A 144,179-nucleotide genomic window follows, 5' to 3' on the forward strand; every position below is an offset into this window, starting at 1 on the left:
TTCTTTTAAAAAAAAAAAAACAAAACAAAAGCCAACAGCCAACAACCCAAAACTCCCCACGGTTTACAGATTTCGGTTTATATCAGTGGGCAGCTTTGCTTTGTAAGAAGTCAAGGTCAGAAGCAAAAGGAGGAGTTGTGGGGAAGAAAGGAAAAACAGAGCATGTAGCCAAAACTTTTCGTCCTTTCCCTTACATTCTGAACATCTGGTTCCCATGAGCCACTTGGCTAATCCTAATGTTTAATTCTTTGATGTCCCCTAAATCTCCGAATCGTTTCTGTTCCCAGACCTTCCAAAGCCTTAATCTTTACCACTGTCCTTTGCTTCCCAGGCAGAATCAAAGCGCTCTTCTCACCTCCCTCTGCTCAAGTTGATATCTTAGCTTCTTCTTCCTCTTACATTTGAGAAAGAAAGGGGGAAACAGGGAGATTTTGTTGTGCTATTTTTGACATTCTAAGACCGGGGCTGTGATGGTGTTTTACCAGCCTTTGAGAAGAGAATGAGGGGTAATAGGCAGGGTCTCAATGCCCTCCCACCCTAAAGTATTCTGACAGCAATTCTGTTGCTACAGAATGTCCCCTTATGCCTTTTGCCTTTAGGTCAGGGGTCTGCAACCTTTAAGACAAAAAGAGCCACTTGGACCTGTTTCCGAAGAAAAAACAAACTGGGAGCCGCAAAACTCGTCATTATAAAAATAACTTTTTTGTCACTTTTTTATTATTTCTTTGTTGGACCCCTCAGAATTAGTCCTCCTCATAGAAATAAACGTTAAATTAACAAGTTACCTTTTTGTGTGTGTGTGTTCTTCACTCCCCTTCAAAACAGTGACCGGTGTACATTCCCCCTTTCACTGCAGTGACCAGCGTACATGCCCCTTACAATGTAGCGGGCGGGCGGGCAGGAAGGTGACGTCGGGACGGTGCGTGACTAACGCACGCACTGCCCCCATGCGACGTCACAGCCAGTACAGCACCCGCCACAGTGGGGAGTGTCGGGGCGCACAATGCGCCTCCTCCCCTCGCTAGTATCCGCCCCGGAGCCGCAGCAAAGGTGTAAAAGAGCCACATGCGGCTCCGGAGCCACAGGTTGCAGACCCCTACTTTAGGTTGACAACTTGAGGAGCCAAATATTGCTTCCCAGGAGGCCAAACTTGGCCCAAGGCCTTTCAGTTGTTACCTGACCCTAAAATAACAACACTGAGGGGCTCTTCTCTCATCTCTACAGGAAAATGTTGTTATCATGCTCTATATCTGAAAGATGCAGCAATAGCCCCTTCATGATCTGCTAGTGACCAACAATGGGGAACAAGGGAACATTTATTTAGGTCTGTATCCATTTGGGGTGTGTGTGTGGAGTTCTGGCACTATAGAACTATAGATGTCAGGGGTGCCAACTTTAATAAAATATTGTGGGGGCCCAGGTAAGGCCCACCCCACATAATCAATCACATGATGCAGTGCACACACAACATTTGAATGGGAATGCCCATCAACTATTTGGGGGCCCAGCCCCCTCAAATGTTTTATAGTGGGAACCAAAGTCCCCACGGCCCCTAGGAGTTGGCTCCTACAACAGCCGTTATTTTTAAGATGCAAGGCCTGCTTCCATACAATCTGTTCACCGAGCGCCTGATTTGTGTGCAGGAAAGTTTTATGGTGTTGTATCAAACAAGAGCTATCCCACACTTTCCAAAGTATTTCCCCATCACAAAAAATCCAATGGGGGGGCAGGGCAGGTGTTTGCTCCAAGTGGGCAACCTGAATTTGCTGGTATGCACTGTGGTCTGAACCACAGAGCCTAGGGCTTGCCAATCAGAAGGTCAGCGGTTCGAATCACCGTGATGGGGTGAGCTCCCATTCCTCGGTCCCACTCCTGCCAACCTAGCAGTTCGAAAGCACGCCAGTGCGAGTAGATAAGTAGTTACCACTCCGGCGGGAAGGTAAATGGCATTTCCGTGCGCTGCTCTGGTTCACCAGAAGTGGCTTAGTCATGCTGGCCACATGACCCGGAAGCTGTACACCGGCTCCCTCGCCAATAAAGCGAGATGACCGCCGCAACCCCAGAGCCGGCCACGACTGGACCTAATGGTCAGGGGTCCCTTTACCTTTAACTGAATCCCGCCCCGAAATATGACTGCTCAGGAAGCAGCTCAAGTCTCTCTAGCCCCCAACCTGGTGCCCCTGAAGACCTTCCTTGGGTACCCAAGCATTTGAACACCAGGCAATAGGGGTCCCTGGAGCCCTAAAGAACTTCTGCCTCCTAACCCCCCTTAGTGCACCCCAACTTAGATGCTTCTAACTTATTTCCCCATCCCTGGAATCTCCTTAGTTTGCTCTTTCTTTCCCCCTAGCAACCAGGATTCATCCTTCCTGTGGTGGGTTCATCTGGGATAAAGAACACCCTTAGGAGTGACTGGCACCCATACACTCTCTCAAAATTGAAAACATGGCCATTGGTGCCGAAGGGTTGCAACCCCCAATTTAGAGGTGCCACGATCCATATTCTGAAGTGTATAAAAGGTAGGGACCCCTGGCCATTAGGTCCAGTCATGACCAACTCTGGGGTTGCGGTGCTCATCTCGCTTTATTGGCCGAGGGAGCCGGCGTACAGCTTCCGGGTCATGTGGCCAGCATGACTAAGCCGCTTCTGGCGAACCAGAGGAGCGCACAGAAACGCTGTTTACCTTCCCGCCAGAGCGGTACCTATTTATCTACTTGCACTTTGACGTGCTTTCGAACTGCTAGGTGGGCAGGAGCAGGGACCGAGAAACGGGAGCTCACCCCGTCGCGGGGATTCGAACTGCCGACCTTCTGATCGGCAAGTCCTAGGCTCTGTGGTTTAGCCACAGCGCCACCCACGTCCCTTCTGAAGTGTATATTTCCCCCCAATCCTGAGCCACTGTTTTGAATCTGACTTCTCTTGTCTTGGTGGACTTAGAGGTTGCAGCAAGAAGAAAGAGGGTGGCGATGGGGCTGAGGCTGAACCTTGCCCACTGTGTGGCTTGGGTCAGAGAGACCCAGGCCCAAATCACTGGCTGACCTGACCATAGTCCTGCTACTCCCCCTTCCCCTCACTGAGTCTACCTCGCAGGGCAGTTGTGTCTGCATGGGGGGCGGGGGAGATATGAACCATTGCGTGAAGTCCTGGGTTCTTTGGAGGGAGGCTGGGATACAAGCACAATAATCTCAGATAAACAAAGTCTGAATAAACAGCTTCTAAAGTAATCTTGGGTATTCCACATTTGCATAAGCTAGCATATAATGTACCCATTTCTGCCACCAGGCCTCTCCCGGCTTGGTACGGTTCCTCTCTCCCCACAGGATTCTGAGTTTTTAGAAGCGCAGGCAACCATAGCCTTGAAAATACCCTTCAAAAATTAAAGGATTGAATTAATGTAGGAAATACTGATTCGGGAAAGAGGCAACGTTTTCCCACTAGTGAAAGTTCTCTTCCTCTGCCATAAAAAGGGCTTATGATTCTCCCCAATTAAAGAGCTGTTGGTGTCCCCTCCCCCGCCCCTTGCCACCTGCAAAGTTCCTATTTTTCAGCCTTCACGGGAGAAAGACATACTGTTTTTGTGTCCCTTTTTGCCTTCTAGAGGAGACTCTATTTCCTAGTCATTGTGGGCTTTTTTACTTTGAAATTTCTCTGGCAAAGGAGATACTTGGCAACTTTGTTAAGACTGTTCCATCAGTCTCCTGGATCCATTAAACCTTACACTCCTACTGCACACAACCACCGACCCAAGATTACAACAATCATAGAATTACAGAGTTGGAAGGGACCACTAGGGTCATCTAGTCCACCCCTGCAAAGCAGAAATCCTTTGCCCAACATAGGGCTCAAACCCACCACCCTGAGATTAAGAGTCTCGTGCTCACATATTATGTCACAGACTCAGCAACCCTGTAGGGTAGGACAAGACCTGCCAAGAAAAACAAAGAGCTCATTTATGTATGCAAGAAAAATTGATGAGCTACACAGAACTGGCTAAATTGACATACAAACTGCGGTACAAGGACAACTGCGACTTTAAGGAAGAATGGGAGTTTTTTACAATTTATCTAAAAAGACAACAAAATGAATTGGACTCCTTGGCAGGTTTTGAATAATCATACACAATTTATTAGTTGATAACATGGTAGATAGATAATGTAAGGATATGTATAATTTTATAACATGCAGAGAATAATATGTGCTGAGAAATCAGAGAGGAGCTGAGGGAAGTCTAGGGGGGGAGGGAGGGTTTGAAGGGGGGGAAAGGGGGGGGAAATAATGAATATGATATGTTTTGATAATTTGTTATGTTGAAATTGTTAATAAAAACTTTTTTTAAAAAAACAACAACCCTGTAGGGTAGACCCCATACTGCAAATTAAGGAATTGTAGAATTGTAGAGTTAGAAGGGATCTCAAGGGCCTCCTAGTCCAGCCCCCCTGCAACGGTCATATTTGCAATCCTGGGATCTTGGAAAATGTTTTTATATTGCAAACAAGTAGCATGCCTAACACCAGCTGATAAACTCATGGCAGAGTCAAGATTTGAACCAGCGACTTTCAGATCACACGCCTCAGCCATTTGGCTACTGTGCTACACCAAAATCAAGGAGACCCACAAGAGGTTTAGTGGTGTCAAAACTTTTTTCAAAGAGGGCCAGATTTGATGAAGTGAAAGGCCGTGAGGGCCGACCAAAGTTGTTAACCTTTTTTCTTACGGATTGAAATTGTTGAGGTTTTCTTTTTAGGATTTTACCCCAGGAAAGAAACTGCCACAGGGGCTGGATTAAACCAACCGACGGGCAGGATTAGGCCCCCGGAACGGACTTGCCTGATATTACACACAACAAGTGGTGGTGAGGCATATTTAATGTAGTGCTTTTGTGGACCTGTGATTTAAGAACATGTGTGACCAGAACAGTGGCGTAGCGTGGGTTGTCAGCACCCGGGGCAAGGCAAGTAATTTGCGCCCCCTAACCCGTGGATTTGCGCCCTCTAACCCATGGATTTGCGCCCCCTAACCCTCAGATGTTGCGCCCGGTGCAGCCGCCCTCCCTGCACCCCCCACGCTACGCCACTGGACCAGAAAGTATATGTACAAAGGTATTGGAAAGGGCAGCATCTGAATGTGTGCACTGAAGGATGAGAGGGATGGATTTGTGTTAGATGCCGTGGGCATGTCCACAGGACTTTAACCCATTTTAAGCCCCGTTAATGTCTCTGGGAGAGTTAGGCACGTGCTCAAACTTCTCCCAATGGGAGTTCACTGTACTTTGGGCTACATTTCGCTGCTCTCTCTCTCGGGTGCTTGAGTTTCCTGATTGTAGGCTGCCCCTTGCAAACAAGAGCAAGGCTGCATCTGGAACACCCTCCTAAAAATAAATTTAAAAAAATGCAGCCCCGCCCAGCGAACGATGCCCTGGAGAGCTAGAGGTTTTTAGCAGTTTCTCGCCGCCTGGCCCTCGCTTTCCTCCTGCCTGCAAAGACCCGTCTGGCTGATGCTTCGCGTTTGCTCTCTTCCCTGCTCTCGACGGCGGGCTCCCTTCCCAAGCCAAATCTGTTTCGATATTTCAGGAGCAGCAGCAGGAGGGCCCGAGAGAGCAGGGGGGCCCCTGCCCGCACCCCAAATTCCCCCCCTCTCTGATCCCTCTGCGGTCGAGCCAGGCGAGACTTAACCCTTCCGTCGCCGGCCCTATCCCAGCCGGAGCAGCTCTTCGCTCCAAAACAAGGCGGCGGCGGCAGCAGCGAGAAGTTCTTCTCCGCCGCCGCGCCCGGCAAGAAGGGGCAGCCGAGCCGCAGCTCGAGAGAGAGATCCACGGCCAACCCCCCCCCCCGTCGGGTGCGAGGCTCCCGGGCCAATCAGGGCCGCGCAGGGAGCCCGAGCGAGGACCCCATTGGCTGCGAGAGCCGCATCCCTCCAAGCGAGGCGGGCGGCGGCGGAGGGAGGCCGGCCGCCTTGTGCTCCGGGAGCCACTTTCCGCGAGGGAGCCGGCAGGTGAGGCGCTCCGAGGTGCCGGCAGCTTCGGCGGCGTCCAGGAAGAGCCGCGGCCGCGCTCGGAGCCCCAGCATGGGCGGGGGGGCGGCGGCGCGCCGCGGGGCCGGGGCTTGCCGCTTGCCGGGCGCCTTCTCCTCCCCGAGCCGGGGGCCCCTTCTTCCTCCCCCGCGGAGCCCGAAGGGAAGCAGCAGGTAGGGAGCCAAGGAAGGCAGGCAGGCGCCGGCTGCCCCGCCACTCCGCCCCAGCTCCGCCGTCCCCGCCCGCCCGCCTCTCCCGCTCTCCGTCGGAGGCAACCCCGACGCTCCGCGGGAACCGCGCCGCCCGGGATGCGGACGGGCAGCGCCCGCGCGGCGGCCCGGCGGAGCCTGCGCCGGCCAGGACCTCGCGGGGCAGCTGCCCAGGGCCGCCGTCGATGCCTCCGCCCGTCGCGCCGAACTTCTCCCGGAAGGCCGTGAGGAGGAGGAGGAGAGCCAGGCGGCGGCGCCGGGATCCCGCGGTCGGCGGCCTCTCTGGATTGCGCCGTGGAGTTGCGCCTCTCCCGCGCCGTCCCTCCAGCGCTGCGGGGTAAGTCTCCAAAGTTCCTGCGAACTCTCCTTCGCCGGGGCTGGGCGAGCTGGGTCCGGCGGGGGGCAAAGAGGGCACGGGGGCGGGGGGCACCGAGGAAGCGACCTGGGCACCGTCGGGGCGGGCAGCGTGGGGTGCCTAGGGATGGCGCACCTGTCTGTCTTGGAGTCCCAGGGATGGTGCCCCCAGCAAGGGGGGGGGGCAGCTGGCAGGGCTCTTGCGCAGCAGCACCTGCGTGGTCCGAGTGCTTCCGGAGAGGCTGGGGATCCGGCCGGGGTGGGGATCGGGCCGCAGTTGGCTGCGGAGGATGGGGGACATGCCGGCGGACCGAGTCCACGGTTAATTGCCGCACCCGGTTAGCTGGCACCCATCCCCAGCCAGGTCTGTGTCTGCAGGGCATGTTTTCCATTGGGGTGGGGGTGGAAGCAGGCAGGGAATCTGTGTGTTGGGGGGGGGTATCCACCCCACTCCTATTCTAAGATCGATTCCTATTTGCCATAGGGAAGAAAGGAGGGTGCAAGCACTTAGTTTCGCTCGGAGCTCAGAGCCAGATGTGAAGGCTCAGTCGTGGCACCTGTAATCATCAGCGCTTGAGAGCATGAGCAGCGTGAATGTCCGTTACCAGGCCAGGTAGCTGCAGCCTCCATCTTCCCCCCTGGGATGATGGGTCAGGACCTGTCAGGACCTGAGGGTGGGGGATGCTTCCACAGGTGAATCTTGAGCCCTAGCATCTTCGGTTGTGGTGAGGGTTTTGGCCATTTTTATAGCTCCCAAACAAATTGTAATGGAAGTTTGGCCAAATGAAATTAACTCCCCCCCCCCCTCCCAGAAGGGGCAGTGGCAGAAAGGTTGGTTGTTAGCCCTTGAACATGTGACAACATGCAATTCATGAGTTCTACATTCTAAGTTTCAGGGCTGCTAATTCCATCTCCTTCCCCAGTATTAAGATACCATGTAAATCAGCCCTTTCCAATTCAGTTCAGAAGACAGAATCTGCTTTCAGTTAGAATAAGAAATCTCCCCTTCTTGTCTCCTAAGGAAGTAAAACCACTTGGATTCTACAGATTTAACCATCTTTTGTATCCCTCCTCCACCATGCCAAAAGATCAGACGCCCTGTTCTGAGGAAATCCTGGGTCTAATCTCAGTAGATACCCCTCTGTCCTGAGAACAGCCACCTCCTGAAAGCCACAGTTGTGGAGACCATAGATAACAATACATTCTGCAGGCTAGCAGTGAGCATAGTTGATAAGCAAGTTGGATGAAATGTATATATTTTATTGCCCATACTAAATTTACACCCAACATTGCACATTAGCCCTCTTTGGTTGTCGGCAGAGAATAAGAGAGCAATAAAGTCGCCACGCTTGATGTTAAAATTCTGAACATGGGAGGGTTTTTTCTTGTTTTAAATCAGTTGTTTTGTGTCTGTTTAAAAAGAAGCTCAAGTTGTTGGCATGGCAATGTGAATACAAGCTTTGTGGGTTACAGGGAAATATCCGTTTTAAAGTGGATATTCATATGGTGTTTGGCAGGGCTTGCCGCTGGACTCCATGTAAGTTCCTTTCTTAATTGGTTTGCTCAGTACCAGATCAGCAGCTCTTATTTCATGTAATGTAAGGATCACTTCACACATTATGTAGACTAGGCATACCTGGGCTTGCCACCAAGTGTAGACTTAATAAGAAGACGAGGCTAATAACTGTTCCCTGATGAGTACCCCTGGATGATATAAATACACTAAGAACATCTTAGGTGTATATCTAAAAATGTGTGAAGTGGTCTCATTTTGTTAAACCCAGAGCCCTGGTGTTCGCTTAATAGGGAGGTGGCTTGCATCCTTCTACTTTCGGAGGGGATAAATGTAAAATGAGAGTAAAGTACATATAATGACATGGGTTTAGTCAGCTCCAGTGGGCATTTTCAATTAATTCATTAGGCTATTGTTAAGCATAAGTGCTCGCAGTGGTGTGGAGTGGTTGTTTTGCCTCCCTTCAGACCAGGCATTATGCTAAGTATGAGCTTAATGGAAAGGAGGAGAGGTGGGTGGCTGTAAAGCTCTCCTGTGCTGTTGCTGGTGGAGGGAGGGCAAAGAGTTCAAATACCCTGGTAGCCAGGATCTCCCAAAGCAAGGGCTCTGACGCCCCGTAGCTGAGAAGTGGGAGGAGAGAAGATGGCAGATGATGTCAGGGAGAAATTTTGGCTGCCTGCTTCTTTCCCTAGCCGAAAGTATCTGAGAGTGGCAGACAGTGCAGTAAGTCTTGTTCCTGTTTTGTCGTCCGTCCCCCGTCCCCACCAGAGCTTTTGAACATGCATGAGCTATAAGGCAGATATTCAACAGGTGATGTTTTTCAGCATGGAGATGCAGGTGGAGGTGTTGAACTTCGGTCTATTGTGTATCTAGAGTTAAAGGCAAAGAGTGGGGTGGGGAAAAAAATATGCGATGGAAACCAGATATTAAACCAGTTCTGCCTGTTATCAGGTTAGGGGTGTTTAATGCCAGGGTTCATATAGGCACAAACTTTCAGCAAGGATTTCGGTTTACCTTTTTGGTGAAATAAATGGTATCCCTTGTTTATAGGTATTGCAGGTGTTGGCGAATCCCTCTAAATAACTGAAGTATTCATATTGCAAAAAATAGTCAGGACATGAGAGAAATGGGTACACATCTGGTTCTGCCAAGACCAAATCAGTTGGCTAATTCTTCCCTGTTCCTTAATAGCGGGGGGGGGGGATGTTGGTTTGTGTTTTTTTTCTTTTTATTCTAGTTTATATTATGCATTTTGTGTATTTATCTTGTATTTTTATGCTGTAAACCTCCCTGAGATCCACGGGTGAAGGACAGTATACAAATTTAATAAATAAAATAAAAAATAACTGGCCACTTTGCAGTTGAGGATGGATGACCTACGGCTTGCAACAGTGCAGCATATGTGATTATTCATCACACACACTTTGTGAGTGCGGTAGAGTAAAGCTGACCACTCTCTCATGGTTTTCTCTGCTTCCATGATGGCTTTGGAGACGGTGTAACATTTACAGACAGTAATAAAGCCTGCCAGTTTGACAGAGAATTCCTTATACGTTGTTGAATCTGGTCTTGTGCCCCAAAAGCATTGATTTATCTGAGGGTAGGTGCCCTCTTTCCCCAAACTGCACAGGCCCGAGGTCTTTGTAATGTTGTGTGATGCACCCCTTCTTTTTCAATTACCCATCCTCAAACACAGATATTCCCCCTCTGGCTCTTTCTCTTGTACAGTTTTTCTGACTGCTGTTCCTCACTTGATCACCTGCTGGCTGATCCAGCACCTGGGACAAATGTCTCACCTGCCAAATAGATGGACTGGGGCCTGATGTTACCATCAGTTGGACTTGTTTGGTTCCAAGGGCCACATTTGACCTCGGTGCAACAAAGAACGCTAATTTTTGACCTTGGTGCAACAAGGAAAGCTAATTCTCAGGATAGTTGCATAAGCATGCAAACTGCACAGACCTCTATCACAGCGTTAGAAGCAAGAGGAGGAGGACCCCCATACCTTGACAACCTTGTAGAACGGAGAGCCCTGGGTGGAAAGGCTCCTCTCATCCTTGAATGACATTCAGCACCTGCCAAAATTGCCATTTCCCCATAGTTATTCATTCCCATACAAATTCTTGTTCTCAAGTTAAGCCGCCTGCTGCATCTCTGATTGGTTCACTGCTCCTTTACAATGGCAGCCTCTGTTGGGGCGTTGGCTATTCTGCCACAGTCTTGCATTGGGCCTGATTGGATGATTCAGGCACTCCAGATGTGGAAATGCAACAGATGCCTATAAAGAAAGGCTGCTTGCTGTATCTCCAATAAGGAGAGATGCATATATTTAATGGGGGCTCTTGCAAAAACAGTGGTGCACTGAAGGATGGGGCTTCTTACACACTCCAAAAATATTTTCCCCAAGATATAAGCGTATAGCATGCATTCAGTTTGAATTGAGAAACAAATAGTTTTCAGCTATCAGTAATCTACAAAAAAGTGCACCAATTGTTCCCTGGCAGTTTATGGCTTAGGTCTGCTGAATTACTACACCAAAGTGTGCTTACAGAGAAGCTCCAGAGAAGCGGACACGGAGCAATGGATCCAAACTACAAGAAAGAAGATTCCACTTAAACATTAGGAAGAACTTCCTGACAGTAAGAGCTGTTTGACAGTGGAATTTGCTGCCCAGGAGTGTGGTGGAGTCTCCTACTTTGGAGGTCTTTAAGCAGAGGCTTGACAACCATATGTCAGGAGTGCTCTGATGGTGTTTCCTGCTTGGCAGGGGGTTGGACTCGATGGCCCTTGTGGTCTCTTCCAACTCTATGATTCTATGATTCTACTCTTCTCTAGGTACAGGGACCAGATGGATGCCATTTTTGGATTTCAAGAGGTGGGGAGACACATTCAGCAAGATCCAAAGGCTTTGTTTTGGATACATTCAAAGATTAACTGCTTAGTCAGTATATTTGTTGTTGTTGTTGTTTAGTCATTTAGTCGTGTCCGACTCTTCGTGACCCCCTGGACCAGAGCACGCCAGGCACTCCTGTCTTCCACTGCCTCCCGCAGTTTGGACAGACTCATGTTTGTAGCTTCGAGAACACTGTCCAGTATAAGGACCATTTAATTCATTATAGCAATTGTGACTTAACAGGTAGATGAGAGATATAGGTGATTGTGGTCTGAAGCATCAGGGTGGGGTGGGGTCTGCCCACACCTTCAGTGGTACCTCTGGCAAAATGTAGCGTGTGCACATGTCTCTTTTTGTAAGCATCAGGCTCTTGTCAGTCTTAAATAGTTTGGGCTTCTCAGCTGTGAAAGGTGCAATCTGGATAATAATAGTACAAGGGTGTCTAAAAGTCATAATCAGGTTGACAATGACAGCCCAAAATGTCAATAATAATAATATGCTGCTGCTAGATTGTTACACACACACACACATTGTATTACAGATTTGGAGCTCAAGCCACGTGGAAATTCTACTGCACAGTTCTCCTCGAACAGAATGGGAGCAATGCAAGGTAATTCTCACTCAGGACAATGGAGCTTGTGCAGGAGAACTCCCTCGTGGATTGTGCTTCTATCGCATGAACACCGGAAAAATGGACAGTGTTAAAGAGGAGCTTAAATGTGCAGATCATTAAAATACTGCCGTACAGACCTGGCTGTTCGTATTACACTCCCTTCCACCTCCCAGTCAAATTACGCATCAAGAGAACTCGGGTTCTGCAATTAATAGAAATGATATTAATCAGTCAGGTGTACAGTAAGTGCAACTGCCGATTTTACATGGGATCATTTTATTGATGCTTTGTTTTGAATCCCATATCTTTGACATCTTCCAGTAAAGAGCACAAAGGGGTAGAAATCTATGTAGAATCTGGATAGTCAAGTCTTCTACAGTTGGAATGTAATTATGATCTTAAGTAGCCCCTTGACCTTGAACCCTGGAGCTTTTTAAGGCTCTTCTATGGGTGCGGACCTTGGGCCTGTGGGCCATGGGTGATCCTCCAGGCCAACTCTTGGGAGTCCTTCCAGGCCATTCCCACCCCACCCAGCCATGATCCTCACTGATTTGGTTCTGCCACTCTCCCCAAGTGCTTTTGCTTGGGTTTTACCTGTTCATAGGGGCTCGTGGCAACATAGGAAGCTGCCTTGCACAATCAGTCCTTTTAGCTTATTATTGTCTATTGTGTCTGCCCCAGTATACCTGAAGGAGCGCCTCCACCCCCATTATTCTGCCTGGACACTGAGATCTAGTGCCGAGGGTCTTCTGGTGGTTCCCTCACTGCAAGAAGTGAAGTTACAGGGAACCAGGCAGAGGGCCTTCTCGGTAGTGGCGCTCGCCCTGTGGAACACCCTCCCATCAGATGTCAAAGAAATAAACAACTATCGGACTTTTAGAAGACACCTGAAGGCAGACCTGTTTAGGGAAGCTTTTAATACTAGATGAATCATTGTATTTTTCTGCTGGAAGCTGCCCAGAGTGGCTGGGGGTTCAGGCAGGAGTCTCTCTAGGCAGATGCTCCGCCACTGAGCTAAGACCCTTCCTCAAAAGGGCCTCTACAGAAACAATTGGTTTTCATATAGCTGCAATGCAACCTGCTCTACAAAGATAAGAGTTACATTTCTTGCTGTGTCCACAGTTTGGCCTGACCCAACACTGGTCTGTGCCCCTCCAGGACGTTATCCACGAGGGAATGTCACCCTCAGGCTAAAAAAAGGTTTTCTGGCCTTGTTGTAAACTTAAAAAAATAAATGCAAGTGTGAGGATAAGTAATTGGATTTTCTGCTAATCAACATTCAATCTTTGGAGAATTCATATTGTGGGTCATTCACTAGATAGTGAACAAAGTTGTGAGATAACGCAAGTGGCAAACAACTCTGTTTATAGCATTAGTTTATTCAGCTGGGACAGGAGAAATCACATAAAAGTTTAGCTTTGAGGCAGACAAAACAGAGTCCCTACAAACTGTAGTTGTTCTGTAATATAGGTTGCCAACAATGGGAACATGTGCTCCCTGCCTCCCCCTCTAGAGTAAATCCCCTCTATTCTCCACCTGTTTGCACTGCCTGTTTTTTTCTCATCCTATGTGCACCATGGCCATGCTTTTAAACTGCCCCTAGTCTCTGGTGCTCACCTTTGGAAAACCACACTTGGCCCCAATTTTCTCCCTTTTAGGGAATGCCTTCTTAACATTTTGTTAGGGTAAGTTGCTAGCGTTGTGTTGTTCTCCAGGGTTCTGCTGTGGGGTGTCTATATCTGCAAGTGGGCTGGGGGGTCACTGAGTTGACTAGGAAAAGTGGCGCTCCTCGGGAATCCCATAGGGTCCCAAGAGAGAAAGGGGAACAAAAGTGATCTCCGATGAGCTCAAGGCAGTGCACATGGTTCTCCTTGCGCCACTTTATGCTCACAACAACCCTGTGAGGTTGGGTAGCTGGAGGGACCATGACCAGTCCAGTGAGCTTCATGACTAAGTGGGGTTTTGAGCCTGGATCAGCCACACTTGACTCTCCCACCTGAAGTCCTTAGAAGAAGGGAGCTTAGGAATACTTACCATGAATGCTTAGCGTGTTGATGTAACTGCATGTGCTCAGGTGCGGGATTTAATGCGTTGGCATTAGAAGTGCATGCTACTCTGTTGGCAGGGAAGAGGCACAGCCCAGCAGCCTTAACATTATTCCCTTGCGCTCAGGCTGCTGGTATTTAAATGAACTGGCATTTTTCTTTCGGAAGAGGCAGCTCCGTCGCCTTCAAAACAAGATGTTTACGGAGCATTGCCAGAGGGCAAAATAAATGAGTTTCCTGCGTCATCCAACTCCTTCCTATCCTCTCTCAGGAGGGACCAGTAATTCGCTGTGGAGCTTTCCATCCCCTTGGGGGAGGTGTCAGGAGGCCCGCTGCTCCCAGGCACGCAAACAAGAGCCACGGCAAGGCCTGGGGAGTTCAGGGTTCCCTGGGCTTTCTAGGATGAGACGCTGCTCCTCAGTTCATCCTTGGCATGATGAGTGCATGCGTATAACCTCTCTCTCTCTCTCTCTCTCTCCACCCCACCCCTTTCCCTCTCTTTTGGAAAGACAGCACTTCTCTGTGGCCCACTGCATCCCTAAAGCTGTGTTTACATTACTGCTTACTCAGGCTGCAGCACACTCCCATCGATGGCGTGTGAAGCTGCGTGATACCAGACATGATCCATCAGCATCCTGCAGCTTCTTGAGAAATACTCCTGTTTGATGTGCTCAACCACCTTCCATCAGTTAGAAAATGGAAGCCACAACTAAGAGCTGGTCCACACTTCTGCTTGTCTCTTGCTTAGAAAGTACAGGTCTGAACAAGTTTTCCACTTGACCCACTCCTTAGCGATAGATTGGAACAAACTTATTTTCTTTTTTTTAATTTACGCCTTTTTTGGATTATATTTTACATGCATTCATCATTTTGTCATCATCTTATTTGGACTTCCCAACCTATCCTTCACTGACATCCCCTTTCACCTTCCTTATTTTGCAACATCTTTACCATCCTCCTTCATCCCTTCCTTCTTCATCCCTTCCCATCACTTACCTCGTCTTGTCTACTTCTGGTCATAGGCTCATCCTACTTGCCCTCATCACCTTCATGCCGTCTTCCTTTAAATATTCTTCAAGGCATTCCCACTTGCTTCTAGATTGGAACAAACTTCAGTCCGGGGAAAACGTGGATGGCCATTTGCTCTGTTTGAGTGCTAAGGAGCGGTTTTCCATGGGGGGAAGCAGAGGGACAAGAGGAAGCATGGAAAGCCATTAGTTGAGTGGTGTACATTTTAGGCAGCCATTGCGCATGGGCAGAGGGCAGCTTCAGTGAACTGAATTTTGATTCAGGGAAACAAGAGAGGTAATGGGCATCAGGGAAAGACATCTCTGCCCCCTCCTTCTTGTCTGTTGAGCAACATAAGATTTCCGTGGTGTATGGAACAACCTTCTCAGCTTTTCAAGCTAAACATGTATACCACAGCTTAAGTCTCAAGAGCAGGGGCAGAACTTCTCTGTCATGTGCAGCCCAGTGTTATGCATGCTTCCTCCGAAGTAGGTTCCTCTGGTTTGGTTTGCACATTAAGGTCAGCAGGGGTTGACTTTGGCAATCTCTCTTAATATGGCGCCCTTTGTGAGGCAAAAAAATTGGCACCCCCAAAAGCATCTTTCAATTTTTCACCCCCTTAGCTCAGCGTCCAGTGGGGGGGGGATGCACGCACCACCCCCCTAGATCAAGTGCTGATGGTCAGCCTCACTGGGGCTGGGCAAACGTGCTGACTTCCAGAAAGAAGACTGGAGCTGATTTGCTGCTTCCCAGTTTAGCTCAGCAGTGTGTGTCATCCAAAGCTGGAAACTACAGATTGTGTTTAAGCAGGACAGAGTTCAGACGACACACAAAGCCAAACCTTGGCTTAGCTAGAAGAATCTTCAGTCTCCTCCCTGACGAATATATGCGTTCACACTAAACCACAGTTTGACTTGGTGAATGCAGCCACTGAGCTCTGTGGAACTTATCCTCACAAAAGTGTTCATAGCCTCCCATCAATCCTGCAATGTCAATTCCTGCAGTGCTGTTCCTGTTCTACAACGAGGAACTGAGGCTCGAGAAAAGGTGGCCAGGTGTGAAAAAGGACAGGCTCTGTCTTGATACTTGCATAGAAGACATAATTTCAGCAGGTATAGCTTACACGGCAAAGTGCACTTTCTGGAATTCCCTTTTACACAAATATTAGGGTGCAGCAACAGCCTGTCCTCTTTTGGACCTTGCAACCCTACTTTGCTCCTTAAGTCTTTGGGGGAGCTTGCTGGGAAAGCTTTTTGGGTTACTTTCGGGGGTCCTCCAGGGCTTGAGGCAGAAGTCTTTTCCAGAGCTACCTGGAGATGCCCGGGATTGAACACCTTGCATTAAAATTCAACAATGGAACGAAGAGCGTAGATTTGCATCATCTTGATGGTTATATTTATATAGTGCCCATCAATCTGCATGACACATTACAGAGCTTTGTAAGCAATAAAGAAATGGACGGGTCCCTGCCTCCGCAGAACCTGCAATCTAAAATGGACACTGAGGGAGGAAGGGAGGGGGTAGGAGAGGCCAGAAGATGAAAGGATAAATGTGAGCAAATGCAGTTACAGGGATTTAAGCTTAATTACAGTTGGAGAGGAAGATTAAGGAATTAAACCAAAGGCCTAGGGATAAAGATGGGGTTTGGAGGGGGGAGGGACACCTCATCATGTCCAGAGAATGAGTTCTTTGCAGAGGAGGCAACAGTGGGGAACAGGCAGAGTTCTGCTACAAAGGGACAACAGTTGGTTAGCCAAGGATATCAGAGTAGAGATGTGCAGAATTACAAAGGGAGGCAAGGACTAAGACAGGGTAGAACTTGGTCTCCTGTTCCTTCTTCCAAGCAAAATATGGGGGGGGGGCAGGTAAACCCCACATAATTGATCACAAGATGTGGCACATGCACACCATTTGAGTGGCAATGCCCATCAACTTTGGGGGGGCACTCCACAAATATTTTATTGGGGGGGCTGAAGGGACCTTGACCTCATGGACTTGGCTGCTATTCTGCCAAGGTTACCAGGGTGACATGGACGAGCTGAAACTGTTTGACCGTTGCAGCAGCCGTTCGAGGCAGGTTAGGCTGAGAGAAAGGGGCTTGCCGAAGTCCATGCAGTGAGCTTTGTGGCAGCATCAGGATTTGAACTCAGGCCCTTCCTGTTCCAGCTCTCTATCCATTACACTTCTGTAGCTTTTTCAGTTAATTCCAGTTGCAGAATTTTGGGGATTTACGTTCCATTTTAACAAATAGAATAACCAAACTTTCCAAACCCATTGGATTCTGGAGTTTCTGCTGCTTCTTCTGCTGTAGCCAATGTGTAGCCCTTGTCTTGCCTTTAATAATACCTAAGTGCTGCTCTGATGAATATATTCTACCACATTACAGGGCGAACTGCATTGCTCAAAGCCGTGAGCTGTGCACTGTAATCCCAACAAGTCTTGCAAGCTTAGCTGGGTCTCAGGAACAATCCTTGGAAAAGCTGGAGGAAGGCGCATGATGCCATGCCTTTTGTTGACCAGCAGGGGCCAGCCTTCCCTCTCAGTCTGTGCGCTCTTGCTGTGTCTAAGCATGTTTTTCTGTTAGGAGTTTGCTCAGAAATGGTTTCTTCTGGAAGAAGCAGAAACCTGAAGTGGGTGGGCAGGTTGCTGAAGCCAGTCTTTAGCCTTAGGCAAACAGCAGACTTCTTCCAGTCCTTTACTGTCTCCCATTCTATGCATCCTTTCTCAAAATGAGGCTTCTTAAAATTGGACATGGCAATTTTACACGAGTCCTAGGACACAAGAACTTGAGACAGTGATATCATCCCCATAACCATTCATAGCATTTGTGTAGCTCTTTATAATATACAAAGTGCTTCATATACCTTGCACAACTTACATAACCTACTTCCAGTGGAGGTGGGTTTTCTCAATCCCAAATGGCTTTGGGGCAAACTGAGTGGTTTGCTTAAGGCCGCAGAAATCCATTTCAAACTGAGGCTGCCTTAATTCATAGTTTCTTAGCTGCTATAATGTACCAGGTTTCATTTTCTGGACTTGCTGTTGGGTCCTGTTTCTAGTGCTGAGACTCCCCTCCAAGTAGACTCCATTTTACACCACTCAGTTGCATGGAGTCCCTCGACCCTCCATGACTCTTTGCTAGCTGACTGCAAAATAAAATAATTTGAAGGTTAACTTACTCGACTGCAGAAATACAGATCTAGAGCTTGGCTGGCTGAATTCATATTGTTTAGCTTTTTCTTGTCTGCCCAACACCCGTGTCCCCCAATCTCGCAAAGGCGCAGGTAGGGTGTGACCTGCAAACACTGAAGCACCCACTAACCATTTATGAAACAAGCTCTCCTTACAACTGAAAAAGGCTAAGGAGATGGCCTCATCTTCTTCCATTGTGCATCCACAATATCAGCCTTTGTATAGGTTGTGCTGTGTCTGATAAGTGCTTGGGTGGAAAGAGTGATTCCACCGTTTTAGTGACAACCCTACTTCTACCTCCTGAATTAACCCATGAAGAACCAAATGGCTTGGTAGTGCAACAAGGGTGGCTCAGGTGCGCTTGGCTGCAACCTGGATATGAGCACAAACTGGGCGCCACAGACAGTGTCATGGGTCAAGAGTTCTATTTAAATAATGCGAGCTCACGTAGGGTGTTTTCGCTCAGACACTCGAAAACAGCAGCAAGCCAGGAAGACCCAGCCTTGTTGTGGCTTTCTCACTGACCTGCACAGTTAAGCACATTCAACCACTGGAGGAAGAGAAAACCAGAGCTACATGATATTTGATAGCAGAGGCTGGCAGGATTTTTCAAATAACCAATTACATATATTCAATATGTGTGGCAGGATCCTAAATTGGAGGAAGTGGATGTTGTATTTCCAGAAGATGGGACTTGATTCTCAGAAGGAGCACGGAGGCCTCTAAGGAGAGCTACTCAATTGGACTTCCATTGACTTTTTCCTTTCAACCTAACATACTGTCAGTACCTAAAAGAGACCTTGAGAGCCAGTGTGGTGTAGTGGTTAAGAGCGGTAGTCTCGTAATCTGGTGAACCGGGTTCGCTTCCCCGCTCCTCCACATGCAGCTGCTGGGTGATCTTGGGCCAGTCACACTTCTCTGAAGTCTCTCAGCCCCACTCACCTCACAGAGTGTTTGTTGTGGGGAAGGAAGGGAAAGGAGAATGTCACCTAAGGGTGGAGGTAGAATTCAGTAACAGCTAGTTTTGGTGTTTGCAGGGATGGGGGTCCAGCCATTACGCCCCTTCTCCTTTGCAGGAAGCCTTGGTGCAAGCTGAATCCTGCAAAAGACCTGAAAGGGTCTAATTTGAATGACTCCTACCTCTGGCTAAGAATCTTACCAGATGCAGAGAAAGATTGCTTGAACAATAGCCTTCCCCCCCCTCCTCCTGGCCTTTTTTGTGTGTTTTGTTTTAACCATCCAACCTACCGTATTTTTCGCTCTATAAGACGCACCAGACCACATGATGCGCCTAGTTTTTGGAGGAGGAAAACAAGAAAAAAAAATATTCTGAATCTCAGAAGCCAGAACAGCAAGAGGGATCGCTGCGCAGTGAAAGCAGCAATCCCTCTTGCTGTTCTGGCTTCAGGGATAGCTGCGCAGCCTGCATTCGCTTCATAAGACGCACACACATTTCCCCTTACTTTTTAGGAGGGAAAAAGTGAGTCTTATAGAGCAAAAAATACGGTATTTAGGAGTTATGAGGAACTTGGGCCTTTCTCTAATATGTGTTTTGGATTTTTTTATGGGCCAGCATGGCCACATTTACTTTTTGTAATTGTTCTTGGGGTTTTTTGAGACCTTTAAAATAGGGGGATGAAGGGGTGCCCAGGGAGGAGGAGACACAGTACTGCTGTTGGTGAAACAGCGGGGGGGGGGGGCTGCTTGAATGCTGATGGAGGGAGGATCTTCTAGCAGGTGAAATGAGGAGGATAAATGGCCTCTGGATGTTATTTGCCCAGTTCGTGTTGGTGGCAATGAAGAAATAGATATAAAAGGAGCAGTTGTGGATGCCAAGATCCAAGTTTGGGGCAAGTACTGTTAGATGAGAGAACCCCAGGAGAGATTTAAAATCACAAAACATGCAGCAAAGTAAAGCATGGAAACATGGGCTGTTAAACCTTTAAAATATGCTGTGGTGACTTCCAAATCTTCCTTCTTCCCTTAGCATAGAAGAAGACCATTTGTTTAGTAAGTTAAGAATGGTTGACTTACAAACTCTTTGAAGGTTAGATTCATGGGCTTTTCCATACAGCACTCAAAAAAAGTTGTGCAGGCAGTAAAACTTGGCATGGTTACAGTTGTGAAAGTTCCTAAATTATTGGTATAGGAACTCAAGAGTAACTTGTAAGAGCCATGAGGTCTGAGCTTGGAGCAACTTCTCTGATAGCTGGAGGGAACAGAGGTTTGATTATCTAATCCCTCCAATGTGAGCTAAGCTTGGCAGGACAGTTTACTCTACGGTTTTAACCCCTTCATGCATTAATTAGACTTAAGCATGTTGGTTATATGAGGCTGGTTCATGCATCCTGTCAACAATTTCTTTCTCTCCATCAACCCCCTTCATAACTGCAGTCAATTTTAAACAGCAGAACCTAAAGCAGCGGACCCTCTGGATACGAACTTCATTTGTTCCGGGGGTCTGTTCACACCCCAAAAATAACGTAAATAGAGGTGTGCTTCTGCGCATGCGCGCAGCACGATTGAGCATTTCTGCGCATGCATGCGCGGTGTAACCGGAAGTATACACTTCCGGGTTTGCCGTGGTCATAACCCGAAGATTCCGTATCCAGAGGGATACGTAAGTAGAGGTATGACTGTAGTAGTATAAAATGAACTTCTGTCAGGAGGTGGTTGTAGCTGCGCCGACTTTTTCATGATGCCTTATTTGCCTTACGTGGCAAACGTGGGGAGCCAATCAGGTGGGTTCTTCTTTCTCACGTCATTCCCAGACAGGCAGTCTGGCCCTGTCCTTGCAGTTGCCTTGTTGCCTGCGGACCTCTGCCGCATGGGATTGCTTTGTGCAAAAGTTGCTGAATGGCCTCTGGGGGAGTTCTCCTACACAAGCCTTCTTCATGAGGCAAGACAGGGAGGCCATTAAAGGTGGTCAAGTGGGAGACAACTCTGAATAGCGTGCAATCCATCTTATCCTTGTACAGTATTCCGGTGGGCTGTACCTCTCAAGTTAAGGTGTGTAGGGTCTGTGTGCAATTTCGGTTTCTCCACGAGTCACCAAAATGTCTTGGGTAAGGAATCTTCAAGTTCTCCTCAACTTTTTTTCTTTATCTTAAGGCTAGCTTTGGGGGCCATTTCAGCACAGGGGAAGACTGCTGCTTCCCCCTCATAAATTTAAGTGGACAAGTCAGAACTCTTTTTGCTTCCTTTAAAATTCCTTCCAATTATTATCCTGGGTGCGACTCTCCCCCCCTTTTTTTAAATTAGGAGGCAGTTCTAAGCTGTAATTTTCCAAAAGCTAGGTATGATCCTGCTTCCTTTCTGAAGGTGATAGCACTGATATCCCTGGAGATGTACAGTATACCATGGTACCGCCTGGATTTCCAATTATTAAGGCATTAGCTAATTGTCAGGGCGATTAGCATTGATTTTTGTCATGCTACATCCATTTCCTGAATCAGCTTCTGCAGTCAATTAAGAATACTTTAACCAGGGGCCAGACACCTTGTTGGACATGCAATGGACTGGAAACCCAGCTTGCAAAAAGAAGGGAAGCACAGTTCGTGCCATTAACTTTATTGCAGCAAGGTGAATTTATACCGCCACAGGCACTGTGGAACAACTGCTCTTGTGCCCCTTGAGGCAAGAAAGGTCTGGCTTCTAGTGTCTCATTTTCCAGCCTATCTCTAGAATTGCCAAGTTGCAACTCAGAAGTCACGCCTGTTCCATTTAACAGCACTGCTGCAAGAGAAGACACGGTAGTTTTGCTATTCTCTCCTGGCTTAGTTGCTCCACCCCAGACAAACCATCACTGTACAGCTGGCGAGTGAAGCCCCATTCACTTCTACTGTGTTCCTTTCGAGGTGCTGTAGCTCTCCCGCCCTGTGGTCACTGTCCTATCTGCAGAAGCAAAGTGGGACGGGAGGGTTTTACTGAGGATGAGGCACAGTTCCTGGGGCAGAAAGGGGATCAGAGGGTTGTCCCTTACACATCACAAAAAAAGAAGGCACAGATTTGCCCCAGGTTTGTATATGCCAATTCACAAGCACATATGCATATTTAGAAACAACCGCCATAAATTGAATAGAAATAGAATACATCTCACCTCTAGTGGGAGAGGCTGGGTCCAGTTGACCTGAGTGCCTGCTCAGTCTGTTGTTCAAGTGCTAAGTACCAATGGACAACTTCAAGGTCATTCCCCCCCTTGCTGGTTCTGCCTTCTGAGGGTCCTTTAAATTGGACTTGGGCCTGACAGCCTTTCAAATGAAGGACTGTCCTCTGATAAGTAGGGCACAGTGTCATGGCTGCGCTAATGTGATCAGAAGCAATGGCAAACTCTTCCATCGCACTGGAACTAGTTAAGGTAGGTGGCAGTTGGGCCAGTGTGGTGTAGTGGTTAAGAGCGGTAGTCTCGTAATCTGGGAAACCGGGTTCGCGTCTCCACTCCTCCACCTGCAGCTGCTGGGTGACCTTGGGCTAGTCACACTTCTCTGAAGTCTCTCAGCCCCACTCACCTCACGGAGTGTTTGCTGTGGGGGAGGAAGGGAAAGGAGAATGTTAGCCGCTTTGAGACTCCTTAAAGGGAGTGAAAGGCGGGATATCAAATCCAAACTCCTCCTCCTCTTCTTCTTCTTCTTCTTCTTCTTCTTCTTCTTCTTCTTCTTCTTCTTCTTCTTGTCCTGCTTCTTATGCCTGCTATGCTGCCAAAAGAAGAGTCCTACCTGTTCCAGACTGGGATGTGGGTGGCACTGTGGTCTAAACCACTGAGCCTAGGGCTTGCTGATCAGAAGGTTGGCGGTTCGAATCCCCGTGACGGGGTGAGCTCCCGTTGCTCTGCCCTTGCTCCTGCCAACCTAGCAGTTCGAAAGCATGTCAAAGTGCAAGTAGATAAATAGGTACCACTCCAGTGGGTAGGTAAATGACATTTCCGTGTGCTGCTCTGGTTTCTCCAGAAGAGGCTTAGTCATGGTGGCCACATGACCTGGAAAAACTGTCTGTGGACAAACGGCTTCCTCGGCCAGTAAAGCGAGATGAGCACTGCAACCCCAGAGTAGTTCATGACTGGACTTAACTGTCCGGGGTCCTTTACCTTTTTACCTTTTCCAGCAGGTGGAATGAAATGCAGAATGGGAGAAGCTGTTGCTGTACCACTTTTCACTGCCACCGAGCTGTTAAAAAGACAGATGAGATTTCCAGATTGTTCTATTGTATTACTTACACGCATTAGCGTCTTTTTAGTATTGTCGCAACGTTGGTGGGTGGACCCAGTGATGGAGGAACAGCCAGGTTCAGATAGTTTGGCCAGTGCCACCAGGCCTCAGCTAGAGCTGCAGACATGTAATCATGGGCGGAGGGGCAGCTGACCTGCTTGTTTGGTCCGGGGAGGGGCAAGAAGACTGGCACGCCCCTCCATTGGATAGCAGCAGCATTCTACGTTTTCTTCTAGATCCTTGTTTTCTCGTCCTTGTACTTTTGTGCTTTCCACCTCATGGTCTTGAACACCCAAGAATCTCAGATGACTTTGCTTTGAGGAATACAAGATGCCACCTGCTTCGTCCATTGCTCTCACCAGCATTAGCTTGCACAATAGTTTCCACACGCGCACCCACCCCTTTCTGGCAAGCTTGCACAATAATTTGTGTGTGGAGCTGTCAGCCAATATATTCCTACCCTCAGGAAATAAACTAGATATAAGGAAGGTTCAGGATAATGGTCCACACCTGTGGAACTATAACATCTGGCTTGAAAAATTAAACGCAATATATTTGCATGGCTTCCCTGAGCTTAGGGACTTGATCTTTCTACTCACCAATATTAACTACACTGCTGAAATTGCAGTGACTAGCAATGGCTGCTTTGGCTGTCATTTAAGAGTGTTATAGTGCTGTAGCAGTGCAATGCATTAAAATAACATTCATCACAGTGATATAACACCTTCATTTAAGTGGTATTTCAGTTTTTGTTTTTGTTTTGTTTTTTAAGTCTGAAAGGAAAGTGTTTCAGCACCAATTAAAAGATCAATTAAACGTATCTGTGAGGTGGGGAAATGGCACCCACTGCACTAGTGAGAAAGAACATATAAAGAGCCCCGTTGGATCCGGCCAAAGGCCCATGTGATCAAAACCCCTTTTCTCACTGTAGACAGTCAGATGTCTGGGGGAAGCCCCCAAGTTTTCCTTTGTCTGCAGGACTCATGGGGAACCTGTGGCTCCACTAGACATTGTTGGATTAAAACTTCCATCATCCCTGACAGCTGGCTATTGGGGGGTCAAGTCCAACAGCAATCATGTCCTCACATCTGCCCATCCTACCTGTGATGTTGAAAACACCCCACTTCCTATAAACCCCGAAGGATCTGTCATTGTGGGTCCTGAGAGTTGGTGTATCCCACTTTTTGCTTGCAAAACTAAAGAATGTGGAAACAAACAGCCTGCTTTGATTTTTGGCCCGAGTTACAGTTGCTAAGGCAGCTTTAAATGAATCCAAAAGTTGCTGAGGCAAACCCTTTGTCAGAGGGTTGCTGCATATTCAAATGAAACCTTATTCAAAGAGAATGCAGAAGTGCACTCTTCAGGGTCGAGTCAGGGCTTTGTACTTGGGTAATACAGCCTGTGTTGAAAGTGTTCTCCGGCCCCTGCTGGGATGCTCAGCTGGAAGCTCTAGAGGGGGGTAGGTGTGCATGTGATGTGTGAGCCCCTTTTGAGTCTATTTGCCTACCACAACCAGTCTGTAATATTGGTGTTTTCTCTCCCACTGCCTCCGGAGGCAGAGTGATTTCATTTTGATTATTTGGCTGACAACACACAACCCGATGTGTGTGTGTGTGTAATATATATATATATCGCAGCTTCAGGATATATTTCCTGAAGCTGGGAGTTAATTAGCAGCTGCCGGGTAGGAAGAAAGCACACAGCTTGAAAGGACTTGATGATTCAGGTCTGCAGGATTCAGCAATTTGACATTCTAATCCGGCTATTTTTCACCTTAAAGCCCAACCAAGCCAGCAATGAGGTTCTTTTATTGTTCCCCGGCTGCTGCGTTGTTCAACCTTGTCTCTTTTCTGAACTCAAGTTGGGCCATGTGTGGAATTGAAGGCCCTCTTTCCCACAGAGTTTGAAAATGCTGGAATTCTGAATTCACACATGGAGTAAGCCAGCTTCTGGTGCCATCATTGTTCCAGTTCCTGGAGAAGGTGGTGCTGGCATTTCATCTATCTGGTTGGTTTCCATTTTTGAAGGTTTACATCTTTTGTTGCGCATTCAGATATGGGATTCTGTTGATGTGCCAGCCCTAGAGGAATGGTGGGACGTCAGTATTAATGCCATGATTGCTTTGACAGGGGTGACTCAGGACTTTGTGGCCGACATGAGAACCATGCAAGTATCACAACCTGTCATTGCCAAACCCATGCAGAAGGACACATTCTTGGCTTTGTTTTCTTAACCGGATGGGGCTGGTGGTCTACAACTGTACAGGAGAAAACAAGCCTTGTTTTAGGAGGCATAGGGCCCCCCATTTTTTAAAAAAAAAAGAGTGGCGCAAAGCGCAAAGATCCACTTGTAGATATAAAGGTAAAGGTAAAGGGACCCCTGGCCATTAGGTCCAGTCGTGACCGACTCTGGGGTTGCAGTGCTCATCTCGCTTTATTGGCCAAGGGAGCCGGCGTACAGCTTCTGGGTCATGTGGCCAGCATGACTAAACCACTTCTGGCGAACCAGGGCAGCACGCGGAAATGCCGTTTACCTTCCCGCAGGAGCGGTACCTATTTATCTACTTGCACTTTGACGTGCTTTCGAACTGCTAGGTAGGCAGGAGCAGGGACCGAGCAACGGGAGCTCACCCCGTCATGGGGATTCGAACCGCCGACCTTCTGATCAGCAAGTCCTAGGCTCTGTTGTTTAACCCACAGCGCCACCCGCGTCCCTACTTCTAGATATATTCAGTATTTAAAAGGCAATATTTAAATGTGGAGCTGCCCTTGGGACTGGTCTGGAAGCTTCCGCTAGTGCAGAATGCTAAGTCTACTAGAGTGGTGATGGGAACAGACTGTCGTCCGCACATGACATCCAGTTTTAAAAGACCTGCCCTGGCTTCCCATCTGCTGCCAGGCTAGGTTCAGGATTCTTATAGAAACCTGCCTTGCAACACAGCCCACTGAACCGACTCTTAGGTCTCCACAGTACTAAAAAACATGTCTCAATGGTCATTATGTGTTGGCCACGCAATTGATGGGTGATTTCATTTCTAGCAGTCTAATGTATTTGCTTCTTCTTTCTCCAAATGTCATCAGATGCACTGGATATGAAATACAAAATACGTTTGTATTGTCATATGAAACGAGCACAGGATTTCCATTATGCTAAAACCCACCAGTAGCTGCAGATAAATGCCTCCAAGCAACAATTGTAAAAGCCCAAATCCTAGCTGCAGCTCATCTCTCCTTGTCATGGGTATAGTTGACACCTTATCCAGGCAAATTATGAGTAGTTCAGCCATTTGCCACATCAGTAGGACAAAAGAAGGTAATCAAAGGACTTTATAGCACCAGCCTTCCTCCTTTAAGCTAGAACTGCACATAAGAGCTTCAACCCCCCCCCCCAAAGGGCTTGTAGGAAAATAATGTTTTCCCGCTTATACAAATTTGTGCTCTGATTTCCCCGTGCCAAGGGAAATTCCTTATCTGGCATCAAAACAGCGTAAGCATCACGGCAGTGTAAATTGCACCATACTGACGGAAGATGTATTGTTTCATTCAGCCCTCCAAAGTGGTGAATGCATCATCTGGGGCTTGTCATCCATACAATATTTATTGTCCTCCATTTGGGATTCTGCTTCTTATGAGACAAAGGATTTCTGTAATGTGTTCCCCACCCATTGTGGACAAGACTTCCAAAATAAGAAGGTCTGGATCCAACAAAGTCATTGCATTAGTGCAGCAACTTCCACTTTCGCTATGAAACTTCCTTTCTCCTTCCACATCTTGGCTGTGAGTCCTGAAAGAGCTTTTCCCTGCCTTGCAGGCTTTTTTCTTCATCTGGCCTGGGAGGGTGGGGCCCAGACTGACTCCAGCTACAAAAGCTGAGGCTGCTGAACAGACTCTTGGGATGGGGTATTGTTTGGGGGGAGGGAGGGAATTGCTGCTATTAATTGAAATTGTTAGTTTTTGTATATTTATTTTAGAGCTTATTATGCTTTATGTGGGGACGCGGGTGGCGCTGTGGGTAAAACCTCAGTGCCTAGGACTTGCCGATCACATGGTCGGCGGTTCGAATCCCCGTGGCGGGGTGCGCTCCCGTCATTCGGTCCCAGCTCCTGCCCACCTAGCAGTTCGAAAGCACCCTTAAGTGCAAGTAGATAAATAGGGACCGCTTTATAGCGGGAAGGTAAACAGCGTTTCCGTGTGCTGCGCTGGCTCGCCAGATGCGGCTTTGTCACGCTGGCCACGTGACCTGGAAGTGTCTGCGGACAGCGCTGGCTCCCGGCCTCTAGAGTGAGATGAGCGCACAATCCTAGAGTCTGTCAAGACTGGCCTGTACGGGCAGGGGTACCTTTACCTTTACCTTATGCTTTATGTGGAAATCGTTTGATTTGTGTATTTTTTGATGCTTTATTTCTTGTTTATGACTGCTTATGTTATGTTGTAATTATGCATTTTTTTCATGTTGTAAGCCTCCTTGAGCATGGTTTGAACTATGGAAAGGCAACACAAAAATAAAATTATGTATGTATGTATGTATGTATGTGACTCCACACAAACCTCAAATCTGCTTTGGAGCATTGGTGGGAGCCTGAGAGCAAAGGGCGGGGTGTTCAAAGGAAGGAAAAGTTCCATTGCATGAGTGGAAATTGCTCTGCTTCTGCAGTGTCTTTGTTAAATACAGTCCAAAGAGTCCATAAAAATCCAAAGACGTGTGAAGTGGGCGAGGGTACTGCCATAGGCTATTTTTTACCACCTTCAGCTTCCAAACTTTGTTGGACTGCAGTGGCTTCTTTCTGCCTTTTGTTTTTCTTTCTAGTAGCCTTCTCCGTGGAATTCATTGCGGGATCGGGAAACACAGCCACAGGGGGAAGGTGTCACTGTGCAGAATGCTCTGAGTGGGGGGACTGGTGTTGGACCTTGAAGGCGTCTTCACAGAACTTGCTTTGTCGGGGGTGGCCGCTTTGCGGTGGACATGTGGTCCCATTTCCCACATCTCACACACTTTGCCTGCTCTCTGGCCATGTTCTTCCAGCTGCCTGCACTGCAGATGGTGTACTGGGAGTTGCACTGCCTTTAGAGAGGCAAGAAACATGTCGGCGTGAGGTATAGCAACACGACAGAGGCCTAGTTTTCAGGGTCAAGCTAGACCTGTGAGAAGTTTCTGGTCTTCTTTCTGTTTTGTTTTGAACTTAAATGCAGCTTAGAGGAGATGCCAGGTTTAGTGGAGGGGTGGCGCAGGAGTCGATGTTTGCCCCTCTCACTGTTTTACTGTCAAACTCACTCTCCCAAAGCTGTTTCTTGAGGTAAAGGTAAAGGTACCCCTGATGGTTAGGTCCATTCGCGGACGACTCTGGTGTTGCGGCGCTCGTCTCACTTTACTGGCCAAGGGAGCCGGTGTTTGTCCACAGACAGCTTCCGAGTCATGTGGCCAGCATGACTAAGCCACTTCTGGCGAACCAGAGCAGCTCACGGAAACGCCGTTTACCTTCCCGCCGGAGTGGTACCTATTTATCTACTTGCACTTTGACGTGCTTTCGAACTGCTAGGTTGGCAGGAGCAGGGACCGAAGAACGGGAGCTCACCCTGTCGCGGGGATTCAAACTGCCGACCTTCTGATCGGCAAGCCCTAGACTCTGTGGTTTAACCCACAGCACCACCCGCTGTCTCTGGGAATACAGCTTATGAGAGAGGAGATATTGAGTAGACCGATAGCAGGAGGGGGGAAAGGTTAAGTAGTTCCTCTGCTACCATTCCTTGATTTAAATTTACAGCCTTCCAATATTTTTCCCCCCGATTAAAAATGTCAGAAGACTTTTTGGCTTATAGGTTCAGATTCTGGGCATTCAGGCTGTGCAAATGAGAGATGGGCAGACCCTATGGAAGCAAACAGTAATGCACCTAACCTGTGAGCCAAGCTTGACAATGCGCAGGAGATGAGTGAACTCCCATCATTGTTTTATCAGAAAAAAGCCTTCGGCCCCTGCCCTGAGGTTCCTTTCAGCATGGAACCACTTAGGAAGCTCGTCTGATATTGTGGGTGGGTGTGGGTGTGCCATTTAAAGAGGCCATTCATGTTGCAAATCAGAGGCTACTTGTCATTAATCCCTCATCTGAGTCTGAAAATAGGGATCTTTCAATTGGCATTAGAAAGGGCATTTGCTGCTGAATAGAAGTTACTTGTGATGTTAGTAGCAGGATATATTAAATGTTGTGTGGATGGCAGAAATGACTGGCAGAATTCGTGACCAGGGAGAAGAGTCGGTGGAGGAAGACTGGAAGAAATTTTAAGACTACTTGCAGAAGCACTGTAAAATTAAGGAATGTTAAAACGATGTTTGATGGAAAATAAGTGGTATTGGTAAAAAGATTTCTAAGAAAATGTAAATAGGGATTGACATCTGGAAAATTGATATTTATAATAGGTTAATATCTTGAGTGAGGATAAATGCTAGAGGGTAAGGACTTGCTGAGTTTAATATCTGAACTGGAATACAAAATGGGAGGTGTGAGGAGGTCAAGAAACTAGTGAATGAAGTATAAGATATGAAAATACTAATCTATTTTCTGTTTTGCTTTTTGGTTTTTCTCCCCCCCCCCTTTTTTCCTTCCCTTCTTTTGTTAACTGTTTTCTATTGTGTATTTTTTATGTGTTTTGTTTTTTTATTTTTTCATTTCTGTAGTTTTTCTTACGTTTAAATATTGAAACTTTTTATTGTTTGTGAAACGTTAATAAACATTATTTAAAAAAATAAAAAATAAATGTTGTGTGGAGCCTTCCGTTGTAGTTCCACTCCCAGGTAATTTGCATGAAAAGGCTCTGGTGTGAGAGAACGTTCCCCGCACCCTTCAGTATTGCCGCCTCTCCCGCATGCAGAGAAGTTCTCCAGTTGTTCGACCAGAGCTTCTTTCCCCCAGAGACGAAATGTGGGACCATGTGCATGCAATGCACATGCTATTACCACGGGGCTATGGGTCCTTCCCCTGCCTCCCCACCTGATCCTGCTCAACTCATCCTTTTCTGCCTGGTCCTTGATTGTTCCTCAGCTAGCCATCGGGGAGCTCTCTCCAGCAGGCTGCAGCTTACGTGCCATCTGTTGGATTTGGCACCCCCCTCCTTTGCCTTTCAGGCTCCCCTTTGCAGAGATGGCTATACCTCCTGGGGACGGGAGGCAGGGAGGGACAGTGTTTGCTGTTCTCTTCTTGTCTGCTGGATTCTCAAGTGACCAAGCAGCATCCAACATGATGTCGGAAATATCCGAAGCCTATTTCTAGGAGAACAGATGGGCGTCGTGCTGTGACAAGGGAGAAAGTGCAGCTGGGTGAACAGGAAATATAGGATTTATATAAAAGAGGATAAAAATATATGTATTAGAAATAGTAAGAGCTACAGAATCTAGATACTGCTCTTCATTCTTTAATTTCGACTTAAGGAGGCCAAATTACAGCTCCAAGAATCTGGGCTGGAGTCTGGGGAAAACGGGGAAACTCTAAAAACCATACTAATAGGCTGAAATTAAGGAAAGGAAATGCATAAAATGGCTATCAGGAACCATTTCCTAGCAGTCCAAGCCACTAGACCGTGGAATTAGCTCCCTGGGGAAGCAGACGAATCCCTGTTGCTACAGTCGTTTAGAAGTGGACAAGTGGAAGCAGGAGAGAGCATTGCTTGGGGACCAATCCTGCATTAGCCGCAGGAGAAAAAGATCAGATCGGGGGGGGGGGGGTTAACCTCTAATTTCTGCTACCCCACCCCTGCTGCTTCCTATTAGTCTGAAATGAAACAAAAATCATTAGCAGACAGGTTTCTTTTGTCACTGGGATTGGGCCTCGCTGGGTCTGAAAGTGACTCAGAGCGGCGTGAGAGTTAATGTGTCATCTGGATGGACCTCAGTTGTGAGTCTGCTGGTGCTTGTTCCACATTTCACCTGCGCCATGAACTCAGTGGATGGCCTTGGGAAACCTTGGGGATTCTCACAGTTCCCCACCTGCAATATGTGCGCAATAATGCCGCCTACTTTGCAAGGTTGTTGTAAGGAAGGCAGTGAACATGAAATGCTTTGAGCTCTCTGCAGTGCACTTGGTTCTTACTGTATTGAAAGCAGAAGGGGCAGCGTTGCATATGGTTGGGTGACTTGAGGAAGAGGGACAGGAATGCGGTGCTCTTGATGGGGACTGCCAGCAGGTGCATATTGTCCAGCAAGGTACCTTGGGTTAAGAACTTAATTTGTTCCGGAGGTCCATTCTTAACCTGAAACTGTTCTTAATCTGAAGCACCACTTTAGCCGGAGCATGATTTCTGTTCTCATCCTGAAGCAAAGTTCCTAACCTGAGGTACTATTCTGGGTTAGTGGAGTCTGTAACCTGAAGCGTATGTAACCTGAAGCGTCTGTAACCTGAGGTACCACTGTATTGTGCTTGGAGGATAAGTGGAACCCACATATTGACCGTATTTACACAAATCTAATGCGCCATCAAATCTAACGTGCACCTCAATTTTCAGAACCTTGAAACAAAAGAAGTATTTGCTGGTGCCATTAAATCTAATGTGCACGCTAATTTTCATGACGTAAATTGGCCAAAAAAGTTCACATTGTATTTGAGTAAATGCAGTACTTTATTTGTTTGTTTGTTTGCATGTATGTGTTTTGGCAGAGAGAAGAATGGTCACATGCCTAAACAGTGGGAATTCAGCCTGCCTGTGTGCAGAGGGGCGTAAGCACACAGGGAGCCTCTTAAGCACAGTAAGAGGGAGAGTTGGTGTCATTGCAGTCCTCTTCTCAGCCCAGAGGTCTGAAGGCATGGGAGCTCCCCCACCCCTGTCTGCCCCAGAGCCCAATGCCACCCCCCTCTTTCTCCCCTTTCAAATATTTACACACTCTCTTCCTGCTTGGAGTCTGCATCCATGTGGCCTGACCACAGTCCTTTGAGCTTTACTTGCGAGCAAGTCACACTGTGGAGCTTCCTCTCACATGAATGTGAATAGGATTGCAACCTTGCGGTGCTCTACTTGTTGGGAAACTGCCAGGGAGATAACGTCCATCATGGCCCCCAAGCCGGAGTTCGGAGATTCCATCGGCCTCCCGTAGTCACGCAGATCCAACAGTTAGGGGCACAAAGCCTTTGGAAATTCTTAGCCACATTCCTAGGCTGGTGCACCCTCTTTCAGCAGAAACACAGCCAAAAGCTTGCATCACAGAAGAGCATAATTTACAGACTTTATTTAGCGTTTAACAGAACAAAAGAAAACACGTCCATTCTGTCAGCGTCTCTGAGCCGACTGAAAACGAAAGGAATATAAGAACGGAAACATCCTGTGATCAGGACATGCGCAGACTCTGTGACTCCCCAAAGCCTGCTCCCTTTTAAGGTGGAACGGAAATATCCTAACATCCTCCCCCTTTCCGTGTAACCTGTTGTACCTGTGGTTCACCCAATTGCAACCTTTGTACATAAACCTTATGTTGTTCTCTGTTAACAACCTTCGACAACAGATCAGCAGGAATTTCATTTCCTGCCATGTAGGACACCCGAATCAGTCCTTTCTGAATACACTCTCTTGCACGATGTAGCTTAATCTGCAAGTACTTGGTTCTCTGCTTGCAACTCTCGGAGTTCAGCAAAGCCAAACACGATCTATTGTCTTGATACACTTGTACAGGACATTTCACAGACACCCTGATGTCCTTAAACAGTTGCATCAACCATTCACAATCCATGAGTGAAAATGACAGAGCATTGAGTTCTGCTTCACAGGAACTTAGGCTCACTGTTGTCTGCTTTTTGCACAACCAGTCAAACAGGCAGTGGTTGTACATGTAGCACACACCAGAAGTGCTTGTACCATCCGTGGTGTCACTTCCAAAACTTGCATCTGCAAAGATTTCAAGACCTCCAGTCTTCTGACTGGTGAACCTCAGCCTGTAGTGCATAGTCCCTTTCAAATAGCGGGCTATGCGCTTCAGAGCTTTCCAATCCTGAACCATAGGATTGTTGGCATGTCTGCTAAGCAGATTACAGCTTACAGCTATGTCAGGTCTTGAACATCTGGCAATGAAATTCAGCTTGCCTAGAATGCATCTGTATAGCGTTGTGTCAGAAAACGCTTCAGCAGTACTGTCTACCTGGTAACCTGTCACCATCGGTGTGTCTGCTGGGTTTGCATCAACCAAATTCAACCTGGTTAACACATCAGCAATTTTCTGTGTTTGGTGTACCAGAAAATTACCTGCTTGGTCCTTCTCCACCTGCAGAGAAAGATAGTTGGATATCTCACCAAGATCCTTCATGTCAAAGTGCTCCTTCAGTTGAGCTAGGGTGCTTTGGTAAAAAGCCTGATTCTTCCAAAACATCAGAAGATCATCAACAAAACATAAACAATACAGTTTGTTTTGCCCCTCCTCTTTGACAAACACACATGGATCAGCTTTGCCCTGGTGAAAACCTAGAGAAAGCAATGTCTCAGTGAGTTTTGTGTTCCAACACCTGGCACTCTGCTTGAGACCATATAAGGATTTCCGCAGTTTACAGACCATTCCCTTCTGTATCTCCATCCCATCAGGTGGAAGCATGTACAGCTCCTCCCCCAAAACCCCGTACAAAAAAGCTGTATTAATGTCATGATGGGAAACATTCAGTTTCTCCTCCGCAGCGACCTTGAGCATCAGCCGAATGCTCTCATATTTGACTGTGGGAGAGTAGGTCTCGTGGTAATCCTGTCCTGGTACCTGTGAAAAACCTCTGGCAACCAATCTGGCTTTGTGTCTGACTACCTTGCCATTCTGGTCTGTCTTGGCCTTGAAGACCCATTTGCTGCCAACCAGTCTCATTCCTGGGACTACCGGTACCAGTTCCCAAGTTTGGTTCCTGTTCAAGGAATCAACTTCAGCCTTCATGGCATTAAGCCAAGGCTCAGCATCTTTAGAGGTCAACTCCTGAACCTCTTTGAAGCTTGAAGGTTCCCATACCTTCTCTGAGCTACTAAGAACAGCAGTTGCTGTCTTAGCAAACTCATCAGCATACCTCTTTGGAGGTCTGCCCTTGGTCGCCCTTTCAGACCTACGTACTAGACGCAAGTCTTCTGGACTCATCTCCTCTTTCTTAGGAGAAAAGTGACCAATGGTGAACAGTGGTTCTTCCAGTTCATTGTCAGACGCATCAGATGGTCTGACTGAGGCTTTTGCGCTCTGGTAGTCTGCTGTGTCATCACTGTCACTGACATCAGCAGCAGCGCCGCCCACTGAACTGGAATCCGAACTCTGATCATCATCATCATCCTCATCCTCATCCTCATCCTCATCCTCATCAGCAGCAGCTTTCTCATCTTTAGCTGCTTGCTTGACATCACCTTCATCCTCCTCTGGGTAACTCTGGAAAATTCCCACATTTCCCCCCCACTTAGGATTGTACTCAACACTCCTTGTGAACTTAATGGACTTAGAGTCAGTCATCCATACCCTGTATGCACCTTTTTCGTACCCCATGAACAAACCATGTGCCCCACGCTTCCCAAGCTTGTTGGTTTGTTGTGTGAGTACCCACATGTCCGAACCAAATATTTTCATGTGTTTGGTGTTGGGTTTCTTACCAAACATCTTCTCATAGGGGGTACAGCCAATGGGTGATGACAATCTGCGATTAAAAGAATAAACAAAATTCCCCAGAGCCTCCCCCCAAAACTTATCAGGGAGATTGGCATCATGCAACAAGGTTTTGATTCCTTGCAGCAATGTTTGATTTGCTCTCTCCGCAAGACCATTCATCCATGGCGATCTGGGCGTGGACATGTCATGCTGGATTCCCTTCTCAGTCAGGAAAGCTTCAAACTGCTGAGAAGTAAACTCCCCGCCCCGATCAGTAAATAAACAAGAAATACGTTTACTGTGCACATTCTCCAACCAAGCACAGAATGCCTTAAACTTCGGAAACGCTTGCGATTTCTGTTCGAGCAAATACACATGAATGTACCTGGAAAAAGAATCAATCAGAATCATGAAGTACCTTGCTCCTCCTAAAGAGGGCGCAAGTGGCCCATCCAGGTCCGCATGCACTAGCTGGTAGGGTTTGGAAGCCTGCCTGCTAGACTCCTTGCCCTTTGGAGCAACCTTCACCTTGTTCTCTGCACAAGATACACATTTCATGTGAAATTTACAGGGTTTGATGTTCAAACCCTCAACCACCTCTGGCATCTTGGCCAGTGCCTTCCAAGAGAGGTGACAAAACCGTCGATGCGCATCATGAATGCAACCTGCATGAAGAACTTTGTTAGTTTGTGCAACACAACATGAATCAGCATTAGATACAACAGCAGTGTCCTCATAAGTTATATGGAACAAACCATCCATAAACTTTGCATGCAAATAGTCCTCTTTGCCTTTACTGATGACACAGACGCTCCTCTTGAAGGAAATCTGAAAACCACGCCCAGTAAGCTGTGGGACGCTCAACAAGTTGCTTGCAGCTCCTGGAACAAAAAGTACATTACTGATGGTAGTGTGCAGACTTGCAAGTTTCACAGTCCCTTCTCCTGCAATCTGCAACGTCCTTCCATCAGCCAGGTGGATCTCACCTTCCTGAGGCTTGAAGGAGATAAAGAGATGCCGATCCTTCGAAATATGGCGGCTGGCACCTGAGTCCACAATAAACCTGCCTTTGGCTGTTGGAGCAGTCTTTACAGCAAGCAAACCCTTGTTTTCCAGTGGTGTGGGCTTTTGCAGCTTGCCCCCCTGCTGCTCCTGGCCAGCAGACGTGCCTTTAGCCTTTGGTGAAGCTGTGCCAGCAAGCAAAACCTTGCTCTCCACTGGCGTGGGCTTTTGCAGCTTGCCCCCCTGCTTCTGGTCAGCAGACGTGCCTTTAGCCTTTGGTGAAGCTGTGCCAGCAAACAATGCTTTGTTTTTCCCTGGCGCCGCGGGCTCTTCACCCTCCCTCTGCTCCCGGCCATCTGCAGGTGTCTGCCTGTGGTTCTGTTTACCTTTGCCTTTCCGGCCTCTGCAAAGGCGATGGCCTTGGTTCCCATGAGAACCAGAGCTCTCAGCTGCCGACTCCTTGGCTCCCCCTGGATGCTGGAATGCTGCCTGGGATGACGTGACGGTCAGCTCCCCCTGCAGCTTGCAACCAGTGCCCTCAGCATCCCTGCACTCAATCACATTCTGGGAAACAGCTAGGACCTCCGATGCAGTCAAACTCTGGGCTGGGATTATTGGCTTGTGAGCTTTTTTCAAAGCAGACCACATTCCACGTGCAGTGGTGTTGCCAGCCAGCGTCTTAATTTCCTCAAGAGATACGGATAGGACTATTACGTCCATCGCTTTCGAATCATGCGATTTCCATCTCTCTGTCAGAGGAACTGGGGGGGCTTCAGAAACAACATGCCACACCCCAAACTGACGCAGTAAACTCTCACACCATTTTGCCCAGGGTTCATAATTCTGCCCATCCAACTTAGGACACGGAGCAGTTTCTGAGGTCTGTAAGAGATCCATCTCAGCTTTTTACTTGAGCCGTGAGCCCTATGCCTTCAAAGACTCCTTATCTTGGCAGCTATTAACCACGAAGCCTTTTTGGCTCAGCTCCCAGGCCAATTTAGCCTTGCCGGAGATCAAAGGCTGTTTGCCGAGGTAAAACAGAAAAAGCGTCTGTTTTGCTTTTTCCCCCTTCATACCTCTCAAACGCAGTCTGTTGCAGCTTTACTCTCCTGTAGGTGCCGTGAATCTGGGCCCGAAACCTTGTTGTTGGGAAACTGCCAGGGAGATAACGTCCATCATGGCCCCCAAGCCGGAGTTCGGAGATTCCATCGGCCTCCCGTAGTCACGCAGATCCAACAGTTAGGGGCACAAAGCCTTTGGAAATTCTTAGCCACATTCCTAGGCTGGTGCACCCTCTTTCAGCAGAAACACAGCCAAAAGCTTGCATCACAGAAGAGCATAATTTACAGACTTTATTTAGCGTTTAACAGAACAAAAGAAAACACGTCCATTCTGTCAGCGTCTCTGAGCCGACTGAAAACGAAAGGAATATAAGAACGGAAACATCCTGTGATCAGGACATGCGCAGACTCTGTGACTCCCCAAAGCCTGCTCCCTTTTAAGGTGGAACGGAAATATCCTAACACTACTTAGTACCTGCCATTACCTTCGCCTCTCGCTACCCCTGGTTTTGCCTTCCACCAGCTGCTTGGCTTTTTGCCCCGTAGCCTCTGGGTTCACCAGCTGCTACTGGCCCATGGCCCTGTGAGAAAGCTGAGGGAAAGAGGTGAAATTGGGTAGTTCTACCAACAAGGTTTGCTGATCCCGCCTGTATTTTTGCTGGTCAAAAGAATGCAGATCACTGCATTTAGTGAGATAGCAGATGTGGTATGATGATTCAGTTGTGCAACACCAATTTGGGGTTGTTGTTGTTTTTTTAGAGCACTACAAGGATCGCTTTCAGACCCCAAACCAGGAGAAATGGGGCAGAATGGAGCTACATCCAAAACCACTTGCCAGGGAGGAACGTCTGGGGTAGTTATTATTAATTTGTCCTGTTTTGTAGCATCCACTCCAGGAAAGATTCTAGCTTTGGATTCGTCGCTGCCATTCCACCCCTGTAATGCCCAATGCATAGCTGTTAACCGTCCCTTATTTGGCGGGAAAGTCCCTTATCCCAGTGCTGTGTCCCGCTGCTGTCCTTTATTGATGATGTCCCTTAAATTTCCCGGGTTTCAAAGGAAGCAGCTCCTCTCCCTCCCTCCTTCCTCCTGCCGGCCAGGGAGGAGGGAGGCTCCAACTGTGTTGCTTGGCTGCGTTGCTCACCCAATAAGGAGTCTAAGAACGAATGGGGGGGTGGAGCTTGCATGCCTTGTGCCCGGCCGCGTTGCCTGGGGACTCGCCTTTGCTCAGCGCTTCCCAGCAGAGAGGTGATGGTGGTTTTCCTTGCTGCATCCCCTTTGCCGGGTTGCTGCACTTTGGGAACCACCGCTTGAGGCTTCGTTTGGCTGCTGGCTGGGCTTTCTGCCTTTGGCTCGGTGGGGCTCAGAAGTTGAACATACCTGTCCTTGGAAAATCCCTTATTTTGGCTGCTGATCCCTTATTTTCGAGGCTGCTGGTCCATTATTTTCAAATCTGTAAGTTGACAGCTTTGGCCCAATGCCCAATGTTGAGGCTTTACGCTCTCTTTCACCTGCAGCTTCAGCAAGTATAGAAGGGGCCTCTGTGGTGGTAGAGCCCAGCAGAGGAAATGCCTTGCCAAATCTGCTCCAGTGACGCAGATCAGCGGCACAGAGTGTCCTGTATATTTTGTCTAAAGCAAAAACTGAAGACAATTTTCAAGCTTCCTGGCTGTGCAAAAGATTCAGGGGAATTTCAGAGAAGCGAAAGGAGTTTCTGTAGGACTAGGAAATGCCTGAAGTGTGTTGGAAGGATTGCGCATCACTACTTTGAACAAGCATGTCAAACCAACTGCTTTTCAAACTGGTGCTTTGTAGTGGCCGAGAGGCCGAGAGACAGAGATGGATGTAAGAAATCCCCTTGCTCAAAACCTTGCCTCGGCCATAACCCACTAGGCGGCCTCTCGCTGGCCTCTGGGAAATCATTCTCTCACAGCTCCCATTTGCAAAATGGGGATAATAATAAGATCGCCCCACCTTACAAGGTTATGCAATGATAATGCACATGAAATGCTCTAAACACTTTCCAGTGATATATACACACAGACATAAAGCCAAGTGGTGGTGATTTTGTCCTGGAATTGGTGCAGGGGGGCAAACGTTTTCCTTGTACCCCCCTCCCAATTATTTTTAAAAATTCATATGTTCTAATCTTAACATTTCCAAGTCCTTTGGAATAGGATAGCTACCATTTTCTGGTGTAGGAGACTTAACTGCAACATTCCCCTATGACAAAGGTGGCATTGGAAGTCTCTAGGACTGCATCTGTTCCTGGTTATGCAAAATGTGAGGGCACTGCCTCCAGGCACCATCATTCAAGTTAAATATGGTCTGTGCATCCTCCCCCGCGGGTCTATGTGGTCAGTAAAAGAAGGGAGTTCCAGCCAAGTGATTTGGAGCAAAACAGCGGTCAGTAGACCATGCAGTGGCAAAGCATGGTCATGTGGTATCCGGTGCGGAAAATTTATTGCCACCCCACCCCACACACATTGATTTTTTTCTTTTTTTGCCTGCGAAAATGGTTTGACTTTATTTCATACTTTTGGGTGGAGCCAGATTTGTTGAGCCAATGGGAAGCCTGCACACACCAAACCCGCCCATGAGACCATTATCTTTATTGTTGCACGACAGGTCCCCACAGAAGTAGGAACCCCGAGCATGGGGTGACACCCTCTTTTAAAACTTCCCTCTTTTCCCCAGAATCCACTTAGAGCAGCTTTATTGATACATCATCACTACATCACTAGCATGTCGCAAATGATGCAGGTGGTGCTGAGATCTAAACCACAAGCATAGGCCTTGCCGATCAGAAGGTCAGCGGTTCGAATCCCCGCAACAGGGTGAGCTTCCGTTGCTCGGTCCCTGCTCCTGCCAACCTAGCAGTTTGAAAGCACATCAAGTGCAAGTAGATAAATAGGTACCGCTCTGGCGGGAAGGTGAACGGCGTTTCCGTGCGCTGCTCTGGTTCGCCAGAAGCGGCTTAGTCATGCTGGCCACATGACCCGGAAGCTGCACACCGGCTCCCTCGGCCAATAAAGCGAGATGAGCGCTGCAACCCCAGAGTCAGTCACGACTGGACCTAATGGTAAGGGGTCCCTTTACCTTTTTATCACCACCATATTATGCCACTGCTGAAATAATTTCACTGGGTGCCCATTAGCTACGTGCCCAGCCAAATGCTGCTTTGTTCCTTTCTTCAGGATAGGAAGATGCCATTCTCTATGTGTCTTCTTAAACTATAGTTTTAAACTTGGTTTTATATGTGCAATTCTTTTAACTGTTTCACTATATATAACTCTTGCACCGCAACCCCAGAGTCGTCCGCGACTGGACCTAATGGTCAGGGGTCCCTTTACCTTTACCTTTATGCAATTTTACACACATTTTGCTTACCAAGCAAAACTAAATTATATTAATCTAACCAAAATATCTTTCGAATTCCCAAGTCGTGTCCCAACTTTTTTTAGAATTTTCAGAATTTGAAAGCTGAAAAGGCAACATGGCCTACTGCCCCGCGGCAGCCTTTTTACATCAGAGAACATTCATGTTACTTGCTTTTGTGTAACGGTTGTCCTGTCTAGTCTGGCCTTAAGGGGCTGAGCAAGCGGGCAGGACCCTGCGCCCTGGGAGCCAGAGCGGCAGTCATTTTTAGCTCTCCTCATCAGGGATGTGTCTTGCCACCCTACCCACCTGTATTCCAGGCTTTGAAAAACCGAACTGTGCCGTTAATGAGCTGCCAAGCAAGTGTTATCACCAGCCAAGCAGTTCTAAGATCTATAAATAAAAATTGCAATTTTGAGGTGCTGGCTGGCTGGCTGTTTTCCAAAAGCCTGTATGCATCTCCTCTTTGTGTGCACAAGTGGAGAAAGAGGGGTGGACTGGTAAAATGGATGGGGAAGAGGGCTTTAATGGGGGCTCCGGTCAAACAAAGGAGACTTTTATCTTGGTCCTCAAAAAGGGCACATTTTAAACCAGGCAGAAAAGAGATCTGGGTGTGTGTGCGAGAGAGAGGTAGAGATATTCATAGCAGGGTGATGTATGGTAACAGCATTTCATGTGGTTGGTTTTTTTTAATGGCCAAACCTTGGTGAGCATCAGCCCAAAATGTAGGTGCTGCTGAGGAGGAATGCCCACCTGTGGTCTGAATGTGAGGTCGCCAACTTCTCTGCCATGCCAGAACGGTGTCCCTGGATTTCAAAGAGCGGCAGTGGGAGGGAGGGAGAAAGCACCCAGTGGACTTGGCAAGCAGCGGGAAGCCCTAGAGGCGGAGGAACACAGACCCAAGTGTCTTGCCCAAGAAGCAGCAGGTAGCAATTTTACTTCCATCACTGCTTAATTTTAGTTATATATACTGTTCTGTGTGATAATGTGTTGTTTAAATCGGGGCTGAATGGGAGACTGTGGATCTGGTTCGCAGCACGGTTTTAGCTGATCTCTGCTGCTAATCCTGCCATGTTCAGCATTGTAAAAAAATAATAATATGTGGCTGTTGTTGCTCAATTTAACTTACAGTGAACACAGTTTTCAAAATGTATGTTACAGAAATGAGTGATTGCACACTTCAAAGTTGCATCTATATTGGCTTTTGGACATAATGTCACAGCCATGCCTGAGTGCACCCTAGTTGTGTGGACATCACAACTACATGGGTCTGAAAGAAAGATGCTACAAGAGGTTGAAGTGTGAAATGTACCGTGTTGTTGTTTTCATGTGCAACTTCTGCAGCTGATGTCAAAGATAGCTGCTGTTCTGGTTTTTAGTTTTTTGCTGCTTTTTCCAGGAAGCCTTTTCCTCCATGCAGATTTCAATGAACCCCTTGCTTCCTTCTATCATGACTGGTTGTGTGGCAAAATATATTTCAGCCTGGAAAACAATAACTCTGATAATGCCAGAGCTCAGAAAAAAATAACCATTCAATCTAGCAAACACAGAGAAAGAATAGGAATGCTATGAATAGCACAAGGATTAACAGAAAACAGCGTAATGGTTTTACTGTTAAATGAAATATAAGTAGCGCGCTCCCTTTCTCTCTCTCTCTCTCTCTCTCTCTCTCTCTCTCTCTCTCTCTCTCATGTGTGTGTGTATTAACCCCCCCAGCAAACATCAGACAATCGCTTAGCTTAGCCTACCTCACAGTGTTGTTGTGAGGATGAAATGGGGAGAAGGAGAACCATGTACGCCACCCTGAGATCCTTGGAAGATAAAGATGGTACATAAATGTAATTAAAAGCAACAACTCTTTTGCCTTTATCATTGTGGGACACCACAAGAAGCCTTTTGCCATGCAAAAGAGTCTTAGTCCTGGGTATTCTCTGCTGCCCCTGTTCTTTTTTTTTTAAAAAAAAGATATTTATTGAAATTTTACAAACAATAAAAAGTTACAAGATTAAAAATAAAAAATAAAACAGAATAAAAATAATAAAAGAAAGAGAGATACAAAAATACAAAGACAAAATACATAAAAAGTAAGAAAAAGTTAAAAAGAAATCAGTATTTTCATGTCTTATATTTCATTTACTTGTTTCCTGACCTCCTCACACACCCCTTTTTTGTATTCCAGTTCACATAGTTAATTCAGCAAATCCTTACCCTCTATCATTTATCTTTATCCAATATCTTAACCTATTATAACTATATATTTTAAACCATTATCAATCCGTATTCACATATTCTTGTTAATCTTTTTACCAATACCGCTTATTTTCAATCCAACATCCCTTTAACATTCATTAATTTTACAGTATTTCTGCAAGTAGTCTTTAAATTTCTTCCAGTCTTCTTCCACCACCTCTTCTCCCTGATCTCGGATTCTGCCAGTCATTTCTGCCCATTCCATGTATTCCATCACCTTCATCTGCCATTCTTCCAGTGTGGGTAAATCTTGTGTCTTCCAATACTTTGCAATCAATATTCTTGCTGCTGTTGTTGCATACATAAAAAAAGTTCTGTCCTTCTTTGGCACCAATTGGCCAACTATGCCCAAGAGGAAGGCCTCTGGTTTCTTCAGGAAGGTATATTTAAATACCTTTCTGCTGCCCCTGTTCTAGGGCAGTGTTCAGGGATGCTATTGCGTGGAGAATTCAGCCCCAAAAGCGCCTTGGACTTTTCTTTGTGCAGCTGTGCATGGATTTCATGCCAGCGTGCCAACGGCTTTCTCTGCATTGATCCTTGCACAAAGGGGGACAGGGGCCACAGCTGAGCAACAGAGCTCATGGCTTGTGTGCCAAAGATCCCCGGCTCATCTGGTAGCATCTCCAAGATACCAGGCGGCAAGGATGGGCAGGACCTCTGGGTGAAGGGATGCAGCTCAGTAAATATGTGCGTGCAAAACATCCCTGGTTCAACCCCTCAAATCTCCAGGTTGGGGTGGGAAGAGGCTCTTGTCTGAAATCTTGGAAAACTTCTGCCTGCCAGTCTGCCCCATGCTAGTGCCATGTTCTGTCTGTACTTTCTGCGTGTCCTTTACCTTTCTGATGATTACAGCCTATCCATCCCACCCACCCTCACCCCCACCACCAACCATGTGCTGGTGCACACCAACACACTCCTGCGACTCAAGATAACACTTCAGGCACTTTAGGCTTAATGCTCCCAACGTACAAACGGCGAATTTAAACAGGTACAGGCAGAGCCTTGGGCAAGTGATTGTCAAAATCCATGGGATGAATTGCAGCAGTTTAAAAGCAACATTTGTAAAGGTCATTAGTAATTTTGAATGCTCAGTTTAACCTCATAAAGGGACTGGATTTCCAAGGCACCAGGTTTTGTGAAAACCTCGGTTTTAACTAGACTTTATTGCCAGCAGTAGTATGCTAAGAGTGGGACAGTACTGGCCATGGTTGCGACCCGGACAGGGGCAAAAATGTGAAACATCACATGTTATAAAGGCATTAAAATAAATACTGTATTATTCTGGGTTCACTATGGAATAATATTGCATATTTTCAAGATGTAGATGAAAAGCTAGGTACTTGGTTGCTCAAAGGCTTAGTGAGGTCAGGAAGTCAGACTGCATTGAATAATTGCAGCTGCTATAAACTCTGAATACTGGTAGTGGGCAAGGAGAGTATGAATCAGGGCTACTGCTTTAGATTCCACAGTGGTCAGATATCTACCTAGTAACTTGTGAGTAGGAGCAGTCATTATCAGCAGTGCAAACTTCAGTTTTCAACAGCAGAACCTGAAATTTTCCTTGAGTATTTGCGACATTTAGGCCACTGAAGATATCAACAAGGTTGAATGAAACACCTGACAACTAGAGTTACTGCTCACTATTTAAGGCCATACTCATTATTTGACAAAATGTTCTTAATGTGTTAAAATATTTGGCATTGTAAACAATCTAGTTTTATTTGCTTTTGAGTCCTTTGTGCATGAGGGGCTTTAAGTAAAGCATTTTAGAATCATTTCCCCCCCCCCCCGACTTTCATATTGTTTTCTAGATTCCATTGGTCAGGAACATTTATCCCTTTGTTTTAGATTCTGGGGGAGGGTATCGAATTGGGAGTCTGTTCTGGATGCAGACATTTGTGTCCTTTTCCTGGGGGCCTGGATCCAAAGAGCTACTTCCCATAGGGTGCTTGTGCTCCTTTAGTGGATTTTATTATTTTTTTGTCTATCCCACACCACAAATTGATTTTGAAACCCTCAGATTCAGGAGCAGTTTGCCACAAGTCACAAGAGCTTGTTGTTGTTGTTTAGTCGTGTCCAACTCTTTGTGACCCCATGGACCAGAGCATGCCAGGCACTCCTATCTTCCACTGCCTCCCGCAGTTTCGTCAAATTCATGTTGGTAGTTTCGAGAACACTGTCCAACCATCTCGTCCTCTGTTGTCCCCTTCTCCTTGTGTCCTCCATCTTTCCCAACATCAGGGTCTTTCCCAGGGAGCCTTCTCTTCTCATGAGGTGGCCAAAGTCTTGGAGCCTCAGCTTCAGGATCTGTCCTTCCAGCGAGCACTCAGGGCTGATTTCCTTCAGAATGGAGAGGTTTGATCTTCTTGCAGTCCATGGGACTCTCAAGAGTCTCCTCCAGCACCATAACTCAAAAGCATCAATCAGCCTTCTTTATGGTCCAGCCCTACATGACAAAAGCAAACCTAAATGGTGGGAGCTGCCCTCTGGGATTTCCTGGCCTCTGCACCCTCCTGGCATGATTCACCAAACCAGTGGCCTTTTATTTCCACTCCCCTAGTTTCTGATGTAAACCAGTCCTTCCCTGGCTGGGATGGGGGCGGAATTAGGTGGTTTGCCTCTATTGCAGAAATGCATTGGACCAGCCCTGCAGACAATCCATGGGGCTGACTATTGGAGCTTGTATGGGTCCTCCTTACGCATGCAAGTGTTTTTTGCAGTATCCACATGATGTCCAGGCATCAAATTGCCAGCCTGCACTTCTTCCCCCTTTTATCTGTTTTTCCTCCTTTTGCGAGGAAGTTCTACAAGCTAAAAACAACATCATTCAACTCTTGCCAGTGACCTGTTCAAATCATCTCAGCAGGCTGTTTGCATATTAAGCTAGCAACCTGTTTCTAGTCCACATACATGTAGTTTATACTGTGTTCTTGGCAACGCACAAGTGTTAAAGGATTTAAATGTCTGAAAATATCTATGACTAGGCTTTATGCCTAGGCAAATTGTCCAGCAAGTTATAAATAGTTATCATCAACAGACTCCTGAACAAAAGCCCAATTTTTCTTCCTTAGGACCAGATTTTCAACTTCCCATTAGGTTGCCAAAATCAATGGCCAGATGATCAAATTGCTCACTGGGTTGTAAATCACCCCTTTAAATGAAATAGATTGCGGTAGCTCCTTCCTGGTCCTGGGTCCCGGTTACAATTAAGATGGCAGCAGATACATATTAGACTGAAAATAATGATAAGAAGGATGGTCACTCTGTAAGGAAAATGCAAGAACTGTAACACTCTGATGGGGATGTTCATGAATATGAGCAATCGCCCGTGCAAAATATACAATGGAGACAAATGGAGGGAGATTAAAATAATAAATGTTAATGATGCAAAAATAATGAGGCTGGAGTATAATGTGCTGTATGAGGCATAAGAGTAAGACAAAATTATAAGTAATGAAAAGCAAAGTTAATCCTATAGCTTAATTGGAAATAATTCTCACTTCTAAATCTTACACGCTTTGGTTGTCGGTTTCTGTAGGGTTGCTACCAAGTTTCCCAGACTCTGGATGGGCGGGGTATAAATTATAAATTATTATTAATTATTATTATTACTTGTTCTTTAATCATCAGTTGGGCAAAGAGCAAAAGCAGCTGGAACAGGTGGTTGTGGGGCCATCTCTTAAGAACAGTGGGGTGAATCTTTGGTCTGGGGACCAAATGCAGGACTCCCCCAAGCACAACTCATAGTGACCCTCCTCTGCACCCCCCTTGGGTACTTCCGCCTGGCCGGAATGTGTGAAGAGATACCTGTGTAGGAACCTCTTGCTTCCTCATGGCTGAAACATAGACTCTGCCAGTCCCTGGCATGCAGCCTCCCCCCTCCCAGAAAGGTTGCCCACAAAGAAAGGTGGTCCTTGTGCTCAGAAAGGTTTCCCACCCGTGCCTTGAGCCATCAAGGTGATTATCCCCATTAATACCATCTGTCCATGGAAGCAGAAGTGGGGGGGGGGGAGGGCAGGGCGGAGAAACATTTGCCTCTCCCAAGCAGGCCTTCTTTCAGTCCCACCTGGACCTGATGAGGTCATTTCTCTGCTCAAACAGAGCTGGTGCTAACTGACAAACTGGACACTGACAAACTGGAACGTGTCCAGAGGAGGGCAACCAAAATGGTCAAAGGCCTGGAAACGATGCCTTATGAGGAACGGCTAAGGGAGCTGGGCATGTTTAGCCTGGAGAAGAGGAGGTTAAGGGGTGATATGATAGCCATGTTCAAATATATAAAAGGATGTCACATAGAGGAGGGAGAAAGGTTGTTTTCTGCTGCTCCAGAGAAGCGGACACGGAGCAATGGATCCAAACTACAAGAAAGAAGATTCCACCTAAACATTAGGAAGAACTTCCTGACAGTAAGAGCTGTTTGACAGTGGAATTTGCTGCCAAGGAGTGTGGTGGAGTCTCCTTGTTTGGAGGTCTTTAAGCAGAGGCTTGACAACCATATGTCAGGAGTGCTCTGATGGTGTTTCCTGCTTGGCAGGGGGTTGGACTCCATGGCCCTTGTGGTCTCTTCCAACTCTAGGATTCTATGATTCTATTCTATGATTCTAGTAGGGAGATGAGACAGCAACCCTACCCAACTCCAGTAGCTCTGAGGTGCCATTTGGTGGATTCCGTCGGCTTCCACAGCCCATGAACCAGTCCCTAGATGTGATGGAGCAGCATCTCAACCCCTGATGTTCCCGGGGTGGTGCTTTGGCCCTACTTTGGCAAGCAACAGCGAACTCTCCCTTTTTTGACCCCTGAGGAAACACAAAGCTGCTAGACAATTCAGAGGAAATTATTACTCTCCACTTCGGCCTTTTGCTCCCTGGCTCACTCCACCCAACCCTTGGCTTCATGGGTTGGTATCCAGGTAGCATGGACAGGTCATGAGAGTTCAGCCTGAAGTTTCAAAGTTTTAGCCTTCAAAGGCAGAGATAAAATCTCAGGTTGAAGGCTGGAGCCATAGAAGAGAAGAAGAGCTTGGATTTGATATCCCACTTTATCACTACCCTAAGGAGTCTCAAAGCAGCAAACAATCTCCTTTCCCTTCCTCCCCCACAACAAACACTCTGTGAGGTGAGTGAGGCTGAGAGACTTCAGAGAAGTGTGACTAGCCCAAGGTCACCCAGCAGCTGCATGTGGAAGAGCGGAGATGCGAACCCGGTTCACCAGATTACGAGTCTACCGCTCTTAACCATTACACCACACTGGCATCCCATAGGGACGGCATGCTCTTCTCTCCTTGGTTTGAGGGCTTCTGTTTTTTGTTCTGTCCTTGTGTTAGTAAAGCCTTTTCTCTGAACAACCAGGCAGAGCCAGTGCTTGTCCTCTGCCCCACCAGGTGCTGATCCCAACGAGTGCTGCACCCCCAGTGAGCTTTGCTCCAGCCTAGAAGTTCCCACTGCCTGCCCTAAGAGGTACCACCCATAAGTGTGGGACTGTGCCTCTGGCAACCATATACCCTGGACCTTCATCCTGTGGAGGAACTAGCTAGTTGAGAGAGGTCCCAAGTGGTGGAGCTTCTGGAAGGTGTCAGGAAAAGCTGGAACTATGCCAGCAGTTAATATGAAGATACGTCTTTTGTTAAGTTGGGGCTGCTCTGCACACCCTTTCTATGGATCATATATCATGATTTGTGGTGTTGAGGCTATTCGTGTGGCTATACACGTCCATTTCATTTGTATCAGCCGTAGTTTTTGTTGCACAGTAGCACAAGAATGCCCCTCCAGATGGCAGAAATGTGTAAACATTGGGCAAAGTGTAACAAAACAACTAATAAATAAAAGGGAAAGGTGTGCCGATGTCCCAGTATAAATCCAATGGCCCAAATAGTGTTTCTTGACTGAGTATGAGTGTGTTTTAATGGTTTGAGTAACAACACATTGTTACCGTATTGTTAAAGCTATGGTTTTCCCAGTAGTGATGTATGGAAGTGAGAGCTAGACCATAAAGAAGGCTGATCGCCGAAGAATTGATGCTTTTGAATTATGGTGCTGGAGGAGACTCTTGAGAGGCCCATGGACTGCAAGAAGATCAAACCTCTCCATTCTGAAGGAAATCAGCCCTGAGTGCTCACTGGAAGGACAGATCCTGAAGCTGAGGCTCCAATACTTTGGCCACCTCATGAGAAGAGAAGACTCCCTGGAAAAGACCCTGATGCTGGGAAAGATGGAGGGCACAAGGAGAAGGGGATGACAGAGGACGAGATGGTTGGACAGGGTTCTCGAAGCTACTAGCATGAATTTGATGAAATTCTGGAAGGCAGTGGAAGACAGGAGTGCCTGGAGTGCTCTGGTCCATGGGGTCACAAAGAGTCAGACATGACTAAATGACTAAACGACAACAACACATCCTGGGAAGGCTCACAGCTCTTCCTCTTTGTTTCAGGGGAACTGTCAGCCCAAGGAAGGATGCCTGAATTATAGGAATAAGACACGTTCTCCTACCCTCTCATTCCAACAGCCCTTGTGCTCACGAAAGAGGCGACTTGGGGCTAAGATAGAGAAGACTCTTCTCCAAAGGAAAGGAAAATGTGTTTTAAATCCCTTGGAGGGCTGTGAGGTCAAACCTAGGAATAGCGCAATCCTTTCATCTCGGCCTGCTGGTAATTACAGAGATGTTGATCAGGAAGCTCCATTTTGCACTTGAAATTGCAAGCCGGGTTCAACTTCTGTGCACGAAAGATTTCCACACTGGAATTGTGGGGCTTAAAAGACAGAGTGAAATCTCTCTGAGTTTACGAGGGAGACCATTAATCGCTCTGAGCTGAAATTTAAATAAAATCTGAGCCTTTTGAGATTGTTTAGCAACTGTAACAGACTTTCCTTATAGCTGAAATGAAGTGAATTGGGTTGTCCATACCCACGCAGGAAAAATGGCTGTTGCTGTTTAACTGACTTTGTGGGTCTTCTGCTGCGATGTCATGGCACCAAAGGGTTTTTGTGGACCCCCAAGATCTCACTCTGCCCTCCCATTTTAATTAAAAATATATATATATTTTAAAAAATATATAGTTCCCATCGGTATCCCACTATACCCTCCAGAAGACCCCCTTAAAAATATTTTAAAAATAGTATTATTATTTTTAAAAAATGTTCACCATTGCCCTGTTGTGATTCTTTGATGTCAAAACATGAGTGAGCCCCAACCCCACCCACCCAGCTCTCCATAAAGAGGTAGCAAAACTTTGGCTTTTCTACTGGACCAGCAAAGGTCTGGTCCAGAGCACCACCCTAGGAAGCCCAGTTGTCAGCTGCCAGGATTGTGCAGCTTGTGAGTTTATTTCCTTTTCTCCTCGGTGGCCGGGCCCTCGGGGGAGAGATGATCACTGCTGTGTTGAATTGTTTGTCACATTTTCCGTTTGGCTGCCTCAGAGTCCCCAGGGGAGTTCGTTGCGCCAGGGCCCACAGGAGGTGAGAGCCGCTCCCTGTTTGCATGCGCGGCGGCGGCAGCAGCAGCAGCAGGAAAAACAGCAGGGCGAAGCTTCAGCTTGGAATGAGCTGTCTCCGCCAGACAGTGGTTCTCTGGCAGTGGCAGCATGGGTTAGGTGCCCGGAGTGCAAGGCAGCGTTCTGGTGGCAGCGCACAGGTGACAGGCTCTTAATGAAAAAAGGGGTCCCTAGGCATGGACTTTTTAAGGAAAAAAAAGAAAAAGGCAGCAGTTTGCGCTTGACAGAAACAGCCATGTGCGGAGGGATGGGGCAAAGCCCTACAGGCCTCCTGTATCCATCCTCTCTCAGCAGGCTTGGCTGAACAGTATTTAAGAAGGAACCTGGAAGTGATGTGGAGAGTCTCCCAACTGTTTTTGTGTTTGTTCAACTTTTAACACAGCCCATGAAAGATTTGGCCAGAAAGATGGTGCATATGTGTGTATGCTTGCTGGCTTGCTTAACCCTTTCCCTGCAGCCGTTTTTACAATTAAAAATCTCCCTCACCATCTGTTTTTGGACCCACGCGTAGATTCTTCTGTGGGGAGTAAAGCAGCTTGGGAAAGGTGATTTTAATAAGGCGGACAACCCACAAGGAATTTTTTTAAGCCTCCCCCTCTCCCCTTGCTACTCTGTTTATATTTGAAGCCAGCTTGGCCAGTAATGATAGGGGAAATGCTTTGAGGTGGAGCCAAAGACATCTGGAAGGTCTTCAGAGACCTTCAGAGATCTACATTGGCTCTCAGTACGTTTCTGAGCACAATTCAAAGTGTTGGTGCTGACCTTTAAAGCCCTAAACGGCCTCTGCCCAGTATACCTGAAGGAGGGTCTCCACCCCCATTGTTCCCACTGAGGTCCAGCGCCAAGGGCCTTCTGGCAGTTCCTTCCCTGCGAGAAGCCAAGTTACAGAGAACCAGGCAGAGGGCCTTCTTGGTAGTGGCACCCGCCCTGTGGAACGCCCTCCCACCAGATGTCAAAGAGAACAACAACTACCAGACTTTTAGACGACATCTGAAGGCAGCCCTGTTTAGGGAAGCTTTTAATGTTTGAGGCATTACTGTATTTTAATATTGTGTTGGAAGCTGCCCAGAGTGGCTGGGGAAACCCAGCCAGATGGGCAGGGTATAAATAAAAAAATATTATTATTATTATTACTACTACTACTACTTTGGCTAACCCTGCTGTAAAGTATTTAGCCTACTCATACCTCTTCCCTGATTGAATGCTAGAAAAATATTTAATGAAAGCTGAGATTTCCAGGACCCCAACTTTCTGTCCTTGATGTCCCATTTGGCATTTGTACCCTGAGGCCATAGCACAGGGGTCAGCAAACTTTTTCAGCAGGGGGCTGGTCCACTGTCCCTTGTGGGGGGCCGGACTATATTTGGGCGGGGGGAAATGAATGAATTCCTATGCCCCACAAATAACCCAGAGATGCATTTTAAACAAAAGCACACGTGCTACTCATGTCAAAACACCAGGCAGGCCCCACAAATAACCCAGAGATGCATTTTAAATAAACGGACACGTTCTACGCTGATTCCCGGACCGTCCGCAGGCCGGATTTAGAAGGCGATTGGGCCGGATCCAGCACCCGGGCCTAGTTTACCTACCCATGTCATAGCAGAATGGAATACATGCAGCCTGGTTCGTGGCCCACCTGGTGCTGGCTGGCTTCAATTATTGGCTATGTGTGAGTGCGAGCCCCATTTTGAAACAGCCTTAGAAATTGCTCCCTAAGCTGTGTGTTCTATGAAATAGTTTCTCTCATCCTGTACTTGGCTGGAGCTGGACCAGCCAGCATGTGGCAGGTCAAGGTTAAGGTGTGTCGGCTGTGTGGTCAGGAGGAGACTCGCAGCAGGGATAGGTGGGGATGCTGGAAGCCAGTAATAACACCCGGTGGCAATGGCAATGTTGTATGCGTGTAGGAAGAGAAGGAGCAGCAAGGGGTAATGAAGGCTTTGATGGAGATTCGGCGGAAGAACTAGGTGGGGATCCAGAAATGAAATAGCAGGGAGTGCATTGAAAGGGCTGATTGACATGCATTAGTAGAGTCCAGGACTGAAATGGCAGGAGGAGTGGGGTGGAGGGAGGTTATGAACAGCATGCGCTAGCAGAGCCATTTGAGGTCCTTTATAAGAGAACAGCAGGACAGTTACCAGGCACATCCAAAATGTATTATTAAAGCTTCATGGGAGCCAAGGACTGGCATTTTTCTGTGGGCTTTTGGATCAGGGCTATGCTGCACAGCCAGAGGTTGTGTGCAAGAGAATTGGCTCCAGGATCAGCCTGCCATATATACTGTGCATGACTCAAGTGCAAAGTTAATGCAACATATGGAAATAATACCTAGTGTTCCAGCAACTGTTTTCCACCCACTTCCTCATAGTTCTACCCAATTCCGGGGCATCTTGGCTGGCATTTATTTAAAGAGGAGCCATGTTTTCCATGGAAGTCCCAGAACTCTTGTGCCCCCTGACTCTGCTCCTTTGTGAGTCAAGTAGCGGTTAAGAAACAGCTCTTCCTAACCTGCCTTGGAATTCTGTGCAGCCAGGGGCGTCTTAAGCATATCCGGTGCCATGGTGCAAAGCTCTCTCCGGCGCCCACCCACCCTCCCGTTTCCCAGAGTTTTGTAGGGAGGATGGCACTGCTGGCAGGGCTGGAGGAGGCGGGCAGCGGTTGGAGGGCGGCTCCTCCGGCGGGAAAGAGGCAGAGGCTGGACGCAGCACCTCCCGGCTCAGCTGGACGCTTCGTGCCACGGTGGCCACGGCAGATGGAGGCTCTGGGCGCGGCGCTGTTTCGGCGTAGCATGGCAGAGGTGGGCGAGGGCGGCGAGCTCATGCCGGAAGGCGGTGCGTCCAGCCTCTGCCTCTTCCCTGGCGCCCTCTAGAACTTGGCACCCTGCCGCCCCGCACCACTAGCCTCTATGGGTAAGACGGCCCTGTGTGCAGCAGCTCCCCTCCCCTTCCCCACCCCAAATTCCAGTACTGTACCAGGCTCTCCTCAACTGCCGCCCTCCCCCCTCTGACTCACTCTGAATATGGCCAAATCGGTGCCATCCTCAGGACAAAGGGAGATCCTGGGGATGGGGTGGGGGGTGGGGGAAATCAGCTCCTGCCTTCAGGCAAGGCAAGGCAAGGAATTGCATAATGGATTTCTCTGCTACCTACAGGGAAAGGTTTTGTGCGCACTCATTCACAACAAGGCTGCTGCACAAATCAGTGTAGGCTTGCATGCTCCCCAAGTCCACCCTTATAGTAATAGTCTGCCAACCGAAAAGCAAGCCTTGGAAGGTGCGCTGCTAATGCTATATTTGCATTAGAATGGCAAGCCACATGCTGTGATTGACATGTCTTGTTTCTCGCACTTTGAGCGGTGGTTTATTACGGAAGGTGGTGATGGAGACCCTGTTTGCAGGTTTTGCATTTACTCTTCTGGCAGAGCTCTGCTTGCTCCCCCCCCCCCCCAATGCTTCTTGCTCTGTGGGGGGCCTGCTTCAACCAAGGAGCCCATAAAGGTTAGTGGGCTGCTTGAAAGCCAGAATACAGCATGTGAATCAATTAGAGCTGATTGAAATACTTCTTTCTTTGCTGAAGCAACATGGCTGAGTAAAACTAAAGAATATTCCACTGGGGAGCAGGAGTCAATTTTCGTTAAAGCGCCTTGATTTCCCCCCTCCCCCCGCCCTTTCCTGTTGAATAAAATGGAATGGGGAAAACATCATTTTACAATAACATTTGCCCAGTGATGTGCATGTAGCTGGGTCAGAGTTTAATAGAATTGTTTGTTTATTTCTATCCTTCGCCTTCAACAGAGGGGCTAGCAGAGCAACAAGAAAGAAAACAGTACAATAAATAAATAATAATAATAATCATACAAATTAATGCACAAACAGCAGATTGAAAACAATGAACTAAAAAAGCAACAGTCAGTTAAAACAGGTGGTGTTCATAAAAACCTGAGGGCCTCAGCAAACTTACTGAATGAGTTCTGAGTGAGCAATGAATTAATGTATAGTATTTGGAACTGTTTTACAACTTTGGCATGCATTTGTTTAATAGTAGAAGGGATTACTGGCAGTGGAAGAGCACTTGGGTCTTGCACTGATAAAAAGTAGGAAGCAAAAATAATGAACAAAGAGAATGAATTACTTAACCATAGAGCAACACATATGATGGATCTCAATGGATTTAATAACCAAAAAAATAAGTTGTAATAACAAAATTAAATGGATCAACTACATTTTTTAAAAATAAAAAATGCTCATTACTACCAGGTCTTGATTTAGTGTCTTCCTTAGCTCACAGTTTGAAACGTTAAAAAAATCCAAAAACAGAATGGACACTCTGAATTTTAAAAATAACAGGTAACGAATCAGAACAGATTTTTAAAAACTAGTTAATTTTTTATTAAATACTCAAAAACACGATGGTTTATAACTGCAGGAAGGCTCTGATAAACCTTTTCTCATTAATATCTCCTGACACATTATGTTGTACTTTCTCAATTGACGGAAATTTTCTGCATCGTTCATTTCCTATTTGGACAGAAATCTTCCATGACAGAGATTACAGTTTTGCACTCGAACAAATGTGGCTTGATGAAACCGCTAATCTGATCAAAAGTGAAGGTGAGGCAGCTGTTGGGGATGGGGGAACCAAGCCGCTCTTTTCTCCTGAGAGCAGCAAAGAACTGTCAGGCCTTCCTTCTTAACCTGTCAGCTGACTAAACTGGCTCCTAACAGCATCAAACTGTTTGGACCAGGGATAGAGAGCCAGCGGGCCTCTCGCTGGGTGTGGTTGGACTCTGACTCCCATCAGCCCCACTCAGCAAAGTCAACAGTCATGGGCGATGGGGGCAGTAGTCCGACAACATTGTTCTCCATCCCTGGTCTAGAGTTTGAGACCTTTTTCTGATGTACAACTTGCTAGCCACCAATTCCGGACTGAGAAACCTCTCAAGGCAGCTGCCCCCGCCCCCCACCGGCTTTTGTGCCATTGCCGCAGCAGCTTTTGTTTTAATATGCAGGGATTTGCTCAATCTCGTTCTTCCTTTCCATTTATCCCGTGTTTTTAACAAGAAATTGTGTTGCTGTTTTTCTCCTGCTACTTTTCCCCAAAGCAAGCCTGCATACCAATTAAACCAGAATGGAGTGGCAGCTATGCTGCTGTTATTCTGGTACAACCTCCATGACATCCTAGACACATATCCAGCCCAGGTATATACAGAAATATTTATTTGTATATAGACACTGTACGGATAAAGTTGAAAGAAGAACAACAATATACAAAATCGATAATGTGAAAAACTTAGAGACGACATAAAAAAGCCAGAAGAAGGAAGGAGGGAAGTCAACTCGGAGTAAATGTAAATGCAAATGTAAAGTAATGTGTATATGTATAGTATGTAATCATAAAATCAATAAAGATTATCTTCTGTAGGGATATCGTGGAGTGGGGAGTGGGGTCCAGAGGGAGCATGCGTGACCTTTGGGTGCAGGGGCAACCCCCCCACCCCAGACAAGCCACAGCTGTCTGTACATCGTTCCACCTCTGCCTGACCTTTCGCGATCTCAGCAGTTTGCGGTGTCCTGTCTGTAACCCTTTTCCATGAGACGTTTGTCTCCATTCGTCCTACACTGTGCAAGGGGAAAATGACGCTGTGGAACAGGTGCCAAAATAACTTTGTACCACCCCACGATTTCGGGACGGAAGATGTGTAAAGGTCACAGCCCCAAAATGTATTTGCCTGGCTTGCATATTTGTCTCAATAAAAGGAGGCTCCACAGGAATGGTGGTAGCTCGCTCGCTCGCTTCAGACCACCTGTGCGCAGCTCACATGATGATCAACAGCTGTCTTGGGCCTTCACTTCAATCTTAAAAAAAAAGAAGAAGAAGAAGAAAAGGAGGGTGGCGGTGGCAGAACACAGCCTGGAAAGAAAACACACCACATGGTAACACCACCAGGGCCCACTGGTCACCGGCTCTGTGTGCCACTTGTACGCCAGGGTAGGAGAACGCCAAGGCAGCATGTCTCCAGGGCAACTTCTGCCCCTGTCCCACGTACAGCTATCACTGCAGCGCCTCTCCCCAGTGGGGAAATAAATACAGGGAAAAAATCAACAATTTGGCAAACACAGAATCAATTCAATATTGCCCCCTCCCCAAACGAATAAATGTAGACTTAAGAACAGAAAGCAAAACAGGTGTTAAGCAACAATAAAGTTTGTGGTGCTGGCCTTGCCGCACTCCAAGGAGTCTGGCTTAAATACTGTTCAGAGGGGAGGGCTCGAAAATGACATACAGCTGGCTCCCATATCCCTACTCCCGAGGAGACTGACAGCAGCAAAAAGCAAATGTCGGGGGGGGGGGTAATGATGGCAAGTCTCTTCCCCAGCCTCCTGGAAGTACCAGCTGCTGGTGCAGGTCTTCTTGCAAGCAAAGAAACAACAGATGTGACAAAGTTATAGCCCTTTTTTGAAGGGCATCAGGGGTGGAGAAGGTACATCTTGAGATTGCTAGCCTGTCACCTGAGTAGAGAGTTCCATTCAGATTTTAAGCTGCTAAAGCAAGGGACTATTCCCACCCCCAATCTTACTCTGCCTATGCACTCTGCATATTGATGGTGCATATAAATAAATGAAGAGTAGCAGTGATGGTGGTAAAGGTCCCAGAATTCATTCTATTCTTGCTCTTGTTTCTTCTGGAGTGGGTGGGAAAACAAAATGTTTGTACTTTGAGAAAAGAACAGAATCACACACAGACTCAGAACTAAAGACTCCTGTGAGCAGATTTTCAAATGCTTCTCATCTACAACCGGGATGAGATTTATACGCGAAGCAAAGTTGCTATCACACCAAGCTCCTTGAAATAATCTACACATCTATTTTAGTTCTGAAATAGAAGTTGGATTCTGCAGGGGGCAGGGAAATGCTGCCCCAGACTGGGAGCGAGAGATGCTCTTTCAGCTGTTTGTTTATATTGTGTTTGTTTGCTTTGTCTGTCTGGGATTTATTTATTTTATTTGTCTAGCTGGTTTGGCAACTGGCGCTGTGATCCTGACAAATTATTCCCGTTGCTGTCAATCAGCATTTCATTTCCTCAGCAACTGAGGCCTTAGAACAAAAGAAATAAGCCCTTCGCTTTTGCAGGGCGCGTGACGCGCAGAATTGGGGTTGACAGTATTTTATTTTTAAAAGGCTGGTGCTCTGGGAGGTGGGGGCATGGCAGGTGCCCTCTTGCAGAACAAGTGGGGCGTAACTAAGTGACAGATGGCTGGCAGGTAGAGAGGACTCTGCCCCAGAAGAGGAAGAGAAGCAGCTTGTGATGGATACATGCTGGATAAATTTGGGGGTTGTTTGAGAAATGCAGTGGTTCTGTTGCTGTGTCAGGATAAGCAAAGCTTGAGACTACCAAGTGTATTCTGAGGCCACTGTATTCTGCTCTGGTCAGACCTCACCTGGAGTACTGTGTCCAGTTCTGGGCACCACAGTTCAAGAAGGACACTGACAAACTGGAACGTGTCCAGAGGAGGGCAACCAAAATGGTCAAAGGCCTGGAAACGATGCCTTATGAGGAACGGCTAAGGGAGCTGGCATGTTTAGCTTGGAGAAGAGGAGGTTAAGGGGTGATATGATAGCCATGTTCAAATATATAAAAGGATGTCACATAGAGGAGGGAGAAAGGTTGTTTTCTGCTGCTCCAGAGAAGCGGACACGGAGCAATGGATCCAAACTACAAGAAAGAAGATTCCACCTAAACATTAGGAAGAACTTCCTGACAGTAAGAGCTGTTCGACAGTGGAATTTGCTGCCAAGGAGTGTGGTGGAGTCTCCTCCTTTGGAGGTCTTTAAGCAGAGGCTTGACAACCATATGTCAGGAGTGCTCTGATGGTGTTTCCTGCTTGGCAGGGGGTTGGACTCGATGTCCCTTGTGGTCTCTTCCAACTCTATGATTCTATGATTCTATGATTCTAAGTGGCTGGGGGCATCTCAGCCCACATACATGCAATGGATTGGTACCGACCAAATCATACTCAGGGTAGACCCAACAGAATTAATGGACCCAAGCTAGTCATGCCGCTGAGTGTCAATGGGTCCGTCCTGAGTTATAATATAGGCTTATCCCAGGGGTTGGCAAAGTTATTGTGGCTTGGGCCGGTTCACGGTCCTGCAGACACCGCGGTGGGCTGGAGTGCATGCGCACGCATGCTTAAATGCTATTTCCAGCGCAGAGGAGGTGTGCACAGCTTCCCATTGACTGCAGGAGCTTCTTGCAGCCAATGGGAAGCCAGCCAGCGTTGCAGAAGATAGTCCCCGCTCTGCTCCACACTGGTTTAGTGTGGTGCACTGGAGCCAACTGAGCAGGCAGCGGGGGTCCATGGGCCAGTTAAACGACCCCCATGAGCCACTTGTGGCCCATGGGCCTTAGGTTGCTGACCCTTGGCTTATGCTATAGGCCTATTAGAAGTGGAGCTGCTAATTTTCAAGCAGCCACTGCAGTTGTGACCTGTTTGAAGAAGCAGCTGCTGTAGCTGTGCCTTTAAGAACAGCTGGTGTGATGGCAACCAGAGGTTTGTGCATGCTGAATGGGGAGTGGGACTGTGCCTCCTGGCTTCTGCCTACTAATCCAACAGCCAGCCCCCAGGTGCTCTGTACTATGCCATCAGAAAAGGCTGCCTCTACCTACCTGCTTAGTCCGATATGTGCATAGATCAGGAGGTGGGGCCACTGGGGGCGCTGATGGATGCTGGTGGCAGGAATTCCATGCATTCCTTGAATCCGTGTGTGAGGGAACATCTTGAAAGCCCTAAAGGCCATCTCTCATGCTTTGAAAAACTTCACCTGCCTATTTCTGAGCACCAGGCTGCTCTTAAAAGGCAAGAGGCCAGGCCCAGGCCACACACCTGGTCAGTTGTCAGCCTAAATTGTACAGATGACTGAGTTAAATGTATGGGAAGTGCAATGATGCTTCGCATGTGCTGTGCAAGTGCTTAGTGCTTGCTATGACCTGAGTGAGCATTGCCTCAGGTGTCTAGCCTGGGATATTTATATTTATATGGAGATGGTGGAGGTCTTTAAGCAGAGGCTTGACAACCATATGTCAGGAGTGCTCTGATGGTGTTTCCTGCTTGGCAGGGGGTTGGACTCGATGGCCCTTGTGGTCTCTTCCAACTCTATGATTCTATGAGTAGCAGAGAACTTGGTTTGCATGTGGGAGCATGGTTTGCATGTGGTAATTCTAGTTAAAGAGTCTCAGGCACCAGGCTGGGACGATTGTTGCTGAAATCCCTGGAGACCTGCAGTCTCTAGGAGGGGCTGGCCATACAAGACTCAATGGTCCCATTGTCTTGGAGAAAGTTGGAACAGGTGAGGCTGGATGGACCAGGGGGCTGGCTCAGTATAAGACAACTTCATACATTCACTGCAGCTCTCTCTCAGCTGTAGCACCTGAACCCCTTTAGGGGGGAAAGCAAAGGAACATTGGCACTTTGCTTCTACCCTATCTTTTTACCCCAGACAGCCCCGGATGAACAACAAACTCACGAAGCACTTGCAGTATGGAGACCATGAGGGCAAGTAAGCACTCCACTTGGGATCTGTGTGCTTTAGTCAGTCAAGCCTGGTGCCCCCAGGAACTTCAAAGGCCCCTCATGGATCTGACCCAGCAGTGCTGCCACTTGCTGCCCCTAGATGGCTGTTTCAGCAGTGGGCATGCGCCAGTCCCGCTTCTGAATGGGAGTGAAGGTTGGCTCCCATCTGCCCTCCTCAGGTGGCAGAGTTCAATGTACTGGTTGGACCCCGTATTGTTCACTCTGTTTTTATTCTGCTTCTCAGAGAATTACTGTCTCTTCCTTACCTCAGTAAAAAGGGGATTGACCCATCTTCTTTTCCTTGTGCCTTCTCAGTGCAGGAAATCCTGAAGGAGCGCCGAGAGGGAAGGAGTGGTGAGAGAATGAAGAAGCCAACCGAGCAGGAGAAGCATGAGGTGGCAGCGCAGCGCTCAGTTTAACGGGCTCTGGCTGATGGTCCCATGGGTGTCCTCAGTATTGGTCCTGACTCTGGGGTGCTGGGGGCTGGCTGCAGCTGTTGCCACACCACACGAACAGCATGCCTCCACAGCCTCCTCCAGCCAAGTACCACTGGACTGGCTGCTCACTGATCGAGGACCATTTCACCGGGCCCCAGAGTATGTTGACTTCATGGAGCGCTTTCGGCAGGGTTTCGCCACCAGGTACAGGATCTACAGGTAAGCCAAAGAGACGGGCCGGGATTTTTTCCATCAGTTCCATCACCAGCACATCTCACCTCATGGACTGAAAGGGGTTATCGTAGATTCCGGCATAGAAGACGACTTTTTAACCCCAGAAAAGAGGTTAAAAAGTCGGGGATCGTCTTATGCGCCGGGTATAGGCGGCGTGGAGCGGATCCCACCCCCCGCTGCTGCTGTGCTGGCGGCTTTCACCTGGTGTGGAGCTGCCCAGCGTATTAGGCGACTGGGCTTATAAGACGAACCCCCAAATTGCAGCTGCAAATTTGGGGGGTCGTCTAATACACCCAGTCACCTAATACGCCGGAATCTACGGTATATAGAAATGGATTGAGTCCCTGTATTTCTAGACAAACTTCATCCCAAGAGGATTTCAGGGCAGCAGGCAGCAAACCAGTACAATATTTCTTCACATTTAGATTAAACAGACACAATCTCAGTTCGCCCCTAAACAAACTCCTAACAAATCGAGGTAAAAGGGGTTTTTTTGGAGGGGGGCAATGAAAAGCTGGTAATGAGGGGAACAATCTGAAGGGAGTTCACAATTGGGACACAGTGACAGAAGAAGAAGACACTGCCTTGGGTCACCACAGAACATACCGTATTTTTCGCCCCATAAGACGCAATTTTCCCCTCCAAAAATGAAGGGGAAATCGGGGTGCGTCTTATGGGGCGAATGCCTGCAAGCCTCGCGTGCCCGGCAGGAGGTCCCACCGGGTGCGCGAGGCTTGGGGCAGCAGCCTGTCGCCCGAAGCATGGGGAGCCCTCCGGAGGGCTCCCCCTGCTTCGGGCGAGTGTCTGCAAGCCTCGCGCACCCGGCAGGAGGTCCCACCGGGTGCGCGAGGCTTGGGGCGGCAGCCTGTCACCCGAAGCACGGGGAGCCCTCCGGAGGGCTCCCCCTGCTTCGGGCGAGTGTCTGCAAGCCTCGTGCACCCGGCAGGAGGTCCCACCGGGTGCGCGAGGCTTGGGGCGGCAGCCTGTCGCCCGAAGCACGGGGAGCCCTCCGGAGGGCTCCCCCTGCTTCGGACGAGTGTCTGCAAGCCTCGCGCACCCGGCAGGAGGTCCCACTGGGTGCGCGAGGCTTGGGGCGGCAGCCTGTCGCCCGAAGCACGGGGAGCCCTCGGGAGGGCTCCCCCTGCTTCGGGCGAGTGTCTGCAAGCCTCGCGCACCCGGCAGGAGGTCCCACCGGGTGCTCGAGGCTTGGGGCGGCAGCCTGTGCTTCTAGGTGCACGCAAGCAGTCCGCTAGCCTTGGGAGAGCCGCGTGGCTCTCCCAGGGCTAGCAGACTGCTTGCGCGCACGCAGAAGCTTGGGGCACGCTGAGCTCAGCACACCCCAAGCTCCTGGTGTAGCGCAGGGGTCCGCTAGCCCTGGGAGAGCCCCGCGGCTCTCCCAAGGCTAGCGGACTGCTTGCACGCACCTAGAAGCTTGGGGCGCGCTGAGCTCCACAGGCCCCAAGCTCCTGGTGTAGCGCAGCGCACCTGGGGGGGAAATAATTTTTCCCCCCTTTATTTCCCCCCCAAAAAACTAGGTGCGTCTTATGGGCCGGTGCGTCTTATGGGGCGAAAAATACGGTACCATTGATGCAGGCCGGACTTGAAGGAGGCCTCTGGTTCACTTAAGTTAAGAGGAGCTGAAGGAGGAGATTTTGCCCTGTGATACTTTGTAGGAGGGAAGTGTGTCCTTTGGATATTCTGCCAGGTACCAAAATGTGTGAAGCTGGCCCTGATGGAGATCAGATGCTAGTTCCCCTGTGAACTACAACACAGGGACAATCAAGTTCTCAACTTCTACTCCTTTCCCATCATTTAGGCTTATGTCCTCACCCTGTCCTCATATCTATGGGTTGGTTACTTCACTAAATTTAGGGATGGTGGAGAAATATGTTCACATTTTAATGCAAATCTGCTTAACTTGCATATCCCAAACCAATCACAGACTGAAATGCAGCAATCCTTGAAAAGCCACACTTCTCTGAATTGTGTGATGAGGTTCTCCAATCCTGTACATATTTGGGAAGAGTACGTACAATAGTGCATAGTAGGGGAAAACATATAAAAATGCATTATAGTAGGAAAAAAATGTTTTTTAAAAATGTGTGCATTAGACAAAATGTGTACAATGGGCAAATCTATCCATTCCTAACTACACTGCGGTTTAGTGGAGATTTTTGCTGGAAGGGAGAAGTCAACAGCAATTGCCCAGAGGCAAAACCTGTCCTGGATGGCATGATATTATGTTGCTAGGCAGCCCCAGCAGCAATATGCCCCTTTCTTTGGATCCAGGAAAAAGGTTGGCTCCGACCAAACCAACCATTATGGCAACTCAGCCACAGAACTGAAGGCCAGCAGAAGTTAACCTTTTAATTGTTCCATCTCTTTTTTTTTATAAAGATATTTATTAAATTTTCCAATTTTTTACAGACAAAAAGAAAAAAAGACAGACATAAAAAGAAAAAAGTTAAAAACACATAAATTTCACAACTTATTTTTCATAACATATTTCCCTGACCTCCTCATACCTCCCCTTCTTGTATATCCAGTTCAAATTATTTGTACAGCAAATCCATATCTCAAAGCATTACAACTTTAAAAGCAAGAAAACCTTATTTTCTCTCCATCATCTTAGGCTGTTATAACCTTAAATTCTTACTTATAAAAAAAAACAACCAAAACCATTTTATCATATACCATTACAGCTAGAAACCACTTAATTTCAATCCAACATCATTCAACATTCCTTAATTTTTGTAAATAGTCCTTAAACTTTTTCCAATCTTCTTCTGCCGACTCTTCTCCCTGGTCGCAGATTCTGCCAGTCATTTCTGCCAGTCCCATACAGTCTATTAATTGTTCCATCTCAGTAGGGTTTCAGATGCTTATCGTTCATATTGATAAACGGGCACTTCCTTAAATCTGGACTGGGTTTGCATTTTGCTTCTGACTTTTGGCCATGAACCTATATAGAGGAGGTGTTTCTCAAACCTTTTGAACTCAGGGTCCTCTTCTAAACTTACTCTACTCACACCCTCTCTCAGCACCAGATTCTCTATAGATGAGCTTGCAAAGATGGTTGCCTCCAGTGCTCATACACCTGCTGCTGTGAAATTGAGATACTCAGCTCGACACTAGCCTTAGGAGAGGAACGGAATACAATCTTGTTGGCCCGTCTTAAAACCATACATAGGGAACCACCTTAACAAAGCTGTAGCTTTTTCCTCAGATAATGGGGCAATGGAGATGTTGTCACTTCTATAAATCCATTCTGTATCTGCATGGATCCCCTTATTGTCTTTGCTGGTGGGAAAGAAGCGTACTACCAGCTTCAGGATCTTATCCCTTCCAGGAGTATTGTGTGCACACAATATTCTACAGCAGCTTTCCCCATCCCTGCTATCTAGGGATGATGGGAGTTGTACTTCAGCAACATCGGAGGAACCAAGTTTGAGAAAGTCTTCTCTACAGCGTGGTTGGGGAAATTCAGGCCTGGGGGGCTAAATCTGACCCTTGAGGCATCTGAATGTGGCCTGAATAAATCTCCCCAGGCTGCACACCCTCATTCTTCCAGTTTGCACTCTGAATGCCTCAGCCTGGTCATAATGTGAACTCTGATTGTGCCCTTTGCTTGCCTAGAGGGAGGATGGAGAGGGGTGTGAGACTGTACAGTGGTCAGGTTGACATCCATTGCCCTGCCTGCTTTTGTCCCTGACAGCATGTGGCCCTTGGAAAGCTGCCCAGAAGGCACTGTGGCCCTTGGGAAAGGGCTCCATACCCCTGCTCTAGAGACGATATCCCGCTAGGGAGGTTCATCTGGCAGTATGAGAACCACTGCCACTGGGGAAAGGAGGGGTGATCTCTGAAGCCCTGTGAGAACAAAACGAAACGAAACAAAATGCATGGGTTGGGGGAGGCTTAAAGTGTAACCCATGAAATGCCCCCATTTGGAATGCTGTTTATCAGACTCAGAACTGGCATAAAGCGCTGCTGGGCTGCTACAGCTTGATTGTCAACATTTCGGGGATTGGCTTGAATAGACTTCATGGCGATGTCACTAGGAAAGATTGTCATAAATATTTCAGTGGCTGTTCTCAGAGAAAATGAGCAAAGCCGGTTGTACGAGGCAGGATCAGTGGTTCAGTGGGTTTGTTTTTGTTTGTTTTAATAAAACAACAACAACAATGGGTTATGGTAGTTTGTTTGCTTGCTTACTCACTTGACTTTCTCATTTCGGCAAGCTGCAACGGAACTATCCAGGCATCAAAATTAGATTGGAAAAGCAATCATTTTAGATTGACAATTCCGTTGGTGACAGGGGAGCTGTCAGCTGTGCTCCCTCCTAGGAGGGATTTAAAAATTCACTTTTATTCTCGTGCCTGTCACCTCTCTGTGCTCTTAATTGTGGTGGCTGTTTTCAGTGCAAGCTACTTCCGTCAGGACCCTAAAATACAATGACAACGGAAAAGCTTGCGCCAAAGTACTATTAGTAACAGCAGTAACAGAAATGTAATGATAAATAAAACATAAAATAAGGATCTTTTTGTGGACACTTCCATTTGAACAAACTGATTTAAGGTTCTTACAAAGCAGTATTGAACAGGCACTCACAGCCTGAACCGCAGGAGGAGAGAGACTGGCTGAACCAAATATAACAGAGGCGCATGATAGCAGCAACACAGTTGGCCTGGCTGCACATGAGGTTTAAAAAGGTAAAGGGACCCCTGACCATTAGGTCCAGTCATGGGTGACTCTGGGGTTGCGGCACTCATCTCGCTTTAGTGGCCGAGGGAGCCGGCGTACAGCTTCCGGGTCATGTGGCCAGCATGACCAAGCCGCTTCTGGCGAACCAGAGCAGCGCACAGAAGCACCGTTTACTTTCCCGCCGGAGTGGTGCCTATTTATCTACTTGCGCTTTGACGTGCTTTCGAACTGCTAGGTTGGCAGGAGCAGGGACCGAGCAACAGGAGCTCACCCCGTCACGGGGATTCGAACCACTGACCTTCTGATCAGCAAGTCCTAGGCTCTGTGGTTTACCATATCAAAATTAGCCCTATATAAACCTAACTCTGACTTTTGAGAATATTGCCAGTATTATATCGTTATTAGTGCTGGTTGATCCTCTTCGCCATTGAGTCATTTATTAAGCAGGTGACGTCATTACCCTGTTTTCAGCGCCTGCTTAAAAAAAATTATTTAGGCAAGCCTACCGCGATATGTAATTTTATTATCTATATTCATTTGTAAAAGTGTTGGTTTTATCTATATTTTGATAATTTGATTGTGTCACCTTGTTTATAAAGTTTTATTTCATTGGCATTTTCTGATGAGGTTTTTGGGGGTTACTTTTTGTTAGAGGGTTGTTGTTTTTAATTAAGTGGTAAATAATTATTGCTCAATAAATAAATACATTTAACAACACACATTAACTTATTAAATACAGTGGTAGCTTCTTCCAGGGGTGGGGGGTGGTACACCATTTTGTGGTCCACCTCAGGTGCCAAAATGTCTTGGGCCTGATTCTGCCTGATTCTACCAGGGGCTGTTGGGCCACTGAAACAGTGGTTTGGTGGGCCAGATCCCTAGGGTTTGCCCTTGATAGCATAAGCTACTCAAGTGATGCTCCAATTTTTTTAAAATGATACACACTGGTGGGCACCTGAGTTGTTGAAGGAATGCACCCTGTTGATGTATTTGCAGAACATACAATGACTACAGTGATGGACTGGAGCTCCAAACTGGGTAAACAGTTGAAATGAGGGTTGAATATGTTTGCCAGCATAAATCGACCAGCCTTGAGTGTCCCTTGTCCTTTGCTCAGCAGTTATAGGTTTCCTTTCACAGCTTGGTACGTCTTGTTGCAAATGCCAATAGTTAGGCATACGGCATTGCAAACATTTATTTGCGTAACCGAAAGGCAAAGTGCAAGTGTTTCTATTCAGAACTTTCTGAAGAAGAGTATTTCTTTCTAACCTCCCGAACTTCAAATTTGGCTGATGTGATATTAGGATAACCACGATTCAAAATAGGATTTTTGGAATGGTCTCTGAATTCAAGTGCCTAAACTAGGGGTGCCCAAACGTTTCTCAAAGAGGGCCAGATTTGATGAAGTGAACATGTGTGAGGGCCGACCAAAGTTTTTGAGCTTTTACATATACTGCCACAGGGGCCGGATTAAATCGACCAGTGGGCCAGATTACGCCCCCAAAACGGACTTTGGACATGCCTGACCCAAGCCAAATAAATTGTCCAGAGGTTAATGCGGCAGCTAAAAAAGCCAATGCAATTCTGGGCTGCATCAATAGGAGTATATCATCTAGATCAAGGGAAGCAATAGTGCCACTGTATTCTGCTCTGGTCAGACCTCACCTGGAGTACTGTGTCCAGTTCTGGGCACCACAATTCAAGAAGGACACTGACAAACTGGAACGTGTCCAGAGGAGGGCAACCAAAATGGTCAAAGGCCTGGAAACGATGCCTTATGAGGAACGGCTAAGGGAGCTGGGCATGTTTAGCCTGGAGAAGAGGAGGTTAAGGGGTGATATGATAGCCATGTTCAAATATATAAAAGGATGTCATATAGAGGAGGGAGAAAGGTTGTTTTCTGCTGCTCCAGAGAAGCAGACATGGAGCAATGGATCCAAACTACAAGAAAGAAGATTCCACCTAAACATTAGGAAGAACTTCCTGACAGTAAGAGCTGTTCGACAGTGGAATTTGCTGCCAAGGAGTGTGGTGGAGTCTCCTACTTTGGAGGTCTTTAAGCAGAGGCTTGACAACCATATGTCAGGAGTGCTCTGATGGTGTTTCCTGCTCGGCAGGGGGTTGGACTCGATGGCCCTTGTGGTCTCTTCCAACTCTATGATTCTATGATTCTATGAACTGTGGCTGATGTGACTAGAAGATCTTAAATAGGAATTCATTTCTGCGTCCCTTGATCACTACATCATCCACAAAAGCTCCGTCTGCCATCATCCTACAGAGGCTCAGATTGGAAGGTCACACTTCCTTTGAGTTGACCTGTTCAAAAAGATTCCTTGTTCCTCCACTAGATGATAACCACACAATTGATACAGTACCACCTCCCAATATAGTGCCTCTCTTGATGCTCCAAGAGAAAAGGTCTCAATGGTTAATTTTTCAGCTCTTGTAGAACTGCTTTCTGTAAGGAAGCCAGGACTGCTAATAAAATAAAGATTTACAGGGAGATAAATTAAATGTGCAGTTAAGATACTGCTTTGGGTATTTGGAGGAAATGGCCACTGTGATTATTATTTTTGTGCCAGACTCTGGCACTGTTATGTTTAGGGAAAGGAGACAGGGCTGTGGATGAAACTGGGAGGCAAATGGAAGATCAGAAGCTTCCATTTTGAATTTGCTTCCATGGGAAGATAATTCCAGGGTATTTACGGTATTTATTTAGTTACAAACTTGCAACACTATTTAAAATCACAGCAGGATTAACATTTATAATGAAATAGACATTCCATAACTACTTCAGTATTAAAACTCTGATATACATTAACCCCTAAAAGCCATCAAGGGTGAGGGGAGTCCCAAGGTCCTCTTAAACATTGGCAGGCATGAGGCCTGCCAAATCTCAGAAGGAACAACTTCCAAAACTGTGGAGCCACTGCTGAGAAGGCTATATTATGAGTACACATCAACCGGACTGTCTTTACCAGTGGGCACATAAACAAGCCCTCCAATGCCAAACTCAAGGAACAGACTCATGGTGGGTTGGTGGGTTTGGGTCAGGTGACTAGTCTCCTACCATTCAGGGCTTTAAAGGTTATAACCAGCAATGGCAATGGCAGCCAATGCAATTGGTACCATTTTAGGTGTAATATATTCCAGTAGCTCAGTGCCAACCAGCAGCTGAAATCTGTACCAGCTGACAGTCTCCAAAGGCCCTACCACTTAGAACAGGCTTCCTCAAACTCGGCCCTCCAGATGTTTTTTGGCCTACAACTCCCATGATCCCTAGCTAGCAGGACCAGTGGTCAGGGATGATGGGAACTGTAGTCTCAAAACATCTGGAGGGCCGAGTTTGATGAAGCCTGACCTAGAATGCATAGCACTTCAGAAAAATCACAAGCTATAACTAAGATTAGTTCTTGGTATATTTCTCGTAGTTTGTCTCAGGGACACAAACCGTAAGCCTGGGTTTGGACAAACAAGAAAAGGATAATTCAGGTTTGGTAATTACTGTTGATCAGGATTCAGAAATGTTTAACACTCAACCTTTTCAAATTGCACAAGCTTCATTCTCTATAAATGTCTTTCCATGTTATGTCAAAAGCTCAAGACAAATTGCCCTGTATCTATGTTTCGTCCTCACAGCAGACCTGTGAGGCTGTCAGTGCCTTGCGGCAAGAGCCCAGTTTGGTGCTTTAAAAATTCCCTGCTCCCAATATTGCAATTTCATGTATGGGAAGCTTCAGATCTGGAGAAATATTGGTTTCCATTTTAGCTTTAGTTACAGGGCCGTTTTCTTGGAACAGGAGTTAAAAGTTAAATGGAAATAAAGAAATCAGTGGAGGGCATTAGCCATAGCAGTGATGCAAAGACAAGCATAAGCCTGTCTACTTAATAATAACAGTATTTATATTTCACCTTTGAGCGCACAAAGCATTTCACATATTTTGTTGTAATCCCTACAATAGCCTTGTAAACTAAAGGGACCCCTGACCGTTAGGTCCAGTCGTGGACAACTCTGGGGTTCCGGCGCTCATCTCGCTTTATTGGCTGAGGGAGCCGGCGTACAGCTTCCAGGTCATGTGGCCAGCATGACTAAGCCGCTTCTGGCGAAACCAGAGCAGCACATGGAAATGCCATTTACCTTCCTTCTGGAGCGGCAACTATTTATCTACTTGCACTTTGATATGCTTTCAAACTGCTAGGTTGGCAGGACCAGAGACCGAGCAACAGGAGCTAACCCCGTCAAGGGGATTCGAACCACCGACCTTCCGATCGGCAAGCCCTAGGCTCTGTGGTTTAACCCACAGCGTCACCCACATAGAATCATATTATTAACCCCATATTGCAGTTGGATAAGCTGAGAGGGTGGCTTGCCTAAGGAACCTTGTGAGTTCCTGGCAAGGCGAGATGGAAACCACAAGCACCCTGATTCATTGTTATTGTTGCTCAGCTAGTACACTACATCAGCTCTCAGGCACTATTAATCAGGAGGAAGCTGATATTTTTGTATTTCTGTAAGCATCTGAGTCTGAGCCAAGTGGCATTGCTCTGTTAACCAGATGAGGCATGGAATCGGTTCCCTGTACTGTGCCTGTCTTGCAGCTAGAAGGGAGCCAGCTGCCAAGATGGGTGGCAGTTGGGGACTTGTCCCAGAAGCTCCCTGCTCTCCTCTGGGGGAAAGCAAGTGCCAAGATCAATCCCCACAAGCCGAAGAGAGAAGGGAACCTGCCGTTTTCTGGCATCCAAGACAAGCAGCAGCAGTGTCCGGGGATTGTCTCAGTGCATTACCTCATCGAGGGGAAGCGGACTGAATGGTCCTGAGATGGTGGTTGGGGCTCAGTGTGCCACGCCAGTCTGCTTTTCTCTGCACTGATGATAATAATAAAAATAATTGCGCCGCCAGTCAGAAGAACTAGAAGTCCCTGGACAGCGTGTAAAATGGCAGAGTCATTGATTCTCTGTTCAGATCATTTTAGTGAGCAATGCCTGGTGTGGTGGGGCAGAGCCAGAGAGCCAACCTCGTTCCATCTGCATTGCTTCTGCTCGCTTCTATGGGGCTGGGGTGGAGCAGGGCAGCAAGGAGGTCAGGGCTGGGGGGGGGGCACACTGGTGGAAGCGCCAGATTGGTTCTGCCGGTGCATCTGTGCAGCCTCAGCTGTGTTTCTGCTCTGCTCTGCTCCACTCCAGCCCTATCTAGGTAAGGTGAAATGTCTCCAAAGTTGGGAGGGCGGTTTCATGGCTCTGGCCAACCTTCCCAGACGCTACTGTATTCTGCTCTGGTCAGACCTCACCTGGAGTACTGTGTCCAGTTCTGGGCACCACAATTCAAGAAGGACACTGACAAACTGGAACGTGTCCAGAGGAGGGCAACCAAAATGGTCAAAGGCCTGGAAACGATGCCTTATGAGGAATGGCTAAGGGAGCTGGGCATGTTTAGCCTGGAGAAGAGGAGGTTAAGGGGTGATATGATAGCCATGTTCAAATATATAAAAGGATGTCACATAGAGGAGGGAGAAAGGTTGTTTTCTGCTGCTCCAGAGAAGCGGACACGGAGCAGTGGATCCAAACTACAAGAAAGAAGATTCCACCTAAACATTAGGAAGAACTTCCTGACAGGAAGAGCTGTTCGACAGTGGAATTTGCTGCCAAGGAGTGTGATGGAGTCTCCTACTTTGGAGGTCTTTAAGCAGAGGCTTGACAACCATATGTCAGGAGTGCTCTGATGGTGTTTCCTGCTTGGCAGGGGGTTGGACTCGATGGCCCTTGTGGTCTCTTCCAACTCTATGATTCTATACTGATTTTAGTTGAAAGGGTGTGGTTGGGCGATCGGCTTTGACCTATCTCTTATCTTTTTCGGCACATCTGTGGAACGATAATTTCAAGCACTCTACGTGAGGCTACCTTTGAAAGTGACTCGGAAACCACAACTAATCCAGAATGTGGCAGCTAGACTGGTGCCGGGGAGTGGCCACCAGGACCATATTACACCAGTCCTAAATTATCTTCATCGGCTTCCAGTGCATTTCCGAGCACAATTTAAAGTGTTGGTGCCAAACTTGAAAGCTCTAAATGGCCTCGACCCAGTATGCCTGAAGGAGTGTCTCCACCCCAATCACTCAGCCCAGACACTGAGGTCCTCCTCTGAGGGTCTTCTGCTAGTTCCCTCACTGCGAGAAGTGAAATTACAGGGAACCAGGCAGAGGGCCTTCTCGGTAGTGGCACCCGCCCTGTAGAACACGCTCTCTTCAGATGTCAAGGAAATAAACAACTGTCTGACTTTTAGAAGACATCTGAAGGCAGCCCTGTATCGGGAAGTTTTTAATGTCTGGTGTTTTATTATGTTTCAAAATATGCTGAAAGCTGACCAGAGTGGCTGGGGAAATCGAGCCAGATGGGTGGGGTATAAATAATAAAATTATTATTATTATTATTATTATTATTATTATTATTATTATTATTAACTACCAGACCTGTAGGAGGATTCTATATGACCTAGCTAGTTTTCTAGTTGTAGTTTTGCCTATTAAAAAAGAATGGGTAGAATCCCATATGATTGACTGCCTCCATGATTTAGAATAATGAAGGGCAGATGAAGAATTCCTGTAGCAGGAGGACTTGTCAATTCTGTTGTTAGTGTTGGGCTAATTATAAACTGGCAAGAACCTGTTGCTTTCATAATGAAAGTTAAAGCTATCATCATGTAAAATATATTGGATATATATTGGATATCACAGTGGGTTGTTCTATTCATATGTTTTAATCCTATTTTGAGGCGTGTCCCGGCTTTTCCATTGCATTGTTATATGACTGATGGTGGCCTTTGGCTAAGCAATAAAGATTTGACATTAGGGGTTGGTAGATTCGCATAATGCATAGACTAAAGCCCTCTCCTGGAGTTACGTTTTTAATATTTGTTTGCTGTATGTAAGTCCCCTTGAGCCCTTCAGATATAAGGTGATGTGTAAATAAAGTAGCAAAAGTAGTAAGAATAATAAAGAAAATGAGTGTGAAAGCAGCAGCAGGGATGGGCATGTCATCACTTGGTTTTAGTTTCTGTCACCTTCCAAATTGTTCAGAGTCCTAAAAACTGGAGGAGCCTCCATAGTAAGGTTACCAAAAAATTTTCCAGTGAATCCGGGGACACAATAAATAAATAAATAAATACAAACAAACATGTTTGTTGATGCTGCAGCGATGGTGGTGGCAGAGGGGCAGCTGCCACCTTGACCTCAACCACCACGCTTCCCCCTTCCTACAAGGTTCCTATCTCCTTCATGAGTCTGGGCTCATGTTGTTGGTTCTTCGGTGGTGGTGGTGGTGGTGGGGAAGTGGTGTGCAGTGGGTCAGGTATGGAAGGCGGAGAAGGAGGGCCGAGAGCAGCGGCGCTGGCGAGACTTGGGCAGTGTGATGCCTCCCTTCCCATCAGAGCAGCCCCAATCCCATACCTACTAGTGTGCAAGCAGGAGGGGGTGGGGATCCCTCAGCTGGGAAGCGAGGCTTCACACCGCCTTTCGGAGCAGCCCCATCCCAATTCCTATTTGCATGCAAGCAGAAGGGGGCAGGGATCTCTCAGGCAGCGCAATGCCTCCCTTCCCATCGGAGCAGCCCCATCCCAATTCCTACTTGTGTGCAAGCAGGAGGGGGCGGGGATCCCTCAGCTGGGAAGGAAGGCTTCCCATTGCCTAACTGAGAGATCCCTGCCCCCTCTTGCTTGCACGCAAGTAGGAGTTGGGAGGCTGCTCCGATAGGCAGCATGAAGCCTCCCTTCACAGCTTAGCTGCTGAGGTCAGAGAAGATGGAGGCAGCCCGGAAGCTGTATCTTAGAGCTCCTGCACCACCATCATATGGGGACTTCCGAGCAGCTCCTGAAGCCAGCCAGAGCCAACTGCTCCGGGCTGCTGAGACTGCTGCTGCTGCATTTCCCGGGGACATTAGATGAAATCCGGGGACATTCCGGGGATGCAATTTGTCCGGGGACTTTTTCGCAAATCCGGGGACTGTCCCTGGGAAATGGGGACGTCTGGTAACCGTACTCCAGGGACACAAAAGTGTCTCCCCATCCCCATGCAGAAAATCACCACCTGCAAGTTGGACGGCAGTAGACCTAGCAACAGAGTCTCCTGACATTCAACCATTCCACGGAATATTCAGTCATAAGTGGCCTCCTTCAGGATGGTCTGTCCCTGGAAGGAGTAAATAAATTCGGTGATGCTACATGTATCAGCTACATCTGCTGGTGCTTTTATGTTCCTATCTCTCCATGTGCTGGTGAACTTGGGGAAGTTACAACTAGAGGCAAGAATCAGCATGACTGGGGGAACAGCAATGTTTGCAATGCAAAATGAATACCCCCCCCCCAAAAAAACTATCCAGAAGGCATCTTTCCCCACCCCCCCAAAAAAACCCTGGCTTATAAGGACTGAGCATGCTTAATAGCTACAGAATATTGAGTGACAGCTAGAAAAGAAAAAAACAGAATGTGTATGTGTGAGACAGAGAGAGATAAAGAGAGGGAATTGGAATACTCTGCTTGCAGAGAATGGCTGAAACCCTCCCTTCAGTCCATTCTTAGAGCACTCTTTTTAGGGGAGAAGACACGCTGCAACATTTTGTTTTAGACCCCTCTTGGGTCTGGGTTACTGTGTTCTTGGCCGTAGACTTACTGGGCAACCCACATGAGCTAATGAGGAGGCCATTGATTCAGCCACACTCAATCATGGTGTGTGTTTTTGTATTTGTCAACTTCCCTAAAGGGCACTTTATTTGCCCTGCTCAAGTTTTGCTTCCAGCCTCCCCCGCTCTGCTTCTCTTGTTTGTGTAGGTTGATGTGATTTGGCATCATTTGCAGATTTCTAGCCAGTGGGGAGGTAGAGGCACGGGGGCATCGCAAGTCATGATGGACGAGCTTCTGCGGAGTTCTGAGCCTGGCAGTTTTTCACGGTTCTTGCTCACAAGCTGCCTCGTTCTAATGAGCCCTGTCAATTCCTCACTTTAATGAGCATCACCAAAGCCCACCTGACTATTCCTGAAAGAATGGTGTGTTTGGCCCCTCCCCAGCTTACGAAAACCCTAATAGCCAGGATGTGGCTTGGGGAAATGAATGCACACAGGGAGGAAAGGGATGCTGAAAGGCAGTGCGTCTGACAACAACAACAGCATCGCTGGCGCCAGTGCCTGAGCTAGGTCTGTTCTCTTAAGCCCTGGCCTTGAGAGAGTTGGGTTCTCCCCGCACCTTCTCTACCTTCACGCACACACACACCCTTTCTGCTGTGGGATACCCACACCCACAGGCTCTCTTGAGAGGCTTCTGGCGACAGAAATGGGGCAGGAAAAGTCAACCCTGTGGGACTGGAGCGGCCGTAATCTTTTTGTTCCTCTGCAGCAGGCAGGCTGCTAACCCTTTGTGAGTGGGGTTTTTGTTTGTTTCAGAGAGACAGAAGCGCAGGTGAACTTAGGCCAGCCTTAGCCACTGCAGATTCCTCCCTTTCTTAACCTTTGCCACAGCCTTTTAACAGGGCAATGCAGTACTTAACTCAGACCAACACAGCTACTTTTTGATGGTCTCATTTCTCTCTCTTTCCCGCCACAGTTTTCCTAGTGGCTTGTTCAGCAGTGAGTGTTTCCAGGAGTTGGGAACAAAGGCGTTACACTAGGGTTGGGCACAGCTTTGGCAACCTTCTGTGGTGATGTCAGAACTGATGTATTAAAACCCAAGAGTCCTGTTGGATCCAGCTGAGGCCTTGCCTAGCCCAGGATCTTTTTCCATCCCTGGCTCTGTTGTTTTGAGAAGTTCAAGGGCAGGGCAGGAAGGTACCAGCCCCCTCCCATGGTATTATAGGTATTATTATAGGTCCCAGGATTATAGGTTATGTATATGCCAGCAGTCACATTTGCATGTTGTTGCACACATCAAAGAGGGGGTGGGGATATCTCCACACAATGGACATTACCTGTGGTTCCTACATCTGGAACCAACTCCTTCTCTTGAACCTGCCACATGCACATGCACAATGACTGTCTAAAACACGCACACCTCAGCTTCGCTGTGAAGTGAATGTGGCTCATGTTTTCAATGGGATGGAAGCTGGTTTCAGGCAAATGCATTAAACAGCAGTACACAGAGGTCTCTCTATCCGAACACAGAGCATTCTTAGGAAATAGTTTGTTAGACAAGCTTCTTCTTCTTTGGTGACCACTCGTGGCCAGGTAAGATTGTCTTCCATGAACACGGTCTTAACAGTTACAGTGGTACCTCAGGTTAAGTACTTAATTCGTTCCGGAGGTCCGTACTTAACCCGAAACTGTTCTTAACCTGAAGCACCACTTTAGCTAATGGGGCCTCCTGCTGCCACCGTGCTGCCGAAGCACAGTTTCTGTTCTCATCCTGAAGCAAAGTTCTTAACCTGAAGCACTATTTCTGGGTTAGTGGAGTCTGTAACCTGAAGCGTATGTAACCTGAAGCGTATGTAACCTGAAGCGTATGTAACTTGACGTACCACTGTAGTCTGTAAGTGACTGTGGAGGCCAATTCTGGATCCACACGTTCTTTCATAGTGGGGACATAGGTTTCCAGGCGGGAGTTGATCACTGTGAGGGTTTGCCAAGTGTGTCTTCTTCTTAGCAGCATGTTTTTTCCTTTTGTCCTGAGTTTGAGCATCTTCAAAGTCCATGACACCTTTGGTAAAGGCTGTTCTCCAATTGGAGCGCTCGCAGACCAGTGTTTCCCAATTGTCAGTGTTTATACTAAAAGAAAAGAAAAAGATTTGCTTTGAGTGAGTCTCTAAACCTCGTTTGTTGACCACTAGTATTATACTTTCCATTTTTAAGTTCAGAATAGAGTAGGGCCTGCAAGACGGAGCTGTTCTGCCAGGTCTTTGATCAGGGTCCAGTCTGACCCCCCTCTTTTTACAAGACCTTGCATATACAGTGGTGCCCCGCAAGACGAATGCCTCGCAAGACGAAAAACTCGCTAGACGAAAGGGTTTTGCGTTTTTTGAGTCGTTCCGCAAGACGAATTTCCCTATGGGCTTGCTTCGCAAGATGAAACATCTTGCGAGTTCTTGCGAGTTTGTTTCCTTTTTCTTAAAGCCGCTAAGCCATTAATAGCCGCTAAGCCGCTAATAGCCATGCTTTGCAAGACGAAAAAACCGCAAGACGAAGAGACTCGCGGAACGGATTAATTTCGTCTTGCGAGGCACCACTGTAAGTGGCCTCTCTAACTTTTCTCAGTGGCTCATACAAATAACTGAGCCTGGGGAGCACTTAATGTTCCCAACCCTTATAGTTATAGTTATAAATTGTGGGGTTGCCATCTGATTTATTCTGATTTTAAGCTGTATTTCAGTCAATTGCTGGATTTTATGTTTTAATGTATTATATACTTTGATGTTAGCTGCCCTGAGCCCAGGTTGGCCAGGGAGGGCAGGATATAAATTTATTATTATTATTATTATTATTATTATTATTATTTATTTATTTATTTATTTATTTATTTATTTATTTATTTGGAAGATGAACACAAGGCATTCTCAGGAAATAGTTTGTTAGCTGAGGATTCACATAGCAAGTCTATGATTTCCATTTATTCCTATGGGAAAATTTCTAATGCATTCCTGACCACAAAATTTTAACCCAGTAAAACATTCTGAAACCTTGCAAAAAGCAAACAAGGAAGGAAAAATGCTGTCTTATTTGTCTGATCTCCCCCCCTTCCTCCCACCACACAAAAACATAGGATTGTTTAAGCTGCTTATTTGGTTTGAGTACTTCATGCAGTGCCAACAAAGGTCCGTATAGTGAAAGCCATGGTGTTCCCAGTAGTGATGTATGGAAGTGAGAGCTGGACCATAAAGAAGGCTGATCGCCGAAGAATGGATGCTTTTGAATTATGGTGCTGGAGGAGACTCTTGAGAGTCCCATGGACTGCAAGAAGATCAAACCTCTCCATTCTGAAGGAAATCAGCCCTGAGTGCTCACTGGAAGGACAGATCCTGAAGCTGAGGCTCCAAGACTTTGGCCACCTCATGAGAAGAGAAGACTCCCTGGAAAAGACCCTGGTGTTGGGAAAGATGGAGGGCACAAGGAGCAGGGGACGACAGAGGACGAGATGGTTGGACAGGGTTCTCGAAGCTACCAGCATGAGTTTGACCAAACTGCGGGAAGCAGTGAAAGACAGGAGTGCCTGGTGTGTTCTGGTCCATGGGGTCACGAAGAGTCGGACACGACTAAACGACTAAACAACAACAACAACTACATGCAGGTCCTGCTGTTTGGATATCTGAATCTGAAGTATGTATAGTGAGGTTACTCATGTTTGGATAACTGAAATTCCATCTAACAAGTGTTGGGATAGCAGGACCTGCATATATTTTTCAAGATAGATATGTATTGTGGCTAACACAATGTGTAAATGGCTCCAAGCAGCAGGAGTGGGAGCACACTGGAGCCAAAGTAAATGATAATGTGTACCCAGGCATAATGTCTCTGGGCACCAGCCCACCATTGGTAAACTTTCCATTCCCAGTCGCCTCCCCAACCTCCTCCTGTGTTTCTCTTATTGGTTATCATGCAGAGCACTCAAAAGAGGAATGGAAACACAACATTTGAATCGGTGAATGTTGAGAGTCATCTAAACGTCATTGTCAATGTTTTATTGTGTATCCAAAAGTGGGGGAAACAGATTAATCTGCAGCTGGTTAGCATTCACATGTGAATGTCAATAACCACTAAACTTTGTGCATTCAGTATAATATACATAAATAGGTGTGTTTATCTATTTATTTAGATTTATATTCCATCTCACAGGATGGGTAACAACAGCAAAATAATAATAATAATAATAATAATAATAATAATAATAATAATAATAATAAAAAATCCATCGGATCTCTCCACTATTTCCCAATCTATATTTAAAGGGATTTTAATAAGATTTTGAGGGTTTTATTATAATGCACTTTTTTAAAAAAAATTGTAAATTGCCCTGAAGGATTTTTAGTGGAAATGAGCAAATAGATAACCCCACTGTACTGGCATGGATTCAAAATGGTGGATACTTTTCATAGCAGGATATTGACTGGTCCTTTGTCAATGATGCAACCCTGGTCTGCACTAGACTTAAAAAGAGCTCTGCTGCGAGATTCACCGAATAGATTGTATTGGTTAAGAGATATGCTCTTTTTGTTGCTGCCACTGCCATGTGGTAGTAACTATCAAACTATGTTGTATGAAAAAATAAATAAACCCACCTTCTGTATTGTGTGTGAGCACACTGGAGATGCAACGATGCAGAAGCACTGCAATTTGCACAAAGTTTGTGCCCAGGGCAAATCTCAGTGTATTGAACAGAAACCAAAATTGGTGGGATTTAATTTTTATTCTTAGCATTTTAAGAAAGAAGTTTTCCAGGTTGAAGAGTGAATTGTGCATTCAGTTATAATTAAGTAAAACATGTTCCTCAACTACCAGGTGTTTGGAGAAACTGACTTAGGGTTTGCAATCTCGCGACTTTCATTTGAGCCTAAACTCTGCTCCACTCCACTTTTAGCCTGGTTTAAAACTTGGTTTGGCAGCTGCGTGGGTGGCATGCTCAGAAGTCTCAGAACTCTGTGTTATTTCTGGCTTTGCCAGCCATGCGCTATACTCCCTTGCTTCTCCTCCATCTTTCCCAATCAGACTTAATTAAAGTGTTTGCAAGCCACAGCCTGGTTTTAATTACAGTGAAATTGTCAAGATTAGAATGAAATTGGCCGATCATTGTTTACAGCCGCATTGTTAGGGGACACAGCAGGCTGCTGAAATCATCTCCATGCCAGCCATCATAGTGTGAAGAATATGTGAGGCCTCTTAAGTGGAGGTCTGGTTGGCACGTAGCTCATGACTTGTTCCACAGGCAGCAGATGTTAAACTGATATGTATAAAATTGCTGAGTGTCAACACGTTTATCTTTGGCCGAGATCTCAATACAAAGAATGGCCTGATAGGTGGCCCAAAACAGGTACTGCTTTTGTTAATTACATTTTTGCCTCACTGTTCTTCCCTCAAGGTGCCATATGCAAGGTACGCTTCTGTCTCCCCAATCTCAGTGCAATCTTGTGAGACAGGTCAGACTGAGAGAGAGAGCGAGATTGCCCCAAGGTCAAACTGAAGTAAATAATCAGAATTTAAAGTGAATCATCTGGAGCAAAGCCTATATTTCGCACACAGAAAGACTTAAAAACTAAACTCCGAAATGGCTCTCAGTGTAAAAGCTGTTTCATAAATGGGGGCCTTTTTTTATAAGCCAAGGTCTAGTGTGAAGGAAGATATAATTCCAGTCACAGTGGTACAAGTCTCCTTAAGGTGTCAACGTGCAAAAAGGGCAGCAAGGCTGCTGGGCTTCTAAAGGAGAAGAGATTTTGTCAGGTTGGCTTCTTGGGACGTGGTGGTGATGGAAATCCACATAGTCTGGTTTCATGCAATGACCAGACTCGAATGCAGCTGTACTGATAATGGCAGAAGTAGACACAATTATGAACCTGGCAAATAGAGGACTACATATTCTTCCCCTGCCAGTTTCCCCATCCCTCTCTCCAAGACAAAAACGGTTCCTTTCAGGTGGGGTAGGAGTAACTAGCAGCAGAGTGGCATCACTAAAATGCAGGAAGCCTTTTGGTTTCTCCTTCACTGTAAATTATGTTCCTGAGCTTGCTCAAGAGCCTAATTTCCCACCAGGCAGCATGGAATTTGCAGTTTCCATTGTCTCCTCAGTTGAATCAAGAGGCAGCGGAAATAGCAAATCCCATGGTCTCTAGTCATTGTTTTCTTCCTGTAAGAACCCAAGAGAGCAGGGATGGGGAAACTTTGCCCCTCTAGATGTTGTTCAGCTATGTTTCCCACAAGGCGGGACTGATGGAAGCAGAGCAGTATCCAGAGCATCACCTCTGTAGTTGCATAAAACCCTTTAAAAGGCAAGCCAATGTCTTCGTGGTTTAGCTTGACAACCGTAACATAGGACGAAGCAGATGTGTAGTAGTCTTAATAAAAAAATTCCTTCCAGTAGCACCTTAAAGACCAACTGAATTTTTTTATTTTGACTATGGCAGACCAACATGGCTACCTATCTGTAACTGGAACCAGTGTAGTAGTCTTGTTACTCTTAAGTGGTTTTGCTATTTTATCCTGCCTTGGGGGAAGGAAAAGAGTAGCTGTGCAAATATATGCCCTTTCCCTCCTTTTATAACTTGGGGCACTTTGTCAGATCTACAGATTGCCAGTATTTACTGTGGTGTATAGACTGCCTTGTATAAATCTCTCTAATGTCCTATCCATCTGGAAAGCTGGTTCATACAGATGGGGTATGGATCAGAAATATTCCTTGAAGGAATAGGATCAAACTGATGTGAACTGAATTCCTCCAGCACTCTTGGCCTAGTGCCACTATGTGTTTCCACAAGCTGTTGGCATCACTCATTTCTGGTTGTAGCAATCAGTGTTACTGTCAAGGTACTAGGCACGAAAATGAGGTCTTCAACAGAGCTGCCATCACATTTGTCTGAAACAAAAATATTGATGGGAATTTGGAGGTTCCTGCTTCGGCAAAACTTCCAAGGAATTCCTAAGAAAGCAATAAGAATGTTTCAGTAAGACTAAGGAAATTTATTGGTAGTGGTGTTCCATACATCTTTACCTGAAGCCAACCAAAAACACAATTGCACATTCTCAGTCGAACTGTTATTGTGAATGTTATCTTCTGCCTCTGACCAGCATTGCATGTCCTGTTTGGGCTGGTGAAGCAACTCTCCACGCAGTGGGGGAAATGATAATAGCTGCAAAATTTAAATGTCCGGGTGAATTTGGAGGTTTCTGCTCAGGGGGAGCAGATGAGGAATTTCGAGGGAAGGGGGGGAAAGGAAAGGAAAGGAAAATAGAAAATAATTTAGAGTGTAGTTCTGTGTTTATGCAGAAAAGTCTAATTGAGCTCAATGGGACTTAATCCCTAGTAAGTATACTTAGGTCTGTAGTCTTAATTGCATTTTTTCAGGGTGTTTTCCATAAACCCCTGGTTTTCAGAACACTTTGCATGTAATATTTTCAGTGGCTGTTGTTTATCGTTGTTTTCCGGAGATGTCTGTACTGTCAGGTAAGTAAAGTGTGTGAATTGGTATTACGTGTTTGTGTGAGTTGGATCCTATCTTGGAAGCATCATACATATAAGGGTGTTGTATTAGCATAAGAAGCTGCCTTATACTTGGTCCATCTATCTCAGTATGATTCATTTGATTCAGAACAGCTTTTCAGTGTCTTCGGCAGGGTTCACTTCCCCCTCTGGAACATTAAGCCTACAATCTTCACACTGCAAGGCCTGTGCTTAAGATTGGGTTCATACAGAAACCCAGAACACTCAGAATATTGTGCAGAATTCTCTAGTTCTTCAGGCTTTCTGTCTTTGTGGTAGGGAAATCGGTGAAGGAAGAGGTGGACCGCAGAGACTAGTGTGCAACTTGGTCCCCATCCCTCTCCCAGTCTCACTTGGAGCAGGACTGTCCAGAGGTGGACTGAGGTAGCCATTTTGGGGGGGAATCCCAAGGGGCAGCTCCCCCCCTGCCACCGGAGGAGCGAGGAGAAGCGGTGGCTTCTGGTGAGATCTTGTGAGACTCTTGCAGATATCGCCACCCCTTCTCACTTCTCCCGCAACCCTACCACTGTTGCCACTGTGGATGCAAGGATCAGTGGCTGCAGCTTCTCGGTTCTGGTGAGATTTCGCAGACCTCCCACTGGGGGCCAAAACCACACAACCCCGGTAAATTCAGGGGCAGTGTGAAGGCAGCCCCTGTTTTGCCTCAGGCATCGAAACAGGACAGGCTGCCCTGAGTTGGAGGGTGAGCGTCTGAAGCAGGGAGCCTCTTTTACTCCTGGGGGCGGCTTGTGTGTTTTAGAAGCCTGGAAAATCAGGCTCCCCAGTTTGGGACGTCACCCTCCAACTTGTGAGGATGGCTGGAGTGGTAATGGAAGTGGAACTAGTGTTCTCGCCCCTGTTGACCCCCCTCCCCATGTGTATACTTAACTCACGATAGACAGTCTGTATTTGAGTTATCTTCAGAGGGTCCTTTATCCCCTTATTCCTAGGTGCTGGAAACGTGCTACTTATTTATATTAGGAAAAACCAGGCCTGGGTCCTGGATACGGTTATAATTGTGCTTACTCTGCCATTACTGTTTTCTTGGCTTTCTCCTCCAGAGAATTTGCTCGCTGGAAGGTGAATAACTTGGCATTGGAAAGGAAAGATTTCTTCAGCTTGCCTCTGCCCCTGGCTCCAGAATTCATCCGCAACATTCGCCTTCTGGGGCGTCGGCCCAGCCTCCAGCAGATCACCGAGAACCTGATTAAAAAATACGGGACCCATTTCCTGCTCTCTGCCACACTTGGAGGTGAATGTTCCCCTTTCTTCTCATGTGTTTTCTCTCTTAAAGTCAAAAACTATAGTCTTCAGCCACATTGGCCGAGTACCTGAATTAAGTGTTGTGTTTTTATATTTAAAAATGTGTTCCAAGCACACCAATATCTCTGTCCTACTGTAACAGTTTTATTAATTTATTCATTTGTTTAATTTATGTCCCACTCTTCCTCTTCAAGGAGCTCAAGGTGTGAGATTGCAGATTGTCAACGTGGGAACCAAAGCTCATGCCACAGGGGGGACGGGACCCTGTCCTCATCAAGTGTACTCAGAATTAAGTTGCATTGAGTTCACTGGGGCTAACTTCAAAGTAACTATCTATAGATGTGCAGCCTTACAGTCCCATGCACTGTATCTTTACTCAGAAGCAGGTCCCATTATACAGTGGGGAGGGGGGTCGGTTACTCCCAAGAAAGTGTGCAAAGGATTGCAGCCAGGCAGTTCGATTCCGTTGTATCCATTGTACAAAATGTCCTTGCTGTGCCAGAGCCTAGGCTGGCACCTAGTGCACAGTTGGGCATACGATGGCAACCATCGAGCTGCAAGCAGTATGCCTGGTGGTAATGCCCACAACCCTCTTGAACAGAGTCTACGACGATAGTTTTGCGACCCTCCAAGTCATGGCACCTTCCCCTGACAACAGTTACAGTCATACTACATCACCTGCCCCCTGGTCATCATAGTGCCACATCTCAGCAGACTGACAGGCAGCCCACAGGCAGCAGTGCCATGAGTGTGTCGCAGGCAACTCTTCACAGCTTCGTCAGCAAGGGGAATAAGAAAAAGAAAGATCAGGCTGGACCTCATGGGAGGCCTCTGTGCTGGCACCACAGCTCAGCAACCAATAGTGCTGCTCATACAACAGGGTTCAAATTGTTCAAATTCCTCTTCCCAGCCCAAGCATTATGGCCACACACGTATTTTCAGCTCAAGGCAGAACTGGCATGGAGAAGCAGCCACACATTTCAAAGCCTGAGGGAAACAAACATTGACTCCAGAGTCTTTTACACAAAGGTCAAGACGGCCCTTTTGCAAAGTTGTGCCCTCCATATGTTTTGGAGCACAACTACCAAAGCCAGCCTAGACCGAAGCTTAGGGAAGGTGAAGTCTGAAATATCTCTAGGGCAGCAGGTAGGGGAAGGCGGCCAAGAGCCCTACACTTCAACACAGCTTCTGGATACTACTGATTTCTATGCACATATATTTATGGGCACTCAGTGGGGATACCATGTTGAATGGAAAAGTGCAAAGGTGAATAAAACAGGCCTGGCATGGGGAAATCCCAGGCTCCCCACACTCAAGAGCCACCCTATGACTTCTTAGTCACGTGTATCACTGCCATCCTGGCTTTGGTGGGTGTCCCGCCCCATCCTGCACTCGCTACCGCTGGCCGTATTTTGTTTTGCTTATTAAAATCTATATACCATTTTTCATACATAATAGCCAAGTGGTGTGCAAAAAACAACAACAACCAAAAATAATAATAAAACTCAAATTAAGTCAGTGCTAGGAAACTAAAAGGAAATAAAATCCAACTGGCACTACATGGTCAGGAAAGGCCTCCGCAAATGTGTTTTCTTCAAGTACTGAAATTGCATTTGGAGCACAGGCAGTTCCACAGGAAGGCAGTGGTTCTCAAAAAAAGTTCTCTGGGCCACACTTTTGGAATAAAAATTGGCTCGCACCACACCAAATTTTTAATTGATAAAAAATACATCTGAAAACAAAAAAGAAACAACTCCTAGCAGTCCTTGTTTTATAGCATAAAACACAACTACTTAAAATATCATCACAGGGCATCCGGAAAGTATAAAATAATGCAGCTACATAACAACATGAATCCTTCGTGAACTATAATATTGGATTGTTCTTGAATCTTCCTGCCACATCCTTTGAGAAGCGCTGCAGTGAACCTCTGCAGGTCGCAGCATTGCCAGGTTGGCCTCATCCGACGATCTTGGTGGGGTGAGAGGCACTTTGTCTGGTAAGCTTGATCCCCAGTGCATTGTGTGCACCAGCACAGGCAGATTACAAAGAGGCCCCCTTGGCTCTGTGGGACAGCAATGATTCCACAAGCCCAAGGACCAGGTCTTCCCGCCACTAACTCTCCATCAGACCAAGCACAAGACTGTGCTCCAAAGCAGATGAAATGTTTACTTACCACGAGAAAAGCCGCAATGGGCAGTCACAGGCGTTGCTTAGTCTGTTCTGTTTTTGTACAGCCCTCCCATCCTTCCCATAACAGCCCTGCGCTGGGGTCGGCTGAGAGAAGGTACATTGCCAAAGGTGAGGGAGCTCCATGGCTGAGCAGTACCATCCTGGCTCTTCGTGATGTTATGGTGGGCTGGCTCTCTTTGCTGAAGCCACCCGCACCCCTTCTCAGTCTTCCCATGTGTCTCCCCACGCCTCTTGTCACACCGAGCAACTTTGGGAACCTCACGTGGGGCGTTGGGGTCCGCTGAATCGCCCTTTCCCCATAACCTGGCAACAAAGTTCTCACACTAATACAAATTGGCGTGAAGACTTTGTTGTTATTGATTAAAGCCGTAGTTCAAGGCAGGGATTAAAGTAGCGGTATGGATTTTTAGAAATCCATAAGTCATGTCTACTAATAGCAACAAAACAAGCTTGCCAGACAGCTAAAGACAATTAGTGACATTTTGCTGTGCAAGTGACCAATTGGCTTAAATAAAACCTCCTCACTTGCCAAGGCTGCTTTTTCCTCTCCCCTCCTTAGTCTGAACGTGTGTTTTCTGTGTTTTGATCTTCTGTAGCTCTATTAAAAGTCCACTGTGGAACTGCTGTTGACACCCATATATAGAATTAGCATGTTCCAGTTATAAATGGATCTGATTGTGTGTGTGTGTGTGTGTGTGTGTGTGTGTGTGTGTGTAGAAATTGCCCAGAGGCAGGAGGATATCCTCAGTTTTAAATGTGTTTGTGGAAGGGGGGCTATTGTTTTGTTGTTTTTGTTTTAATTATTTGTTTTTTTTATCTTGTGAACTGTCCTGAGATCTTCTAATGAAGGGCAGTATATAAATCACAATCATAGCCATAATCATAATCATTGTTAATTTATTCAGTGAGAGTTGGCTTAAATGGACCTTCCATAGAAGATACCTAGGGTGCTTTATAAAGCTTGAAGCATGGGCACCAACAAGCCTTATGGGGCTCAAGACCAGGAACTGTGTGAATCACGAGTTGGTTCATTCCCCCCCAGTGCCACCAAGGGGACTGGTCAAAGGAAGGAATGGCAAGCCTAGAGTTGGAAGGGATCACAAGGGTCATCTAGTCCAACCCCCTACAGTGCATGAATCTTTTTGCCCAATGTAGGGTTCAAACCCACAACCCAGAGATTAAGAGTCTCATGCTCTACTGACTGAGCTATCTATGTTTCTAGAACACTGCTGGAACAGCCTAAAATCCTCTTGATCTGGAGAGTCAGGTGACAAGCAAGGAGCCAATCAGATGCCAGTCCCTGATACAGAACTTCTGGATTTGCCGCGTTCCTCTGCCAAAACTATCCGTATAGTTGAGGGAGGACACCAGGTTTATTAATTTATTAAAACATTTCTGTCCGAAGGAATGCAGGTGGCGTTGTGGGTTAAAGCACAGAGCCTAGGACTTGCCGATCAGAAGGTGCTGTCACCTTTGTGGGGCTAAGCTTTGACTCACCTGCTAAAGGTATTTGCCCACCTGTGGACTCCAGATATGGACTGGTGACCATTGAAGGACTTGAGCCAGGGGGAGTGAATTAGCTTTTGGGAGATTGTGGGTGAAGCGAGTCTGCCGGAAAACAAAGCCGTGAGCCTCACATAACAGACAAGGAGAGGCAAGGGGTTATCGTGATGGGATGGTAGTCAACTTTTCAACGTTTTCCAGGGATCTGGCTCTGGTTGAAGCTCTCCTGTGAGATGTGCGTTTTGTCCCTTCGTTAAGCTGGTGATTGGACAGTCACCCAAAAGGGACACTGAGCCCAGAGCATCTGAGTCCTGATGTGCAGCTCACTAACCACTGTGCTTCATGCCTTTGCAGGAGAAGAGTCCCTGACCATTTTTGTGGACAAGCGCAAGCTCAGTCGGAAAGCGGAAGCCGGCGGCCTGGCAGGAAGTGGTGGGAGCAATGCCACCGTCTCCTTGGAAACCCTGCACCAGCTGGCAGCCTCATACTTCATTGACCGGGAGAGCACTCTGCGGCGCCTCCATCACATCCAGATAGCAACAGCTGCCATCAAGGTAACCCTGGAGGCGAGCCAGAAGGCAGGGGGATGTTCTGTAGCACATGAAGCCGTTGGCTTCCAAGGCATCTCTGTGTAGAGCGTGTTGCTGCAATCTAAGCCTTGATTGAGTCACCACTTCAGCATCAGGGGGAAAAGAGAGAGAGCAGAATAGGCCACAGATTTGCATAAAACATGCATGTGCTAATTTATATGTGAAGGTGTAAATTTAGCAGTGATAACTATGATGCAGTGCCCCCTATGCAGCTGCCCAATTCATCTGATTCTTCCTCTTCTTTAATAATAATTTAATAATATTTTTAAATTTATATCCCACCCATCTTGCTAGGTTTCCCCAGCCACTGTGGGCGGCTCACAACATATAAAAACCCCACAACAAAGCATCAAATATTAAAAAACAAAATATCCTATACAAGCGACAAACAAACCAATAAATCACTAGAAACCCATAATAATAACAACAATAACAATAATAAACAGTTCACAGTTATACCCAAATTAAAATAACCGCCAACCCCAGCTAAGCATTTAAACAACATCAACCCGACAAAAACAAAACAGAGGAACCAACATTAGAAACATTTTAAAACATCTTCGAAAGAGGGAGGCGATTGCCCAAGTTAAGGTTCCACATGAACTGGGCTCTGCTGTTACTGGGAATGAGTGGGGGGGTCCCATGTTTGCTCCTCCCCCTCATGCACACCATCTTGGACTGGTCTTGCTTGAGAAGTTTTGGCTAAACTTAGGACTTGTAACAGGGGTGATTTGCGGGGAGCAAAATTTTGCATTTGAGGGGGTTTGTTATGGGCGGCAGCCGCTGTGGCCAAAAATGGTGGTAGCACTGGGTCTTGTCCCAGGGCTCGCTGCCTGTCATTTCTCAGAATGAAACTCAATCCTGAGGTAGTTTGCTTCCTGGGGAGTGGGGGAGATGGCAACTCTTGCTGTTAAATGCAAGGGAGCTTGTGCGGTAGCCATCATTCCTCCACACCCCAAATGCTCTGCTGGGAGGCCACTGCAGAGGAGGTCTGAGGAAAAGAAGGAAAAGAAACTGCACAGCTGACAACAACAACAACAACAACAACAACAACAACAACAACAACAACAACAATTTATTATTTATACCCCACCCATCTGGCTGGGTTTCCCCAGCCACTCTGGTTGGCTTCCAACAAAATATTAAAATACAATAGTCCGTCAAACATTAAAAGCTTTCCTAAACAGGGCTGCCTTCAGAGCTCTTCACACAACCGATCACTGAAAAATTGCCTTTCTGTCCTATTTTTGCTGCTTGAAATTGGAACTGCAGGTTGGGGTGTGTGTGTGTGTGTTTGTTTGTGTGTGGGGGGGGAGAGTATTGCATTCCAAGATATGAGTATGGGCTGTGAGTATAATAGAGGGGAGGTTTGGCACTGGTTATTACTTATATCACAGTAAACACAGTATACAGAATGTCCTTTTTGTTGGTGTTGAGGGTGGTTTATTGTGCGTGGGATAAGCAAGATACATACCACAAGGGACCCTTGGAGGATTCAAAGAAAAACCATCTCACGCTTTTGAAGGATCCACATCCATCAGGACACGTCGTCTTGTATGAGGGATGGGGCAGGTTTTGTTCTTGCTGTGAAATTGTCCCCATTAAACGGAGGAAGGTAATGGGGTTGTAGGTGCTTAGCACACCGCCTGCCCCTGTTGATCCCAGGTATAGAGGAGCATTCAAGCCTGCTCCTTTCTGTGTCATCCCATTCCAGATTTGGTTCCTCCGTCACATGACAGTGTGGGAGGATATTGGAAAATGGGAGGTATCCTAATCATGACCTCGTTCTTTGAGTGCAGGTCATTGTGTAACCAAAATGGCACCATCTTCCTATGAGATGGAGAGATCAGCAGGGCTTGCAGATGTGCAAAACATATGGGAGGGGGAGCCCAAAGGGCAGGGGTCAGCAGTTGTTGGACCCTGCTGCACCCCAGAGCCCAAGTCAAGAAATCCCTTTCCCAGCCCCACTAACTGATTTTCTTTTCCTTTTTTGGGGGGGGGGGAGGGCAGGATTCCAATCCCCCAGCTCCCTCCAACAATGTACAGTCAGACTCAGACCAGAAAAGACGCTTGTTTTCCTGTTCCATTTCATTTTGTGCAACAACTCTGCTTTTATCCCCCGCCCCCTTAGCCACTCTCCCCCTGCCTGCCTGCCTGCCTGCCTGCCTACCTGCCTGCCTGCCCACCCGCCCCATCACATATGCCTGGATTTTAATTTGCAGGTTGCTTAAGCAAGGCTGCCATCCCTGAGATCTGCTACCCAGCTCTGCAATTATAAACCTATCGCTTTAGTCAGCCTTCCCCTCTCCCATTCCGCTCCCCCCCCCCCGCCAAGGAAACAGGAGGGGCAGCAAGCAGGGAGTCAGACCACAATTGGCGCCTTTGTGCTATTTGTGGGAAATCGGCCATGCTAATGATGGTGAGCTTTCATGGGGGGGCGGTGGCTAGAGGCAGGGTTGTTCTCCATCAGCAAGCCAATTACTGCACAATTATTCCTCCTTTTTAGAAGCAAAGTGGCCTCTTGCATTCTCATAAGCCTGGAGTGCTTGGCTCAAGTTTTACTGTTTCAAAGCGCTCTCTCTCTCTGTCTCTCTCTCTCTGTTTTGTCACATTTAATGTCACTTTGGTTGGATTTCTGTGTTTATACACCCACCCACAGTTTGAGGATGTTGAGGGTAATTCAGTGTAAACAGGGCCAGCTCATGAGGTTTCAATGTCCAGGGTAGAAAATCCAAATGTCCTCTCCCCCCCTCCCCCGCTAGTTGAACATGGGTCCCATCCACCAGCAATGTTTTGCCTGCGAGGCTCAATTGAAACAAACATGAGCTGTGCAAGAATCCACACTCTTCCTGTTCTACTCCCATTCATTTTGATGAGACTTGCACAGGAGACAGTCCTGGTGGATTGTGCCCAGTGGCACATATCTCTCTGTCTCTCACTCTGCTGGCCTTAACGGCACAAAATCTGCTTCCATGCTTTGTCGTAGGACCGCTTCTGTGTGCAAAATGGCTCAAACCATGCAAAACTCAAACCATACAAAAATGCAAATCAATGTATACAAGCAATTATGCCTGGCTTAACCCCAGCTCCCGGCAAGCCAGCCTAAATAGTAGTTTCAAAATATCCCTGGCTAAGCTTCTAAAGATTGCATGATTTCCCTCCATCTGGAGCTTAAGTCTTGTGCACGTGGAGATACACTCTTTTGCCTTCTTGGAACGTGTTTCTATCTCTGCCTCTCTGTTCACCCCATTGTTTGTGGCTTTAGAGATGACTACTAAAATGTGAGGTGGCTAGGCTGAAGTCACGCTAACGCTCATAGTTAACACACACACACACACACACACACACACACACACACACTCTTTCTTGGAGGACCTGATGGACGGTTTTTGTTTAAGGACAAAAACAAATGCAGTTGTGAGGAGGGGATGGTGTGAATGTGAGCAGAGCAATAGAGGATCTTGAAAATACATGGGGTATTTCCCCACTGGGAGAAAACCAGCCTTTTGGGAGGGTGAGGGTCGAAGAGAACATTGGGAAAGGGCTCCACTTTCCAGGTAGAATGGTAGAATTGTAGAGTTGGAAGAGACCACGAGGATTGTCTAGTCCAGCTCCTTCAGCAGCTGTCCCATATGGGTATCGAACCTGCAACCTTGGCGTTACTAGCACCAAATTCTGTCATCAAAACATATGCACACAATTCAATCTAATGTTCAGAGCAGGTATGTTAAGGATGGGCAAAGGTCCTTTGATCTTTGCATTTCAGTTGTCTATGGTAAAGCTGCCCTCTTCCATTTTTAGGTCACTGAAACCAGAACGGGGCCACTTGGCTGCAGTAACTACGACAACCTGGATTCTGTGAGCTCTGTTCTTGTCCAGAGCCCTGAGAACAAAGTTCAACTTCTCGGTAAGGATTTTTCTCCTTCCACCTGCCTGGAATTGCATCCACATTATCCACTCGACACTAACTGGACTCATCTTCTAACTTGCTCACAAGGTGGAAATAGCAATCCTAAGTTAAAATGCATTTGTCTTGGTGTGTTACAGTGGTGCCCCGCAAGACGAATGCCTCGAAAGACGGAAAACTCGCTAGACGAAAGAGTTTTCCGTTTTGGAGGTGCTTCGCAAAACGAATCTCCTATGGGCTTGCTTCGCAAGATGAAAATGTCTTGCGAGTTCCTGCGGGTTTTTTTCCCTCCCCCCCCCCTTTTCTAAGCCGCTAAGCCGCTTATCCGATAAGCCGATAAGCCGCTAAAAGCCGCTAATAGCGCTAATCCGTCAATGGGCTTGCTTCGCAAGACGAAAAAACCGCTAGACGAAGAGACTCACAGAATGGATTCTTTTTGTCTTGCGAGGCACCACTGTACTTGCTCCTGGCTCACAATCTTCACCTCCTTTCCATGGCAGAAGGCCTCAGAACGGGAACTGAGTTAGATCACTCTGCACCCTGAGTTGAAGGCTTAAGCCCAGCTGCCGTGGCTGGAACTGTTTCCTGGCCCAAGGCAGATTCTGCAGAGGGATCCCTTCATTTATATCTGTAACTTACCTTCAGCTCTGATCACACTCAAAATCAATCAGAGGATGCTCCTCTGTAAGTCAAGCGCTGGATCATGCAAACTCTTGCAGGCCTGCTGACCACCTGGGTGAGTCATATGACTGCACCACATACACAGAAATAAAGTTATTTGAATGTGTGTGTTCTTTCATTGAAGAACACACAGTGCTTGTGTATGTTACAGGGGTAAATTGGGGTTAAATACTGAGGATTCTGCATATTTTTATGAAGGTGTGGAGAAAATCCATAATCATAGAATCATAGAGTTGGAAGAGACCACAAGGGCCATCGAGTCCAACCCCCTGCCAAGCAGGAAACACCATCAGAGCACTCCTGACATATGGTTGTCAAGCCTCTGCTTAAAGACCTCCAAAGCAGGAGACTCCACCACACTCCTTGGCAGCAAATTCCACTGTTGAACAGCTCTTACTGTCAGGAAGTTCTTCCTAATGTTTAGGTGGAATCTTCTTTCTTGTAGTTTGGATCCATTGCTCCGTGTCCGCTTCTCTGGAGCAGCAGAAAACAACCTTTCTCCCTCCTCTATGTGACATCCTTTTATATATTTGAACATGGCTATCATATCACCCCTTAACCTCCTCTTCTCCAGGCTAAACATGCCCAGCTCCCTTAGCCGTTCCTCATAAGGCATCGTTTCCAGGCCTTTGACCATTTTGGTTGCCCTCCTCTGGACACGTTCCAGTTTGTCAGTGTCCTTCTTGAATTGTGGTGCCCAGAACTGGACACAGTACTCCAGGTGAATCAATAAGAATCAACAAGAAGTTTGGAATATCATCCATTCAGTGCTTTTTAAAAACAAACAAACACACTAATGGATGCTATAGAATCATGGACCAAAGACATGGAGTCCATCGTTTTGTTAATATGTGTTGCCTCCAGTAAATTTTGTATATTGCCCATGTAATATTCCGTCAGGCAACTGGGCTAGTTTTGTCTACTCTTGCTGAAGATAGCATATTCAGACAGAGGTCATGCCCAGGACTTCTCCCTGAGGTCCATTTTAGCCAGAGAAGCTGGAGCTTGCATGCCCCTGGGACCATCTGCTGCTCTGCTGTGGAAGTCAGAGTCCTCCCTTAATTCACCTTCTTTTGATATGTGCACAGTCACCAGGGCTTGTCCTCAGTCTCCAGCCAACTCACTTTAAGCATGTGCAGGTGTGGGACTTTTCAGTATATGCACAAACAGATAAAACTCACAAATCAATGGAGTTATGTTCTTTTGCAACATCTAAAGGGCAGATATCATGAAAGAATAAAAAAAATTCCTTCCAGTAGCACCTTAAAGACCAACTAAGTTAGTTCTTGGTATGAGCTTTCGTGTGCATGCACACTTCTTCAGATACACTGAAACAGAAGTTGCCAGATCCTTCTATATAGTGAGAAGGTGGGGAGGGGTATTACTCAGAAGGGTGGTGGGAATGGGTGATTGGCAGATAGCTGAGATGAGCCTGTTGACGGCTCTTAACGACTGTAATAGGTCTTACAGGAAAAGGCAAGGGGTGAGAAGGTGAGAAATGGCTTAGTCATGTATAATGGGATAAGAATCCAATGTCTTTGTTCAAACCAGGTCTCTCCATGGTTTTAAGTTTGGTAATGAGTTGCAATTCAGCAGCTTCTCTTTCCAGTCTATTTCTGAAATTCCTTTGTAGTAAAACAGCTACTTTGAGATCTTGTATAGAATGTCCTGGGAGATTGAAGTGTTCTCCTACTGGTTTCTCTGTTTTGTGATTCTTGATGTCTGATTTATGTCCGTTTATTCTTTGGCGTAAGGTTTGGACAAACAGGCCTGTAAGACCTGTAAGACCTATTGCAGTCGTTAAGAGTCGTCAACAGGCTCATCTCAGCTATCTGCCAATCTCCCATTCCCACCACCCTTCTGAGTAATACCCCTCCCCACCTTCTCACTATATAGAAGGATCTGGCAACTTCTGTTTCAGTGTATCTGAAGAAGTGTGCATGCACACGAAAGCTCATACCAAGAACTAACTTAGTTGGTCTTTAAGGTGCTACTGGAAGGAATTTTTTTTATTTTGACTATGGCAGACCAACACGGCTACCTATCTGTATCATGAAAGAAGCCATTGTTCCATAGGGTGTTCCATAGGTCGAAAAAATCTGCTAGGGAAGTGAGTGTAGCTCTTTGGTTTCCATACGGGGTGCCAACTTGAATAAAATATTGTGGGGGCCCAGCTAAGCCCCGCCCCACGTAATCAATCACATGATGCGATGCAAGCACACCACTTGAATGGCAGTGCCCATCACCTTTGGGAGGGCCCCTCAAATATTTTATTGGGGGTCCAACCCCCCCTTGGCCCCTAGGAGGTGGCTCCTATGTTTCCATAGTACCTGTTTTTCCTTAATGCAGATATGGCTGAGCTGAGGCCTGTAACGTCTCTGCCTACTTTTCGCAGGCCTGCAAGCCCTGCTGCCCGAGTACTTGCGTGAACGCTTTGTGGCTGCTGCCTTGAGCTACATCACCTGCAATTCGGAGGGGGAGCTGATATGCCGAGAGAATGACTGCTGGTGTTACTGTGGGTTCGGTTTCCCACAATGCAACTGCCCCGAGGCTGACATCCAGGCTATGGAACAGAGCCTTTTTCAGATCCAGGGAGTTTGGGAGAACCACAACCAACAGTTTCGGGAATCAGGTGAGTTTGGGGAACGTGGGTCTCATGAGGAACGGGACGATGGGTGGATGATTGCCCACATCCAGTTGACTCAGCAAGGAAGGAGGATGACAGGTGACTGAGGCAAGGAGCCATTCACTGTTGCGCCTCTCTTGTGAACAGCCTGGCAGAGAATGCAGATGAGCCGGAAGACGAAGGAAGCGGTGAAGGCAGGTCTTGTGAGATGCCAGCCACTGCAACAACCACAAGAAGGGCAGGCAAATTTACTCAGTGAACCAGAGAAGACTAGAAAAATGTGGGGAGGCAAAGATTGGCTGAGTGTGTGGTGATGGAGCTAAGCTTGAAGATAAATGTCTGGAAAGGGAGAAAGACAGCAGTTGGAAAACTCAGTTGGAAACCAGAACCTATAGTTTGTAAAAAGAGCTAGCTAGGAAGTGCTTGACCATTGATGGTTATTGACATCTGGCGGTCGACCAGCTGAACCTGAGGGAGAGTGGCAGTTCTGGGGCTCTGAGGACTTCCTTAAGTAAATCAGCAGCAGTGGCTTTTCCTAAACTTTTATGTTAGAAGAAGGTAGACACAGCATTATTTTTTAGAGTCGTGGGGCTAATTCAAATGTGTCATCAATGTGTTCAATACAAATAGATCTTTTCCTGTCCCCAGGATAATTCTGCATATTTCCAGCATGGTCAGTTAGGAAAAACAAAATGTTCATGATCATACTACAAGTAACAGCTGCTGAGAACAGCTTAAACATATAACCACTAAATCGGTGTATTATAAAACCAAAAACAAATTGATCAGAAGATAAGTATGAACCTTATCAAGGCAAATAAATAGATAAATACACATGCAAAGCAATTATTTTAATAATAGCTGAAGAAGAAGAAGAAGAAGAAGAAGAAGAAGAAGAAGAAGAAGAAGAAGAAGACTCATCTGCTGATAGAATTTTCAGTAAAAAAAAAAGTGCTTTCAAGGTAGCTGAAATCATGAAGAAAGTCTGCGGGGAAAACACTATTGGCTGACAGGAGTGTTTCATCACCCCTTTGTTCCTGCAGCTACTGCTGAATGTTTGAAGCTATTCTGTTGGATTTTTAGTCTCACCCCCCACCCCCGGTCCTTTCATAGCTCTCATGTCACCTGTTAAGCTCTTAGGTGAGCAAATTGGAGAAAGATGGTAACTGTTCCTCCAGCTGCTGTTACTCATTGGGCTTCCTCCAGTTTTTCCTGACAAATCTGCTATCACAAAAGTCTTTTTTGTGTGCTTTTCAGCAGGTTTTTTGAGGCTGGGAAGTTTTCAGCCCTTATTTTGGTGGGAGATATGGAGAGGGCACCGAGGAAGCCCTTCTTCACCCCCACCACTAAGGATCTGGGGAGGGTGGAGGACAGAAGGCAGGGGAAGGCACTGGTTGTACTGGGTGAATGCAAGACTTCTGCAGCTCCCAAGAAAGTGATGGCACAGTCATCAGGTAAAGGCAGGAGAGAGGCAGTAAAAGTGGAGCTAATTAGCAATAGCTGGAGCAGAGTTCCACTTCCCTCTGTTGTAAAAGAATTCTACTTGCTCCTTCAGGGCTTGCAGGATTTTGAGGCCTGACAGATGACAGCAAAGCTATAAAAAACGTAAAGAAAGTAAGAAAGAAACCCAACAGAAGCCAAACTCTTAGTGATAGCTGGGGAAACAAAAAGGGGTGGTCCTGCCAGCCAATGCTGGCAAGGAGGAGTAGAGGCTGCAATCTCTGCTTTTGCAAGGCTAACGTTTTCTTGGAAACTCTGAATTCTAAAGTAGCAATCTTTGTTCTTCTAATTACTGAGTATGTGATTCCATGGTACTATGGGGCTGAAATAAGTGGCATAGCATGGGTTGCCGGTGCCCGGGGCGGGGCAAGTGTTGCGCCGCCTCCAATGGACTGGGCAATAGTCCCTTCACCAACCAGTGTCTAATCAAGGGATTCTCTCCTTGCAAACTCATCCCAACCTGGGAGCAGAGATAAGGCACAGAAACACGAAAACAGGAACACCACTGTGTTGCCTCGCCCTCCTGCCTTTGCAGTGAGGCACTCTGGGCAATGCACGTGGCTCTGGCAGTGCTTTCCGACCTTCCTCTTCAGTGGGCAGCAATGGCAACCTCCCCTCCCTCCCTCCCTCCCTCCCAGCAGTCCCAGGGTGTCCCCTCACTGGCCATGAGGAGGAGGAGGAGGAGGCAGCGCCACCCCAACCCCAACCCCAAAGGCCCAGCCTGGGCAGAGCTTGCTTCCTGCAGCTCTGGCCTCAATGAGGGAGCACCTGATTGCACCCCCTCAGAAATTTGCACCCAAATGAGTCATGGCTCCCTTGCCCTCCCTTGCTATCCTGTGGGCTGAAATGAAAATCTGAAAGTGAATAGAATTTGCCATTCCTTTCCACAAACAGAGGTTGATTGGAAGATAAGAGTACAGTAACTCATACAGGGAGACAGTGGACGAATCCTCCATCACGGAAGAGTGGAGCCTTGCAAAAGGCACTGGTTATTAACATATTCCTCACACTTCTTTGGAAATTAATCTGGGATATGAGTGGGGCTGGGCTGAATTCTTAAAAAAACATTTGAACTGTAAATTTCTACTTTTGTTTTTAAAGTTTTAGTTTTCTATTATTTATATGGTGCCATCATTTCGCGAGGTGCTTTACAGAGCAACAGTGGCGGGGGTTGGGGGAGACAGGCCCTGCCCCAAGGAGCTTACAGTCTTAAATTCAACACAGGAGGGAGCTGCAAAGCGAGGTGGATGGAAGGATAACAGAGGAGGAAAAAACAGAGGAGTTGCACATATTTGGGATGGGCTGATGACATTTTTATTCACTGTAAATATGGCTTAATCTAAAAACAAAGTTAGTCAATACTATAGCCTCAAATACAGGATACTTACGGAGTTTATAAAAAGCATGCGGACATCCCAGCTCCTAAAACAAGAGACAAAATATTGGATTCATCTTCAATAACATTAATCCGACAAAAATAGTTTTTCCAATAATTTATTTCCCAATACTGTCTGAATTTCCAAAGAATGTCAAGGTGATGGTGTGATATATATATATATATATATATATATATATATATATATATATATATATATATATTCTTCCTTTCCTACAATCTAATATGGGATGTCAGATTTAATAAATCTGTTGTAAGCCAGCAGTTATTTCACCACGGCTGTACGGCTGGAGATTAACGCTGCCACCCTGTGCACATGGGGACTGTCAGCGGCTGAAGGAGAGGCAAAATAAGTCAAGGCTTCGCAAGTAGAGGCAGCCTGTGGCTCCTGCCTCCCAACGTGTTTGCCTGCAGTCCCTTCCTGTCTCCTCTGCTGGTCTCCATGGGCAGAGCCCAGCTTATAGGTGGCGCTGGATGTGGTGTATCACGTGCAGTCAGCTTCTGAGCCTATGCATACAAGATACAATCCAAAGAGCTTAAAAAACAGATGAAAACAAAACAGAAAACAGCAGATACAGTATATTTGGGGGGGGGGGAGAGACACAGAGAGAAACAAAAAAAGATGCCTGTTCACCCAGCTGGGAAAGTCTGTCGGGGCAAAAATTTCTTCAGTTGTTTCCAGAAAGTAGGTGTCTGCTGTGTCTTGACAAGGAATGTTGCTCTACAGAACAGGAGCAGCAATTGTAGAGAAATGCAGTGGTTTTCCTAGAATCATAGAATTGGAAGAGACCATGAGGGTCATCTAGTGCAATCCTCTGCAATGTAGGAATTTTCTTTTGCTCAAAGTAGGGCTTGAACCCACAGCCCTGAGGTAAGGGTCTCCTGCTGTATAGACTGAGCTACCCACTCTGTTCTATATTTGCTATATAATTTAATCAGTCCCCCCCCAAGTATTTCAAAATACGAAATATTCTGAAATAGCAATTAATGGGAAACAACCTTGCATTCACTTCTGTCATCCCCACTGTGAGATAGTGGTTTAAAGACACAGTCCTTCCCCAAATGGAGCGTTAGCAGGGAATATATATATCACTGCTGCATAATTTGCCTCTGAATAACAGATACCAAAATGTACTGGGAAACAACAAGTAACTGCGTTCACACCTACCTGGTTTTGCCTGTTGCAGTCTAGGTTGATGCTGGTGCAGCCCTCTATTTTTGCATTTGTCCCCTAGGGTACAGCCAGGTCGTTCACACACCCTCAAGCTCCTTCTGCATCTTTTTCTTGGAGCATCTAAGGCAGCCTTTCTCAACCTGTGGGTCCCCAGATGTTGTTGAACTACAACTCCCATCACCCCTAGCTAGCGAGGCCAGAGCTCAGGGATGATGGGAGTTGTAGTCCAATAACATCTGGGAACCCACAGGTTGAGAACCAATGATCTAAGAGCACCAGGGCACCACCTGCAGCCCTTTTTTGCTTCTGCTGAGAGAGTGCACTACGGGTATGTCACAAAGTGTGGCATGGAAGAGTCTCTGCATAGAAGAAGCATGGATAGGGAGAGGAGGGCTGTGGTGTAGCCCGGTCTGCAACCTGTTTGTTGTGAAAAGGGAGAGAAGGATTAGAGTTCTAGGTGACTCATAGAACCATAGAATTGTGGAGTTGGAAAGTACCCCAATGGTCATCTAATCCAAGCCCCTGCAATGTAGGAATCTCAGCTAAAGCATCCATGACAGATGGCTACCCAACCTCTGCTTAAAAACCTCAGAGGAAGGAAATTCCACAACCTCCTGGAATCAAATGATAAAACTGCCCCATTTCCATTGTTACTCGAGTTTGCTATGTGCTAGGGATTTTTTTCCCTTGGAGGAGCCCCAAAGCGATACAGTCCAGGTCAAAATATACCACTTGGTCCTCTACCTTCTTAAAGGAGTGATGACTTTCCAGGGGTTGAGTGTTGCTTTCCAGTGTTATCCTTCCTGCTGACATCCTGTTCTGTCTTGGCAGAAGAACTACAGTCCCTGGTGAAGAAGTTCCCTGTGGACCACTTCTTGAACTTAACAGCCATCTCCCAGTACTGGGCAATGGATCCTGATATTCAGCACCGCTATCAGAAGTTGGGCAGCACCTTGAAGATGCTCTCCAAGAAGACCCATCGGATTGTCCGGCGTCTTTTCAATCTGGCCAAACGCTGCCATAGGCAACCTCGCTTCAGACTTCCCAAGGAGAGGTCTGGTATATTTTTGGTACAGCTTTGCTGGGCACAATCCAGTACAAAGATAGATGTGCCTCCAGCCTGCTATGTTGTGTGTGCTGAAGCATGTCTAAACTCTGTTTGGATTGGGGTCCAAGTGGGAAGGATCTAGTATCTAATATGGAATCTGAAGCCCCCAAGAAGCTTAGTGTTCTACATGTTACACAGACTGGGAAGGAGCTGCATACATACATGTATGTACATACATACATACATACATACGTACAGATAGATGATAGATAGATAGATAGATGATAGATAGATAGATAGATGATAGATAGATGATAGATAGATGATAGATAGATGATAGATAGATGATAATGATAGATGATAGATAGATAGATAGATGATAGCTAGCTAGCTAGCTAGCTAGCTAGATAGATAGATAGATAGATAGATAGATGATAGAGATGATAGATGATAGATGATAGATGATAGATAGATAGATGGATAGATAGATAGATAGATAGATAGATGATAGATAGATGATAGGTAGATAGATAGATAGATAGATAGATAGATAGATAGATAGATAGATAGATAATAGATAGATAGATATAGGTGATAGATAGATAGATAGATAGATAGATAGATAGATAGATAGATAGATAGATAGATATAGATAGATAATAGATAGATATAGATGCACACACACATCACTGCCCATCTGAAGGAGCCAACAGCTCCCCTGTTTCCTGACATGCCCCCAAACTAGGGATTGAATTATGCAACCCAGCAGCTGCGCATACCTCAGTTTCATTTATTTCCCGCCCACAACTGCCAATGGTAGGGTTGTTTTTTTTATTTTTTAACAGGAGGGCAGGATCCTGGCCACCCCACCCTGCACCCTCCTCCCCAACTTAGTGAGTCTAAAATAATAATTAACCAGAGTAATTGTTTCTTATTTATGCAAAAGTGCAATGCGAACATTTTAGCTCAAAGCCTGCTGCTCACACTTATCATTTCCTTTGGATCACGACTGATTCCTTTTTCCTATATGCGGCACAGAAAGGCAGGGAAAGAGGAGCCAGCTCCTTCTCATCCCTAGAGCAGGCTTCTCCCATAATTACATAAAGGGATTTCCGGTGACTGAGTTCCACCAAACACTACCAGCCACTGGCAACTTGCCAGTTTACCACCTGCGGAGAAGGTTTCATAATTACAGAACACATGCATGCATCCCTCTCAAGTGGAATTCCAGCCCCCTGATTTTCTATGTGGAAAGTGTGTATACTTTATGCAGTACAGTGGTGCCCCGCAAGACGAAGGCCTCGCAAGACGGAAAACTCGCTAGACGAAAGAGTTTTCCGTTTTGGAGGTGCTTCGCAAAACGAATCTCCTATGGGCTTGCTTCGCAAGACGGCAATGTCTTGCGAGTTCCTGCTGGTTTTTTTCCCCTTCCCCCCCCTTTTCTAAGCCGCTAAGCCGCTTATCAGCTGATCCGATCAGCAGATAAGCCGCTAAAAGCCGCTAATAGCGCTAAGCCGCTTATCAGCTGATCCGATCAGCAGATAAGCCTCTAAAAGCCGCTAATAGCGCTAATCCGCTAATCCTTCAATAGGCTTGCTTCGCAAGATGAAAAAACCGCTAGACGAAGAGAATCACAGAATGGATTCTTTTCGTCTTGCGAGGCACCACTGTACTAAGGTTTACTGCAGAAGGATTTTGCTTTCTTTTTTAGGGGGTGATTGAAACATGGGAAATGGTTCAGACTAATTACACACGTCTTTGCTGTGTTGATGCAAAGTTAACTTTTCATCTGCTTTGTGCCTTCCTCTGTCAGGCCCCTGACCTACTGGTGGAGCCATGCTCAGTCCCTCCTCTATTGCAGTGAGACCTCTGTGCCAGGAACATTTGTGGAAGAAAGCCACAGCTGCAGCTGCCCCCATGACCAGCCCTCCTGCCAGGGGACTATCCCATGTGCCTTGGGCGAAGGACCAGGATGTGCCGCCTGCGCAGAGGACAACGCCACCCAGTGTGGGTCCTGCAACTATGGCTATGTGCTCACCCTGGGACTGTGCCGCCCAGAGGTGGCCGAGTCCCTGGAGCACTATATAGGTTTGGAGACTGACTTGCAGGACTTGGAGCTCAAGTACCTTTTGCAGAAGCGGGACAGCCGCATTGAAGTGCACTCCATCTTCATCAGCAATGACATGCGCCTGGGGACCTGGTTTGACCCCTCCTGGAGGAAGAGGATGCTGGTAACCCTGAAGAGCAACAAGTACAAGCCAGGTTTGGTCCACCTCATGCTGGCCCTCTCCCTCCAGATCTGTCTCACCAAGAACAGCACCTTGGAGCCAGTCATGGCGATCTATGTCAACCCATTTGGGGGAAGCCACTCAGAGAGCTGGTTCATGCCCACCAATGAAACTGGCTTTCCCGACTGGGAAAGGACTAACGTGGATGCCTCTGGCCAGTGCCAAAACTGGACCCTCACTTTAGGCAACAAGTGGAAGACCTTCTTTGAGACGGTCCATGTCTACCTGAGGAGTCGCATCAAGTCTCTCAACGACAGCTCAAACGAAACCATATTTTATGAGCCTTTGGAGATGGATTCTTCCAAGAACCTAGGCTACATGAGGATCAATAGCTTGCAGGTTTTTGGCTACAGCCTCCCCTTTGAGTCTGATGCCATTCGGGACCTTGTCCTCCAGCTGGATTACCCGTATACTCAAGGCTCTCAAGACTCTGCTATATTGCAACTGATTGAGATCAGGGACCGGGTCAACCGCCTCTCTCCACCTGGGAAAACCCGCCTTGATCTTTTCTCTTGCTTGCTCCGGCACAGGCTCAAGCTGGCCAACAACGAGGTAAGTCGCATCCAGTCCACCCTGCAGGCCTTCAATGCCAAATTGCCAAACCCAGTGGAGTATGAGACTGGTAAATTGTGCAGCTAGCCTTGGGAGTGGGGCAGGGCTGTCCTTGTAGCTCCCGGAGGGGGAGGACTGGGGAATGAGAAGCTGAGACTTCCAAAGGCCTTACTTTCACGCCAGCCGTGCTCTTCGGCGAGACAGCCAGCCGCCAGCCTGGAAGACTCCAGCGTTTGCAGACTCTGTGGCACCAAACCCGGGGATGAGATGCGCCACAAATCTCTGGCACGACAGCAGCTAAGAAGAGACCAAATGGCAGGGCTGCTGCTGCAAACGTCTTGCTTCAGTTGCTGAGGAGTCTGCCTTGCATCCTCTCTTTTCTTGCAGGCTGCGTTTGTGGAGCATGCAAGAAAATGTACAGGCCCACAAAGAAACCAGGAGATGGAGACATAGAAGGGAGAGGGAGAGAGACATGACCGAGGGCTAAACTTGTGGGAATGGCACTAAAGACTTGGCCTTTGTGATCTGGTCAGTAGCCCTTAAACACACGGAGAGAGGAGCAGCAAAAGGATTGAACGAGGATTCTGTCAAGTGCTTCAAAAACACCCACTTAGGAGAACCGTTCTTTGGCCCTTGCCTCCCTTGGCGCAGTTTACTTTTGTATTGTTTTTATGGGTGTTTCTAACAATGTCATCGCCTTTACATTCTCCGCATTACTTTCTAAAGCTGCCACCCCAAGCACGCTTTCTTGGACATTAGTGGAAGTCCGTTTCTCGCACCAGTGAAACTTGCTCCTCTTAAAGGAATGAGTTTAAGAACACAGTGCAGAGCCCTGATTTCAGCTGCCCGACCACCACCTGGGGTCCACAGTTTTGCTTTGTTTCCGGACCCACCCCTTTGGGGTGAGATCTTTTCAGTAACTGGTGAGTGGTAGCGTTTGGCGCATGAAAAGTGTGCCTAAATTTCCCCTTTCTCTCAACCATCCCCAGGGAACACGTCACCCTCTTCTGTTCCATTCACATCACATGGTCCTGTCACACAAAGCTAATTTCACCAGGGGGGAAATACACTTTTGAAGAGTGTTCCCAGTGGCACACAGGCAGTTTTTAAATGGGTATTCAGAGCCCAATGGATGATTGGCCTTTCAAGCGTTTATTTATTATGTATTGATTTTAACTAATTGGCTTTAAAAAAAAGTATTTCTGCTTTTGCATTTTTTTAAATTTGAGTGGGATGTTCATTTTCAGTTGACTCCTCCAGCTGAGTTACACATCTTATCCAAACGTTTGTTTTAATATATTTTGTAAGGGGTGGGATGAGGGAGAAATTGTTATGTTACGTTTTGGTTTGGTTTGGTTTTTTGGAGGGGTAAAAAGGGAAAGCAGTAAACAAATCGAAATTGACTAAATGGCTTCTTTAATAGATGGAGTGTGTGTGTGTGCAAGTGCAAAGACATCTGGGTGCAAAGAAATATGTCTTCTCTTCTTCTTCTTTGGCGATCACTCACAGCCGAGTAAGATTGTCTTCCATAAACATGGTTTTAACGACGAGTCCGTAAGTGACTGTGGAGGCCAATTCTGGATCCACACGTCCTTCCACAGTGGGGACATTGGTTTCCGGGCAGGAGTTGTGTGGATTTGCCAAGCGTGCCTTCCTCTTAGCACATTTCTCCCTTGCGTCCTGAGTTCGAGTGTCTTCAAAGCCCATGACACCTTTGGTAAAGGCTGTTCTCCAACTGGAGCACTCGCAGGCCAGTGTTTCCCAGTTGTCAGTGTTTATACTACTTTTTTTAGATTTGCCTTGAGACAGTCTTTAAACCTCTTTTGTTGACCACCAGCATTACGCTTTCCATTTTTAAGTTTGGAATAGAGTAGTTGCTTTGGAAGACGATCATCAGGCATCCGCACAACATGACCAGCCCAACGAAGTTGATGTTGAAGAATCATCGCTTCAACACTCGTGATCTTTGCTTCTTCCAGTACACTGATATTAGTTCACCTGTCTTCCCAAGTGATGTGTAAAAATTTTCAAGACACCGTTGATGGAATATTTCGAGGAGGAGTAGGATATGTTAGAAATATGTAGTATGGGGTGGATGTGTTTGCAGATTTACACTCATGCAAATGTTTACTCCAGCAGTAACTTGGGCAGTGAGGCACCTCACCTCTGAACTGTCAGTTTACTCCCCACTGAAGTAGTAGAGATGAAGTTGTTGCTGGAGTAAACTAGCACCATTTGAATGTGGGAGCACAACTTTACCTTTCCAGGGAACTGATACTGAATGTTGGGCACTGGGTGAAAAATGTAAAAATGATGATAAGGGAACTAGATAAATATCGTCTCACACAGTATATTCTGCTATTCCACCAAAAAGATCAAGGGGGCATTTTTTTTAGCCTCAAAGCAACCTCTCTGGTAGTAGGTGACATTGAGAGTTGGCAATTTATCCACAACCATCTGGTAACATTTTGCCAAAGCAAGTAAATGAATGTTCTAACAGCCACCTGATCATCTACAGTTTTATGGAATGTTCCAGGCCTAATATGAAAAGCCAATGAGTCTTGTGGGAGGAAAAAATGAAACCCTGTGACCCATGAGTGTGGGGTACATAATAAAAGAATTAGCAGCATGACTAGATTCAAAACACAGGGCTAAACTCACTCTCCAGCAGGAGAGAGCCCTGAGGAGTTGTAGAGTCACAAACACAATTACATGACATAGAGGGAGAGGGAACAGGAAGAAAAGGCTTCACTTCCTCCCTCATCAGAGAAGAGGGAGTGTGACATAGCTGATTCTAGGAATCCAGCTCTGTTGTCTTAACCCCTTCATGCACTAACTAGCACTCATGCATATTTATGTTTGACTGCAATCTCCCACAAGCCCCACTCCCGATTGGTTCTATGGCTTGTCTTACTCCCTAACCACCACAATATGTAGCAGGGGCCAGAATGTAATCCTGCTGTTCTGTCCTGTCTTCTGTACTCTGCTGTATTCCTGCAAGCTAAACTTCACCTTCTCTGAGTTGAAGCTGAAATCCCTGAGAGATGCTGAGATTAGCAATTAAACTGCTCCCTTAGCTGATGCCGGAGGACCTAACCATCTCACAAGAAAACACACCTGCTCTCTTGCTGCATATCCCAGTTATTCCCCTTCTAGTACACACAGCTGCTACGGTGTGTGTGTGTGCCAAGAATGACCCGCTGCTGTGACTTTGCCAGGCAGCTGCACACTCCAGTTGTATCCTTGTAATACACACTTGCTGCTTGTTCCAGCTACACCCCAGGAGAACTCACCTGCCTGCCATGAAATTGAACACAGCACTGCGTCCAATTAAAATTCTCTAGGAGTGCCGGGGGGGGGGGAATGTTTTTTGCACTGTTTGCAGAACATGTTTGTGTTAACAGTCCAGGTTTATGCCATGGAATCATGAAGGATCCTGATAGATCATCACAGCCGTTCAGTTTCCTATAAACAAAGGGTGCATTGTAATTAAAGCAAGCCTCATAGCTACTTGGCTTTTTCTTGGAAACTACCAGGTAAGGGATTTCACACCCTCTTAAGAACTCCATTGCTGAGGTTTTTTTTAGCTCAGGGGTGGCCCAGGTGGCAAAATGAGCCCCTACTCAAGTTCTATCCAGCCCCCTTTAATTTTTTTCACTTCCTTGGAACCACACTCACTTTATTCACATGTTTACTAGCTATGTTTTTTTACTGGAATGCTTGTGACTCCTTCCGTTGCATCCTAGCTCATGGAAGTCTTTCCTTTTGCATTTGCTTTTCCTTTTCCATTTGAAGCACTGAAATAGTCCAATGTTACATGCTGAACTTTCATGCATCAGTGCTTGTGTCAGAGCACCAACCCACAGTGGGCAACGTCAGGCAAGATTCAGCCTGCGCACTGTCACCCAGATGTGGGTGGAAAATGCCAGGAGACCAGTCGTACCAAACTATCTTGCACAATAGGTCACAGTGGATCAGGTGATACTCTCTGACCCACTGGGAAAGCTTCCAGGTCTGGCTTGCTGAGATCTGCTCTTGCCATACACAGGTCTGACTCTGTCCCAAAGCTCAGTCTGATTGCCTAGGAAAAAATGTTTTGGATGGTTCCAGGGTGTTAGATACCTTCATGTAAATCCCTACTTGGAGAGCCTTAAGTGTTGATGTGTGTGTGGATCAAGGTTTGTGTTTTCTTGTTCATGTTTTCTTCTCCATTGGAAGAGAAGCTGGGACATTTATTTCAAGTGGATATCTATCTATCATCTATCTATCTATCTATCTATCTATCTATCTATCTATCTATCATCTATCTATATCTATCTATCTATCTATCTATCTATCTATCTATCTATCTATCTATCTATCTATCTATCTCTTAACATTTATTTCAAGTGGATATCTATCTATCATCTATCTATCTATCTATCTATCTATCTATCTATCATCTATCTATATCTATCTATCATCTATCTATATCTATCTATCTATCTATCTATCTATCATCTATCTATCTATCTATCTATCTCTATCTCTATCTCTATCTCTATCTATCTATCTATCTATCTATCTATCTATCTATCTATCTATCATCTATCTATTTATCAAAGCTGGCAGGCTGACTGTGACAATAATAGAAATATGATTTAGACATAAATTAACACAATAAAGCATAAAACCATCACAAAGCAGCTAAAATATTTCTAATACTGAGTCCAGTTCTGGGCACCACAATTTAAGAAGGATGTTGACAAGCTGGAACATGTGCAGAGGAGGGCAACCAAGATTATCAAGGGTCTGGAAACCAAGCCTTACGAGGAGCTGGGTTTATGTTTAGCCTGGAAAAGAGACTGAGAGGAGATAAGATTTTCACATGGAAGACGGAGCAAGCTTATTTTCTCCTGCTCTGGAGAGTAGGACTCGAACCAGTGCCTTCCAAGATACAAGAAAGGAGATTCCGCCTAAACGCCAGGAAGAACGTTATGATGGTAAGAACTATTTGATAGTGAAATGGACTTCCTTGGGCGGTGGTGGACTCTCCTTGGAGGTTTTTAAGCAGAGGTTGGGTGGTCAGCTGTAATGGATGCCTTTAGTTGAGATTTGTGCCTTGCAGCGGGTTCCTTCCAACTCTACCATTCTATGATTCCACGAAAAAGACAAGAATCAAGACCCTTAAATGTTCCTTGTGCCCAATGGCATTTTAGAGGAGTGTGTTTGTTTGTTTGTTTGTTCGCTTGCTTGCTTGCTTGCTTGCTTGCTTGTTGCAACCCTCCAAAAAACCCACCAAATCAGGTCTTCTCTTGAGAGGGTGTTCAACTTCCAAGGGATTTGTGCAGAATGCAGTACTCCTGCATAGAGGAAGGAAGGAAGGAAGGAAGGAAGGAAGGAAGGAAGGAAGGAAGGAAGGAAGGAAGGAAGGGCTTCAGGAGCTCTTACTGGAAGGAGCTTGCATTGGGATGGAAATTCTTTCAAGCCTGAAGGGTCTTGCACGCCTTTCCTCCAACCCACTGAGGAATACCATTGCGCTGACCTTACTTTGCTGAGTGCCCACAAGACACAGAAGACAGGAACACAAGAAGCGGGCTTATGCAAAGCTAGACCAATTGGTCCACCTAGCACAGGAATGGGGGAACCTGTGGCCTTCTAAAAGTTCCAGTTACAGATAGGTAGCCGTGTTGGTCTGCCATAGTCAAAATAAAAAAGTTCCAAGAACTAACTTAGTTGGTCTTTAAGGTGCTACTGGAAGGAACTTCTAAAAGTTGTTACTGCAACTCCCATTGGCCCCAGGCACGAAGACCAATGCTCACAGATGATGAGAGTCGTAGTCCGCAGCAACTTCTTCAGTTTACCTGTCCCAGATCAAGCTCAATATTGTCAGCACTGATAGCAGCAGGCTTCCCAGCCTTTCAGATGGGGCTTTCTTAGCTCTGCCTGGAGATGCTGGGGATTGCAACTGGGCCTGAACCATGAGCCTTTCCCAAAGGAGACCATGAGTAGCACAGAACAGGTGGCAGCTTTCAGGTAGTGAGGGTTGGATCAGGCTGTGGAGGCTCTGGGACTAGTGATGGGTGAACTCCAGGCACAATTCAGATTAAGATTGGCCTTGCCAAACCATGCCGTGAAATGTTAGCTGCCCCTGCCCACGCCAGCTTTAAAATGCATTCATTACTGTTGCCTCCATTGAATCCCTAAACCTGCTTACCTGGTGGCTGATGCAATTCAAGGCTGGGCAATGCCATGTGTGCTTTCCAAATCGATGCACAGCTTGGCTAACACAATTAATCATTTTCTTCCTTTCTTTTAATAATATTTTATTAGGTTTTGACAATAGAAAAGTTTAAAAAAAACACAAAAGGCAAATGCAAAACAAATACAAAATGCAAAAACACAAAAGTACAAAATACAAAAATACAAACATTAAACACAAAAAGAAGAAAAAACACATATAGAAGAAAAATAAAATTTCTCTCTTAATCTCTCCACTTTAAATTGACTTATTTTCCTGACTTCCTCGCGTCTCCCATTATTGTATCCCTTTTAAATTTAGTTCAGCAAATTCCTGATCTATTAGTTTATCTATTATTAGTCCCCTTATACTTTTTACCTTGTTGCTAGAGCCCCTTCAATTCATTTCAATGTCATCAACATTCAAAAATTTTACAATGTTTCTGCAAATAAATTTTAAATTTCCTCCAATCTTCTTCCACCAACTCTTCTCCCTGGTCTCGGATTCTGCCAGTCATTTCCGCCATCTCCATATAGTCTATTAGTTGCATCTGCCATTCTTCCAAGGTGGGTAGATCTTGTGTCTTCCAATGCTTTGCGATGAGAATTCTTGCTGCTGCTGTAGCGTACATAAAGAAAATTCTATCCTTCTTTAACACCAATTGGCCAACAATGCCCAGGAGGAAGGCCTCTAGTTTCTTGAGCAATTAATCATTTTCTTGAATCAGTTCCTCATCTTAAGAGGATTCAGTATAGTTTCAAAAGTGCTGTAGAAATGCTTAACCCCAAAGTTGCTGTATTATTAGCTTCAGAAAAGGCCCATGGACCCAGCCATTTCACTGGGCAAGGCTGGGTCTTGAACCTACATTATCATAGAGGATTCCAGTAGGCACACTTTCTTTCCTTTGCTTGGGACAAAATAATGCACCAAGTAGGCACGAACACAGTGCAGAATTGTTTTATTTAATCAGAACACAACAATGGAAAATTTAAGCTATAGCATCTGCAGTCAAATTTTTAATAGTCCTGGCTGAACCATAGCAAGATATCTATTTTTACGTTGAGATGACTAAGCAAACCAAATTTTCATTTTTTAAAATAAAATCAGACAAGCTGAGGGACTGCATGGATAAGTCAGTGGGAAAACCTCCACTGCAAGTTGAACAATAAAGGTAAAGGGACCCCCGACCAATAGGTCCAGTCGTGGCCGTCTCTGGGGTTGCGATGCTCATCTTGCTTTACTGGCCAAGGGAGCCGGCGTACAGCTTCCGGGTCATGTTGCCAGCAGGACTAAGCCGCTTCTGGCGAACCAGAGCAGCACATGGAAACGCCGTTTACCTTCCCGCCGGAGTGGTACCTATTTATCTACTTGCACTTTGACGTGCTTTCGAACTGCTAGGTGGGCAGGAGCAGGGACCGAGCAACGGGAGCTCACCCCGTCACGGGGATTCGAACCGCCAACCTTCAGATCAGCAAGCCCTAGGCTTCACAGCGCCACCCGCTTCAGAGGTAAGTTGCACAAAAGTGTGAGACTAATAGATGAGCTTGTTCCCTGGGCTCTGCCTCTCAGTGTAGGGCACTGACCTCTAGAGAGTAAGCCCAGGTGAGTTCATCAAACCCCAAACCTGAGTGGCGTAATGTGCAGCCAAGAGCGATCATTTTACTTCTTCCATGACATGCTGCCTGGACTTGTTTTAATGGAGGTGGGGATTGGGGCCTAAGAATGCACACCTCACACTGCACCTTCCCTGCCCCTATCCTGAGAAAAACATAAAGCTATACAAGGCTGTCCTGAAGGGCGTCCAGGAGGGGCATTTAGGAGAGAGGAGGTAAAGGTAAAGGTAAAGGGACCCCTGACCATTAGGTCCAGTCGTGGCCGACTCTGGGGTTGCAGCGCTCATCTCGCTTTATTGGCCGAGGGAGCCGGCGTACAGCTTCTGGGTCATGTGGCCAGCAGGACTAAGCCGCTTCTGGCGAACCAGAGCAGCTCACGGAAACGCCATTTACCTTCCCGCCGGAGTGGTACCTATTTATCTACTTGTACTTTGACGTGCTTTCGAACTGCTCGGGTTAAGTCTACAGTGGTACCCCGGGTTAAGAACTTAATTCATTCTGGAGGTCCGTTCTTAGCCTGAAACTGTTCTTAATCTAAAGACCACCTTAGCTAATGGGTCCTTCCGCTGCCACTGCGCTGCCAGAGCACGATTTCTGTTCTCATCCTGAAGCAAAGTTCTTAAACTGAGGTACTATTTCTGGGTTAGCGGAGTCTGTAACTGAAGCGTCTGTAACCTGAAGTGCATGTAACCCGAGGTACCACTGTACTATGATCCTCAGAACTCAGAACCTCCAGCCTTAGAAAGACACCATAACACCGAATGCCAAATATATGCTAGGGAGTTGGGGCAGAAGGAGGGGCTCTGCTCAGGTTATGCTTGTGGGGTTCTAGAAGCATCTGTGGGGCACAGATGATGGAGTCAGTTGGCAGGTGCAGTGGGGCTGTGGGAGGAACTGTGGCTGAAGGCCAGTCCTGGGAACCGGGGAACAGTGGCGTAGCGTGGGTTGTCAGCACCCGGGGCAAGGCAAGTAATTTGTGCCCCCTAACCCGTGGATTTGCGCCCCCTAACCCGTGGATTTGCGCCCCCTAACCCTAACCCCCAGGTGTAGCGCCCGGTGCGGCCGGCCCCCCCTGCACCCCCCACGCTACGCCACTGCCGGGGAAGGGTATAAAATAAGGAGCCAGAGACAATCCCACTCTGTTCTGCGTCCTCAGGTAAGCACACAGAGGCGATCTCTTTTCAAAAAACTAGGCCAAGGCTGGAATCCCTCATTGAAGGTTTTTGGACGTGCCCCTCTTTCTGATTTCTGAATGTGGGCACAGCAATCCCCTTTGAGAGCCAGTGTGGTGTAGTGGTTAAGAGCGGTGGACTCGTAATCTAGTGAACTGGGTTCGTGTCTCCGCTCCTCCACATGCAGCTGCTGGGTGACCTTGGGCCAGTCACACTTAGAATCCTAGAGTTGGAAGAGACCACAAGGGCCATTGAGTCCAACCCCCTGCCAAGCAGGAAACACCATCAGAGCACTCCTGACATATGGTTGTCAAGCCTCTGCTTAAAGACCTCCAAAAAAGGAGACTCCACCACACTCCTTCTCTGAAGTCTCTCAGCCCCACTCACCTCACAGAGTGTTTGTTGTGGGGGAGGAAGGGAAAGGAGAATGTTAGCCGCTTTGAGGCTCCTTAAAGGGAGTGAAAGGCGGGATATCAAATCCAAACTCTTCTTCTTCTTACGCCAAGCACTTTTTGCACTCAGATGATACATAATTATTATGCAGCTGCTCAGATGCTTTATTCCCTGCTGAAATTCCCCAGCTCACATTCTGCACTGGAGAGATCAAAGCAGTTTCTACCAAGAAATTCACATTCCATGATCAAATAAGACCAGCCAGTCATCGAAATGAACCTCTCTTGCAAGGGCTATTAGGCTGCGAGGCAAGGACCACAATCATCTCACTTCATCGCAACTCCATGTGGAACGTGCATTCTTTGTTTTTATTTCCTTTCAGATGGGCAATACTGCTCCAGAACATTACTTTAAATTCTTCATACAAAATTTCCTCTTTTTTGTTGCAAGGGTACATTTAAATGAACAGCTCTAAAATAATAGTAATAATACTAATAATACTAATAATAATTGGTTGCCATCAATTTGATTTAATTAATTTTTATAATGAAATATTTTTAGATTGTGTGACTATTTGACTGTTTGATTATTTGATTGTTGTTAGCCGCCCTGAGCCCGGCTTCGGCTGGGGAGGGCGGGATATAAATAAAATTTATTGTTGTTGTTGTTATTATTATTATTATTATTATTATTATTATTATTATTAAAAGAAGTTAGTACCCCTTTGCCCAGTAAGAATAATCTGTGGGAGCATCATGGAAAATATGTAGGACAGACACTGCAAAATGTATACTAACTAGTGGAATAACTTTTATTTTTCATATTTCACTTAATAATTAAAAAATCCTAACGCCTCAGGGTGTCCGCTTTCAACTGCACATTATACATCAAAATGGTCTCTGTTTAGCCTGCTATCAGAAACTATGCAAAATTCAAACTGTGCTCACCCTCGGACCCCACCCTTAAACCAAGTTTGATTGATTGATTTTGAAACCCTAAGCTTTATTGCACACATATTCTGCATCTTCTCCGTGATGTTCCCACAAATTATTTCAATACATTGTGGATCTCTTCCAGTCTTTGGGCCCACATAGGATAAAAAGTGTGAAAGTTAGCATCTCAAACTCTTGCACCAGAAGGGTACATATTTCAGTTTCATTGCTTTAAATGTATTCTACCAAAAAAACAAATCTACAGGAAATTTAGCAGAGCTCTGTTAATTCAGAATCTAGGGGTTATTGTCTTTAAAAACCCCAATAATAATAATAATAATAATAATAATAATAATAATAATAATAATTTATTTGTATCCCGCCCTCCCCAGCCGAGGCGGGGAGTTCACCTTACAGTCTATACAGTGGTACCTTGGGTTACAGACACTTCAGGTTACAGACGCTTCAGGTTACAGACTCCGCTAACCCAGAAATATTCCCCCCAAAATGTAGGATAATAGCTGTGCAAAAGTGAGAAGTATTTTTAAAAGTGCACCTGAAATCATGAGGACTATAAACCCACTGTATACATATGAAAGAAGATTTGTGTGTGAATCCTCGGGTTAAGAATTTTGCTTCAGGATGAGAACAGAAATTGCACAGCGGCAGCAGGAGGCCCTATTAGCTAAAGCGGTACATCAGGTTAAGAACAGTTTCAGGTTAAGAACAGACCTCCGGAACGAATTAAGTTCTTAACCCAAGGTACCACTGTGTACAGTGGTACATCAAATTTTTGAACACCTCCATAATCAAACGTTTCGGAAGTCGAACTCCGAAAACTCCGTAAATGTCTTGGTTTTCGAATGTGCCTCAGAAACAGAACAGAAAACGCGGCTTTCATGTTGAGTTTTCCATATTGAGGCTTCCGCTTTCAGTTTTCTGTTCTCAAACCTTTTGGAACACTAACGGATTTCCGGAATGGATTATGTTAAAAAACAGAGCTACCATTGTACTATGTTATATAAAATAAGCTCAGAGTAGAGGTACGCTAAAATTTCTCAGCCAGCTAATTGACATTTTGTTCCAAGAAAATTGAATCCTGCAACTTGTATAAATTAAGCAAATAAAACACATTTGCATAACTTATATTTTGCTTAATTTTATCTGCAGTTTGTACTATAATTTGAATTATTTTTACTTGTTGATAAGAAGCTAAACAACTGCCCAATCACAGAAAATCTTACTACAATAGACTTTGCACTTCTGAAATTTTAGCAGGCATTACACACATTTTTTCAGGCATAAAGGCTACAAATGTGCTGTTTTGAAATTTTAAGCTGAACTCCTAGGAAGCTGAATCCTGCATCCAATATTACATGGGGGGGTTGGGTGTGTGTTTTCTGCACTCTGCCAGAATCGCAGTATAGATAGCTCTGGCTAAGCCACAGAACAGCATGTGCGTGCATCTTCAGAAATGGGGAAAAACCCACAATGTAACTTACCACTTTTACTAGACAAAGTTACGTTGCCACTAGAGTAAATGATATAAAATGTGCAGTGACTATGAAAAATATAGTTTTACAATTCTTTATAAGCAGCTTTTTAAGATCCCCCCAAAATGTGGGATAATAGCTGTGCAATAGTGAGAAGTATTTTAAAAGGTGCACCTGAGAGCCAGTGTGGTGTAGTGGTTAAGAGCGGTAGATTCGTAATCTGGGGAACCGGGTTCGATTCCCTGCTCCTCCACATGCAGCTGCTGGGTGACCTTGGGCCAGTCACACTTCTCTGAAGTCTCTCAGCCCCACTCACCTCACAGAGTGTTTGTTGTGGGGGAGGAAGGGAAAGGAGACTGTTAGCCGCTTTGAGACTCCTTAAAGGGAGTGAAAGGTGGGATATCAAATCCAAACTCCTCTTCTTCTTCTTCTTCTGAAATCATGAGGACTACAAACACACTGTATACATATGAAAGAAGATTTGTGTGTGAATCCAAATGTTGCACTACATCTAACTCTGCATATGTAAACTTTCAGAATCCAAGTAGCTCTAGGTATAAGAGGAATAACAGTGTCTTTTTCTATGTTCACATGCAGCTTTGGGTAAATATTAGAAGCACCTCCTAAGGCAACATTTTTTCCTCCAGTAACACAGAACTAAGACTCTCCCTCTTTTCCCCTTGATTTTATTTCTAGCTGGCCCTATGACTTGAACAGGAGGTCTAAACCACTGAGCCTCTGGGGCTTGCCGATCGGAAGGTTGGTGGTATGAATCCCTGCAACGGGGTGAGCTCCCGTTGCTCCTGCCAACCTAGCAGTTCAAAAGCATACCAGTGCAAGTAGATAAATAGGTACCACTGTGGCAGGAAGGTAAACGGTGTTTCCATGCGCTCTGGTTTCTGTCACAGTGTTCCGTTGCACCAGAAGCGGCTTAGTCCTGCTGGCCACATGACCCGGAAAGCTGTCTGTGGACAAATGGCAGATCCCTCGGCCTGAAAAGTGAGATGAGCACCGCACCCCATAGTCGCCTTTGGACTTGACCATCCGGGGGTTTTCCCCTTTAAGCTGTTACTTTAAGAGTAGCTTAAAACAAATGACAGGTTATACTTTCCCCATTACTTATTTTTGTGCCAGAAGAAGCTTGACCAGCTTAAATGTTCTGTGCATCTATCCTGTAGTTGGGTGCAAGAACAAGGGTGCAAGCAGTGTGTTACTGCGGCCACCAGGATGATCTAGCTTGGTAGCACAATGGTAAATGACAGTACGTTTAGCAGATCATGGCAGCTGAAGCGTGAGGCCCCTAGTGAAGGTTTAATGACTCTGAATGGAGAAGCAGTTAAACCTCAGCAAATAGGTCTTTAATCATCACTTGCAATTAAACTGGAGGGCCGGAAAGATGACTTGCGTTTATTGATCCAGGTAGGGAAATAAAATAAATATGTCCAGCAACAGCAAGCAGGCTAAGCAGCCGGGGCACCTGGGGTTGTTTGCGAGGCAGGTTTTGGAAAGCACTCTGATTGGCCAAGGTCTCAGAAACAACTTTCCTCCTGCTCCTATAAGAACTCGTTTGTCCAGTTAAGGGGACAGAAAGCAGCTGTCCCTTTTGCTGCAGCTGCCATCCATCAAGAAGGAAGATTAAATCTGCACCAGTCATCTAGGACAGGGGTCAGCAAACTTTTTCGGCAGGGGGCTGGTCCACCGTCCCTCAGACCTTGTGGGGGGCCGGACTATATTTTTTTTTGGAGGGGGAATGAATGAATTCCTATGCCCCACAAAAAACCCAGAGATGCATTTTAAATAAAAGCACACATTCTACTCATGTAAAAACATGCTGATTCCTGCACCATCCACGGGATGGATTTATAAGGCGATTGGGCTGGATCCGGCCCCCGGGCCTTAGTTTGCCTACCCATGGTCTAGGAAGCCAGACAGATCCTAACTTAAACACATGCTGGAGCCTTGCAAGCATAGCATATTCTGGCTGGGAAAGAAACCTGCCATTATAGCAACAGGCCAAAATGTGACACCCCCCCCCCCACGCACCCATTTCAGTTTTTTTTACTCTCTTCCCTCAGTTGACTTTAATATTTCAGGGTCACAGATAAAACTAATTAATGCATAACATCACAGCAGAAATTATTAACCACTGATGGGAAACAGGCCATGCAATTCTATTTACAGGATGACCTATGTATTTTTATGGAGGCGTATTTTTATGGAGGTGGGTGGTGCTGCGGGTTAAACCACAAAGCCTAGGGCTTGCCAATCAGAAGGTAGGCGGTTCGAATCCCCGCAACGGAGTGAGCTCCCGTTGCTCAGTCCCTACTCCTGCCAACCTAGCAGTTCAAAAGCACATCAAGGTGCAAGTAGATAAATAGGTACCACTCCGGTGGGAAGGTAAACGGCATTTCCGTGTGCTGCTCTGGTTCGCCAGAAGCGGCTTAGTCATGCTGGCCACATGACCCAGAAGCTGTACACCGGCTCCCTTGGCCAATAAAGCGAGATGAGTGCCACAACCCCAGAGTCGTCCGCGACTGGACCTAATGGTCAGGGGTCCCTTTACCTTTATGCCCACTAAATACGGTGGGAGCTCCCAAGTGCATATTGCAGGATATGCAGTCCTCTGTGGAATATATATATTTGGGCACCTCCCCCTGCCAGGTTCTCACTTCAGTAGAAGATCCCTCTGAGCTGCACCATTTCAGAGTATAGGTAGGCACTCAGGTGGTGGAATGCTCCTTCATAAAACCAAATCAATAAAAAGACATTCGCATGGAGAGCTAGTATATCCTGGTGGGGTGGGGGAGTTCTAACTATTTCCCAGATAAACCTACTATTTGTGTGGAGGTATTTATTTACTTATTTGTGCAAGGAGGAGCGTTCAGTCATGCCAGCCTCAACCTGGAGTCTGAAGTGGTATAATAGAGACACAGGTTTTACTGCCTCTGTGAGAACTAGGCTTTGAGTGTTTCCTGCCAGCACACAGAGAGAGAGACCCAAAATGTCATTAACAATTCTGAATACCTCAGCCTTTTAAAGAGCACCTAAAAACACAACAGCACCAGCTATATCTACAATGCTACCCTAGGGGCAAAATGACACGGTACACAGAGATTTATTTATTCATAAACTAATTTTTACCCCATGCCATCTAACCAAAATGAAGTCCACAATCCACCTGAAGAAAAAAAAAATCACAAAAGCAATTGAGTACCAGAGGCAACACAGCAAAAAGCTTAGAAATCACCCAGCAGCCTATTGAAAAGCATGTTCACAAAGAACAGTTTTCACCTGACAACTGAAGGCTCAGGGAAGAGGTGGCCCAGGGCTCCTTTGGACAGCCAAGAAACTCGTGAGTTTATATCCCTGTTATCTGCACCTCGAAGGGCCCTCTTCAGATAGCCACATCATGGAAACAGGTTCATCATGTTCAAGGAGACGATTGTTCAGCTAGCCAGGTCCCAAATCATTGATGCATTCATTAACAGTATATGTATTTAATTAGTCAGTTTTGGTGCAGATTAAAAAAAAATGCAGCTTAATGTGCAAATGGAAGAGAACAGATTTATGGGCAAACATACAGGAAAAGGAAATAGAAAGAGATTCATTCATCAATAGGAGTATAGCATCTAGATCAAGGGAAGTAATAGTGCCACTGTATTCTGCTCTGGTCAGACCTCACCTGGAGTACTGCGTCCAGTTCTGGGCACCACAGTTCAAGAAGGACACTGACAAACTGGAACGTGTCCAGAGGAGGGCAACCAAAATGGTCAAAGGCCTGGAAACGATGCCTTATGAGGAACGGCTAAGGGAGCTGGCCATGTTTAGCCTGGAGAAGAGGAGGTTAAGGGGTGACATGATAGCCATGTTCAAATATATAAAAGGATGTCACATAGAGGAGGGAGAAAGGTTGTTTTCTGCTGCTCCAGAGAAGCGGACACGGAGCAATGGATCCAAACTACAAGAAAGAAGATTCCACCTAAACATTAGGAAGAACTTCCTGACAGTAAGAGCTGTTCAACAGTGGAATTTGCTGCCAAGGAGTGTGGTGGAGTCTCCTGCTTTGGAGGTCTTTAAGCAGAGGCTTGACAACCATATGTCAGGAGTGCTCTGATGGTGTTTCCTGCTTGGCAGGGGGTTGGACTCGATGGGCCTTGTGGTCTCTTCCAACTCTATGATTCTATGATTCTATGATTCTATGATCAAGCCCTACAGCTCTACAACAAAATGGCTTCAAAGTATGCAAATAGTGTCTCAAGGAGGCAGCCCTACCTGACACCAGCTTCTTTAGTTGGGAGATATAAACAGTGTTTTCATGTTCCCTGTTTCGAGAAACGCAATCAATAAGCATACAGCTGAGGCATACTCTCAAGCAAAGTGTTGGTTGAAGAGGAAAAAACAGGCATAAAAGGAGAATTTCCGGATGCCAAGATCCAAGTTTGGGGCAAGTCCTTTTTGGTGAGAGAATCCCAGCAGAAATTGAAAATCACAAAATATGCAGCAGTAAAGAGTTGGAATATAGGCTGTTAGACCTTTAAAATATTCCCTTCTAAGTTCCTTCGAAAGTTTCTATTTGAAAGAAACCACACATTTTGTAAGTTTATAAAATGGTTTACTTACCAACTCTTCAAAGGTCAGATTAATGTGCTTCATAACAGGTTGCACAGGCAATGAAACTTAGCTGTTACAAAGTGATGAAAGTTCCTACATTATTAGTATAGGAATTAAGGAATGGCTTGTTAGAGCCATGGGGGTTAACCAGCTCAGAACCTCTTCGCACACTGAGCTTTTCAGATTCCTGGGGGAGAGAGGGGGACAAAGACTAGTTCCTCCCAAGGTGGAACATAGCTAAGCCTGGCAGGACGGCTTACTTTGTGATATTAACCCCTTCGTGCCTTAATTAGACTTAATCTTGTTGGCTATATGAGACTAGTTATCCCACACAAAGGATGGTGCAAATAGACTGGTGATGGGAAACCTGTGGAGGTTGATGGATGTAATGTGTATGGGTTGCTCGTGCGTAAGTTGCCGCCTCTCCAGGCTTTGTTGCCTTGCTAAACCTTTCAGTCTGGACAGCCCTTCACTTCGTGGCTGCCTCAGTCGCTAGCAGAATCCGTCAGTGGGCGTTTCTTAAATCTTTTCCAACATAAAAGTTGTTTGACACCCAGTCTCCTCCTACTCTCTCTGCCCGGAAGTCTTCTGCGCAGGGTGGGCGTGGGTAGCGGAGGACCCGTGCTCTCCCCGCTGGTGTCCGGTGAAGAGTCCTGGAGCCCTCTCGCCGATTCCCCCATCAGCCCCTCTATATCCCTGGTGTTGCGCTGATTTGCTTCCCCATCTGCGGAGCTGCCTCTCTCCCTGCTGGGCCCTTCTCCAGCATCATTTGAGAGCCTTCCCTCCGCCTCTAGCTCCGATGTCAGTTCCCTGACAATGGACTATGGCTCCTATCAGTCCTGACTACTGGTTATGGTGGTTGGGGCTGTTGGGAGTTAAAAGTCCAACAATATCTGGAGAGAACATCATTTCCCTGATGTAGATAGATCAGTGGTGGGGAACTTGTGGCTATCCAGATGTTGTTGGACTCCAACGCTCCTCAGCTCCAGCTACTATGGGCAATAAGAGTTGTGTTCCAGCAACATCTGGAAGGCCACAGATGCCTCACTGGTGGTGTAGAGTCTGTAGATAGCACTGATCCTGCTCTTGTCCTTTTAACAACGGCCTGATGTGCAGAAATTTTCCATCTCCTTTATGTTATGTTAGGAAAAGTTTCATCTGCAAGTCTCTAAGACACAAGTGGAACCCAGGTAGTGGTTGGGAAAGCAATCCTAGGCCTGGAATACGGATATTCATGAGCTGAGCAACCTGAAGCTGGCACAATAGCCGAACATGCCCCCTGCAAAAAAGCAACTCAACACTTCAGTCAAATTTTCACCCTAGTTCTTTTATTGAACACCAACACAATTTTAGCTTTGTATGTCACCTTGAGCTAAAACTCAAATTGTAAAATACAAACAAGCACAGAGAGGTGTTCTGTCACCACTGAATCCCATCCCTATTTTTGGCATGTGGGGGGAGGGAAAGAGAATTGATCAAGATTGCAAGGGTGGGTGGCGAGTGCCCACCTTCCTTTGCGAGAGGGAACTGTAAATCTGTGCAGGGAAATTTGTCTGAACTTTAAAGTTGCTTCATGACCTGCAAAAATCCTCCTTCCCCAGGCACCGTCTGACCCAGCCAATCCGGGAGACCCTTTTAAGTCTCCCTGTGAGCTTGCGGGCTGCTGTGTGCTAGCTTTGACCAGCGGGGGTTATTATTCATCCACTTAGCCCAGTTCTTGTGCTGTATGTTTTAACATGCTAGGGAAGTTAAGCCAGCCAGAGCACCAACATCTGCTGCCAGCTGATATGATACATCTCTTGATGACTGTCAGAGCTGCTGCTGCTGTCGGCGTCACTATCCAGAGAATAAATTTTATGGTGGGATATTATGGACTCAGGGAGTCAATTTTGCATGCCGTTTAGGGTGGCAGAACAGGAGTTGAGGAGCTCTGGCTCGTGAGGCACAATTCAGTGGAAAGTTCCTTTGGACAACCGCCCCATTCCAGCACCTTTGTGCAGTCCCCGTTCATAGAAAGGGGGCAGGAGAATTTCTCCCTGACATGTCCCATGAAGGCGAAGTAAAACATCCCCACAATCTTTATACAGAGGTAAAGGTAAATGGACCCCTGACCATTAGGTCCAGTCGTGACCGACTCTGGGGTTGCGGCACTCATCTCGCTTTATTGGCTTTATTCCGGGTCATGTGGCCAGCATGACTAAGCTGCTTCTGGCGAACCAGAGCAGCGCATGGAAACGCCGTTTACCTTCCCGCCAGAGCGGTACCTATTTATCTATTTGCACTTTGAAGTGCTTTCGAACTGCTAGGTTGGCAGGAGCAGGGACCGAGCAACGGGCGCTCACCCTGTCACGGGGATTCAAACCACCAACCTTCTGATCAGCAGGTCCTAGGCTCTGTGGTTTAACCCACAACGCCACCTGCGTCCCTCGGGTTAAGTACTTAATTCGTTCTGGAGGTCCGTACTTAACCTGAAACTGTTCTTAACCTGAAGCACCACTTTAGCTAATGGGGCCTCCTGCTGCTGCCGTGCCACCAGAGCACAATTTTTGTTCTTATCCTGAAGCAAAGTTCTTAACCTGAAGCACGATTTCTGGCTTAGCGGAGTCTGTAACCTGAAGCGTATGTAACCCGAGGTACCACTGTATATGGTGGGTTTTCATAGGATCATGGAATTTAACAGGTGGAAGGGACTTGGTGCAAGAAGTCCCTGAGGCTGCAATCCTGAACATACTTATTACAGATAACGTCTCATTCAACTCAGAGGGACTCCTGGATAGACGTGTCCAGGATTGTGCCATCAGTAGCCTTAGACAAACAATTCTGTCTCTTCCTCGGCCTCAGTCCCTCATTTGCTGACGGACATTTTGCTGGGAAGAATGTGCCATTGCAGTGACCAACAAAGTGAATACCATTGCGATCTTTGGAATGCTTGGATTTATTTCCATTCAAGAAAAAAGATATTCTTAACAAAAGCTGGTACAGTAAAAAGTTACCCTTCATGCTTTGTTTCTTATTCGGGGGCGGGGGGGGCCGGACACAATGATAGGCCACAATGATACGTAACTTCTGCACTGAGGCAGAAACTGGTAACTACTGAAACTAGAGATGGCCCCCTGATGAGAAATCAGCAAGGAGAGTGGATGACTGCAAGGCTCTTCTCCTCAAAGAATGCTTTTAATGTTGCTTCTTAATTTCTTTGAAATAATATCAAAGCAGCAAAGGCAGGCAATTCGTTCTCTGCAAACATTATTTGGCTGTTCTCTAAAAGCGATGATTTAGAAATTGCACTTGGTGGCTGCTGGGGTCAGACCGCTGCTGTGAGAAGTTAAAAAAACAACAGCACTGACCTCTGAGCCACAGAATAAAAAGTCGACTTACTTCCAGAGAATTGCAGCATCTCTTGGGTCTGATTCTCACCAGCAGCAGATGAGGTGGTAAAACCAGTGCTTTTTCCTGGGGGTACTCAAATGTACACAGTACTGACACCTCCCCCCCCAGCGTCCTACTCGTGTGTAGGCTGAATTCCTGACAACAAGTGTGGCACTGTAACAATTTCATGGTGAGTACCGGCACCTCCCTCCCTTTTTCTCTCCAAAAAATCACTGGGTAAAACTGCCTGGCAAGGGCAACCCATCCCATTTCACCGCCCGAGGCAAAATGGTAAGGTGCCACCCCCAGCTCCACCCACCCACCCACCTGCCAAAGTGTCACTTATCTCACCCGAGGAATGAGAAGCAGCACAGCAGCAAGATCTCACATAAAGGCCCGCAAGATCTCACGAGATTTCGTGGGACTCTCATGGGAGCTCACCTGAAGCCACTCCTGCCATGTCTCGATTCTTCATCAGGTGAGGTACCCTCAGGGATTCCGCTGCCCACAGGAGTTGCTTCAGTCTGCCTCATGGGAGGGCTGGCCCTGGACTCTGCAACTTCTCCATGACCTTCTAGCTTTTGATGCACCAAGATGTTCTTTTTCTTATTGAACGGGGAAGGTAACAGGTAGCTCCTCATATGCACGCCTACCGTCTGAAGTGGGACAGACCACAGAGCAAGACTGCCACCTCATCCAGGAAGTATTTTTTAAGGGAGAGGGGAGGGTTCAAGGCAGTCAAAACAGGATGTTGCCTACTTTTAAGGCATATTTTAACACCAGCTAGTTTAATGGGTAAATGTAAAAGTTATACACTTTTTCCCCCTGACATGGTATTGAAGGTAACCCAAGCAACATCTTCCTTTCCTCGTGAATTATATATAGCTGTTAATGCAAAATCAGTTCATGCTGAAAACATGTTTTAATTACATATTTTATGTGCAATATATGTGCTTGCCGACAGTTTACAAAACACAAATTTACAAAACACATGGCGTTGTATATGTTTGCTCAGAAATAAGCCTCCCCGAGCTCGGCGCAATGAGGTGCAGAGACCTAGGGAAAGAGCTGTGCATTGCACTGATAGGTCTTGAAGAACAAAAAGGGGACATTTTGCCCTTCACTATAACAGAAAGGTGTCTACCTGCTCTACAAATTTCTGAGATGCAGGAATTTAGCAGAATAAAAAAATTCCTTCCAGTAGCACCTTAAAGACCAACTAAGTTAGTTCTTGGCATGAGCTTTCGTGTGCATGCACACTTCTTCAGATACACTAAAACAGAAGTTGCCAGATCCTTCTATATAGTGAGAAGGTGGGGAGGGGTATTACTCAGAAGGGTGGTGGGAATGGGAGATTGGCAGATAGCTGAGATGAGCCTGTTGACGACTCTTAGCGACTGCAATAGGTCTTCCAGGAAAAGGCAAGGGGTGAGAAGGTGAAAAATGGCTTAGTCATGTATAATGAGATAAGAATCCAATGTCTTTGTTCAAACCAGGTCTCTCCATGGTTTTGAGTTTGGTAATGAGTTGCAATTCAGCAGCTTCTCTTTCCAGTCTATTTCTGAAGAAGTGTGCATGCACACGAAAGCTCATACCAAGAACTAACTTAGTTGGTCTTTAAGGTGCTACTGGAAGGAATTTTTTTATTTTGACTATGGCAGACCAACACGGCTACCTACCTGTAACAGGAATTTAGCAGGCGATGCTTTTCTTGGCATGGGAAGTTTCAGCAGGCCTGCTCTGAGTAGGACGTAGTCAGATGCCATGCAAAGCAGTGGGAAAGCTTCTCTGAGAGATTCCCCACCCGCCACCCAGACTGCTTGTTAAGGTCACAGGAGCAGGGCCACTGCAAAAGAGCTGGCAACCCAACACACAGGGGCACCATAACCATTTATCCATCCACGTTTCCATCCCACTTGAGGTGCACAGGAATCAAAAGCAACTTTTGAAGGAAGTGGCTGGCTGATTAGCTAAGCGTGTGCCTGACAGGCTGTGGAGTGAGAGGGAGGAGAGGCTGGGAAGGCGGATTAGCCACCCCTCTCTCCCAGGAGGGGGTCTTGACAGCACTGTCAATAGACGAAACCTGCCAGTTGACAGCTTGCAAGAGCGCTTGGAGAGTTCCTGCTATTTCTTCACCTCCCCATCTCTTTTGCGGCTGTTGTTGTAGGTCTCAGAACCTGACTGGAATGTTAAGAAGTGCTTGTTACAAAGCTTGAGTGGTTCTATTTATACTTGCTTCAGCTCTCCGCCCTGCCTCTCTGATGGCAGCTGCCCCAGCGTCCAAGGGAGGAGAAGCAGGCTGATGGCCACATGCGAAGAAGCACCTTTGACTCAAAACTCTGAAGGAGAGATGTCCTTAGGACAGCATTGCCAGATCACAACACAGAGATTCTCACTGTACCTTTACAATTAACCTCTGAATTGGGAGGCGGAGGCAGACACAGCTCCCCACCCCACCTATTCTCTCTCTGCTTCTTCCCCCCAGCAGCAGGGTGGGGTGAGGAAGAGGATGAAGGGGAACAGCTGTCTCGCCTCTGATTAAACGCTGAATTTTAAAGTGTAGCACAATCCATGGTTTGCGAGGGATCTGGTAGTCTAACCTCAGGGTATTTTTAACAAATCTCCTGGGCCGATAAATATTTGAACATGCATTGATGCCTACTCCTTCTAGACTATTTTGCGGATGGGATTCAACTGCATAATGGCAAGTTCAGGTTGCACAATTGAAGTGATTTGGTGCTATTTGTATGGGGGTCAGACAGCGGAATACGGATCCCTGTGTCCCACATGTGGGGTGAATAACAAAAGGATCGGCTGGGTGTTTGGATTCAAAACATGGGGCTAAAACAGGGGTCAGCAAACTTTTTCAGCAGGGGGCCGGTCCACTGTCCCTCAGACCTTGGGGGTGGGGGTGAACTATATTTTGAAAGGAAAAAAATAACGAATTCCTATGCCCCACAAATAACCCAGAGATGCATTTTAAATAAAAGGACACATTCTAGTCATGTAAAAACACGCTGATTCCCAGACCGTCCGCGGGCTAGAATTAAAAGGCGATTGGGCCTGATCCAGCCCCCGGGCCTTAATTTGCCTACCCATGGGCTAAACTTACTCTCCAGCAGGAGAGAGAGACCCCAGTAGCAGAGTTTAAACACATAAAAGTCAAGAAGCAGTATAGCGCTGGGAATATAGGTTGTTAAACTCTATAATCTCATTTAATCCAAAAACAGCGCTCCTCTATTTCTACCCCTTTTGCAATGAACAGACCGCACACTGTTAGTTTAAAATGCTTTACTTACAAAATGTTCCAAATGCATGCATCTATCCAAGCAGCAAGAAGAACGAAGGCAGAATACTCTTGGATAGAAATTACGGAAAGATAGCTTCAAACATGTGCTCTAAGTTTGGAGCTCACTTCGGCATGTTCCATGACATGGAAAGAGACAGAATAGGAAGCGAGGGCTTCATTTCCTCTCTCGCCAGAGGAGAAAGCATGAACCAGCTGGAATCCAGCTCTATTGTATTAACCCCTTCATGCACTAACTAGCACTCATGCATAGTTATGTCTGACCGCAATTTCCCACACTATTGTGCAACAACAACACCTCCTTCACTTTTGGCAGTAAGAAAAGTGCTATAGAAATGCACTGGGAAGTGTGGGGTAGCAATTGCTTAACACAATATTGTGTAGCACCCCTGCAAGTGAAGAAGAATGAACCTCAAAAAACAGCCAACATTTTATAACCTACCTGCAAACTTCGAGTAGATAAATCAGGTTGAATGCGCCATAACTGGGTTGTTTGGAAGCAACCCAAGAGTGACTATTTTGGGGAGGATGAGCTTCAGAGGGTACTGAGGTCAAGGTTCCAAGACCAGGACTGGAAAACAACCCACTTCCCCAAGAGCACAGCACTTCTCGTAAGAGTGTCACTGCTGGATCAGATAAAAAAATGGTCTGGTCCAGCACCCTGCTCCTAAAAAGATAGTTAAACAGATGCCCTTTGGAATGCTACAAATAGGAATAAAAAACTGGGCAATGGCCACCGGTCCGCGACTCCCAAGCCTCCCCAATCAGTCAAAACAAAGGGGGAAGAAGATTGGGGCAGGCTCGGGAGTCACAGGTAGGTGGTGCGCCATTGCCCAGTTTTTAAAAAACTCTGCACATTTATATTTCACAGGGTGCAAAATAAGGGCTTTGCACCTTGCCCAGCAGAGAAACCGCACGTCTTGTGGCCCTCCTGGACAACGCCCGCCCGCCTGTGACCTCCGAGCCTCTCCCGATCTGTCAAAACAAAGGGGGAAGGGGGCAGGAGAACTGTTGGCAGTGTAACTACCAGGTAACACTTGGCAAACTACAACAGATAGACAAAATAAGTGGTCAGTACAACTTGTAGATTGGACTGTCAATCTAACACCCCCCTTTCTAAAATATTGCAATTACAAAAAGCTGATAAACGTATGAATGTAAGAGTCATATTGCAAAAACAATATGGGGGATAGGGTGGCTTTAGCTAAAGCCTCCTTAGATCTGTCACCTTCAGCTGGCTTAGAAGGAAGGTACAGAAATATGCCAGAGCCTTAAATCCTTGTGGTTTAGACCAAGCTGAAGACCTTCCACGTGGGATTCTATACTGCCCTTTATATAATGTTTCGAGAGAGCAGGGGTGCCCAAACTTTTTCAAAGAGGGCCAGATTTGATGAAGTGAACATGCATGAAGGCCGACCAAAGGTGTTGAGATTTTTTTTTTTAGGATTGAAGTTTTTTAGAACCCAGAGAAGGAACTGCCTGTGGGGACCAGATTAAACTGATCAGAGGGCCGGATTAAGCCCCCCAAATGGACTTTGGACATGCCTGTGAGAGAATGAAATCTGAGAAAGATTTTCAGGAAAGTTGAGTTTCATATTCTGGGTGGACAAGAGAAATATAAAGTTATGTAAAATGTATGTTTTCTATAGGCAGAAATTGAGAAGAGACAAACATTCTTAAGAGATAATGCTGTCAAGGAGATACAGAATTTCAAGTATATTCTGGTTTGACATACTTATATTCAGATTTGCATCACTTATGCTTTATTTCATTTTAATCTTTTTAATAACTTTCTCCCCTTTTACAGGACAAAGTGTGATAGTGAGGGGCCTAAAAAGTGATCTCATGGTATAATTGAAGATATATTTAGTAAGCCTAATGGTATGAATGGAGATGTGCATGTCCTGAAGATAAAAATATAGATGAAGATAGGGCTTGTTTGATTCTGAAGAAAACAGGAAAGATGGACTGTTGAACTAGCTAATAGAATGGATGTAATGGGAATTAGGGGTTGCTTGTGCGTAAGTTGCCGCCACTCTCGGCGAGGTTGCCTGGAAAAACCTTTCCCTGGCTGGACAGTCCTGATTCTGCGTCTGTCTCAGTCACTGGCAGAATCTGTCAGTGGGCGTTTCCTGAACTTCTTCCAACATAAAAGTTCCTTGACGGATAGTCTCCGCCTAGCCTCCCTGCGCAGAAGTCTTCTGCGCAGGGTGGGTGTGGGCAGTGGAGGACCAATACTCTCCCCGCTGGTCTCTGGCGAAGAGTCCTGGAGCCATCCCTCCGAAGCCCGCCTCCGCCCGCCTTTCTCCCTGGTGTAACGATGATTTCCTTCCCCGGTCACTGAGTCCCCTCCTTTCCTGCTGGGACCTTCTCCGGCATCACTCGGGAGCCCTTCCTCCACTCCTGACTGCGATGGCAGTTCCCTGACAATGGACAAAATAGGATGGACAAGCAGGATGTGCCAGCTGCTTGGATGAGTTACAGGACATGCAGAGGACAGGCTGAGACAAGTCACCTCTGGCTTGACCCAGAGGAAGAGCTGGGCTGGTTTTTAATGTGTGTGCCTGGCCCACCAGACAGCAGCCACTGTTCTCAAAAGACATGTTGGAACAAATAACTATTCATAACTATTTGGGGAATCAGCATGACGACAGCTGTCATCTAGTCCAACCCCCTGCAGTACAAGACAATACAAGGATCGAACCTGAAACTATATCATGGCTGGGAAGTCCCTGGCACAGTTGCGTTGCTCACCTGCTGCAGAGGTAGCCGCCCAACAGACTCTTATGAAAGACTGATCACCTTTCTTAATGGGTCCAACCATCCAGTATGTATGAATGAAAGGAGTGAATGAGTCCTTATTAGCTATTACCTGTTAATTAACAAAGGGTTGTATTATGAAGAGATTTGTGTCATTCTGTCTTTCTTGAAAACGCTCTGACCTAAAAGAATCTCCTGTCATCGATTTTTATGACAATAGGCCAAGGAAATTCAGCACTGTTCATGTTATAATTCATTTGCGCCCAGGTTAATTATTCATTCTTATTTCTGCTACCTTGTCTTACTTCTGTACTGTTACTTCTATACTGTTTTGCAATGGTCTTTGGACTAGAAACAAATAAAGGAATTGGAATCGCTTGGCAACCAACCCCCGCTTGCCAGCCACAAGATTATTGTGGCAACTTCCTTCATCAAAATCGTGCAATTTGTGTTTTGTTTTCCTGTTGAAGACTGTTTCATGGCAAGAGGCGCATGGAGGATCACACACAGTTTGACGCATTAGTATTTCCTTCTTCCTGCTCTTAATAGCCTTCTGTTGTCTCCAGCGGAGCCATTCCTTAACCTCTTGCTGGCCTACATTTGTTCTATTTTCTGCCACCCTCCAAGTCATGAGAAATTCTTTCGCCCGGTCTCTTGGATTCTCTTGGAGATTGCCGGTGGCATTTTTAGTATGAGAGAAATTTGTGCTCTCTGGCTTAGAGGCAGGTTCCCCCCCCCCCCCACTCTCCCAGATTTTCACAAATCCTGAACACATCTCTGCAATGGGACTGAGATAAAGCACACCACCAGCTGGTTCCTGTGGGAGGTGACTGTTGCTGGATTGTACCACAGCAGACTTCAGGGCCAGAGGTGAGAGGGGTGTCTAATGCCTGGTTGCTGCTTTATCTAGATTCACTTACTGCCCCTGCTGCATGTAGGCTTCACAACTGAGCAGCAGAGGGAAATCACTATTTTAGCTAGCATGTGTGTGTGTCATAGAGTAAAAACCAGCCAGGAGCATGCTCATATACAGGGGCAAAGGAAGGGGTGCATGGTGAGTGCAAGCCTCCCTGGGTGTCACCCCTGGGGGGGGGGTGACAAAATGCCGGCGGGCACTCACTACTCCCAAGCGCTCCCGAGACACACATGTCTCGTGGGAGAGACTTGGGTGCACACAGGCTCCACACTGTCCAAATGGTCCACCCGCTGCCTCCCCCCCCCCAGCTTTAGGGTGGCTGAGTGGGAGGAGGGAGGAGGACCCCGGAGGCCCCGTGGTGCGCCATGCCCCTATGGGCGGCTCATCCCACCCCTGGGCGTGCTGCCCCAGGGGCCTGAGCAGCTTCCTCCGCCACTGCTCATATAGTGCACATGCTTGAACCTTGTATCTCAGGTACCAGATCACTGTATTCACTACCACTCTACATGCAGTTCCCTACACAGGTTTCACTGTGTCAAGGAAGGCAGGGGGTCCAAAGCCTAGCACTGAGCAACATACTAGCAGCATGGATTGGTTTCACACTCACTTTTCCATGCATTGCCCCAGGATGAACTCCCAGCCCAACCCAGATACCAGAATTCCTGAAATCGAACATGGTCAAGACTTCTGGTATGGAAGCAAGAAGCCTAGGCTTAGAACCATGCTGCGCACCATGCAACAATGTTGTGTCCTTTGCCAGCGCCTGGGGCACATGCAGACACACACGTGCGCAAATGCACATACGCCCAAAAGGAGGGACCAGGGGCAGAGCATGGAGGGTGATCAAAACCTTCCACACCACCTCAGCCCTTGCCAAAATAAATAAACGTATCAAGGTCTGTGCCCATCACAGCAGCATTAAAAACACAAGGTATCTACTGGCGCAAGTCTTCCTTGTGTCAGATTCCCAGCATGTTACGTTCCTAACCAGTTACTGCTGTTGGTGTCAATGGCATGTGGCTAACTGGGGTTCCTGTGCTAAGCAAGTTGTGTTGTGCCCCATCCCACGTTTGTGCGGGGGAAACATAGCATACTGTGCATAACATTGACGGGATCACCCTCGTATACAAAATGTGATCAAGGTCTCCAAGAATTCTAAGGGTGGTAGTGAGGCAGGACTTGCTTTTGCAAAAGCCAATGGGGTTTACATGGATCATGTGCCAACATGGAACACTGCCTCCTGTGCTATGTTACACATAGGGCAGAGAATCATAGGCCTGTTCACTGCCTTGCAAAAATGATCAAACCATTTCAGTGAATGGATGAACACTGCCTGTAGCTTCTCTCCAATGGGCAAACCAACCTGGCTGTTGATGCAGAACACACCTGGCATTTAGATATGTGGTCTTTGCCACTAGCAGGATATTTTTAGACTATGCACCAAGCCCTTTGCTAAATAATTATTCTGTTGAGCATTGTCAGCCAAAGTTGCTTTCTCCCCAGCGTAAGAGCAGCTTTATGGAAAGATGAACTCTAATCTCTGTGTTTTCCTCCGTGGCAGTGAGCTTGAACTAACCACTTCAGTACAAATTCCCCAGGTTGTTATTTCATATTATGTTAATGTAGGTTCTTACAATATTGACTGCAAAGAGCTTCACAAAAGCCTGCACACCAATGGGAAATTCTTCTCAGGGTGAATGAGAGAGACGCTCAGATCTTTTTGATCTGGAACAGATTCCTCTGTTCCAGGAGTGACCCTGGCTTAATCAGTCTTCAGTTCAGCTAGGCCCTGTGGATGTTCAGTGTCAATAAGACAGGCTTCTGCTATGCTTAAAGCTTTGGATTGTGCCTGTAGAAAGCAAGGGGAAGCCTGGCAGCTGTTCGCTTTTAGTTTTGAAAAGACAGACGAGTTCAAGCAGCAGTGGGAAAGGGAGGCTGTCAGTCATCATTTTTTGCATGTTTAGATATCACACACACATGCTCCTCACACTAAGCCACTCTACAATATCTGTGTTGCTGTTCCACTCGCATATAGAGGATGGATTTAGATAGATTGTTAATGATCAATTCATAGCACTGTTGACTGCAATGCATTGCGGAGAACCTATTGTAGTGATTTGAGGAGACTTTGACTGGTTCCCCATTTTGCTTCTGGGTGCAATTTGAAGTGGTTTATTTTTAGAAAAAGAAAATAAATAACCGCACGGTGGAGAAAAGGGACCATTATTACCCAGATGGTCCTGATACTCCCCACACCTGCATAATGTTTTAAAGAGATTCGCACAACTGCAAGTGATGCGTTAACCACCATGAGTCATTTGACCCCCAGTTTTCTAAAAGGTGAAGAGTGGCAGGGCTTTTTGGGGACATTTCCTTGTTCAGGCAAGCCTGCCAAGCTCTTTCCCAGATGGCTTCTAGAATTACAACAGCATGTTTTCATTTTGTTAGGCATTTGTGCTATTGCCATTACATTTTATTTCTTATTTGGTTATTTTGCTTATTGTTATTTTATGTTTTTGAACATTAGCAGGTTTTATGGCCGTACAAGCTGCCTTGTGGGGAGGGGTTTTTCTTGAGTCTGAAAGGCAGGATGGAAAATTAATTGATGTGGTAGCATGCAAGCCTCCTTCCCTATTAAGAGAACTCCTGGCGTATGTTGGGCACATGCCAAAACAGGCAACGGCTGCATAGGCAGGTTGTTATGCGGCAAGTGGGAAAATATGTTGTCCAGGGTCACAAACTGCACTTCCATAAGTCTAAGGGAAGTTTGGGCAGGTGTGTATGTATCTATACAAATATATACACACGTACAAACATCACCGCCATGTGAAACCTATGGGAGTTTAAAGTGCAACTTGTGAGATGGCACTGAAAAGAGGGGCTTGCAGTTCCAAGAACAGAGCAGTGTCGAAAACAGCACTGAACACATCTAAAGCCACTCTTTGGGTCCTGACTATGAATGTGTCGTGGCAGATCTTGGGGTCTCAAATTTCAGCGGCACCCCGTGGGATGCCAAAATTCGGCACCCCTGTGTCTCTCTCGCTCCATTGTAAATCATAGTTGTGGCGCCCCCCCCAGTGCCCCCCCCCAAGGCTCTGCACCCAGTGCAACCAAAGCGTCTAACAATCTCCTTTCCCTTCCTCCCCACAACAAACACTCTGTGAGGTGAGTGAGGCTGAGAGACGTCAGAGATGTGGGACTATCCCAAGGTCACCCAGCAGCTGCATGTGGAGGAGCAGGGAAGCAAACCCAGTTCACCAGATTACGAGTCCACCGCTCTTAACCACGACACCATGCTGGCTCTCATGGAACTCTTGTAAGATCTCCCAGGAGCTGCTGCTGTGTGACCTCAGTAAGCAAGGCTGGTGGTGTGGGGGAGGGGTGGCACCTTCCTGTTTTGCCTCAGACAGCAAAATGGGATGGGCTTCCCCATCTCCATGGTCGCCCCTCCTTTCCTCTTCTAGCAGCTTCTTCAAACCCAGCCTAGCTACAACCGCATTTGAAAGCTTTGCACTATAAGGCTTCCAGGGAGACTTGTTGAGGGATCTTCCTGGAATAGATGAACTTGCGCGCTTCCTGAATGGGCATTCAAACTTTTAGATTGGACTCTCTCCTCCCTGCCCATCTGTGCGGATAACACGTTTCTTATTAAGCCCTGCAGTGGGCACAATGTATTCTCTGCAAAATACACGGAAAGGGCAGCCCATTGATCGGGATAATTTTGGTTGCTGCATGAAGGCAGACTCAATAGCAATGGCAGCGACCTCAGGCTACGGGGCCATTCATTATGTGCAGGGTTGAAATGGCTCCCTTTTTATAGCCACAGGGGGAAAGTTCCCTGTGATGAATCACAATGTACTTAGGTAGCTTCTCCAAGAGGAAAATCTAGTTGTTGCTACCAGGTATAGAAGAAAGGGATTTGGATAAAAATAGGAACTCGTCCCAGCCTTATCGTTTGTTTTGCACTTGCTGATGTGAAGGGGGAGCGACAGGAGGTGAATAACAGTCTTCTGACCCAGGTGCAACATCCCCATTGAGCCTTTGTGATTTGTGTGTGCAATTCGATTTAAGTGGTAAAAGGAAGTGAGATGGAAAACAAACTTCCACTATATTTGATATAGGCCCTGTCTCTGATAAAACCTGAACGTTAACTGTAATCAGTCTGAATTTAGAGACACACCCTGATAGGCTGCTGAGTCTGGGAGACAGGAATTGCAAGAGGAACCCCAATCAGAGACATAACGTTTCCCAACCAATGCAATGGTGGAAACTCTAGAGCTCAGCTGAATTGCAGGCAGGGGCCAAAAATGGCACTCCGTGAAATGTGGCTTCCTTTTTAGGAGTGGCTAAAGGGATGTGGGTGGTGCTGTGGGTTAAACCACAGAGCCTAGGACTTGCCGATCAGAAGGTCGGTGGTTCGAATCCCTGTGACGGGGTGAGCTCCCGTTGCTCGGTCCCAGCTCCTGCCAACCTAGCAGTTCGAAAGCACGTCAAAGTGCAAGTAGATAAATAGGTACCACTCCGGCGGGAAGGTAAATGGTGTTTGCGTGCCGTGCTCTGGTTCGCCAGAAGCGGCTTAGTCATGCTGGCGACATGACCCAGAAGCTGTACGCCGGCTCCCTCGGCCAATAAAGCGAGATGAGCGCCGCAACCCCAGAGTCGGCCACAACTGGACCTAATGGTCAGGGGTCTCTTTACCTTTACCTAAAGGGAACTATTTCCCATTAGAGGGCAACCAGTCTCCCACATCACAATCCAGGCAGGCTTCGTTGAATATTTGAGGGAGAATATGGATGTTGGTGCACTGCAGATGGGTGACATTGGCAATCCAATGTGCCTTGCTCTTCGCGTTCTGCAATGGCTTGCCATTCATACTGACCAGGGCTGGCCCTACCATTAGGCACCAGGGAGGCAGCCACCTCAGGTGGTAGATGCTGGGGAGTGGAACAGAGTTGTCTGTGCCATGCAGCCCACCCTCTATCTTCTAAGCTAGCCTGCTGCCTTCAGATGCCATGGAAGACACTGGCCCATCGCTAGCATCAAAGTAAGATTCAGCTACCAATCTGGACAGCTTTGAGACGTTGCATGGGGGAGGGCACCACCTTGTTCTTTGCCTTGGAAAGCAAAATGTCTTGAGCCAACTCTGATAACCCCACACAACCAGTACTGATTCTGCAGTGCAGTGTGGGAAGGCAAGCAGTGTTGTCTCAGTTGCCTTCCTCAGTGGCAATGTGTCCTCTGTGCCTGCAAGTGAAGTAGCAGAAGAGGGAAAGAAAGGCTGAAGAAAGGTGCAAAAAATGTACTGAAGAGTGAAATGTGGGTGGGGTGTTTTGCTAGCACTTCATGCCCCCTTGAAACAGCAACTTTCACAGCAAGGAATAAGATCACCACCACCATCATCATTGCAGGAAAGAAATCAAATCAGCACAGTGCCAGGAAACTATTCTCTTTTTAATTTTATTAAAAGTCATTATTTTTTTTGTGATGGACAAACTCCTTTCAGCTCAGTTTGAAATTGGATCAGCAGTTACAAGTTTTATTGGAGAATGTGCCCAAAAATAATAATCGTTTCCCCCACAAGACCTCAAAATTGTCTTGCAATATTATCTGCACCTCATCACATTGCCGTATCATTTTTAACTGTCCCTAAAAATTGTATATATGTTTCTTTCAAGAGAAAACTGGCCCCCGCCAAGGGCGGGTTTGTAAGGTTCTAGCCCACAAAATCCCCTGAGCAGTTACACTACAATAACTGAACTTGTTTAACTGAAGTATGAGAAGCTACCCACCCAGTCACACACAGTTTGATGCTAAGACATTGCCTTGGACTGGATAATAAAAGTTTGTTCTTTTAGTATAATGTATTATGAAAAGTCTCAATAAAATATTATTATTATTATTAAAAAGGAATGTAAGCAGAGCAAGCAGAAGGAAACTCTCACAAGGGAGGGACGGCGCTTTGTTATCCACTTCCTCCATCTAGGCCCCTCTGCTTGTTTCAGGAGCCAGCTGACTGGTAGATTAATGGGTATCATAATATTGAAGTCTTAGCCTACTAAAGCTCAGAGTGGATACCTTTGTCTTTCCCCAATGAGGCAGCTGTGAGGACTGAAGGCCCCTGCCTTCCCGCAGCTGCCTAAGTCTTCCAGGGTTTCCCCCAAGCAATCAGAGACTACTTCTGCCCACAACCAAACTCTCTGCTGCTCTTTTCACTTCTCTGCTTGTTCTGGGAGACCAGTAGGGAAGGAAGCTGGTCACAGCAGGAGGGGGAGACTCCTGGGATTCTTCAGCCGCCTGGCAGCTTTTTCTCCTGGCTCCCCTTCCCTCCAGCCCCTGAATCAGAACTGCTCTCTGCCCCAGTCACCTCTTCAGCTTCTGACACCAGTCTGCTCCCTCTTCTCCCTCTGACCACTCACTGTGACTCTGAGCCTTCTCCCCCCTGGGGGTTCCCTTGGGGGTTCACCAGCTGCTGCCTCCCACCACTCCTCTGCAGCCGTCCAGACATGACATCTTGCCTGCAAAAGCCTTTCAAGAGGGCCAGGCAACCCCCCAGAAGAAGCACATCACTGGGTACAGATTGCCTATTGCAGCGGGGGAATTGCTCAGAATGAGGTGTATTTTCAAGATAGTTTTGCCCCTCATTGGGCAATTCGCCCAGCAACTCCCAACACCCTGCCCCATCTTGTTGAACGGAGTTCCTCTGACCATCTGGAGGGGCTGTGTGGAGGAAGGAACAAAGTCCCCTTGCACAAGCCTCTTTACGTGGCTTAGGATCCAGCCCCCAGAAGCCTCAGTATTAAAGTAAAAATTCCTTGTTTTTTTTGCTGCAGCTTCAATAGCAAAGGCATCTAATTAGTATTCGGCAAGAAGGCTTTTAGGAGGAAAGGTGTTGACCTCATCATAAACTTTAGGGAATGGAACAGTAGGCGAAAAGCTAACAGTAATGATAGAAGAGCCTTTACATAAAGCTGTGGGTCATTTGTGCTGAGTGCCTCCCTGTGTTTGTTCAATTTAAATGGATTGACCTTTGGTGCAATATAGGGTGGCTGCTATTTTTGGCTGGAAAGACAAACCAGCCAACGAGAGAAAGGGGGCAGACTTGGGGTTATGGGGAGGGGGGTTAAACAAGATTTCCAAGTACCATTCAACTAGGCCTCAGATCACACATAGTTCATTCCCCCCCCCCCTTTTAAAAAGTGCGATACAGTAGGAGGGAAGGGCACCAAGTTGATTAACGCTTTCCCTGTAGGCCATTGCTCTTAGCAAAATAATTCCCACTATGTGAAATTTTCCCACCAGAGGGAGTAAACGCAGGATTTCCTGTGGGGAGGGTATTTCATTGCACATTATGGCTGCACTGAAACTGTCGATCATCTATCTCCCCACAAGCCATGGCTGCGGTCAGTTTCACGACACCCACCTAATCACTGCATTTCACTTTTCAAAAACCCCCACAGATTGTCAAAAGGCACAAGTGGACTTCATGTTCTCTGAGCCAAATGATGGGCTGTGTTTGCATTTGCATTGGTGTAGCATCCTGCTTGTGGTTAACGCTTAGCTGGAATGAAATATTCAACGCAGCAACAGAGAAATTAAAATAATAATTTATTTGTCAGACAAATAAATGAGAGGCACAGTGGTATATGGTTACCAAGCTCTGGCCTGGCCTCCTGCCATTATGGCCAGCACTTATATTCCCTTAATCCAGCCCCCTTTGCTCCTCCTGTGGCTGCCTCTGTTCAATCAGCCTGGTTGAAATTTCTATTGGTTGTTTGCTATAACCAATCTTAAAAGATACTCCCATATCCTCCTGTCCTTATATGGAACACAAAGAGCTATATATTGTTACATCTATAAATGACAAATAAGTAGTAATATATCTTACATGTGTCTCAACAAGGAATCTTAATTACCAGCTCACCTCTTGCCCTCCTTGCCCTCCAAAACAGATGGTTAATAATTTTAAAATTTTATCTTGAACAGATGTCAGAGACCTTGGGTTCATATTCTCATGCATCATCAATGAAATATCTCCTTTTGGAGGTCTTTAAACAAAGGCCTGACAGCCATTTGTCATGAGTGCTTGATTGGCGTCTCATTTCTGGCAGGGGGCTAGGCTCATCTGCCCCCCTGGTCTCCTACAGCAATATGACTCTATGAAATAAGAATTTAACATTTCTTTCTTTCTAGATCCTTTGCATAATTATATTTAAGCTAGTATATTTCATACATTATCATAGATAGCTTTTTAGAAGGATAAACTCCCTAAAAGTAACAAGGAAGGAACAGTTTACAGCCTCAAAATAAAATAGGAAAAAAAACCTCTTCCCCTGTTTACACTCCCCCCCCTTCTCCAGCCAGTTGCTTTGTTTCCATGTGCTCTTGGCCTTTTGTCCTGTGGCTCAAGTTTAACGGTTTTATTTTACTATTTACCCATTCCTAATTATGTTTATCTCTGTAACATGTAGGGTCAGTGTCCTCACTCTTAGTCTGTAATTCCAGCTTTTACGACTTTGAGAATTGTTTTCTGCTATAAATCAAGGGGGGGCCCCTTGTCTAGGAGGAAAACATTGCCAAGGTTCTCTATAAACAGCTGGCCTTCTTGCCTGGCATGAAACTTTTGAAAATCTTTAAGCTCTCTCTTTAATATACAAGTCCTGATCAAACATTAATAAAATGCAGGCTTATGCCTGATGCCTCATTGGTAGGATAATTTTTAATGGTTTTAAAACTAAGTGAAACTCAACTTTTTCCCACATGGAATGAGTTCTGAGACACAGAAGGAACATGGATTCCTGTCCTTGCTACTAACTTTGCTCGGGGGAAGAGGCACAGATATGCTACTACCTAATTACAGCGATGTCAAAATCCAAAATTTTTACACTGTTTCCTGCGGACAGCTACCACTTCTGCCCTGAAGGAGACAGAAACAGAGAGAGTGTGTCAATATGAACCAGGAAGTCACATCTTCAGACAATGGGTCTGTCATTCTTTCCTTTCTCTGCGGATAAAAGGAAGCCATTTACCTTCTGCTGTGGGGTAGAACAAAGAAGAAGGGCTTGCTATCAGATTAGCTCTGGAATCCATGGGGAGTGGGTCTGCAGCTCAGGGGTGTAGCATGTGCTCCTCTCGGGGTCTAAATTCAACCCTTAGCATATATCGCCAGTGAAAAGGATCCCTGGCAACCTGCCCCAAATATTGGAGAGTTGCTGCTAGTGAGCATGTCCAACACAGGGCTAAATTGACCAAGGGGATGATATTATTTAAAGTAACTCCTTCTGTCCAGATCCCAGAACACAAGTTCCCCTAGCAGGCCTGGGGGCAGAGACAGCTGGAAGCTCCAGCACAGAATAGTCAAAACCTGTTGTTGTTTAGTCGTTTAGTCGTGTCTGACTCTTCGTGATCCCATGGACCAGAGGACGCCAGGCACTTCTGTCTCCCACTGCCTCCCGCAGTTTGGTCAGACTCATGTTTGTAGCTTCGAGAACACTGTCCAACCATCTCATCCTCTGTCGTCCCCTTCTCCTTGTGCCCTCCATCTTTCCCAACATCAGGGTCTTTTCCAGGGAGTCTTCTCTTCTCATGAGGTGGCCAAAGTATTGGAGCCTCAGCTTCACAATCTGTCCTTCCGGTGAGCACTCAGGGCTGATTTCCTTAAGAATGGATAGGTTTGATCTTCTTGCAGTCCATGGGACTCTCAAGAGTCTCCTCCAGCACCATAATTCAAAAGCATCAATTCTTCGGCGACCAGCCTTCTTTATGGTCCAGCTCTCACTTCCATACATCACTACTGGGAAAACCATAGCTTTAACTATACAGACCTCTGTTGGCAAGGTGATGTCTCTGCTTTTTAAGATGCTGTCTAGATTTGTCATTGCTTTTCTCCCAAGGAGCAGGCGTCTTTTAATTTCGTGACTGCTGTCACCATCTGCAGTGATCATGGAGCCCAAGAAAGTAAAATCTCTCACTGCCTCCATTTCTTCCCCTTCTATTTGCCAGGAGGTGATGGGCCCAGTTGCCATGATCTTCGTTTTTTTTGATGTTGAGCTTCAGACCATATTTTGTGCTCTCGTTTTTCACCCTCATTAAAAGGTTCTTTAATTCCTCCTCACTTTCTGCCATCAAGGTTGTGTCATCTGCATATCTGAGGTTGTTGATATTTCTTCCGGCAATCTTAATTCTGGCTAGGGATTCATCCTGCCCAGCCTTTTGCATGATGAATTCTGCAGATAAGTTAAATAAGCAGGGAGACAATATACAGCCTTGTCGTACCCCTTTCCCAATTTTGACCCAATCAGTTGTTCCATATCCAGTTCTAACTGTAGCTTCTTGTCCCACATAGAGATTTCTCAGGAGACCGATGAGGTGATCAGGCACTCCCATTTCTTTAAGAACTTGCCATAGTTTGCTGTGGTCGACACAGTCAAAGGCTTTTGAATAGTCAATGAAGCAGAAGTAGTTGTCTTTCTGGAACTCTCTAGCTTTCTCCATATTCCAACGCTTGTTTGCAATTTGGTCTCTGGTTCCTCTGCCCCTTCAAAATCCAGCTTGCAGTTCTGGGAGTTCTTGGTCCACATAATGCTTGAGCCTGCCTTGTAAAATTTTAAGCATAACTTGCTAGCGTGTGAAATGAGTGCAATTGTGCGGTAGTTGGAGCATTCTTTGGCACTGCCCTTCTTTGGGATTGGGATGTAGACTGATCTTCTCCAATCCTCTGGCCACTGCTGAGTTTTCCAAACTTGCTGGCATATTGAGTGTAGCACCTTAACAGCACCATCTTTTAAAATTTTAAATAGTTCAGCTGGAACTAGTCAAAACCTAAGTAAGCCTTATATATGCAGCAGACAGCAAAGCTGCCTTTCATGTGGAGGATGGCCATAAGAATATAAATCAGTGTCCGAATATATATGTGTTTGAGGCAGTCTCCTATAGTCTGAAGCACGGGCACCCAGGGAGGCTGCATAACGTTGGCCACTAGATAGGCGATTTCTAAAACAAAAGAAAGGATCCTTGCAGACACCACTCAATCACCTCAATAAAAGTGACAAAACCGCTGCACCCCACCTATGAGAATTTCACTGAGATTTCCCCTCTCCTTTGGCGATTTTTGAATGCAATCTCTCTTCTCATTCATTGATAGAGAATGGTAAGAGAACTGCAAGGGAAATTTTAGCACAGCGCTCATCTTCTCTGCTCCACCTGTGACAAGTTCTTAATGCAGGAATCTTGCTCTGAGACACATTAAGCTCAACTTGTTATTCTCGATCCAGTTGAATCTGTAAAAAAAGCAAACAAAGAAACGCCAAGCTGTATGCATTTTTTAAAGACACACAATCAAGGCAAACTCTCCAACAACTTTGCATAATGCATGGCTAGGACATCCATCCATTAAACATGATCTCTGAGAGCAACCTTGGAGAGGCAACTTTGAAATGGAAGGGAGAAAAGGCCACCTCAGGGAGGGGGTATGGAGGAGGAAAGCAGAATTGGGAAACGGAGAACTAGGAGGAAAGTGAACTTTAATTGTACTAGAGTGTTAAGTATATATATTTTTCCAAGGAAGAGTCTGTTTTTATTCATCCAGCTGCTTCCATATGCACAATATCAATAACCTCAATATAGAGGATGCTGGAACACAGCTCATGCTACAGGACAATCTACCACTCTTCCGCCAACCTTTATCTGGGCCTTTTTGTTCATCTGGCTGCACATAACCTCACTTTCCCCCCATCTTCACAAACTTACACTGGCTTTAAACATGCCCACCTGTCTTGTCTTCAGTAACAAAGGTGCTTGTACAGTAGCTCTTGTCCCTCTTAGCTTTTCATTAAGATGCTGCACACCCGGCAAAGTTAAAAGCGTATATTGCAAGGTTCGCCAGGCTGTCAAGATCTGGCCTGTTCGGGATTGCTTTAAAAAGGCCTCAAAGCTGTACAGAGACAAAGAACGGACCAGCGAGGGGCAAAAAAAGAATACACATACCTGTTCTGAAAACAAACTACAAGGCACAAAGTGCTGAATATCGTGGGAACAAGAAATGATGCTTAAGAACACAAGAAGAGCCTGCTGAAGCAAGCCAATGGCCTGTCTAGTCCAGCACACTGTTCTCACATAGCCAGCATGGTTGGTAACACTTCACAGTCCTCTTCTCCTTGAAGCTGTCTAATTCTCTTTTAAAGCCATCTAATTTGGCCATCACTTCCTCCTGGGAGAGCGAATTCCATAGCTGGTCTCTGTGCTGCTCTTATCTGTTCTAAATCTTCCAACGTTCAGCGTCACTTGATGTCCACAAGTTCTAGTGCAGGCATCCCCAACCTGTGGCCCTCCAGATGTTTTGGCCTACAACTCCCAAGATCCCTAGCTAACAGGACCAGTGGTCAGGGATGATGGGAATTGTAGTCCAAAACATCTGGAGGGCCGAAGGTTGGGGATGCCTGTTGCAGTGTTTTGCTTATTTGGATGGGGGTTATTAGCGAGTGCAAAGAGATGCTTGATGGTGCAGGGGACACATGGGCCGGGGTCCAAAAAGGGTGGATAATATGACTTCTTAGAATGACAGACATAAAGTAATAGAGCCAGCAAGTCTCTTAACAGGTTCTGAGGAGAGGGGGAACTCAGTTTGAGTTCTGACAATGGCATCCTTGCTCACAGCGATATCCGTGCGTGTGTGAGAGAGATTTGCCTGGCTGGGCCCTGCTTGACTCCTTCATGAACCCAGCATTCCCAATTCGCCCCCAAAAGGAAATGGTTTCCTCTGAATCAAAGGCACCGACAGGGTTCTTCAGAGTGTTTGAATTTTACTTCTCTGGGAAAAATAACAACAACAAACCCACAGCTAATGGCAAGCAGGTTTCTGGCAGTGCTATGATCTCCTTCAGCATGCGATTTTCTCTTCTTCTTCTTCTTTTTTGAAAAATGTGCTTTTGTAATGGCAGGTTTTTGACATACAGTACCAGAGGTGGATTGACACTAGGACTAAGCCAAAAGCTATTTATTGTTTTTCACAAACATTTTGACAGTAGGGAGGGTGGGTGGAAGAATGTCACCACTCCTAGCATTTCTTTCATCACTCCTGGCAAAAGAAAAGAAATAACACGTTGCTTGTTCATTTATATTGCGATCTGTTGCCCTTGCTCACAGTTGCCACAATTTCCCCTCAGTAGCCAAATATGATTAGTTGTTAATCTTTTATTTACTGACGTCTGTCAGAATTACTATTAGTCAAGATGAGGATGCGGGAATGAGAGCACCATCTGCGAGAGAGTGGATAGCTAAAATCTGGGACTTTGCATTCATCTATATGAGAGGGTCAGCAGCAAGAAACTGTCTTTATGGAGATATGGAGTCTCTTTATGATGTACTGGAGCAGTAAAGGACCTCTAAATATTGATCTGAATGCTTGATTTTGGAACAGAATGTTTTTCTATGTTCAGTTCTAGATAGCATTTTTACTTTTACTTTTGGCATTAAACAGCTTTGGTCGCCTTGTATGATGACCTCTGTTGGGAGAGAAATGGGGGAAATGTTTCTCTGTTATTTCTCCCCAACCTCTCAGTGGCTTTCAATACCATTGACCATGGTATCCTTCAGGAGTGACTGTCCAAGTTGGTGGGGGGAGGTGGCACCGCTTTGCAGTGGTTCTGGTCCTACTTGAATTGTGTTTTCAGCTCTGTGGAGCCTTCAGTGTGGAGTTCCACAGGGTTCGATCCTATCCCTTATGGCTAGGCTGTTCAACATCTACGTGAAACCACTGAGTAAGGTCATCCAGAGGTTTGGAGTATGTTGCCAGCAAGATGCTGATGACGCTCACCTCTACTTCTCCTTTACATCTGCAGGTGAGGCAGTGGAAGTGCTGGACTGTTACCAGTAATGGACTGGATATATACCTTCCAGAAGAAACCAGAGGCCTTTCTCCTGGGCATTGTCGGCCAATTGGTGCCAAAGAAGGACAGAACTTTTTTTATGTATGCTACAACAGCAGCAAGAATACTCATCGCAAAGTATTGGAAGACACAAGATCTACCCACTCTGGAAGAATGGCAGATGAAGGTGATGGACTACATGGAATTGGCAGAAATGACTGGCAGAATCCGAGACCAGGGAGAAGAGTCGGTGAAAGAAGACTGGAAGAAATTTAAAGACTATTTAAAGAAATATTGTAAAATTAATGAATGTTAGAAGGATGTTGGATAGAAACTAAGTGGTTTCCAGCTGTAATGCTTTAGGAGACATGAAAAAAGGTTCACAAATGGGTAAAAGCTTAATGGTAAGGATTTGCTGAACTAACAAACTGAACTGGAATACAAAGAAGGGAGGTATGAGGAGGTCTGAGGAAATAAGTGTACGGAAGTTATGTTATTGAAAACTAATGTGTGTTTTTAATTGTTTTTTATTTTGTATGTTTATTTTTCATTTATTGTTATATCTTAAAAACTCTCAATAAATATCTTTTAAAACAAAAACAGTAATGGACTGGATGAGAGCCAACAAAATGAAACTCAATCCAGGTAAGGCTGAGGCACTGTTAGTGGGTGGTTCCCTAGACCAGATGGGTGGGAGCTGGCCTGCTCTTGAGGCTCACATGTGGCCTCAGCAGCTCAGAGTGCCTTCCATCAGCTTCGGCTGGTGGCCCAGCTGTGCCACATGTAGGATAGGTTTAGATATATCTTCAGATTTAATCCTCAATCAGCCTCTCACAATCTCCCCCCCCCACTCTTTCTAAGCACAGACAGAGGGTCAGGGTGGTTTGTTTTGGGGGGTTTTTTGCCTCAGAGCTTTCCCTGCTAAAACTTGTTGTTTCGCACTCAATCAGAGTAAGTATCAATTTGAGTTTCCCACAGATTGCAGTTTGCTTCGAATCAGCTTTAAAGAGTGGGTTTTAAAGGAGAAAACTCTCTAGAGCAGAATGGGGGGGGGCGCACTCAAACACAGAGCTTTACAATATGTGCCATGCCTGGAAAGAGTGAAGGAAAGGTAAATGTGGATAAGGTTTCCTTCAGCACAAGCTCTTTGCATTTTTTTGTGTTCAAAAAGCAGCAAATGTTAATCAACCACAATTTTAAAAATACAGATAGGTAGCCGTGTTGGTCTGCCATAGTCAAAATAAAAAAATTCCTTCCAGTAGCACCTTAAAGACCAACTAAATTAGTTCTTGGTATGAGCTTTCGTGTGCATGCACACTTCTTCAGATTAATTTTAAAAATGTTTCCTTTCTTCTTTTAGATGCCATGGCTGGACCTGCGCACCCTCTATGTTTGCAAACCTGCAATGCTTAGGTTTTTGCTTTTTCCTTAGCTCCAGTTTGCATTCATATTTGCATAAATTGATACTTTATTGACCTGTTTTAGGTGGATAGTCCTTTATTTTGTGCATACAGTCATACCTCAGGTTACAGATGCTTCAGGTCGCACGTTTTCAGGTTGCGCACCGCGCCAAACCAAGAAGTACCGGAACGGGTTGCATCTGGGTTTCGACACTTGCGCATGTGCAGAAACACTAAATCGTGCTTTGCGCATGCGCAAAAGTGCCAAATTGTGACCCACACGTGCGCAGACATGGCGCTGCGGGTTGCGAATGTGCCTCCGGCACAGATCACATTTGCAACCCGAGCATCCACTGTATAAGGTAAAAAGATGAAGGACCCCTGGATGGTTAAATCCAGTCAAAGGTAACTATGGGCTGCAGTACTCATCTCGCTTTTCAGGCCGAGGGAGCCAGCGTTTGTCCACAGACAGCTTTCTGGTTCATGTGGCCAGCATGACTAAACCACTTCTGGTGCAACAGAACACCAT

At 46.4% G+C, this 144,179-nt stretch overlaps 1 protein-coding gene across 2 annotated transcripts; it reads left to right on the forward strand.

The window, feature by feature from the left end:
• Positions 1 to 6,414: 6,414 nt before the first annotated feature.
• BRINP2 (BMP/retinoic acid inducible neural specific 2) lies at positions 6,415 to 103,002 on the forward strand. Of its 2 annotated transcripts, none has more exons than XM_083507113.1 (8): positions 6,415 to 6,555; positions 59,672 to 60,012; positions 81,943 to 82,133; positions 86,195 to 86,394; positions 90,232 to 90,337; positions 93,414 to 93,650; positions 98,546 to 98,768; positions 100,576 to 103,002. In XM_083507113.1, exons 2-8 carry the CDS (start codon positions 59,747 to 59,749, stop codon positions 101,687 to 101,689), a joined length of 2,337 nt encoding a protein of 778 aa, XP_083363239.1. In that variant the 5' UTR covers positions 6,415 to 6,555; positions 59,672 to 59,746; the 3' UTR covers positions 101,690 to 103,002. The 2 variants fall into 2 exon arrangements, with proteins under 2 accessions (XP_083363239.1, XP_083363240.1); XM_083507114.1 differs by lacking the exon at positions 6,415 to 6,555 and adding an exon at positions 8,790 to 8,808.
• Positions 103,003 to 144,179: the final 41,177 nt, after the last annotated feature.

Source organism: Podarcis liolepis (genome assembly GCF_965112155.1).
Source record: "Podarcis liolepis genome assembly, chromosome: 6".
In the NCBI taxonomy this organism is placed as follows: domain Eukaryota; kingdom Metazoa; phylum Chordata; class Lepidosauria; order Squamata; family Lacertidae; genus Podarcis; species Podarcis liolepis.

What these genes read in the sequence shown, in the direction of transcription:
- BRINP2 (XM_083507113.1), top strand. Translation starts at nt 59,747, where the DNA reads ATGAGGTGGCAGCGCAGCGCTCAGTTTAACGGGCTCTGGCTGATGGTC. An exon ending in ACCAGGTACAGGATCTACAG is followed by an intron (nt 60,013 to 81,942) that starts GTAAGCCAAAGA and finishes TTTCTCCTCCAG; the next exon opens with AGAATTTGCTCGCTGGAAGG. An exon ending in TAGCAACAGCTGCCATCAAG is followed by an intron (nt 86,395 to 90,231) that starts GTAACCCTGGAG and finishes TTCCATTTTTAG; the next exon opens with GTCACTGAAACCAGAACGGG.